Source organism: Leopardus geoffroyi, chromosome D2 (assembly GCF_018350155.1).
Source record: "Leopardus geoffroyi isolate Oge1 chromosome D2, O.geoffroyi_Oge1_pat1.0, whole genome shotgun sequence".
Taxonomy (NCBI): domain Eukaryota; kingdom Metazoa; phylum Chordata; class Mammalia; order Carnivora; family Felidae; genus Leopardus; species Leopardus geoffroyi.
Window position 1 is genome coordinate 48,779,236 of NC_059334.1, and position 121,018 is coordinate 48,900,253.

Consider the following 121,018-nt stretch of genomic DNA (forward strand, 5'->3'; position numbering starts at 1 on the left):
CCAGAAAAACAAAAGCTAAAGGAGTTCATGACCACTAAACCAGCCCTGCAGAAGATCCTAAGGGGGCTCTGTGAGTGGAAAGCAGGAAAGACTATAAAGAACCAGAGACTTCACCATGAACACGAAACCTACAGATAACACAATGACACTTAATCCATATCTTTCAATAATCACTCTGAATGTAAATGGACTAAACGCCCCAATCAAAAGACATAAAGTATCAGAATGGATAAAAACACCCATCTAAATGCTGCCTACAAGAGACTCATTTTAGACCTGAGGAAACCTGCAGATTGAAAGTGAGGGGAAGGAGAACCATCCCTCAGGCTACTGGACATCAACAGAAAGCTGGAGTACTTATATCAGACAAGCTAGATTTTAAAACAAAGACAGTAACAAGAGATGAAGAAGGGCATTACTATCATAATTAAGGGGTCTATTCATCAAGAAGAGCTAAATACTGTAAATGTTTATGCCCCCAATGTAAGCACCTAAAGATATAAATCAATTAATCACAAACATAAACACATATATAGATAATAATACTGTGATTGTAGGGGACTTTAATACTCCACTTACAACAATGGACAGATCATCTAGGCAGAAGATCAATAAGGAAACAATGGCTCTGAATGACACATTGGACCAGATGGACTTAACAGATATATTCAGAACTTTTCATCCTAAAGCAGCAGAATAGACATTCTTCTTGAGTGCACATGGAACATTCTCTAAAACAGATCACATACTGGATCATAAAGTGTTGATTATAATTAAGTTGTGGAAAGTTAAGTATGTAAATTGTAATTTTTATAGACACCATCTAAAACAATTTATATAAATAGATATTATTTTTAAAGACCTGATCAATTAAAATGGAATAATAGCAATATTCAAAGAACTCAAATGAAGGCAGGATATAGGGAAATGAATGAAGGAAAAACAGGAACAAACACATAAAACAACAAAACGGTTATTAGACCGTTTAGACCTAAGTCTAAACATATCAATAATTTCATTAAATGGAAATGACCTAAACTCACCCAACTAGAAGGCAGAGATTGGCATTGGCATTAACAAATACTGAAAATTCTACTTATGGGGTATCCAAAGTAGTCAAACTCTTAGAAATAGAAAGTAGAATGGTGGTTTACAGGATGGGAGGAGAGGGAAAGGGGCATTGTTTGATGGAAATAGAGGTTGAGTTTTGCAAGATGAGAAAGCTTGAGAGATTTGTTACACAACGATGTGGATATATATTTAATGCTATTGTACTGTACACTGAAAAAAGGTTCAGATGGTAAATTTTATGTTATGTGATTTTTACCACAATAAGAAGACAGAGACTGTCAAATTAAAAAACATAAAAATGAAGAAATAAAACAGGACCAAAGTACGTGTGCTTTACAAAAACGAATTTGAGATATAATGACCCAGGTAGTTATAAGCAAAAGGATGGAAAATGACAGAGCATGCAAACACTAATCAAAATAATGTTGGAGTAGCTACATCAATATCAGACAAACTATACTTCAGAGCAAAGAGAATTACCAAGAATTAAAAAGAAAGATTACATAATGATAAAACTGTCAATTCGCCAAGCTGCAAAATTCCTAAATGTATGCATGCCTAACAAAAGAACTTCAAAATACTTGGGACAAAAAAAGGACAGAATTAAAGAGAAACAAATCCAGAAATATAATTGAAGACTTTAACACTCCTCTATTAGTAATGGATATAACTGGGGGAAAGAAAATCAGCAAGTATGTGGAAGAACTGAACAACACTCTTCACTAAACAGATATAATTGACACAGAATACTTTACTGAACAACAGCAAAATATACATTATTTGTAATTGTACTTGAGCATTTGCCAATATAAACTTTTTTCTATTATAATATATATTTTAACAAATTTACAATAATTTAAATCATACAAATCATATATATTCTCTGACCATAATCATATTAAGCTAGAAATTAATAACAGAGATAACTGGAAAATTTTCAGGTACTTGGAAATTTTTAAAAAAAATTTTAAACTTATTTTTGAGAGAGAGAGAGATGGAGCATGAGTGGCAGAGGGTCAGAGAGAGAGGGAGACACAGAATCTGAAGCAGGCTCCAGGCTCTGAGCTGTCAGCACAGAGCCCGATGCAGAGCTCGAACTCATGAACTGCGAGATCGTGACCTGAGCTGAAGTCAGATGCTTAACCAACTGAGTCATCCAGGTGCCCCCAGGTACGTAGAAATTATATACTACACCTCAAAATAATTTCTTGGCCAAATAGAAATTATTAATTTATTTTAATCTATTATTTATTTATTACCAGTAAGAAGTATTAAGGAAAATATTTTCATATTTTTAATATAATAGTGATAATATATATAACATATCAAAATTTGTGGGATGGAGCTAAAGCAGTGTTTCCAGGGACATTTATAGTGTTAAATGGTTATAAGTAAGTCGCCAGCCTTGCCCATACTCAGTGGAAGGAGATTACACAAGGGTGTGAATACCAGGAGGTGAGATAATTGGAGGCCATGTGAGAGTCTATATGCCACACCACCTTTATAAGATTTCCATTGGAACACAGTTGGAAAGGTGGTCAAAGGTAAATCTGTCCTTAGAGGAGAATGGATTTTATTAGCCTTCAACACAGAAAGTGTTTAGAAAAAAAGTGACTAATCTCTCCTTTCCCTTCCCATCTCATGTCTCTATCTCCATCCCAACACAATCCCTTCCTGCAGCTAGCGTTAGTTACAGAGTTTGTAGCCTTCCTTAAATGCTTGTGTGCTTGAATGCTCATGTATTAACTATACTTAAGTAGATTCAATGGGCATTTTTCTCTTTATAAAAGTCAGATCATATTGATTACATTATTTTTAAGCTTGCTTTTTTCCTCTTAAACTTTTCACTTTGAAATAACTTTAGACTTACCAAAAAAAGTTGCAAAATGAAGGCAAAGAAATCTCATATACTTTTCATATAGCTTCCTCAAATATTCACATGTAACCACAGAACAATGATCACGATCAGGAAAGTAATACTTAATTTGCATATTATATTTTTTCAGTTGTCCTAGTAATGTCCTTTTTCTGGTCCAAGATCCAATCCTGGGCACATATTGTATCCAGGCATAGTTTCTTGTCTCCTAGAACCTTCTCCAGTTTGGGACAGTTTCTTCCACATTTCATTGCCTTTCATGACTTTGATACTTTTGACGAGTGCTATTTATTTTATATAATGATTGTCAATGTGGGTTTATCTGATGACAGTTATGAAGTTTTGTCAAAAATCCCGTAGAAATGATGTTGTGGCTCTCTCAGGTATATGATGTCACCATATCTTATTACTGGTGATGTTAGTTTACTAGTAGTTACAGGTAATCGCTTGTTTAAAGTGGTGTTTGTTTAAAATTAATGAAGTTACAGGACTCAGTCAGTTAGGCGTCTGACTCTTGATTTTGGCTCAGGTCATGCTTTCACGGTTATGGGGTCAAGACCTGCATTGGGTTCCATGCTGACAGTGCAGAAAGCCTGCTTGGAATTCTCTCTCTGGCATTCTCTCTCTCTCCATCTCTCTCTGCCCCTCCCCAGCTAGCACATGCACTCTCTCTCTCTCAAAATAAATAAAATAAACTAAAAAAATTAGTAAAGCTACTATTTTTCCCTTTGTAATTGATATCTTATTGGAAGATGCTTTGAGACTATGTAAATATTCCATCCTTACATTTTTGCCCACTCATTTAGTATCAAATGATGATTCTTGCTTGAAACAACTATTACTGTGGTATTTTCAAATGGTGATGTTCTATTTCCATCATTCCATCTACACTTAATAGAGTTCTACTGTTTTCCTTCTCTCCATATTTGTTTATTTATTCAATTATTTACTCATATCAGTATGATAACTCACAGGTATTTGTTTTGTTTAATGACCTTTATCTATTAGTACCACTGTTCATTGTATTGCTCAAATTATTCCATGCGTGGCCACTGGGAGTCCCTTCAAGTTAGCCCCATGTGCCATTTGACATGACTCCATTATTTTGGGGGCACCTCCTAACTTTTTTACACCCCAAGGACCTCACCTTGTTCTTTCCTTTTAAAAAATGTTTTAAATTATTACTATTATTTTTAATGTTTATTTTTGAGAGAGAGAGAAAGAGACAGAGTGTGAGCAGGGGAGGTGCAGAGAGAAAGGGAGACACAGAATCTGGAGCAGGTTCCAGGCTTTGAGCTGTCTAGCACAGAGCCCGACTCAGGGCTTGACCCCATGAACCATGAGATCATGACCTCAACTGAGCCACCCAGTAGCCCTTATTTTTATTTTTAAAAAATGAAAAAAAGTTTTTTTTAATGTTTATCTTAGACAGAGAGACAGAACATGAGCAGGGGAGGGTCAGAGAGAGAGGGAGACACAGAATCTGAAGCAGGCTCCAGGCTCTGAGCTGTCAGCACAGAGCCCGACGTGGGGCTTGAACCTACAGACTGAGAGATCATGACCTGAGCCGAAGTCAGACGCTCAACCGACTGAGGCACCCAGGTGCCCCTTAAAAAAATTTTTTTTTAAAGATTTATTTATTTTTGAGAGAGAGAGAGAGTGCAAGCCAGGAAGGGGCAGTGTTGGGGGGAGAGAGGAAATCTGAAGCAGGCTCCGTGCTGATAGCAGTGAGCCTGATGCAGGGCTGGAACTCACACACTGTGAGATCATGACCTAAGCCAAAGTCAGATGTTCAACCGACTGAGTCACCTAGTGCCCTTATTTAAATTTTTTTTTAATGTTTATTTATTTTTGAGAGACAGAGAGAGGGCACAAACGGGAGAAGGGCAGAGAGAGAAGGAGACACAGAATCCAAGGCAGACTCCAGGCTCTGAGCTGTCAGCCCAGACTTGGGGCTCAAACCCACGAACTGTGAGATCATGACCTCAGCTGAAGTTGGATGCTTAACCAAGTGAGCCATCCAGGGGCCCCTTCTTTCTTTTATCTTTTTTAAAGTTTTTAAATTTAATTTGAGAGAGAGAGAGAATGAGCAGGGGAGGGGCGTGTGTGTGTGTGTGTGTGTGTGTGTGTGTGTGTGTGGACAGAGCCCTGAAGCAGGCTCTGTGCTGGAAGCAGAGAACCTGATGCAGGGCTCATGAGCCATGAGACCATGACCTTAACTGAAGTGGAAGGCTTAACTAACTGAGCTACCCAGGCACCTTGTTCTTTTTTGTAGCAACATTGTAATCAGCCATGGTTCCTTTTATTGTGGTGACTTAGGTCAACTCAGTCTGATCATGATTGGTGCATGTTCCTGTTGGTCATCAGAAGCTTTCAGTTCTTTGATAGAGCTTCTTACCACTGAATCTAACAGTGTTTATTTTGCTTTCCTAGGACTGGTGGTGTTGTAAGTCCTCTTGCACATGCTTATTTGATTACTTAGGTTTTTAAAATTATAAATAGATAGGAACTTGTTATAGAAACCCTTCCTGAGAGAAGTACAGACTTTCCACATTGTCATTTTAGTTCACTGTTATTAATGAAGTTCTGAGGTTCTCTCTCCTTTTTCTTGCCTATATTGTTTGACCCTAGCTTAAATGTGAAAAGGGAAGCTTCATAAGGACAGGGGAGTGATTGAGACTTTTTTATTCATCATTCAGCTGGCTTTGGGGACTAATTTGTATTAGGCCAGCTTTTACTTTTATTTATTGCTGGAACAATAAATGCTTCCTCTAGAAAACACTCCAAGGGAAGGTTCCATCTTGTCTGTTTAAAAAAGATAGCACTTTAACACATGAGGCCTTTTTAAAAATTAAAAAAAAATTTTTAGAGTAACTATTTAATTTTTTTAACATTTATTTATTTTTGAGAGAGACAGACAGACCTCTAGTGGGGAAGGGGCAGAGAGAGAGAGAGAGAGAGAGATACAGAATCTGAAACAGGCTCCAGGCTCAGAGCTGTCAGTGCAGAGCCCCATGTGGGGCTTGAACCCACCAGCCATGAGATCATGACCTGAGCCCAACCGACTGAGCCACCCAGGCACCCCTTATAATTTATTTATTTAAACTCAAGTTAGTTAACATAGTTTTGTAGTATTGGTTTCAGGAGTAGATCCCAGTGATTCATCTCTTACATATGACACCCAGTGCTCATCACAAGTGCCCCCCTTAATGCCTGTCACCCATGTAGCCCATCCCCTCACCCACCTCCCCTCCAGCAACTGTATGGAGGTTCCTCAAAATATTAAAAATAGAACCACCCTACGACCCAGCAATTGCACTACTGGGTATTATCCAAAGGATTAAAAAATGCTGATTTGAAGGGGCATATGCACCCTAATGTTTATAGCAGTGCTATCAAAAATAGCCAAATTATGTAAAGAGCCCAAAGATCCATCAACTAATGAGTGGATAAAGAAGATGTGGTGTATATATGCAATGGAATATTACTTGGCGATGAAAAAGAACGAAATCTTGCCATTGGCGACAATGTGGATGGAACTAGAGTGTGTTATGCTAAGTGAAATAAGTCAGCCAGAGAAAGACAAATGTATGGTTTCACTCATGTGGAATTTAAGAAACACAACAGATGAACAGAGGGGAAGAGAAAGAAAAATAAGATAAAAATATAGGAGGTCTTTATTCATAGTTCCGTACTTCAGAGCTAATGATTTCCTGGCTATTACAGTTTTATAATAAAACACCTGACACACCATTTCATAAGGACCACTAGATGCTGGCTATGGAGACTTTCCTTTTTTTGTGCCCAAATGGGTGTCTCTGTGCCCACACCAAACCTTCTTCAAGCAGAACTCATAAGTATTCTCACTATAACCACAATTCACGTGCTTATATTCTAAAATAGCACAATTTCACTAAACATGATTTAGAATTGCAAAGGTTATCATGGGGAACTTTTGAGTTGGTGAAGTTAAAACATCTTGGAGTGACTTCCAGAAAGAAGGAAACACACCAAACACTCAGAAGGAAGTTGTTTTGATTGGTATGCTGAGGGCTCAAAACAAAATTTTGACTCCATTACAGCCTTCCTCAAAATTCCTCTGGGAAAAGCTAAAGTTAAGAGCACACTTTATTCATATCTTCATACACGGGCCCTTATTGTCCCTTCTTATGTCCTACCTGCTGTGATTTCACAACTTAGACTACTCTCCTCAACATCTTCCCCCAGTAGACTATTGATTTAGTGGGTCATTCCTCACTCCAGATTGCTTTGCCACAACGTAAATCAAAGGAAGATGAATATAAGTTGAATTATATTAGAACCATAATGAAAAACCTTTCCAAATCACAGAAAAACCAAAACATTGCTATGGGATTTTGAATTATATTAGTAATTTACTGGCCAGGGACTCTAGATTTAAACCAATTAAGCTTTCTCAGATGAAGACAAAATTTACTGAAACCTATCATGTGGGAAAGTTAAAATAATTTTTAAAATTCCATCATGGAAAACACTGAACAAGGCTTAGAAACAGTAAGAAAAGTAGGTCATTTTTGAAGCTATCAAGATTAATAGCTACAGTTATAAACAAATAAAAAAGACAACTCTAGACCAGATTCTAGAATTCTGTTTCAAGAAAATTTTAAACAATATTCTCAGGTGGACTCTAAGCTAATGTAAAGGTATCCTTGTCCTTTCTTTGTATAAGTGGGCTAAAATATGAAATAGGGAACCTAGTCAAAAATTATATGAGAAATTGCAGTTCTGATGTTCTCCAATATTTGGCTGAACATTTTCAAATGCACTTGGAAAAATTGACAAGCTTAGGGCCAACAACAAATGTATGGCCCTTGAGATATAAAAAAACCAAAAACCAAAAACCAAAAAAACCCCACAACTGGTCCCTGAAACAGAGATTGAATTAAAAGGCCCTCCATCATCTAAGAATTAAAAAACTATTAATGATAATATGTGCAGCTATATAAGCAAAAAGGTAATGGGAAGAGTCAGTGTCCCACATTATTTAGAAGCAAAACTAATCATCCCTTTCACTGGTCCTTGTAATACTTCTGTTTTATCTATAAGGGCTAAATAGACGAGATTGTGGCTCAGTTCAATATTTGTGTGTAATTAATATAATAGTATACTTTTTTTATATAGCCTCATCCAAACAGCATAGTTTCCTTAGTCCTACCTGAGGATAAATTCTTGTGTAACAGACTTGTGCTCAGCATTCTTTACTATCCCAGTAGAGAAAGACAGTCAATATCTACCTGCTTCAGGGGCGCCTGGGTGGCTCAGTTGGTTAAGCGTCTGACTTCAGCTTAGCGTCATGATCTCGCATTTCCCGAGTTTGAGCCCAACGGCTCGGAGCCTGGAGCCTACTTTAGATTCTGTGTCTCCCTCTCTCTCTGTCCTTCCCCTCTCACACCATGTCTCTCTTTTTCTCTCAAAAATAAATAAAGATTAAAAAAAATTTTTTTTAATCTTATCTGCTTCACTTGGGGGAAAGTTACCATGCACTTAGACAGGGATGACTCCATAATGTATTATTGAGGCTCTATCTTATATCTCCTGACTTTTAGATCAGGATATTTAAAAAGCTGTCCATATTGACCTATCTTGATACAAAATGTCGATGATCTCCTTATATACTTCACTGATTTATTCTTCTAAAACTGATTCTAAATATCTGTTGACTGAATTGGTTTAAAAAGGATGCAAAGTTTTTAAGGGAAAGCTTATGTGTCAGCCAAAGGTAGAGGTTATTTGGGGAAAGACTGTCGACTATACAAAATTATCCAAAAATATTTTCTAAAAGACAAGTGAGAGAATTTCTTGGATTTACTATTTATTGCAAATGATAGGGTTCCAGTTTTTCTGAACTATTAAGGTCTTTATATGAGCTTCACTCCTGTGGAACTCGGAAGTTAAAGATAATTATAGTAATATCAGACTGTCCTTTCAACAACCACCTTTGCTGGGTCTTTCAGATTATGATAAACCTTTCTTCCAGTATGTCCAGGAAAGTTCAGGTCATGGTCTAGAGGCATGAATGTAAATATACCCATTAAGGACACATTGTACATAGCCTGTCCCTGACCTACAGGTTTATTTTTCCTGCCTCTGAGCAAATGGAACTCTAGCTAAATTTTTCTACTAGTGAAGGTGGCCACTGTTTTCCCCTTATCCAATGACTGGGCTATGTTGTGTTTTTTAATGAAATTATCCATGCTCAAAGCTGGTTGTCTGGATATCTCCTCCAAAATCTTGATATGATATTATTTGTTGATGGGTTTTATCTAAAAAGTGACAAAGGTCAATACCACATGTGGTTTTTCCTTTGTCCAGGCAAGAATTTTGAAGTGAGTTTTTTTTAGGTTTGAGAGCAGTGTGATTTCCTTTAATAAACAGCTGCACAATATCCCATCATATGACTGTGCCATATAGTTCATTGTTAACCGAAGCCATAAAGTTAATTATTAGAAAATAACTAAAAGCTTCATATTCAATGACATAAAAGATTATTAATATTCTATATAGAAAAATATATTTATATATAAACAAATCAAGTACAAAATGATAGATTGGAAGAAAATATTTACATCATACCTGACAGATAAAGGTTAGTATCCTTAATATACTAATCATTCCTAAGAGAAAGGAAAACAATTCAATAGAAAAATTAACACACAATATAAAGGACAATTCTCAGAAGAGGAAATGTGCATGTCAAATATACTAACAATCAATTAAATGCGAAGTAAAATAATAGTTAATAGTGATTCAACATTTTATCCATCATATTGGCCAACGCTAAAAAGAATTACAACAGTTAACGCAAGCTAAGGGCACTGGGAAAAGGCTCCATTCCTCTGCTGTGGTTGTGTGAATCACTACAACTTTCATGGAACAGAACTTGGCAGTATCTAGTGACATTTAGAGCATGCATACCCTTTGATCCAGCAATCACACTTGGGAGATCCATTCCACAGAACTTAAAGTCCTAGTATATAAGAATCTATGTGTAAAGATTTGTATCCCCGACTCGACCTCCATACTAGTAACCTGATGATGATGTATTCTTTTTGAGGCCATTGTGGGGATTAAAGATAATATGTAAGAAATGTATTTTGCAAATTAGTTATCAATATTTAAAATACGTGGGAATAGTATGGGATTTCCCAAAGAGGACCCCACCTTCCCTAGTCTGACTCGTCATACATCATCCTCTGTACGTGGTGTTTCCCATAGCACAGCACTCAGCAGAAGCCAGCAAGAAAAGAAGGAAATAACAGCAAGGAATAGCAGAAATAAATTCAGCAGTCAGGGAAAGAAGCCTGTGCTTTCTCAGCCCATTATGAAGAGACCCTGGAGGGCCACCTCCTGGAACTCTGGCTCACCAGTCTATTGATGTTTCTCTCAAGTATTAATTACTCCCAGAAAGTTTAGAGTAAGGGTGAAAACTCTTACTCGAGTTTGGAGTAAGGCAGAGGCTGAGCCCTGGTCATATCTGCAGGGATCCTGGGGTCTGGCCATTACCTGCTTGTCTCTAATGGCTTTATTATCTCACAGAGGTGGGTCTCCCAGTGGATACCTCCAGGGAGCTTAAAGGCTCTGGGGCAAGTTTTCAGGGACCACTTCTAGCCATAGGTGATTCTGGGATCCTTTGTTAAATCTCTCCTAGTAGGTTAGATACATCATGTGGGGAATTAGGCTTCAGCATATGAATTTGGGGGGACACAAACATTCATTCTATAGCAACTCTCCCAAGCGTCTGCCTTCCACTCTCTGAGATTTCCCCCATTAATTACCTGTATACATGTCCGTGCTCACGCTCTGCTTTTGGTGGTGTCTGAAGCCAGAGTAAGTTCATTTTTCCTCTTTAATTCCAGGACAGTATTTCCTTTCCATTATTCTGCACTATTTGCCAACAACCTGAATGACTCAGGGCAGATGCTAGTCCGTAGTCTCCAGATAATAACATAGACTGGATGACACTTTGATTTTGGTTTTGTGAGACCTTATGCAAAGAACATAGTCAAGCCCACCCAGACTTCTGATCAACAGAACTGTGTTGTTTTAAGCCACTAAATTTATGGCACCTTGTTTTCTCACTGATCTTGAGTCAAGGAGCAGGTTGAGAGATAGAACCTGTACATGTTTAGTGTCCTTCCAAAATTCATGTCCTTCTTAGAACACCAGAATGTGACCTTATTTGGAAACAGAGTCACTGTGGGTATATAATTAGTTACAATGAGGTCATGCTGAAGCAAAGTGGCTCCTTAATCCATTATGACTGGTATCTTTACAAGCAGAAGAGAAGAGACACAGACACAAACAAAAAAGGGAGAAAGCCACACAAAGGTAGAGGCAGAGTTTGGGGTGATACCAAGGAGCACTAAGGATTGCTAGCAACACTGGAAACTAAAAGAAAGGAATGGAGCCCTCAGAGCAAGACCATGGCCCTGTCTACATCTTAATTTCAGACATCTAGCCTCCAGAAATGTGAAAGAATCCTTGTTCTGTTGTTGAAAGTCACCTACTTTGTTACACCAGCTCTAAGAAACACATCTAGGACTGCGTCTTCCTGCCCTTTTAGGTGGTCTTTGTTTCACCAATCAAAGCCTGAGCTCTTCACGAAAGGAAGCCTATGCTATCATTTCCTTAATCCAGCCTTATCTGCTAATAGGTTGTCTATCATTCTCAAGTTTTAGTGAGACTGTGGGTTTTTATCATCACAGATTTCAGCGGGAGGGAATAGGAAACCACTAGAGGCTGCTAGACAGCACAACCATCCTGACCGTTGTTGACGATCATGCATATTTTGGAAAACTACCACAAATCTTCCCTGGAACCAGGTGAGGGGCTAATTAACTAATTAGCAAGATCATAAATATTGCTAGAAGGTAAGAGAGTACTTCAATCTGTTACATAAGCTTTGCCTTGACTATGGGGCTTTGAAAGTTTAAAAGGCCAGCTCTAGAAAGGACAGGCATCTGGTCAATTTCTCTTCAATCTCAAAAAGGGAATAAAAGAATTTATGATTGTCAAGTGGTATCATTTGGAATAACATACCCTCAGCATCAGAAAGTGGATAAGGAGAGAGAAAAGAATCTGAAACATACAACAGGATACATCCTCAAGCCATTCTTCTACAAGAATGTAGAAAACATCCATCAAAATGCAAATCTGGTTCTGCTTTGTCCCTATTTGTATACCCCTCTAATGGTACAGGGGTATGCCTTCAGGATATCAGGCCACACTTCTTAGCTGGGCATTCAAGTCTCTCCATGATCTGTGCCCTTCCTAACCTCATCTCCTCTACCCCCGCAGCATAGGCTGTAAGCAGAAGCCGCGCTGGGCTATGCACACCCCCCTGAATATTCCATGCTCCTTTACCTCTCTGACTTTGCCCATGTTTCCACATGGACAAGCCTTCTCCTCCCCCATCCTTCTCTCACTACACTAGCAAATCCTTCCCTGCCCCTCCCAACCCAAGGTGGTTCCTTCCCCCTCCTAGTGCCTGCTGTAGCCAGTGCAGGTCTTTGTTTTGCACACATCCCCATTCCTATGCAGTACCTTGTCCCACAGTTGACTTTTCTTCTACGCAGAGAGCTCCTAAGTTGGTTCTATGGCCCAGTGAACTCTGATTAAGATACGAAGTGGAGCGCTGACTACACGTTTAGAGTTGCATCAAAGGCAAGCAGCAGCCTGGTGTCTATGTAGTGGAAAGCCATAGTGGCCCATAAAACTTAATATATATTGAGCAGGCTGTGGCTACATAACTTTTTAAGTCGAAAGAGCACACATCCTTTAAAGGCGTACCTTTCCCATTTTCGTGACTCATGTACCACAGTAACCAGATTTTATCTCTGTTATTATTTCCCAGTAAAAGGAACCAAGATCCCTTGGAGGAAAACGGATTCTATGGCTCAGAAAAAAATCACAGTGGGTCTGGACTTACCGATAACATGAGGTGAGGATGCTTTCAAGAAGTCAGGGGGAGGTGTTCTCAGTAGGGAGGATGAAAAATCAGAATAAAACTTAGGATGAATTAGAACAAGTTAAGCCAGGGGGCACCTGGGTGGCTCAGTCAGTTAAGCATCCGACTCTTGATCTTGGCTCTGGTCATGATCTCATGATTCGTGAGGGTGAGCCCTGAATTGGGCTCCCTGTTGACAGTGTGGAGCCTGCTTGGGATTCTCTCTCTCTGCCCCTCCTGCTCTCTCTCTCTCTCTCTCTCAAAATAAATAAATAATTTTAGAAAAAAGAACTAGTTAATCCAGTGTAAGGCCATGAGTTAATAAAATATTGAAGAGTTCATATTATGTGATAAAAGAGTAGCCGTGATCTCAAAACAGAGGAGTGTAATAGGATGAAAACAAATTTTTTTATTTTAATAAGCCTCAGAATATTAATATAAGGAATTTTTCTCCTAATTATATGTTAGTAAAATGGTTTTATGTGTATACATGTATTTATATGTAAGAATATACAAATATGTATTTTTTATCTAAATAAACAGGAAAGAACAAAGTAATGTGTTCAGAATAGTAATATGCAGTCTGAAGGGCAAGTTACAAAGTATATCTTTAATAATTCTGCCACAAAGAGTAAAGTTAAAACTAGTGTTTGAGTTAGCTTAAGAAGTTTAAGGGAAAACTGACTATGAACTTTTCTCAATTTAAGTGTGAGGTTAAAAACAAATTTAAATAAATTTGCTCTTATTACTTCTGCATAGATATTACTTATTGGAAGTCCTCAGAAGACTTGATGTGATAAATGTGAACATTTAGTAGCATTTTTCTGTGAGAATGGATACAAACATAATACGAAAACATATACACAGAGATGAATTATTTTTTCTTTTAAAGTAGTCACCTCAGAAAGTATGTGCTCACTGCAATGTTTCCATTAAACTATTGTTAGATTATTCGTTTGGAAATTTAGAAATTGTTTTCAGAGCTAATTTATAAGTTTTAAGAATATAAGTCCTATTCTTTTATTTTTTTTCTTTTCTTGTGTCTTTTCTGTCTCTTCTCTCTTCTCAACTACCCTCCCCGCCCCCATCCCTTCATTATAAATGGCGTGCCTCCTTCCCCTTGCAAAACGCATCCATTAAAGATGGGAACGAGCACTGTCATCACAGTTAGCAGGCAGATGGTGGCTCGAGCTGAGAACTTCTGATGGCAGCCTCATAAAGATCCACCTGTGACCCTGAGATCCCTGGGGTTGCCCTGGCTGACCATCCTTCCTACGACCTAGTGGTTCAATTCTTTAGCCATCTTTCCTTACATCTCTTTGTTTTGTTTTGGTTAGCCAAAGTTGGCTTTGGCAGCCTGCAGCTATAGAGTCATAACTGAGACAACCGATTTACTTGTCAGACTTGACTTCATTTGATGGATGGGAAAACTTAGGGTCCGAGAGGAAAAATGAATTGCCTAAGGCATGTGAATATTCCACAACAGAACAGGATCTGGAACTCAGGACTCATCACTCCAATTCAGACATAATTTCTCTTATACCATACTGCCCCTTATATTCAACACCCCCTTTCCCTCCATACCCACCCCAGGTGTACCCAACCGCTGAACACAAATAAGTTCCCATACATGGACTCTGTGATAGAATTCAGCCCTTTAGAAGTTGGGGAAAGAAAAGCACAGGGAGAAGGATTGGAGGAACAAGTACTAGATGAGATGGTATGTTTATGAAATGCAATGCTCCTTAGGACTTCTTGCCCACCAGACAAAGGTGACAAAGGCATTGCTCTGGGACACCCCCCCCCCCCCCGACTTCCTGTTTCCCCGGACTGTCCTAGTCTTGCTACAGAAATGTAATTGGCTTTACATTTATATTTTAATTGTAAATATAATGCATGTACATGCTCAAAAGTCCAAACTCTGGAAAGCAAACTGATCTTCCAGCTCTAAAGCTCCGGCATCAGTCTCTACAACTGCATTCAATTCTCCATGGGGTCTAGCCTTGCCTTTGAACCTTCCTGTCAGTGGCCTGTGCTGCACAAATTCCTTGAGAAGAGTTTTTCTGAGCAGAGGGGTGGATGGAAGCATGGTGACTGAAGGGAGAATGCCAGGTAAGGAAAAGGGAAAACAAGCACGGGCAGATCTTTCAAGGAAAGCAAAGAAGAGGGGAGCAGAGAAAACAGCTATGGTTTGGTTAGCAATCACTTCACGTGATTTCTTTTCCTCTTCTGCCAGGACAAGAAAGGTACTTACTTATCCCTCTGTGCCTTAGAAGTAATTTAATTATCCAAGTTACTGAAGAAATGGAATGACAGGTAATTTGACTGAAATGTGCTTAATCTTAAAAATTATGTTTGTATTCCCAAGGACACTTTACTGAATCCCAGATGACTGCAAAGAGTGGCCTCAAGTTTTCAACATTTTGAGTATGGTGTTTTCAAAGGAAAATACAAATTGAATGTGGATCAGCTACAGTCTGGTTTCCATTATGTCTCCTTTGCTCCCATGCAGTGACAGTTCAAGGAAGTACAAGAATCCCAGTGTCCTAGGGGCTCCTGGGTGACTCAGTCGGTTAAGCACCTGACTTTGGCTCAGTCATGATCTCACAGTTCATGAGTTCAAGCCCTGCATCAGGCTGTGTGCTGACAGCTGGGAGCCTGGATCCTGCTATGGATTCTGCCTCTCTCTCTCTCTCAAAAATTAATAAACATTAGAAAAAAAAAAGAATCCCAGTGTCTTAGAACAGTGAAGACTTTTGTGACAGAGTACCTTCTGTTTCCTTTGCCCACATGGTGCCTTCATTGGGTGGACATATTTCTGAGTCTAGGGATTTAATTTGTTGGTTTTCTTCAGTGGTAAAAATCTCCTCAAGAGCACTTACTAAACATGTTTCTGTACGAAGTGAGGCAAGCAGACCCCTGAAAATGACATGGGGTCCATCTCCAGCTCAAACAAAATCCATGAGGACATCACGAAAAATAAGCCCATGAATGAATACTTTGGTTGCTTCCATATCATAGCTATTATAAATAATACTCAGACTTGCCCCCTTTTTTTCTGGAACACTTTCCATGGAATACAGTCTTTAACCTGCATTAATATGCTATATAGCTTTCAACATCAAAGAAAACAAGGGAGTGTTTAATGAATGAAATGAGGAAAGAGGATTGATATGTGTAATCCTGTCCTTTTGCTGGCTGGTCTCCTGTTGGCTTGTGAGGAGGCCCAGCCAATAGGGGGCAGCAGCAGCATTTTGTTTCATGCTCACTTCAGGGTGAATGCTGTGTCTACTGCCAAGAATGAGACCATAGTTGACACCAAAGCTGATTAGACCTTTGGTCCCACTGAAAGACTTTCCTACAGGAGACTTTACCATGCTCTCCATACTTGTGAGCCATCAGAGTGCAGCCCTTTGCCTGTCCCCAAACCACCATTCACTTTTTATCAAAGTCTGCAAGAAAAACCGTAGACAAGACTTGTAAAATTGTCCTTGGAGTAGCAGAGTTGAACAGCCAAAAGGTCCACAGAACTAAGGTAAAACAGAACCTAGGTTTGGGTCCATTTGGTTTTCAAAGGGCATATAAATCCAAACTGCATCCAAATTGCATATGGGTGTCTATGCAACTAAGGTAGATCCAGCCAGAGATCCAGAAGAGCTGGAGGCTGTGTATAGAGTCAACACTCATTCCTGTTATACTCTATTCTGGCAAGTCTCCTCTTTCTTTGAGGTCAAGGAGATTGGGACTGTTACTTTTATTTTTGATAACCATAAAGGTGCATCCATTTCACATGATCTAGGATGGGATAATGAGATGTTTAAAAGACATCCAAAAGGCCATGGACCTTTTGGTCCTGTTTGATGTTGAATAAGTTACTTGAACTCTCAGAGTCTGTTCCTTTATGTAGACAATGGGAATAGTATCCCTTGCGAGCTGAATTGTGTCCTCCCAAAATTCATATGTTGAAGCCTTAACCCCCAATGTGAATGTATTAGTAGATAGGGCTTTTAAGGAGGGAATTAAAGTTAAATGAGGTCATGAGTGTGAGGCCCTAATCCAACAGGACTAGTGTCCTTATAAGAAAAGACCCAGGGAGCTCTCTTCTCTCTCTCACCCCCTCCCCTGCATGCACAGAGGGAGGCCACGAGAGAACACAGTGAGAAGATGGCTGCCTGGAAGCAAGGAAGAGAAAACAGAAAACAACCCTGCCAGGACCTTGATCATGGGCTTCTGGCCTCTAAAATAAGAAGACAATGCCTGTTATTTAAGACACCCAGCCTGTGGTATTGTTATGGCAACCCAAGCAGATTAATACAAAATCTAATGTATGTAAAGCATCTAGCACAGGGTGGTGCAAAGATGAATTTCATTCCTCAATATCTTCCATGCTTAGACACAGATATTCAATTTTCTATTACAGTTGTTTACCCAGATACTACCATAAACATCTCAAAATCAGTATTTCTTAAAACAAATTCATTGTCTTCTCCCCAAACCTTCTAGTCACTTGGACTGGAAACCACCGTGATGTTTCCTCTCTTGCTTGCACCTCAAATCTGTTGTGTCTCAGGCCTGTCCATTCTATCACCACAGCATCTCCTTCCAAGACTTCCCCACTCCAGATCCCCTCTTTAATTTCTTCCTGCGTGGACTACTCTAAGAGTCCTCTTGACTCTCAGTGCCAGCAAATGGTCTACTTGATCCACGTCTCTACCTTCCAAATCATCTAGGTAACATTCTGTCCAAATTACAGACTTAAAACTCTTCCAAAAACGTCAGACTTTCCAATTTTGGAGATCTGGTATTTCTTGGTCACAAAACCAATATTGTGTGTGTGTGTGTGTGTGTGTGTGTGTGTGTGTGCGCGCGTGTGTGTGTTAAAGTCTGCAAAGTCCTTAAAATGTTCCAGATCTGGCTTTAAGGTGAAAAACGCAGAGTGTTGGGTCATTTAAAAGTTGGAAATGGTGGTTTCCTAAAATGATACAGACTCTATGTATATGTATTTTATAACTCCAAAGAGCATAAAAGAAGAATTTGGGTCATTAAAAAATAATCATCCAATTAGGGGAAGGTGAAGTAAGTGGCCTTTCAGGTCCCTTAAGACCATGAGAATCTTTTTCCTTAAAGGTTGATGCCATTTTATACACATCCATTCATTCATTCATTCATTCAACAAATATAAGTGTGTGCTTTGTGCCAGGCTAAAGAATGAACTACACAATGAGCAAGGACCTCCAAGAGGGTAGAAAGTTTGAAGAAGAGGGATAAGGATGGCAGATCGGGGAAGAAAAGTTCTATGGGGGACTCTTCAGCTAGGTAGGTATGATAGCTGACAAGTAGGCTAGCAACTTTCCAGAACTAACTTCTTACCTCTTTCTCTAACCTTCTTTCTGTACTTCCCTCTTACCATTCTTCACTAAAACTTTGACTTGATTGACTACTGTAAGCCAGGAGCTCACAGTCTAGTAGGAGAGAGGAAGAATGAGAGAGATTGAAACATGGATCACTACAATTCAGTTTAAAGGAAGAGCATCTAAAGAAGGTCCAAGGCTGACATCCTGGGTGGTCTACCTCTCAGAGTAGGTACTGCAGGATATTTGCAGGATAAGCAAAGCTACAGAGCAGTTTGGAGTTGCTGTCAGTGTGGGGCAGGGAATGGAAGGAGAGAAGATTTGAGGCCTGAGGCAGGAAGGGAAGCCCTGTAGATCCAATTAGTCAATTGGGTCTCTTCCGGGGGAGTTTTTCTTCTCACCAACGGGGTTGTTCTCCTTTGTGGGTTCATCACCTTCCAACCTACACTCTAAAAACCTTTGCGCATTTCGTCTCAAACTGTTTCACTCTTAAAGTAATATTTAAGGTTCTTCTGGAGGCCCCAGCCTTATCTCCCACATCTCTTGGATAAAACTGGACTGTTAATAAAGCAGCCGCTCGCTGTTCGCTGGGCATTCTTCTGTGTTTTGCAGCTTCGATACCATCATGCAGCGGGGACTTTCCCCTCCATGCTCTCCATACACACAGAGGCTTCATATTCTTAAAATTCTAGTCCAAGTGTGGCAAACTGACAAGAAGCGTTGTGACTTTTAAAATCTGGATTTCTCTTGGAAAGTCAAGAGCTGGTAAGTCTGGGCCTGAATCTCTATGTGGCAACAAGATTTGAACCTGAGTCGGGTTATCTTTTGGGGGGGGGACAGGCACCCATTTACAGGACACATGTCTTTGGCTTCACTTATTACATTAGCTGCCTGGCCTCCACAGCCTTTTCGGTTCCATTCCCTAACCTAATATAAATGTCATTCCTTTCATGATTATTTCCTTCCTTCTTGTACTAGATGTAAATTCTCCCAACTTGAATAGCAATCACACTGTATATTCATCACCTGTTTTCATATAACTTTAAAAAAAAAAATGTAACCTCCCTTTACTCCCAGTCTTTTATACATGGCCAGTACCTACTTTTATACATGGCCAGTACTCAACAAATTTTTGTTTCCTCAACAAAATGAAAGCTTCTCCTTCCCCGATATGGAGTATAATCATTGTGTTTGTGGGCATGTACTTCTATTTTGAACAGGTACTCCCATTACTTGTCAAAAAATTAATGGATTCTAAAATTTCTCTTAGAAACTTAGATGGTCCTTGCCCTTTTTAGGCATCTCTTTCTCTCCCAGGGTCTTGCCTCAATCAAAGTAAAAGAGAACTCACCTTTAAATTTATGGGAGTGGGGCGCCTAGGTGGCGCAGTCGGTTAAGCGTCCGACTTCAGCCAGGTCACCATCTCACGGTCCGTGAGTTCGAGCCCCGCGTCGGGCTCTGGGCTGATGGCTCAGAGCCTGGAGCCTGTTTCCGATTCTGTGTCTCCCTCTCTCTCTGCCCCTCCCCCATTCATGCTCTGTCTCTCTCTGTCCCCAAAAAAATAATAAATAAAAGTTGAAAAAAAAATAAAATAAATTTATGGGAGTAATACTTTTGCCACTGACAATTTCAGATGGATAGAATAGCTTCTCTGTCTCTGGCAGTCTAATAAGCTAATCAGTAAATTCTAAACAATGTCCCAGGCACCATGCTAAGCTCTCTGCCTGCATTTGTTCATTTAATTCCATCCACAACTCAACCATAGGCATCTTCTCCAATTTAGGCAAGGGCAATTATTCAAACTGCCCAGTTGCTAGGTAACTAAGATATAAACCTAAGTAGGTAGACCCCAGGGCCATCTTCATCATTAAATCCTGCCCATCCTTATCAATGAATAGTATTATGTATCTTAGGATTTTATGTGAGCACATCACTACCCTCCAGTAATGGGTTATAGTAGTTCTCAAAGTGTGTCTTAGACTAGGGTGCCTGGGTGGCTCAGTCTGTTGAGTGTCTGTAGGACTTCAGCTCAGGTCATGATCTCATGGTTCATGGGTTCGAGCCTCACATCTGTGCTGACAGCATGGAGCCTGCTTCAGATTCTGTGTCCCCCTCTCTGCATCTCCCCGGCTCATTCTCTCTCAAAAATAAAATAATTTTAAACATTAAAAAAAAAAAAGTGTCCTAGACCACTATATCAGCATCACCTGGTAGTGTTAGAAATGTAAATTACCTGGCTACAACCCAGACCTACTGGATAAGCAATTCTGGGAACAGACTGAGGAATGTTTTAACAAGCCCTCCAAGTGACTCTGATGCACCTTGAAACTGAGAACCACTGGGCCAGAGGAACTGCCCTTATGCTGAAACAGCACCCTGTGCTTGCGTTCCTAGTTTAGTTTCCCAGTTCCTCTACCCAACTACTCATTTAACCAAAGTTCCTTTAAACTAAGGGTGTCTTGATTGGCTTTATTTCTACCACAGTTATGAAATGACTGAATAAACGAATGTGGAAGGCAAAGACATTGAACAACACCGCTTACTCACTAGTGTAGGGTGAATGAAATTTCAACAATACTTTAAAAAAACACCTTGGAGCTTTTTTTCCCCGCTTCTCCAATACAACATCCAGAGACTGTATAAGAAAAGAACCTGCCAGAAGGATAAAAGGATTCGGTTTAGTAAACGTGAGTGAAGGTAGAGATTCAGCAGAATATTGAGGGGCAGCATATTTTCACATGAGATGGTGTTTAAAGAGGCAGTGCCTGTCAGATTCTCCCATAACTCAATTTCTAGCAGGGGAACATATCCTTTAATCAATTTAAAGCAGCTGTGATACTTCTCTGGTAAGACGTCACAAAAGCAGATGAAGGCTTCTGCCTGTACGTTAGGTCCTACGAAAGGCCACCCTGTTATTGACCTATTTGCTTCCAGTTTTAGGGCTCTGAGAAGACATGCATACCACAAACTGGGAATACACAAAAGTCTGAAGGGGATTTGCTTTACTTTTCTACAGAATATGGAAGTCTATTCAGGGTAAAAATATAAACTATGGAATCTAACAATATACAGGTCTTTCTATTGCAGGTTTCTGTCAAAATTGGCAAATTCGTTCAAGAAAGTGGTGTTGGTCCCAGACACAAGTTACTCCAGACACAAAACTGCTATAAATAACACTCATGGCAGAGCTTCAGAATGGCCCCAGAGCCATGCCCCTACTACAAAGTGACTTGGCTGTGATTCAGGGGACACTTGCTAAGTAAATGATCAGGGATCGAGTCTTTTGTAAAAGATAACTACAATCACCTGGTACTCACCAAACACTCTGTGGATATTCTGTTGAATGAAACTGTTGTCAATAAGGCATCTTCTATGACTTGCACTCAAATGCAAGGCCAGGAGGGAGGCCAAGTTCAAGCTTGAGGAAATAAAAAACAGGCAGAACAGGGATTCTTCCAAAAGCTCTGATTTCTACATGTTGCCTAAATCATTGAAACAATTTCCCAGGAGCAAAATAAACAGAAGGTGGTCGTATGCAAAATATTTCATTTTCTTTATTTTTATGGATGTCATTAATACAGCAGGAACTGGTATGATTACAAAAGATACAAAAAAATCAGAAGAATGTTAGCTTTCAATAGAAATTAAAACCTGAGCTGAAGGCTGATCAGAATGTCTGACACTTGGCACTGTCCTGACGAAAGTTAAGAAACAGGTTTGCTCAACTTCATAAATAATTCGTATCGACTCAGAGGAAGTTAACTTACATTTCAAAATCTACACATTGAGCTACAGATGCACGGACACTGGAGTCATATGACTTTCACTGTCGACAAGCATTTGTTTAAGATAACCAGTGTTACCTAAAACTCTCAAAGGGGGAAAGCAGGGAAGCGTGTAAATTGTAGATTCCTAATTAACAAGTTGAGTGTGCTGGTAGGATACGGTTTAATTATTTATTCATGTAGATCTAACAGGCTGGCTCAGTTTGTCAGAGGGTAAGCGAATGCCGAAAGACAAAGGCATGGGGACGGGTGAACATGAAGCCACTCCAACTTCTCAGAAACAAGTGGCACAGTGTAACACCATCTCAAAGAACTGTGCTAGTGGGAATAGGAGACTTGTGGTCTACTTCAGTTCTCACTTTGGCTTCTAGAGGATCTCTTATCAAGCATTGGGCGAAAGAGAGGGAAATTCAATTCCTTTTATTAATAAGTGTCTGTAAGCAGGAGGGAAAAACAAAAGCTAAGTGAACAGGAATACATTTTAATATGTTGAGTCTTGAGTCATACTTACATACCAAATGGTTAATATACTACAAAACTTTACAAACATAAAATCTCCTCATCGGCTGCAGAACTTCCACACTAACGGAATTAATTTCTTCTCCCTTTTAATTACTTCCACAGAAAGTCCTAAAACTGAGGAGTCACTAGAATACCTGCACTTTCACACGTGCCATTAAAACATAGTTATTTTTGTCAAAATGATGCAGGAAGCAATTATCATATGAGGTCAAGGATCTTATGTTCTCTCAAAACATAGTTTCGGGTTTTTGTCTTCCAAGTTACATAAAAAGAAATGAGACCAGCTGGACTTGTAGTTTTTCTCAGCCCAAGGTCATTAAACTCCCAATGTCTCCGTGCTAGGAAAGGATACAGTATTTAAGTGCTCTATTACAAAATATCTCCAGTTCTAAAAGGGACAGCTTTTATTTTTGTATTTAAAAGAAGGCTGAAGCAGTGCCCTTTACTTAGCGGAGACCAGCCACTGACTTCCTACCTGTGCCAGCTTTCCAAGATGACACTAAGTGAGTTTTTGCCCTAATATTTTTGCCCCGGGTTTTACGAGGTTTCTCTTCTTTGTGCACCTTCATGTGCTGCCTAAGATGAGAGCTCTGGCTGAAGCATTTGCCACATTCACTGCACTGGTAGGGCTTCTCCCCTGTGTGGGTTCTCTGATGTTGAATAAGGTGGGAACTCTGGCTGAAACATCGGCCACACTCATCACACTGATAGGGTTTTTCTCCAGTATGAATTCTCTGGTGTTGAATGAGATTTGAACTCTGTTTAAACCTTTCTCCACACTCATCACATTTATAGGGCTTTTCCCCAGTATGGATCCGCCGATGCTGAATGAGGTTAGAGCTCTGAAAGAAACTTTTCCCGCAATCGGCACATTTATGGGATTTCTTTCCGGTGTGAATCTTCTGGTGTTGAAAAAGAGTTGAGCTCTGACTGAAACTCTTTTCACATTCAGTACATTTATAGGGCTTCTCATCCAACCTTCTTCTCAGTCTACTCAAGCTTGAGTCAAATCGAACAGTCATTCCCCATTTTTGCCGCTGCCGGCCTGTTTTGCGTGGATTCTCATAAGCTTTTCCTTGGCTTGAGCTCCGAGAAATACCTCCCTTAGGTTTTCCTAACCTCATGGTGATGAGCCAGATGTACTCTTAAGAGTCTGCTCTCTTCTTCTGAAGTTTCACCTCCTAGAGCTCCTCAGCTCAGAATTTGCTGCGCAGAAGAAAAAAATAAAAGCCAACTTAGATCATTTGTTAATTATTCAACGTTAATACCTCTTCAACCCACTAAAATTGTATCCATGCTTAAATTAACAATGTATCCAGTACAGGGGTGCCTGGGTGGCTCAGTTGGTTAAGCGTTGGACTTCGGCTCAGGTCATGATCTCGCTGTTCGTGAGTTCGAGCCCCATGTCGGGACAGCTCAGAGCCTGGAACCGGTTTTGGACTCTGTGTCTCCCTGTCTCTGCCCCTCACCCCCTCATACTCTGTCTCTCTCTCTCTCTCATAAACAAACATTAAAAAAAGTTTTTTTTTTTTTTTTAAATGTATCCAATACATATGAAAGACAATTCTGGGGGAAAAATACTTGAAAAATAATTCTAATAATTCCCAGGGTTTCAACTTAATAAATATCCCCAAATTTTGACCAAATTTACCCATGGAGTTTTTGTCTGTTGAGACATGATAAAATGAAAGTGATAATGTGAAATATATGTTTTTATTAGGCATTATCAAATGGATATATAATTCTGAAGGATTAAATGGCTGAGACAAAATAATATCTTCATGGGAACAGAAGAAATAACTCCAAAAGACAATCAAAATTTGGGTAATAGACTATCATTACATTTTAGTATTTACTCCCATGTTACAATTCTACTCTTACTGGTGACTACATAAGGCATCCAAATTAAAATGAGATGACAAATCATACTACTTTATTAAATATTTTTGTTTATCCTTACTTGGTTAGCCATTCTACTTTCACAGCGTGAATACTACTTGGCTTTAACTTTGTAGCATAAATTGCTTTGACAGTAGGAACTCCTCTCTAGGGAGTGGCAAGTTTGTGAATAAATTCAATAATACTGGATGAGAAAAATATAAATGAAGAGACGCTTTAGTATTTTTTCCAGATTCGAATGATCCAAGAAAGAGGACAATTCTTTGAAAATTTGAAACAAGGGAATTGTTTTTGGAGAGAGGAAAAAAAATTTCAGAAGAACTTTTAGTGGACAGTGGAATAAAACGGAGTAGGAAAAAAGCGGGGTGAGCAGGGCACACGAAAAGGAAGGGCGGCAAGTTTACATGCAAAAATAGGACAGGATTTTGTAAATACCCAAATGCTAGGAAAATTCAAATAAATGAATTTCATCTACTTAGCTTTTTACTGAAATAATGGCCATAAACAAGTAAGTCACTAACTCCAAATAGGTGACAATGTGGGATAAGATGGGCTACAAAAGTAATAAAATTATTGGAACTATTTTCCACATCTTGTGTCAGAAAGTAGACTTTAAAATCAGAATAATTACTCTGGGTCTCTGCATACAAGCTTATAGAGCAAATAACTGAAAATACAAATTACATCACTGTTCTTGCTTTTCCTTCATCTCATATTGTATAATTGAGACTCTAGGCCTGGAAGTGCCGAGGACTTTATTTGGGATATTTAATAATTAGCTCTGTTGTAATTACGGTAAGTATCAGAAAGAGCAAACTGCACACACTATCAATTACTGAGAGGGCACCACTCATTCCTTTAGTGAATATTTACGGAGTATCTATTACAGAATATGTATCTACTTACAAAATATCTATTACAAGGAAACATTTGTTAGGCACATGGTCTTGTGTTCAAACAACAGCTATAATGGGACTTACACATTGAAAAAGAAATCATTTTTCATACTCTAGAAGTCAGATCTGGTAGGAAACTTTTAGACTGTGCAATCCACCCAGAACACTACAGATGAGAAAATCATGCTGAGAGGCAGAGACTGTGCTATGATATTTCATTCTCGTAGCAGCTTCACGCGACGATCTCTATTTTACAGCTAAGGAAAGCCAGGCATACGTCGGCCAGGCTCCCAACCCCTAGCAGCCAGGCCCCAGAGCTCATGCTCTTCAGTGGAAGACCCGAGGGCAGCCACAACTTCTAACACCAAGTCCAGCGCTCCGCCCGGTGCTCAGCATAATTCCTCGGCGGGTGCCGGTATTAAGGTAAACCTGAGCGATGGGAACTGTAGTCGTGCGAACACGCGTACCGGAGCGGGCCTTGCTTTCTCTCGCACAGAACTGGGAAGACAATAAGGCTGCTACATCATCAGGGTGTTAGAGGTGTAAATGAGTCAGTCTCTGCGGGTCGCCCCTAACAGCCCTGTGCTACCCAAGCGTTTGTTCAAACTATTTAGTCCTGAAACGGCGATGGCCGGCGTAGGGGATGCGGCCCGACTCGCAGGGACTCCCGTGCAGGCCTCCGCCCTCCCGAGGCCTCCGCCGGCCGCTCCTCGCAGGCCCGGCCCGCCCAGCTCCCTCCGCCCCCGCCCCCGCCCCGTGGCTCCGGGAGCGGGGGCCCGGGTCCGCGCCGCCCCGCGGCGGCCAGCTGGCGCCAGAGCGGCCTCCGAGCACCGAGCACCGGGCCTCGCGCCCCCGGCCCACTCACCGCGCCGCGGGCCGCCGGCCGCCACCCTGGCTCGCTCACTCGCTGGGCGCCCCTCGCGCCGCCGGAAGTGAGGGCCGCGCCGTCAGTCGGCGCCGAGCTGCCGCTCTAGGAACGCGGTGGGGGCGACCCTCTATGGTGCTGGGCCCACCGGAAAGAAGGAACCCTATGCTTCTCCTTGTTTGTTTCCCGCTCTCGCCCCTCTGATGGCATCCGGAGGCCGCCGGGACAGCAAGACCTGTGGCGGGGCCCCTTTGTGGGCGCCCAGCGGCCTACGGGGCCAGCAAACCGAAGCCCGATCAGTCAGGGCTTTCTTAAGGCAGCGCCGGCCTGCCCGACCCCCTAGACCTCATTCTTCCTACAAGTATTGAGCACTTATAAATTACAAGAGGTACTTCTGGAGAGCCGAAACCGTTACCGATAGTTTTCACGAATCACCTGTGTTAATTTTTTTTTTTTTTTTAACCAGGTAAATGTCAAGATTTTTTTTTTTTTTAATTCCAGTGTAATTTACTGTCTTATATTAGTTTCAGGTAAATTTTAAGATCTTGATTTGGCTTTGTTAAGCAATTCATGAATGGGCAGCATCCCATCTGGGAAGTAGAGATGCTCCAAGGAGTTGTAACAAAATGGAAGATTTTTATAGGAAGGAGGGACAATAAATTAATCAGCAAAAGAAAAAAAAGGGTTGTTACATTTTGGGGGGATGGAAGGAAAAGCAGGGTTTTTGTCATGCAGATGACCTCACTAGTGCCCATCAGGAAATTTCAGGTGTTAAAAGGCCACAGTCCTGGGACAGATTGAAACTAATTAAGTCTTGAGTTCCTGTTGTGGGGGAGCAGCACAAATGACCCCATTTTGGGCTTCTTTAACTCCTTAATTATCACCAAAAAGCCTTTGCAAAGTGGAAATGGTCATACTCTCTAGATAAGGAAACCAAGACCTAGAGAAGTTTGCTCAGGTTTACCCAGTGTGTGAAGTGGAAGACCAAGGATTGGGAGTGGCCTTTTCAGCAACAGTCTCCTGATTTTCAGCATAGTCCCCTGTTTCGCTTTAATAATGATCTCTCCTGATTCTTCTCTCTTACAAGCTCCTCCTCCTTCTCCAGCCTGGCAGGTGCTGGGTCATCTGACCTTTCTTCCTCTCTGTGCCCTCATTCCCCTGTTGAGCTACTCCAGTCTGATGGCTTCAAATACCATCTGTTAAAGCTGGAGACTGCCGACTTGGTAACTCCAGCCTGATCCTGGGACGCAAATATTATTGAACTCCAGGCCTGTATCTGCAATTGATTACTTAGCTGCCATTTGCATGCGTGATGGACACCCCAAACCTAACATACACCACAAAGGAACCTATGACATTCACCCAACCTGTTCCTTCAGTGCTCTTTGTCCCAGCAATTGATGGCAACTCCATCTTCCTAGTTGCTCAGGCCAAAAATCTTGACGTCATTGTTGTCTCTTTATCCACCCCAAACCCAAACCCAATCCAATCCTCAATTCTGGTGTCTCTGTCTTCAAAATCTACCCAGAATCGAGCCACTTTCAACACCTTCACGACTATAACCTGCCCCAAGCTGCTGTCATCTCCTTGAAGGCTGGGGCTTTTCTGGGAAACCACCCAGCAGGGACCAGTGTGCCCTTGAGCCTGGTGGTTTTTGACAAGCTCATTCTAGGAAGAAGCGCCTACACACGTGACACAGAAGCCCCGTCTCAGCAGGGAGTGCCGCTGCATTTGGCAACAATGCAAGGGACCCTGGTCACACGTGTGACCCAAGCGCAGTAACAGGAGTGGTCCACACACAGGGACCCCTGGACAATAGTTCTGTCTACCAAGCCTGAAACTTTGCTTTCTGTTTCCTTTGGGTTCTCTGGGAAAGGAAACTGCGGGAATTCCCATTCCTGGGTTTGCAGAAAACATTCTATTAAAATCCTGGCGGGGAGGAGGCAGGGGGGGGGGCGGGATAAGCAGAGCCCCACCCTGCATGTTCTGAGTCCAGGGGCAGGTCAACAGCTGACTTTTTTTCAGACAATCTCAGCTTGTGGGGCCTAAATACAGCACGTGTACATATGCTGTTTTTACGCTTAGAATGGCTTGGCTATGACTGCACTTCCTGCCTGATCATGGCTGAGGGACTGAGGCAAAGGGGCTGCTGCCCACCTGGGCACCTAAGAAGGATGTCCCGCTCCTTCTCCACAGCTGCAGGGTGCCTGCGTCCTGCCCACCTTGGGGCACATTGTGCACTCCTGGCTCCTCCACAGATCACCTGGTCAGACTGAATAAGCCTTGTGCTTTGTTTCCCTGCGACTAAAGGCCCAGATGTATCCTGGGTGAACACAGAGCTTTATTGTGAAAGTAGGAAGGTCTTTAATCCGTTTTCTGGTAAACATTCCAAGCAGGTGGCATATGGTTATCACATGAGAAAAACAAGCTGTTTTTTGGTTCCTTCTGATAATTTGTTCTGGGCAAATCACCCTGTTTTTCCTGAGTCCAGGCCTTCTTTTGCAATCATGTTGATTTCATCCTGTGTTTATTATTTTCTCTGGTCGAGACCTGGCCTGGGAAGGCAGGCTTGTTCTAGGAGAGGACACTCACTCACAGCAGTCTGTACTTTGTTTTTGGATACTTTTATTACCTGAGATACTAGTTAGTGAGGGAGCACGTGAGAAACACCATAAGCTCTATGGAAAGAGGAAAATAGAGCTCCCACACAAACCAGCAGGAAACCACAGAGCCCAGCAGAGAAAGTCTGCAAGTGTGGTGTCACTGTGAGCTGAATTAGCAGCTTTTCAAATTGCCTCTGAAAAGCAAATATGCTGTTGATGAAAAGATTTGCTAACCCCTTAGATGACTGTAGAAGTGTACATTTCCCCCTTTCCTATACAACTTGCTAGTGATTTTTCTTTGCTATGATCCTCACAAGTTAATTTTGATAATGTCTATTTCAAAAGTGATCCTTATCTAGAGATGTCTTGAACAATACTATTGTAGCAACTGCAAAAAAAAAAAAAAAAAAAAAATACCGAACACCAAAAAAACTGTAAAATGAAACCAGTGACTGCTTTCAGAAGGTCTCCTGATCCAATGGCTTTCCCCTGGGCTTTGTCTTTCTCCTAAGCTGGCACGTGTTTCTCAGGCTGGAGTGCCACATACTCCAACCCGGGCTCAGCCTCAGGCCTCCTTCCAGGGACTTAGATCAGCTCTATCTTCTCTGGTCCAGCTCTGCTGGTCCCCTGACCCTCCTGGGTATCCAGCTTGCTTCTCCAATTGAGGGTACCCCTGAACACCTCCCGGTGAGGTGAACCGTGGCTCTGTCTTTGTCCCTCCAGGGCTGAGCACAAGCCTGGCATAGTTACCACTGAACGATTGATTGGCGGTTGTCCTAGACCTGAGCTTGTCAATAACGGGTTGGGGAGTAGAACGACCTGGGGGAGCCTGTTTGATTTGTTTTCTACCCTCTCTTAGGTAGAGATGCTGCCATCCCATCTGAGCCCCTGCCTGGAAGATTCCTATGGTCCTGATGCCAAGATTCTGTAAATCACGGTGGCCCTATTGCTTATCATTCAGGCTGCCCACAGACCCCCATCAGTGATTCTTTCTCTGTGCCCTTTGGCTGCCTCTGTCCTCAGGCCCCAAACTAGTCCCAAGGATATGCACTGAAATGAAGGAGTCACGTTGGGGTCTAGAGCAGCGGGCTGCCCCCAGCGTTGGCTCTTTTGCCAACTTTGGCCACACATATCGTAGGATAAAATTTGAGAGGTTCGAGCAGGGAGTTAGGGTGGACACACACAACAAAAAGAAGGCTTGGTCCTAACTCCTTCACTTCAGCACACCTTTATTGAGCACCTGTGAAATTATGTTGCCAAAGGAGAACAGAGATGACAGAAACTGCAGGGAATCTCCTGGGGCATCTCTGCATGTCTCTGTGACGGCAGAGCTAGGTCAGGGCACCCCCGGCATGAAGTTCACCCTGAACGGTGGATCCACAGGACACGGCTGCTCCCAAGCTCTGCTCTTTATGGGGGCCAGTAAGGAGCCACTGCACGGAGCAGAGTTGGGATCTCTCTTATATCTGGAAGACTCTCTAGTTCTCCTCTTTAAATCCACTATCCACAGGCCCCAGTGGGAAAAGAATTTGGTCTTTAATTTGCTCTGGTTTGGACAAACACTTCACATGACCAACGTAAACTGTTGCACAGTTGTGCAAAGGCCTTCTTGTTCATTCCAGAAATTCTCCAACAGCTGACAAACCCAAATTGTTCTGGCCCCAGGGGGTTCAAAGCGCTTTCTCCTCAAATACACATTTCTTCTCATTGTGCCCCTTTGACGGGAAATGTAGAGAGTGGAAGAAAGAGACCAGAAAGGGCAAGAGGCACACAGGTATCCATGGGACAGCGCGACGGGGACGGACCATTGCCTTCCCAAGCCCACCACATGGCTGCCCCCCGCACAGCCCCCTGGACTCTGCTCCACACAGGCTGGCACCCTTCCAACGCCACGTGGGCCACCTCCTCCGTGTGATCAAAGTGACAGGTTTCCTGCAGCAAGCTCCTTATAAGAATTCCTTCAGGTCTCACTGAGGATGTTAAGAGTGAGTGCTGCAGAGGGAAGATGGTGCGCTCATGGTCTTACTCCTGGTCTGACCTCTGCTGCCAGGGTGCTAGGCTGCATGGGGCTCATGGGATGGGCGGCCAGGGATGCCGTGGAGAAGTGATGGCCGGACACAGGGCACATCCCGTGTCTGCTAGCAGCCCCTGATTTTCCCAACAGAGTCCGGAGCTGCTGCATGAGGTGAGGGCAGACGGGGATCTTGTGGGTCATGTGGATGAGGAGGTGGGGGGCTTGTGGCTGTGCAGAAACTCTGGGCCAGGCCCTGGGAGAGCAGACAGAGCGGACACCTCACGGGCTCGATCGGGTACTGCTCTCCTGAGCCAGAGAGGTACGGCGTGAACAGGACCGGCCACGACATCCAGCCCCATACTCTGGCCAGTGCCACGGCTTCGGGGCTACTTGCCGCACAGGCAGGCCTCACACAGACACCCCACCTGGCAAATTTCTGGCTCCTCAGGCCTGGCTCTGGGCCCTGTGAGTGAGCCAGGAGCCAGGGGCACGGGACTTATGGTGCTCGGGCAGGTAGACATGTAGAAGCACGTGTGCTAGACTCCTCAGCCGGTGGCTCTCGGTCAATGTGACCGATCAGGGCCTGGCCACCGGCGCTCGGTGCGCACCGGCCGTGGGGGGCTTCGGAAGAGGCTGGTGTCGGCTGGCTACTCGGCCTCCACCAGCTGCTCCAGGCGCTGCAGCATTGTCAGACGCAGGGCTTGGAACCTGGAGGGAGACACAGTCAAGGGGACTCGCTGACACGGGAGGACACAGGGAGAGGGGAGAAGAGCGAAGGAGCACACAGGTGCCTGGGCCAGTAGACCCGCGGCTGGCAGCTGTCATCTCTCCTCCACCAAGGAGAGGGAGGAGCCAGACCCACACCCTGCAAGACGGCTGGCTTAGAGGAGCGGACAGACGGGGCCTCACACCCTGCTGGGCTTCAAAAGCAGAGCGCGCTGTTCCTTTCCGAAGATTCTCCAGTACGGAAAGGGGCGTGCTGGAGTGGACAGGTGGCAGGGCAGGGATCTGGAAGCCTGCGCTCAAGCCCAGGCTCGTCAGTGACCTGTGCTGCGACCTTCCTCACCTCAGGCCTCGGCTTCCTCTCCGTGCGCTGAATAGACTGACCCCCCAGGTCCCCTTCCAGCTCCAAAACCCTACAGTGACACTGCAGACTGCACGGTGGACCGTCCTCTCTGACTGGGGGGTCTCTGCTGACTGCCGGAAGAGGCCTCGCCGCATGGACGGAAGCCCGTGGGGCGTGGGGAGGGCCGTGGCTTTCCAAAAATCGCTCAGCCAGAAACCGGAATCGAAAGCAGTCTCCCCACCGCAGGCCCTGGCCAGGAGCAGACTCCCTCCTTCCCTTCCTAAGGAGGGGGACTCCAGCCCTGGCCCTGGCTGATGCCCCAGGTGCTCTCCCTGCCCCACCCTCCACCCTGCAGGGGGACAGACCAGTCACTGGGCTGTGCATCTTGGCTAACCTCGCCCAGCCGGGCCTGGATGTATCTTCCCCAGGAGCCGGTGGGTGACACCTGCTCACCTTTCCATTGGCCGGGTCCCCTGCGCCCGAAAACATCGGCTGTTACAGAAAGCTCCAACAGCCACCGCTTTGGGGCAGGCTCAGAGACCCCACTAGCACAAAAGGTGCAGACCAGGCTGAAACCGCCCTGAGCAGGCCCTCTCCTCGCTTGCCCCTACAGAGCTGTGTCACCAGAAGAACTCGTTACCCTGGCCCAGCACCCAGCCACACTCCTGCCTGACTCTCCCACTCAGTTTCAACAGCTATGCCCTTCCCGTGCTGGTGAGGTGCTGGGGCCAGATGGGCGGCTTGCACCGCAGCCTGCCATTCTGGCAGACTGTCACCCCATCTTGGTGTCAATACTGAGCAGGGGGCCAGAGGGAGGTGCTGGGGAGCCAGGGCTGGGAGGCGAGGGGAGAGCTGTCCCGGCCCCAGCCTGGGTGCTCTGCCCTGCACGCTTGCCCTGGTGTTCAGGACCCACGACTGGCTCCTTCTGTGCTGCTTACTTCATGGTCAGTTTGATTATTTCTCTTTCCTCCTCTTCTTTTAATTTTTCAACAAAACTGTCCAGCACCGGCATTTCAAATTTAATGTACTGAGCGACCTAGAAAATCCAAGAACATTTGAGTGTGCTTTCAATTAGAAGCCAGACATGTGTTTTCTTTTCCTCGTGGCTTCCACGGCAGCCAAATCCAGCAATGTCTTATAGCCAAGGAAGTGGCTGCCCTCCTCCCCAGCCAACCCCAGCACTCTCTGTCTGCTCTGGGATGGAGGACGGATCGGCTCCTTTTTACCTCACAGGCCACTATCATCCCTGGGACGAAAGGTTAAGCTGGATGTGAGGAAAATTATTCAAGAGAGAGCAGGACCACACTGGGTATTCTCTGGGGTGGGGGTGAGGGGGGCTGGGAACACCACTGTTTCTATCAGTAGAACGAATCTGCACTAGTCTGTGAATGGTCTGAGGGATACAGGGTCACCGGCCTTTGCCTTGGGTTCAAACCCTATGGGCCTTTGCTGTGCAGGGGAGTTTGGCAATGTGCTCACTCCTAGCCCAGGACTCAGGCTGTGGTAAGACTTAGCCAGCTGGCTCCCTTCCACAGGCCCTGGGTAGGTCCTAGTTAAGGAGCCCTTGTGTAGGTCTTTAAGGTAATAACTAAACACACTCTAACAAAGGAAAAGTTTCTACCTGCCGAGGGGAAAAGCACAGGCTATGGTTTTCTAGGACCCAACTTCTTTTTTCCCCTAGGCCTGCTGTTAGAGCTGGTGGTCACTGACAGGAGGAGGGAGGGCTGGAGCCCTCACTCTGCCAGGCTTGGGGCCCTTGAGGACAGCTGTGTGGCCCCTGGAGACAGGGCCTGGCCAAGGTGCCCTTCAGAGCCCTTGGGGCCCCCATGCTGTCATCCGGCTCTTCCTCCAAGAGCAGGCTTCCCAGAGCCTCAGCCCCAACTCACGTCGTGGGGGACTTCCTCGCCCAGGTCGGCTTCCATCAGGAACATCCTGGCGATCTTCTCACACGGCCCGTGCAGGATCCTGGAAATCAGCGGGTACTCACAGTCTTTTAATTTTGTTCGCTCTGAAAAAGAAGGCAGTTTACAAAATTCATGGGGCATTAGTACTGCCCCTCATTGTTCCAGGCTGGGAATGTGGTAGAAAACGGATGTCCGGGGGGCCCAGGAATCTTCTCCAGGCTTGGAAGAGAAGGGTGCCCGGAATGACGTGTGATTGTGGCACAAAGCAAAGGCCCAGGTCAGAGAGGAACAGGAGCCGAGGGAGAAGCAGAGAGGGCAGAGTGGCCATGGGGAGGCCAGTGCTGTACAGAGGGCCATGCGGGCTCGGCAAACGTACTTGGGGGGGAACCTTCAGCTCCAACTCCCGGACCCCGACACACATCCCCCAACCCCTCCCAACTGAGCGAGGCTGGAGATGGTGACTTCCCTTGGGATTCTGAGAGGCATAGCGAGGGTGGCTGGGTTTCGGCCTGGCAGAGGCATTCGTCGTGGCCCCCTGCCCAAGCAGCACGGCCAGTGAGCCTGCCAAATGGACAGCGGCTTTTGTTTTCATGATCTGGAAGCACAGGCAGACACTTACCCCCAGACTCGTGAACAATGTAGAGTGCAAATTCACTGGGGCCATTTTCCACCTGTACAGGCAGTGATAGGCAGTCAGACCACGGCGTTCTGGGACAAGACGGACAGAAAGGGATCCCTGGCAGTAACCACACCCCCAGTGCTACACACACAAGTCCCCAAGGATCCTCCCCTCTCCCTGCTCTAAATCCCAGAGATGCTGCTTCAGTCCAGGAAACCTTGCTAGACCTTCTACCCAAGAACCACGGGCACCTTCCCCAGCCTTTGCCAGCCCCCTCCTCCAACAAAACAGCAAACCACCAGCCTCCTGGGGCAAGGCCGCTCATGGCCAGACTTACTCGGAACTTGTTCAGCAGCAGGGTGAGCACGTGCAGGGTTGTCATGGTGCTGTTGACCCTCACGTTGGTCACAGACCCATAGGCAGGAGTAAACACTGAGGTCTGTGGAGGGAGGCGGAGAGTTCAGGGCAGGGCCAGAGGGACATGGAAGTGACATCAGGCAGGGTCTGGGCACACTGTCAGCCAAATGGTCCAGAGGGACAGGTGAACCTGGGCTGTGGGAACACCTGTGCTTGTCCGGTCACAGGTCTACACACAGCTGTGCCCACATCTGGGTGCACTTGGGGAAACTGTAGCAACAGAGGACTGAAAGAAAGATGCCTCCAAAGCTGTCAGGGCCAGCTCTCTGATCCTAGGAGCCAGTCCCATGGAAGTACTTCACAGGGGGTGGGGAGGGGGCGGGGACCAGAGTCTCCTTCTCACTCTGTCTCTGAGTCAAATTGCCAAGTGTCTGTTGATTCTAAGACGGAAAGTTTTCGAATCGGTCCACTCCTCCCCATTCTCCCAGCGGTGCCCGAGAAGAGGCTGTCCGTCTACACTGCCTAAGTGTCCCACCTTTCTCCTGTCCAATCTCAGCACTTTCCATCCATTCTCCACCCTGCTGCCCAAAGGAACAACCTTTCAAGCACCTTGCAGCTCTGTGTGTTCTGGACCAGCTGCGTTAGCACAGAGTCTTGGCTCCCAGCCCCAGCCTCCTGAATCAGAACTCGCATTTTGAGGAAACCGCCAGGTGATGCTTTCCATACAGGACAACTTGAGAAGCACTGTCTTTTAGCACAGTTCTTGTTAAAAGTCTCTGAAGGCTTCCCATGGCCCAAACGGCACCATCCACAGCTCCTCTCACTGTTTACACATGTGGTACGATGATTCTCTCCCCGTGTCCCTGTGGTCCAGCCACACAGACTCTTCACATTATGTTCCTTGCCTTTGCCTATGAGACACCATATATCCAGTCAACCAGGGCATCGCCTGAGGCTTCATAGTCCTCAATGAACACTAGCCAGGTTATAGACCTGCTTAGCATTTCATCCCAAATCTTTGGCTCTTACAACAGCTTTTCGAAGTACCTGTCACTAGTCCTCCTTTTAAGAAAGGATGCTGAAGCTCGGAGAGGTTAAGTAGCCCGTCAGGGTCACCCATCTAGAAAGGACAGAGCCATTGGAAAGCCCTTGCTTTGGGTCCTCCCTGTGAGACTCACTCCCCCCCGCCAGGTGAGCTCTTCCTCACTTGCCAACACCAAATTCAAATTTGCACATTCCTCCTCTGTGGTCCTAGCCCTGCTGTCCCCAGGAAGTAACTGGAGCTCGGGTGTATGAAGGACCTGCTCAGTGTCCCCAAGCACCAGGGTCAGACTCAAATCCAGACCTGCCTCCTCCAAAGTTGAGACGTAGAATGACTCTGGGAGATACAGAACGCCAGAGTAGGCTTTCAGTCCCCAAGAAATACGGACTGGAGGAGGTAGGCCATTTCAAGGAGAAGAAAGGTCTTGTCAACAAGACATTGTCAGTGCTTCTGCCTGGTGCCTTCTCTCACGATGATACTGACCAGCTCCACGTAGGAACGAAGCTCCCATCTTTGCCATCTCTAACCACAAGGGTTTCTCTCTGGTAAAACACATTTGAATCCAACAGCCCAGGGCAAAGCACTGGGACAGGTACCAAGTTTAACCTGGTCTAGAAATCATGTCAACATCACTGCAAATCACAATAGTTTTGAAAAATGATGGAGTCTTGAAGTAATAGCGTGCAGTCCTCAGAAAGAAAATCCAGACTAACAACCTCAGGAAGTCAATTCTAGGAATTTCTTTTCTCCCATTGCTGCCTGTGACTCAAATACTTTGTCACCTGATTTCTAAGGACACGGATTCTGAATGGATCGTAAGTAAGGTGAGAGAGGGGGAGCCCTTTACTCAGCCAGGAGATGGGAATCCACTGTCCAACATGCCTAAAGACACTAGCTCACGTCCTGGGGTTTAGTCAGTTTGCCTGGAAGAAGGAACCCACCTTCTGTAGGTAAATCTGTCACTGGGAGAAAGAACCACCCTGACTGGATTACAGGCTAGTGGGCTCAGTGTTGGGCTGGCTGAAGAGCCCTTCTCGCCAGGGCAGCTCCAATGGGCCGAGACAAAAGCTCTCACTGGTCATTGCTGTGCATTTTGAAGGATACAGAGTGCTCAGATCTCTGTGTCTCTGGGATATTTGTAATGACTAAAATAAGGCTTAATGTGCCAGACACACATCTTAGAGATGGGTCACTCTCTCAGAAGAGGGGGGTAAACGTACTGGAGATAAACCCCACTCTTTGGTACCTGGAGTCACGGATCAAAAGGTTCCTTTTTTAGGAACATAGAAATACAAAGAGCCTAATCCCATGCAAATATTCTTTTAAAATTTTTGACTAATTCCTTAAACTAGCATATAAATATCTAATATACTTACATAACGCCTTACAGACCAACCCCCTTTGGAACCAGATTTAAAGAATACCCAAGCCAGATTGAGAGTCGTCTGGCTAATCCAAACCATTCTTAATCTCTGCTTAACCTCAACCCTACCTCCCCTGTGCCCTTTCAGGAAACTTGACTCTCAAATAGTCCTGGGTTTTTCTGCACTTAGCAAAGATAACCTATTGTCACCCCTGAACACTCACTGCCAACCCAGCACAGAGTGGAAGGCGGGTCCTGACAACAAGCTTGCCTTGCTGAATTCTTCACCCCGAAGTCCAGGGTGCCCCCAGAGCACTTGAGTGGCTCCTGGCAGGCCTCAACTGTGTAACCGTTCTTGAGATCTGACCCTGAGACCTGCCTTTGCCAGGCCCCCTCCCCCTCCCATGAGTCATTGCCTATCAAGACGGGCAGCTGCCTCAGCTGGAAACCCCTGCTTCCATTTCCCAGCGCTGCAGGATGTGGCCCCGTTATGGGACACTCCATCCGGGGCCTCACCCACACTGCCACTCATGCCATTTATAGAAACAATCAACTTCTCCTTTTACACTTCGGTTTGTTTAGGGACTGATGTCATCTGGGGAAGGAGATCTCTTCCTAGGGTCAGTACAATGTGCACTCGGACAAAAGGCTAAGTGCTGGGAACCAGGAGCAGGGCAGGTTCTCTGGGACACAGGAGCACATGCCTCTGGGCGCACCTCAACCGAGGGGGCTAATCTGCCCTGTAAGAATGCCAGTAGCACGTCATGTTCCCACAAAACCGTCAACTGAGCTCTGGTGGAAACCTCATAGAAAACTGCCTCATTAGACATAAACATGGCATTACTTTCCAAAAATCCATGCAACTTATGAAAATGGATTGACAGTGAGTAAGCATGTGGTAAACAAAACAAAACAACGCAGGCTTTGGGGTCACCAGGTGGAATGCTTTGTTTTGTTTTGTTTTGTTTTGTTTTTTTGAATGCTACTTTGATGTGACTTTGGGCAAGTTCTTTCTCCTCCTGAGACCATCTCCCCATGAGGACACAGATACGACCACCCCAGTCCACAGGGCCAGGGTGACAGTGAACTCTGACAAGACTTCTGTGCGGCCTGGCCTAGCGAAAGCCCAACAGTTGCACCCGTGCAGGCTGGGGGCTGGTTCCCCGTGGCCTCAGCTTCAGGGCCCAGGGGAGAGGCCGGGCTGGGACATCACCTTGTGGTTGTAAAAGTGCCCGTTGATGGAGAACCGATGTCGCCGGATCCTCTGGGCCTCACCGGGTGTGCGGGACCGGGGCCTCCTCTGGATCACACAGGCTGCGTCGCTCTTGGTCCGCATCAGCTGTGGGGTCTCCTCATCCTCCTCCACGGGCTCTGCAGGGAGGAATGAATGAGAAAGTTGGTCCCGGGTGGTGCACAGGTCCAGAGACCTGCTGTGCTGCAGTGCATGGGACCTGGCTTCCTGGGGCTTTGTGGTGGCACCACGCTACAGCAGACAGTAATGTGAATGCTGCTGCTGTGACAGAGGCTGGGGTCCAGCTCGGGTGATGCCCACTTTGCAGACCGGAAAGGTGACCCCCAGGCAGGATGACCTATGTCACCACACCACATGGCCGTGGTGTGGGCCTCTGTCTCTGGGCACTCAGGGCAGGTCTTTGGCGGCCCTGTCCCAACCCTCTGAGCCCCGACTGAGTGCGAGAGGGACAGAAGAGCAGTCTGGACCCCAGAGTGTGAAGATGTCCCAGAGGTTCGCAGGGCCAGGAGGGCACCATGTCCGCTCCCGATATTGTCTCCTTTCTGCAATGCAGCACGGTCCAGGGGACTCAGGCAAATTATGTCAAATAATGTCACCTCTGCAAGCCTCTGCTTCCTTTGCTATGAGGAGCTGATGAGACTACCTCATACTGAGGAGGGATTCAGCCAAGTGTTGTTCCTGAAGACAAGTGAAGCCACTCTGTGCCCCTCCACAAAGCTGTCCTTCAGAGACAGTCCTGACCCAAGCCCCTCCGCTCCTACCCGGGCTGAGTGAGACACGGTGCCGGGTAGCTTGAGGCCCCACTTACCTGAGCCGTCTCTGGAACTCTCGGTGCTGTGCGCCGTCTGAGCGTTTGGCTCCTGGGCAGCGACCTTGCCTTCCTGAAGAAGCGGCTCCTTTCTGAAAAGACAATCATGGTGCTCACAGAGCTGCTGACAGAGAGAAGTAGCTCAAGTTAGAGAGACAAGGATGGATGCCTCTGTGGACGGGACAAAGGTGAGAAGCAGGGCAGGCTGAGGTAAGGCTGGATTTCACACCGAGTTAATGCCAAATATTAAAAGAAGAGCAAAGAATTGCCATGGTGTCTGCTGGAGGGAGAGGGAGTCGGGCCCGTTGACCCGAGTGAGCTTGTCCCTGTTGCACAGACACAGGGACACAGGCGGTGCCCATGCACTCCTAGGCATAGACTGGGGAGGCGCTGTCTGTGGCCAAGCGCTGAGCGGGCCTTCTGGGCTTCCCTCAGGCCTGATGGAGTGTTGGGCAGGGGCAACCTTGAGGGGCTAACCTCTGGGCCTCTGGGCAGGGTGGACCCCAAGCGAGGGTAGCTGGTGCCAGGCTGGAGAAGGGCCTCTGAGGGTCCTGCTGTCTGTCTGCTCACGTGGCTGCTTTACCCCAGGGAGTGGGACGCATGAATCGCACTAACAGCCTTTCTAAGAAGTCCATCCAAATGCTATACTCTAAGTCTGCATGGGGTGCAAAGGGGCGGCGGGGGGGTGGGGGGGGGTGGGGTGTTCAGTGCCCTCAGAACAGCACCTGTACTTGAATTTTTGAAGGGGAGAAAGTTTTGAATTTCTGCCTCTCAGAAGGATTCATTATAGGCAGGAGCAAGCAAAACACAGCAGCCAACTTCCCTTTATTGGGGGTGACAGGGCAAGAGGAGGCAAATGTCCACTAAGCAATAAAACAGGGACCTGTTTTGTCACGATTAAAACGTATTTCTGATATTAAGATAAATCTGGTATCGAGTCCAAGTACATTTATAAAAACAAATTCTGATATTGAAATAAAAGCAGAGCAGTGAGAGGTGAAATCTGTGTGACTTTTTGAGCTAGAACAGATGCCAAAAAACATTCACTTTGTCCAGGATGGGGGGAGCACCCTGGCTGTAGCTTGCCTCCTTGCAGATAAGGTGGTTCCCGTGAATGTATGAAAAACACAACTGGAGGTGATGGGAGTCTGGAAAATTCTCCAAGAGTGAGGTGACTTGGTCATCATCTAGAAAGATCACTTGTTGGCAGGTGAGGTCATGGGCTCAGGCAGTCGCGGGGTGACAAGGATTAAGGCTGGCTTGTGCTCTCATGTGCCCCATGATGGAGCAGGGCTTCTGCCCTGAGACTGAGGACCCCAGCCCCTGAACCTCTCAAAAAGTAAGCGGGGTTGAACAGTTGTCAGGGAGGCCCCCTGGCCCTCCCTCAGCCATCCCGGCACTCACAGGTGGCAGCTGGGCTGTCCAGGCGTCCAGGAGGCTGCCGAGAGATGCACTCGCTCCCTGTCATCCTGGATCTGGAGCCGGATTGGCCGCCTCAGTCCCCAGGCAATGTTGAGAAGTCCCTCAATGATCAAAGCGCCTTCCTCCTGTGGGGACCCACACAGCTTAGCCTCATTCCCCAGAGCAGCCCTCCTCGGGGGTCACTGCCCACCCTCCCTCCAGCCCCCGTAAGGGCCAGCCTGTCATCCACGGGACGCCCTGCACACTCTTGGCCCCAAACACGTCCTCTCCTCCTTGGGGTTCTCCCCAGGGGGAAGGTACACAAGCCTCTACATGCTCCAAAGCGTAAGGCCATGTGACTGACCAGAGGAAACCTGGGGCGTGCCCTTTCACTGCTCAGCTCTCGTCTGGCCAGGGGCACAGCCTGGGACAGAGCGGCTGAGTCAGGCGTCCCACAGGAACCCAGCTGCTATCCAGCAAGCACGTCCACACAGGAGTAAGGAAACATGTTCCAGAGAAGCATGGCCACAGTGACACCAGTGCCAAGCAGAGAGCCTTCCCACACCCCTCCCCCCACACTGCACCTGGGAAAGAGGCCCCACGGTCACCATGTCCTGCTGCGAACATGTGCAGGGCGCTGGATTCCATTCCCTGCTGGTCCTCGGAGCTGGGTCTCAGCCTCACCCTTCTCCCCACACTGCCGCCATTTGCCACAGTAACCACTCGAGTGGGCCGGACCCACCCCCATATTTCCAAGCTGCCTTCTTTCCTGAGGGCCAGTCTTGCTTTCCTCACCACCTGGACACAGCCAGTCCCATGGATCGCCATTGGCATGAACACTCAGAAGATCTACAAGAGCTCTCATTCTGTGTCCCCAACCAGACTTGATTTCCTAAGGTCTGCAGATGGCACAGCTACCTACTGCCCTTCTGCCAGACTCTGAGGTCCTCATTGTCAGAACCCTCCAGAGGCACCCTCAGCGAGTGCCCTCAGGTCTCAGGGGTGCCACTCACACCCCTCAGGTCTTTTTGATTCTGTTTCCGACCTAGTTCAGGCTCCTATGTATGTGCGACCACCTCCAGGCTCCTTGTGCCCAGCCTAACGGCCCCCACGCGTGTGCCTGGCCAGGCTGCTTTCAGAGCATCTGTCTGAACTCTTCTCGGCCTCATTTTCCCCAGAGCTGTGGTCCTCCCAGCTCCAGGCTCCTAATCTGCTTTGATACTAGCCTTTGGGCAGTGAACTTTGAACATCGTTCTCCCATTGCTATCTTGAACATCACTCTAGATTCACAAATTCCATTTCTTTCTCCTTATAGGCATGGGAAGCCTTGCAAGAAGAAGGGACCTTGTAGAAACTTCTTCATATCCCCGGAAGGCCTTACGGGGGATGTGCCCTGCAGTGTTGATTTCATACTAAGTTAGTCATCGCTTAAAACACTCCGCCATCCACAGAGAAAACAGTTCCACTTTGTTCAAGGTTATCAAAAGTACACACAGCTTTCTGGAATGGCCTTGCACTACTTGTTAAAAAAGAAAACAACAACAACAACAAACCAGAGTGTTTTTTGATAACCACTGATGTTACACAGTCACAGATAGGTAACTAACCCTCCCAACAAAGGAGAGACTGGATTGATTCACTGGAGTTAAAGGGGGCAGTAAGGAAACCCAAAGTGGGGTTCCTCTGAGCTGCTGCCCCACCTAAAACACCTCAGCATGTCTGTTCACAGAGACCCATGCCTGCCGGCCCGGCTGACCCGGGTGGAGGGAGATCAAACCAGTCAGGTGCTGGGTATGAGAGTCAGGAGGAAAAGAGAGCACGGCTGGGGCAGGGCAGTGGGGCCGGACACACTGGGGCTGAAGCTTCAAATATGCCATTGGAAGGCTCTGGAGAGCTGGCAGGGAAGGAGGCAGGGGGAATTGCCCTGGGGCTGGAAGCAAGGAGCTAAAGCAGAGCAGAGCCTCCCAGGTCAGGGGTCAGCTGTGCTGGGGACTGCTGGCCCTATGTCCCTGCATGGGCCGCGTATGAGCCCCCACGCTGTCCCCCCAGCCACGACTCCACTGTCCCTCAGCCTGCCCCCTATGGAATGGAGGGGAGGCCCTGTCAGTCTGCAGCTGTCTCTGGTCAAATCAGAGGAAACCGAGGTCAGAAGAGGACCTCCGGGCTTCTGGGCAGCCCTCGCCACACAGGTGGGGAAGTGCATGCAGACAGAGGCAGGACTAGAATGTGCTGTCCCAAGGCCTCACGTTTCCGTAAGTCAGGAAGTCATTGTGTACCCTCAGTTCTGGGTCTTAGCGAACACCTTCCTCCTTACTGGAGCCCCCTACTCCTCCCTCTGCCCACCACTCCCTCACCCCTCTTCCACTCGCCCCTACTCCACTCTTCCACAGGAATGGTGCCCCTCCCTCCCCTGCCCTGTAGAGTAAACATCCCCCAGGGCCTCCTGTAGCTCCAGGCCAGCTGCTGGGCCAAACCCCGCCCCACCCGGCTGTTTTCCTCCCAAAGCCTTCCTGTGCACTGCTATTTTTGGCCCTCGTGACAGTAATTGATGGCTGGTGGAAAAGTATAAAAGCAACGGCCACACCTCCAGGTTCACCAGACGGCTCCCGGAGGCCAGCGCTCCGGACAGGGGCCAGTTGTCCCCACGTTCCACGCGGGACGCGGGACTCAGCTGGCTGGGCCCCCAGCCCTCCACCCTGAGCTCTGCGGGTCTTCCCAAGGACTGTCCTTGCTCATCCGGCATCCCTGCTCTCCCCACGTTCCCTCAGCTACCGGTAAGAGGGAGCAGCTTCCTTCTGGTTTGAGATAAAATGGAAGGGTTTTGTTTCTCTTCAAGGGCAGGGACCTACACAGCCTCACTGGCTACGAGAGACCAGGGGATGCAGTTAGCGGCTAATAGCTGCAGAGGGCGTCACATTCGAAGAGATTTCACGTGTAGGGTCATTCCATGTGTTTCTTACATCCTTTCCAGCGGGTATTTATAACCCTGTTTTATGGACGGGTAAGGGGGGACTTGGAGAGGTGACCCTGCCACAGGTCCCCAGGTCAGGAACTGGCAGAGACTGGCTTTACTCCCAGGTTCCCTCTGACTCCAGTCCATTAGGCCAGGTTCTCTTATTTGTGTAGGTTCTTAAACTACAGGAATGACAGATTCTTAAGCACATGGTGTCCAGGGTTAGCAGGAAAGGGAGAGTCCAGGAGGTCCGAGCCTGGGCTTGGGGCTGCAGACTTCACTCTGCTCTCAGGCCCATGATTCACCTAGGCAGCCTCTCAGATGAGGGAGGGGACACAGGAGGGGTGACAGGATGGCAGACGCTCACCGCTGGTCCTCTGTCCACCAACAGGTTACTGCTCCCCATCGCCGGCAGCCATGAGGTCCCGGCTACTGGTTCCTGTGACCCACCTGCCCACGATTCGGGAGACCTCGGAGGAGATGCCGCCCGGGGGGCCTGGGCAGGAACCCCTGGCCTCCCCCAGCCTGGATGACTATGTGAAGTCCATTTGTCAGCTGGCACAGCCCACTTCAGTGCTGGACGCGGCCACAGCCAGGGCCCAACTCGGCAGACAGCCCCAGCCAGCCCAGGCCTTCGAGATGAGCTGCCCTACTGAGTCCCTACGGGACATTACTACCCGCTTCAGTGGCCAGCAGCCTGCACCGCCCAGGGATGGTGCTGCTGACCCCCTGGACTGGCTGTATGGGGAGTCCCAGGAAAAGCAGCCAAGTAGGAGGGACCCACCGAGGCGGACTGGCTCCTCTGCTGACCCCTGGGGTCCACAGAGACAGATGGATGGTGGCAAGGCCCGAGGGACCCCCGGAGGGAGACTATGTGGCACCAGGGTGCAGGGGCACTCTCTGGCAAGGCCCTCAAGGGACCGGCACCAGGGCTCCTGGCCTTCCAAGCCACTCTGTGGGACCGCAGCCTCCCCCCCACCCCCCCGCCACGGCAGCACCCTCAGAACTCTCTATTTGCACCTCCCGGTGATCCATGAACTCTGACCCCTCCCAATAAAGGCTTCTGTATAGAGCACGCTGGTCTGTGTCACCTTCTGGCCCTCTTCCCCTGTGGTGGGCACTGTCCCCGGCAGGTCTCTGAGAGGGAGACACCTTTCTGCAGGGGCTGCCCGCCTTGGCATTTCATAGCGAGACCCCTTTCCTCTGAAGAGTGAGAACAGCCTATCTGGCATGATGTGGTATTACTGACCCCACTCGCACTGTTCCTTGCTGGATGATCACCTTGGGCAAGTGACTTAATGTTTCTGTTCATTGGTTTTCTCATGGGTAAAATGGGGTAATTAAAGGGACCTGTTTCTGATGAGTAAGTGGGATAAAACCCACATGCATCATGGGGTGTGTGTTGTAAGCCTGTACTCGGAGTAGCTATTGTCTATGTGGTGGCTTCAGGGTGGGGAAATGAGGTCGGTGGCAGGTAAGCAAAGGTCTCAGCCCCACGGTGATTTCAGAGTGAAGCCCTGGGCACTCCAGAGTCAGCCTCCTGGCTCCCACCCTCAGAGCCTGCGCTCCATGTGGCCCAAGAGAAAACAGCATTTCCCCAAATGTGCCCGCTCGGGTTTGGGGGGAACTTATCACCAGGGTACCTGGGGGTATCTCAGTGGCTCCAGCTCACAAGTCCTGTTGTGTCATTGGGGGTGTGTTGTCCATGCCGAGGGCTGAGACAGAACCTGCACCAGCTCAGCTTGCAGACCAGGTGGCTCCGTCCTCACTGTCCCCATCCCTCCCTCCACCCAGGGGGCTTCTCGGCTGTGGAGCCAAAGTGCAGGCTGTTGTCCAGAGCCCTGCTCTCCGGCAGGTCCAGCGGCCAGGGCCTCGTTTCACATGACCTAAGGTCTGGGCCAGCCCTGGGTCCTCCAGCCTGGAGGCGTCTGGCAAGGAAGGAGGTGAGGGTGAGGAATAGGGGAGAGGAAGCGTCTCCTTCCTCAGAGAGGCAGGTGAGGCATCAGAGAACTCAAAAGAATCAGGCCTGAGGACCCATTACCCTGCTCCCTTGGGCCAGGTCAGAGCTGGCTGACCCTGGTCAGTGCTCAAGGGACAGAGGGGAGAGGAGGAGGGCAGAGCTGGGGCCACATTCAAGTTCACAGCCTGCTTCAGTGTCCTCTGTCTCTTCTGTGGGCTATCAAACTATTTTCTTCCTTTCTTCTTCCCTTCCTACTTTTTTTTCTGTTTTAAAATTGCTTTTCACTTTAAAAATGTTTATCTGCCCTCTTTTGGAAACATTTAAAAAAGTTTATTTATTTTGAGAGCGAGAGAGACAGGGAGAGCGACTGAACAATCAGGAGCAGGGGAGGAGCAGAGAGAGAGGGAGAGAGAGAGAGAGAGAGAGAGAGAGAGAGAGAATCCCAAGCAGGCTCCCTGCCATCAGCACAGAGCTCGACGTGGGGCTCAATCTCACAAACCGTGGGATCATGACCTGAGCCGAAACCAAGAGTCAGATGCCCAACCGACTGAGCCACCCGGCGTCCCTATCTGCCCTCTTTTGTGTTGAGTGGGGAGGCAGAATGTAAACCATACATTGAAAAGTTTCAGACAAGTAATTTACTCAGTTTCCTTATCTGTAAGATGCGGACACCAACCCTGCCCTCCACACCTCACAAGGTTGGGAAATGGGGCACGTACTCTTAGAGATGGAGTTAGAAACAACATATACGAATGCCTGCATCTGCCACAATCTGCTGGGCCCTGACCTTCGCTGGCAAATAAGCGTGGGGCAGCCTTCAGCCAGAACATCCTTAGGAGGCGGCGGGGAGGGCTGACCTGGGAGTGGGTGCTGGCTGGTGCCCACAGGGGTTGGGCTTGCCTCGCTGTAGCCCCTTCTACGAAGCTGTGTGAACCAGGGTCAGAGGGAGGCAACTAAGGAGGAGTGAGGTTGGCCAATTCTCCCCAAGCTCAAAACCACGTGGCTGCATTTGGGACATCAGACAGGGCTCTGGCTCCTCTGCTAATATGTACTGAGATGAAAGAAGCTAATGGTATCTTCAGAAGGTGTCCCCCCCCCGCCCCCCCCCCCCCCACCGCCAAAAAAAGAATAAAGGGCAGGGGGAAGGGGTTTCTGGCATTATTCCAAGCTTCCCATGAGACACAACAGCCTCGGAGAGAGTCCCTGTGATGGGGGTCCTATGGAGAAGTCTCTTCCCCACAGCCACCACTGGAGTGGAAAAGGACACAATGGCCTGACCAGGGGGCAGCCTGGCAAGCGCTTTGGAGCTCTCAAGGGAACGCGTCCATGGCCGAGTACTCACCCAGGTGCCAGTGGTCTGTCAACTGCCTGTCATTTCTGCCTCCAGGCCTCAGAGGAAGGGGGGGTCATTTTAAGAGGGAAGGGGATCCTGACTTTCCCCACCCTGGGAGAGACAGAGACCCTGAGCCCCGGCATGCTCCTCCCCTTTCTTCCCCTGCCCAGGAGCCTGGGGCCAAGGATGGGGACTGGGTGTTGTGCGTGCTCACGGCCACCAGGGGGAGCCTCAGAGGCGGGCTCCCTGAGGGGGCCACACGCCCCTGCAGGACATAAGGGTCCTGCTTTTCATCACAGTGATATATTTACCCACTGGTATTTCCAGGTGGTCCATTTTTCTCTCAAGAAGCCACCCAGCCTGGTTAAAATGCTTTGCTATCTTTCAAAAGGCACAGATGGCTCCAGGTTGCTCAAGCTCTTCATTGTAATACAAGCACAAGTATCCAAAAGCAAAGTTTATAGTACAATAGAGGAAGCAGGTGCCTGGGCCTCCTGAGTGGGGATTCCTTTGCCCTTTGGAAGCTGGGGGAGAGTTCACAGGGAAACACTTGCCCTAGGGCGTGGCCCCTGCTCCCTGACACACTTCATCTCTCCAAGGGCTCTGGACCCCCGAGGAGACGGTGGCAGAGGGGGTGTCCCCAAACTGTGGCAGTCAGGCCACAGTTGCTCTGGGGGAAACCTAGTGACAATGGGTGGGGGGGGGAGGTCTCTTCTGGGCCCCACATGGCTCTGTGAGGGCGCAACCTGTGCTGAGCCCCTTGGTAGCTGGAAGGCCCCTTAGCTTGCTGATTGAAGGTGACAAGCAGCTGCCTGCATCCCTGAGGCCCCTCAAAGCTTAATGCTGGTAATGCTGTTGCTGTGTTACAAATTCAGCGCCCACGCCTTGCAGCCACACTGGCACCTTCCACTTACTGCAGTGTTTACCTTGCTGGAGACTTCAACTCTGAAGGCCTCAATCTCTTTGTCAGGAAAATGGCCATTCTGATGTCACAAAGCTCTTGTATGGTGAGAAACGAGTCGGAGGCAAAGTGCCTGGTGCCTGTCTGCCCCACCCCTGAGGAGAAGCCGGCCTGGGGTGGCCCCACAGTGCAAATGCCTGCAACTGGGAATTCTCCGAGGTCCAGGAGGTCCCGGGGCTGCATTCCGAGAAACGGTGGAGGCCTGAACGCTGGGTGGTGGGTGGGTCGCTAGGCCCTTGGTGTCCAGGAACCAGTCATGCATTTCAGCATCAGAACTCGGTGCTGCCCAGGCCTACAGCCCGTCTCTATAGTGGCGATCACCTCCCGAAGACACATACTCCCTCAGGCTGGCATCCCCTTGATGGCTAAGGCTGTGGAAGTTTCCTGCAAGGTACTTTCTGGCTCCGGGGAGATCAAGTCAGGTCCTCATACCTTTTTTAGGTTAGGAACATGAAAATCCCCAACTGTGGGGCATTAACTTCTTACCACGGGGGCCCGTCGAGAATACCTCTTCCCCTTTTTGGGTCTCTCACTTTTCCACGTGGCCTGTCCCATCACACACAAACACAGGGCACAGGTTTGGGGCTTCCCAGCCCTGCTCCCCACACAACTGCTCCTACAGAGGGGACTGTCTTGGGGAATCCCAAGAGTCAAGACCAAACTCTAAGAGTAGCAGTTCTCAAACTCGGCCTTCATCGCAATCCCCTGGAGGGCTTGTTAAAACACAGCTGGGAAGATAAAGAGTTTCTGAGTCAGGAGGCCTGGGGGAAGGAGGGTGATAAGAATTTGCATTTCTAGCCAGTTCCCAGGTGACTTTGAGGCTGCTGAGCAGAAACCACCTGTTGAGAGCTGCTGGGTCTTACATCAATCACTGAATGGCCCAGGGCTAAGAAGCAGGGTGCAGCCAGAAGACCCCATCGCATGCCTCCAGCACAAGGACTGAAGTGGGTCCAACTCCTCGCTTAGCATAGATTAAACTGTCCAGCACACTGGAGCTCGGGACTCATCTCAGCTTGCCCTGGGCCTGCACTTGCCGGTTAGTCATCCAGTATCTGTGCTCAGGTGCTACACCCTGCCTGGCCGGGGGACACGAAGCCGGGCGGCAAGAAAAGAAACAGCAAAAGCAGAGATAGCAGGGCGGTGGCATCAGAGCCCTTCCAGCAGCAGTACAGAGCTGGGTAAGTGGCTGATAAGACGCGTATCAGAGAGGCTGCTCTGCAGAAAGAAGAGCGGGAGCAAAGGAACAGTGCAGAGGGGCTGGGAGACAAGCTGTCAGGGCTGGCCCCAGGCCCTGTGCAGGGCGGCGGGTCCAGGGGAGGTGGCGTGCGAGGTTGGCGCAATTCCAGGTCACACTACTGGCAGGCCAGTGCTGCCTGGACCAGGAGCCAGCTGCTTCCCTCCCCTCCAGGCTCCGGAGCTGTGTGACAGTAGCCTGGCCTGGGCTGCGTTTCACCTATGGACGTGTTTTGTTTAGCCTGCTTGGTGTTTCGAGGTTTGGGAAATTGCACATGAAATTCCAGATGTCTAACTTCTCTAGCTCCCTGGAGCCCATCTTCCTGCACAGCAGCACGGGTTCGGTCCGCAGGGCGACAGCGTCTGCAGACAGCACGTGCTCTCTCGAGTCCTCCACTCCCCACGCCTGCCCTGTCTCTCCCGTTCTGACCTGCCCAGCCACGTGAGCTTCTTTTGGGGAGCTCTCCTCCGTTTCAAGCCTTCTCTGATGTCTATTCTGCTTGGCAACCACAGAGACTGCTCCCACTTCTTGATTGCCCTGTGAACTTGGGCAAACCCGAGCCCTGTGCTGAGTTCCTTATTTGTGCTGTGGGCTGGGCACAGAAGGGACTGGCTGTGCGGTCTTAAAGATTTTAGTCTCCAGGGTCCTGGCAATTCACGTAGGCAAAAATCTCAGGTGGAAGGAGAAGAACTGCAGGTGATTATTTCCATCTGCTCTGAACTCTTGCTGGGGGAGGGAGAGGGAGGGGACGCTCTGACCCTCAGCACCCCTTACAGGACGTCCGGGAGAGAGAGCTGGTAACCTGGTCTCTAACTCAGAAGATGGGCGGCCTCATACTTCATTATCCTAACTGGGACACTTCTCAGAGTGAAGGGAAAGGTCTTCATAATGACCCTGGAATAGCAGGTATAAACCAGGACTGTCTTCAACAATCCAAGATAAACGGTGACCTATGAATAAAGAAGAGAAACTGGCCTTACCTCTCGGTGTCTCAGCTGAAAGCTTCTGCCCTCGTGGTAGCAGTTGTAAGTTTTTAGCAAGCTTAAGAGCTCCGACCTAAAAAGGTAAACACACATATAATCTTGGGGCGTGGCAGGGCTTTGGGACGTGATGATACAGGTCTCGCCAGCCACACATAATCAGTTTAGAGACTAGACTCTGCCATCAGACACATGCCTTTTAGTCTTCTAGAGGTTTCCACATGACAGACCTTGTGTAAGGTGTAGGGCTGGGAAGAGAAGGAAGTGAGCTCACAGACGGCCCATAGAATTGTGCAAATGGTGTTTGCATGCTTTCACTATCACAGATAAGAGTTCCCGAAAATCTCCCTGTACTTTACTTCTGAGTCATTTCCTCAATAAATCCCCCGGGATTGGATTATTGGCATTTTAAAGACTCTTGCTTCCCCCCTCGCCTCCCCCCCCCCCCAATATTACTTCCTGTGAGTGCCTGGTGTGGCTGCTCTGGGGGCATCATGAGGGGTGTCCACCTCTTCCTCATCCTGGCTTTCTGGAGGTCTGACCAAGAGGTGAAGGTGACAGCTGTGAGATAAGATCCCGAAGGTCTGAGGGAGGCCACTCTGCCCAAACGCCTTCTCCCCAGAATAAAGGGAAGCCTTAGCGGATAGAAGCCGGTCCCTGCGCCCAAGCTGGGCTCTGCCGGGGAGTGCAGTCCAACAGATAAGAAATGCAAGGCACACGTGTGCTTTTAACCCTTCCAGCGGTCACATCACGAAGGAAAACAAAACAGGTGAAATTAATTTTCATAATGCATTTTATTTTATGACACAATATATCTAAAATATTTTCATGTCCACATGTAATCAATATGAACATGATGAATGAGGCCTTATTCGTTATTTTATTTTGTAATAAGTGTTTGCCACCTGTATTTCGTATTAATATATGAACGTTTTACATAAATGTTATTAACGAGATCTTGTTCGTTATTGTATTTCATAATATGTCCTTGCCACCTTTTATATTAACTGTACTTCTCTGCCCATAAGTCACGTGCTTGGCGGCCACACGTGGAAGTCACTCCCCTGCTGGCCGGGGCCGATTTAGAACCTCTCTGGGCAGTGCCTTCACTGACACTGGAGCACTCCAGAGAGTGGATAAGCAAAACCCGCCATTGGTGCTCTGGTGTGCTGCCTGATGTGGGGATGACGGTAACTGATGACAGAAGTGATTCACTTGTGGTTCAGTTAATGTTATGGCGTTAACATTGCAAGAGTCAATGCTGCATGTTCGCTGTGCTTGTAGGTGTATCAATGCTGAACATAAACTTACTAGGATATATACACATGAAATTAATCATGTTATGGCTATTATTATGACTTTCCCCCAAACTATATTGTTTTGAGAGAGAGTGAAAGAGAGACAGAGAGAACGAGCAAGCAGGGGAGAGAGGCAGAGAGAGAGAGAGAGAATGAGAGAATCCTAGGCAGGCTCCACCATCCCGAGACCCTGGGATCATGACCTGAGTTGAAATCAAGAGTTAGCTGCTCAATCGACCGACCCACCCAGGCGTACCTAATGTTATTCTCATTATAAAATTTAAACCGGGAATGTGAGAGTATGGGCAGCACTGTGAGTGGGATGCTGTCTGTTTTCTCAGGTGTCTAACTGGAGGACCCAGGAAGCAGCTCAGCAAAAGCTAGGAGGCTGGCTTTTCTTCAAGGAGGAAAATAGGAGCTGCCCAAATCTAGAAAATATTTGGACCCAGCACGCAAAAAGCAAGAGAAAATGAAAATTTAACGTTAGTTCAGAAATACATTTGAATAAATACTCCAAGCATTTTTTTTATGGTAAGACAGAGTAAATAAAATTGAAAATAAGCCAAGCTAAAAAATCATCATGTCAATAAAATACGCTTTTTTCAAGAACAACTCTAAACCTATTTTGGGTTTTGTTTTTTTTCCCCAAACTGTTTGACACAATAAGAGTATTAGTATTGCTCTAGCTTTTGACTAAATTAAATGCCATCTGTGCAGAGTCACAGCGGACATGGCCATGCTTTCCTGCTTTTGCGTGCCTGAGGGGGTAGGGGTCAAACCCTCAACCCAAAGAGATCCTTGATCTCCAGGGCGCCAGGCTTCAAAAAGAAGTGCCCCCATCACTGTCCCTGGGGCAGGCACATCGTCCTATCTATGAAAAGTGCCCAGAATCCCTCTACCCAAAGGCTGCCCATGGCAGGGAGTGACCACCAGACCCCCTCCCTGTACACAAAGGCTTACTTCAGGATGGACTTGCTGTCACTGATGGGAACATGAGAACTGGGTGGACAATCTTCCTTCATCTTCTCCTCTTGTCTGTAGCATCAGGGAGGCTACCTGCAGGGAAGAGGAGGAAGAGCATACAGACAGGTGAGCCGGAGAAGGAAGTGCTGGCCAGTGCAGTGCCCAGAGCCCTGCTGTGCAGGCCTTGTGGCTCCAGCCTCACCTCCCCCCTCCCACCCCGGGGCACAGGGTGGCCATAGCTCTGAAGGATCAGGCTCAGAGGACTTAATGGGGTCCCACACCCCACACGGGGCAGCCACGTTTCCCTCGGCGGGAGACAAGGTCAGAAGTGCTGAGCTAGCTGGCACCCAGTACCAGCCCAACAGCTGCCCTCCCCGAACCTCTCCATAATCCCTAGGGATCTGGATCCGTCTCCTAAACGTTTCAGACCACAGGCTCTCTTGCCTCAGCTGGGACACCCTAAATGATGGCTACTGCCTCCATCACTCCTCCAGCCCCCCAAAGCACCCTGGGCCTTTCTCCTCCGTTCCCACTGAGCTCAGGCTGGTGGCCCTTTGGAACCAGCACACCTGGGCCAGCTCTCCTGGTGATGGGTTAGTCGGTACTGGGGTCACTGCATGCTGGAGACCGTGTTGAGCATTTTCTATGAATTATCGTTTTTACTCCTTACAACAACGGTATAAGGTAAGTACTATCCTCGTACCATCTTATGGGTGAGAAAACAGGGACAGAAGTTAAGAACTTTGCCGAAGATTCCCAGTGAATCGGTGGCCAAGTCATTGTTTGAACATAAGCATTCAGATCCTAGATCCTGGTCACTAAAACCCATCTCGCACAGTGACTTAGACCCTCCAGACTTCCTTTTCTTATCGATGCAATGGGGTAATCTCCGTAAAGATTATGAGATCGCTAGTTGATTCACACATGAAACCGTGTATTCACAACCCAGAAGGCTTCACGGAGTTTCTTAAACCCTCCTGGGGAAATCCACTCGTGTTTTTTTCTATCTTGTTGGCATCTTCTGCACAGATTTCTCCTTCTTTCCCTCTCCAACTTACCCTGGCTGAGAGCTTTCTTATTGAGGCCCCCCGTGTGTCAGGCAGTGAGCCACAGTACCTCTCTGTCTCCCTATCCCAGTCACGGCCCTGTCTCTACCTCTCCTCTCAAGATGCAGCTAGGACTCTGAGGGGTTAAGTCACAGACAGGGCGCACAGCCTGTCCTTCATATCACAGAGTGGCTCCTTCCTCAAACCCCAACATCTGTTCACACAAACCTGGCTCAGTCGGGTCTTCCCCACCCCTGTGTGTATGTGCAAATGTTCCTGGGGGTTCGAGGTCAGGTTCAACTGCTGCTGTGTCAATGCCCTCAAAGTGGACAGGGTGCTCCGTCCCCTTGGGCCCTGACTCCCTAGCTGAACACACTCTCCTCCCACTTGTTTGATATCACCCACAAACAACACAGGCTTGCTTTCTGTGTTGGTGTGTCAGGCCTGAATGAGCATTCGATTCTGGAAGCAGGGGAAACAGGGAGAAGGGGAATGAATTGAGGGAGGTGGGCTTCTCAGTGACCTCAGAATCATCCTAAAAATACCTCCCTTCTCCCTGGGTCTAGAGAGAAGCAAAACAGGATCTAGACAGAGGTCAGACCCTACCTCTATAGGGCACAGGGCAGGGCACTATGGGGTTCTGGAGCGGGGGGCCTCACTGCTGGGCAATAGGATTTCAAAATTGGGTTTCAGTTCCTCAGCACCTCAGTCTCCAGTGGAAAAAAACTGCTCTGCAAGTCTCCCTTTCTGAGGGGTTCCTCAAACGTTTCCATGCAGAGCTGGCTTCAGCCCAAGAAAAAAGCATCTGAGTTTCTCACTCAACACCGTTTCTGTGGGTCCCTGGCACAACTGTGTCTTGCTTTACACAGGCTCATTACCGGAAGGGAAGAGCTGGATTTACCCAGAAGTAACAGCAGGCGGTTTTCCCTCTGGCCTCCTCTGTAGCCAGCTTCTCTCCCACCCCTTCTCACTTCCTGCTCTCAGCTCTAGCTTCCCCGAGCTGCTCTCATCTCGCCTGCTGTGCTCTCCGCTTTGTTCTCCTTTTGGGTCTTGATGGAGCTATTCTCTGTCCAGAAAACTGCCCACTGCTTGCCATGTATTCTGCAAGCTAGCTCTGCCAGGAAACCCTTGCCAGAGTGGTCCCCTCCTCTAGTATCAGGAAAGGCTCCTCTCTAGTCCAGCACCTGCTCTGGGCTCCTGGATGTTCTGGGCCCGCGGGGCCTGACCCATTGAGTGGGGAGCTGACAGGACGATGGGGGAGTACAAGTAGGGGAGGTGGGAGGGGAGGCTGAAGCCGCAGACCTCCGCACCACGGATGATACTTTTCTGGCTCACCTCTTGTTTCCAGCCCCGAGCCCGAGCCTGACACACAGCAAGAGGCCCATAAGATGTCTACTAAATTATTGGATGGATTTGAGAAGCCTCATGGGGTCCTCCAAAGTCAACTTTCCCAGAGTTGTGCATCCCCAACTGGAATAAAACACGTAAAAGTCTCCAGGGGCTAGGAAAGTGACTCAGCTGAGACACTGGTCAGTGGAGTCCATGGGGAACAGGGAGACACATTCCTTCTCTGGAGGGGCAGCTCATCTGGCGTGTCATGAGAAGTCAGAAATCTGCATCTGTAAGGGCTATATTTCACTGTTTGGAGTTGGACACTGTGGCAGAGACATTGCCCCTGGGATGACCTGTGATCACTCACATTCCTCCACACCGCCCCCCCCCCGGGTGGCCATGTGACTAACATGTCACGCGCTACACATAAGAGGTGTTGTGTGTGTTACTCTCAGACTAGTGCATCCAAGCCAGCCTGTGACCCCATTCTTTGCCGTGGTGATCCAGAAAGCCACATGTCCCGATTGGTGCAGCTTCCAGATGGTCAGCCTGGGTCCCAGAGCGCCTCTGCGGACTAGAGCTCTCTGCCAACCCACGGCGGATATGGACTGGGAAAGGGATTTAAATAAATCTAAGCTGCTGGTGTCTCAGGGATCTGTTACTGCAGCACAATCTACACTATCCTAAGGCCGTAAATTATTCAATTAAAACTATATAGTTAAAAATAAAATGTAGCTAGACAAAAACATACTTGCAATACAGATGCCTTTAGCGGGGCTCTGGCGTGTGACTTCTGATTCATGACAGGACCCAGTTTACAATACTTTGATTCTCCTACAGCATGTGGGGACTATGCTGATTTTGCTCTATTTAGGAGGAATACTTATAAGTGAAATCTCTGTAAGTCAAGCAGCGATCAGTTACAGCTCTGGGCCAGGGGCTGCTATAGACCCTCATGGCTCTAGTTTCCTGCCTTTTCCTCTCTGAGCCTTCATTTTCCCATCTGTACAATGGGGATATTGATCTCCAGCAGGTTAGACGTTTTCTTAACTATAGAAGACTTTTTTTTTTTATTTTAATTTTTTTTATGATAATGTCAAGTTTAACCTGCCAAATATACAGGTGGGGCTTGTGGAGCATGTTCTCCCTGGGTGCCGCACAGGAAACAGAGGTGTCTTGAAATAAACAACGGGCAAGGTTAAGAATGGGCCCTGGCTCTGGCCAGAAGGGTGGGAATGGGGCGGGGAAGGGCAGAGAGGACTGGCTGGGGAGGAGCCGTGACCCTCAGGGACCCAGGGCCACAGGCTCCTGGACAACAGCCCCTCTGAGTGAGCACCCAGGCAACACAGACCAGGGCTGGTTGTTGCAAACTCATCAGCAGCCGCCCCTCCTCACAACCAGCCCCTACTGTGTAATCTATGGGACAAACGGAAGCTCTTCGTACCCTACCTCCCAGGCTTCCCCAACAAGAGTTCTGAATTCTTAAAACGGCAAAAACATTCAAATGGTTACGTATGAAATGCTGTCCTGCACCCCACCATGCCCCCCCCGTGATTTTTTTTTTTTTTTACATTTTATTTATTTTTGATAGAGAGATAGCACAAGTGGGGGAGGGGCAAAGAGAGACGGAAATACAGAATCCGAAGCAGGCTCCAGGCTCTGAGCTGTCAGCACAGAGCCCCACGCGGGGCTCGAATCCACAAACCGCGAGATCATGACCTGAGATGAAGTCGGACGCTTAACTAACTGAGCCACCCAGGCGCCCCTCCCCCAAACGCTTTCTAGGCCAAGATGAAATGGAAGCCTGGTTCCACTGAACTTTGTTCACATGGAATATTTATGCAAATCAAATTAAAAGGGGCTGCTCGGGTTGACAGTGAGGTGGGTGGCTGGGACCCCCCATCCAGGGCTTTGCCTAGGGCTCTGTATAATATTATTTGCAAAGCACGGTACAAAGTAACACATGAAACCTTCCAAGCACTGGCTTTCGGGAGAACTTTGCCCTCCAGAATCTGCTTTTTAAAAGGACAGACCAACAGGCTGAGCGGCTCTACCCGGAGTCAGGTGGCATCAGCGGGGGGATGGGGTCAGGAGGAAAGTGGAGAAGGGTCCTGGATTATAGGTGGTCAAATGAAGAAGGAAGGGGGAAGGCAGACCATAAAGTAAATACCTTAGCTCGGCAGGAATGGAGAATGGGGTTGTACACTGTCCCAGGGGAGGGCAGGAAATGAGTGAGCAAGGCTGGAGGTAGGCAATAAAGGGCCCACTTCAACAAAGGGGGTCTCTTCCAACTTGCTGGGCTGGGTCTGAGCCTTATGTGGCGGGAACCTTGCCCCCTAGAAAAACAGTATCTTCTTTGAGAGAATGACGGACTTCTGATATGCATCATCTGTCTGTCTGATTCTCACATGTCCACCCTTTCACCCAGAGGAGACAATGTCTCCACCTCCCTGAGTTCCAGACCTGAGCTTGTGGTCACTCATAAGATCTCCATTCCAAATCTGAACACTGTGCCTTTGTGCCTCCTTTACCAGACTGAATGTTGAGATGATTTTCATTCACTTTGATAATCCCAGTGTCTTGTAGAGCTCTAAAGTGAGGTGTACATGAACCTTAGAGGTGCCCTAGAGATAAGTGCCAAATGAGAGAGTTGCAAGGGAGGGGGAGAGAGAAGAGAGAAACAGGAAGAAAGCAAACAGAGATCCCTCTCTGTTTGTAACATGTTCCTGAAACTGCCCCTTTTTAAATATTCACTCTCTTTGTGCACTGGACATGGCTAGCGAATCTCTTAGTGGAGTGCTTTTCAACCTTTAATAAAAAGCACAATCTCATATTTACAGGCAGAAGTCCAACACACAAATGGATTATAGCAAAGCTACTTTGTGGGATGCCTAGGTGGCTCAGTCGGTTAAGCATCCAACTTGGGCTCAGGTCATGATCTTGTGGTTCATGAGTACAAGCCCCGCATCAGGCTCTCTGCTGTGAGCACAGAGCCTGCTTTGGATCCTCTGTCCCCCTTTCTCTCTCTGCCCCTCTCCTGTTCGCACTCTCAAAAATAAATACACATTTAAAAATTTTAAAAATAAAAATCTTAAAAAAAAAAAAAAAAAGCAAGGTTACTTTGGTTCAAGCTGGAGCGGGGGAGAGGACGGGCTGGGGCTGGCCTGCCACCCTGGCGCAGTCCAAAAACCAGAGTGACAGATGCAGCTGGGCAAGCCAACCCTCTGGCCCTGGGATCCAGCCCTCTTTGTCCTGGCCTCCACCCCTCCCCCAGGGCCCCAGGGCACACAGCTCAGGTCTCCATGTTTTCTTCCCCAGGCCAGACTAGGCTCTGTTCCCAACCAGAGACTCACACAGCAGCCAGGGCTCCTTGTCCCCCCAGAGAAGGGCCCCCAGGGCGACCTGCCAGCCATGGTTACCTACCTGTCCCTAGTGAACAAGCAGTGAAATGTTTTTGCTTTCCACTTCAGTGGCTGCTCCGTCAGCCATGCAGAGGGGCTGCTGAGGACAGCAGGCACCACAGCCTGCCCTTGCTATTGTCTCTGGCCTTTGGTTTGGGACAAAGGACACTGAAGCCTTTACAACTGCCAGGCTTGGCCCATCTCTCCCTTGTTTGTGGTCATGGAGCCGGTTATCACAGAAGAAGGCAGCTTTGTGGCCCTTCGGGTCACCATGACAGCCCGATTCCTACTGGCCAGGGCCGAAGGGGAAAGAAAGGCTAAGCGAGTGGGGTTTCCAAGAAGCCAACTGAGTACATTTGAAAGCCTTTTCTTTCACGACTCCGCGCTGCCTACTTTTCCTTCTTACAATGCCCTCTCTTTTCCTGAAATGATGGCAAAAATAGATGGTCATTGTCCTCACTTGGCAAAATGGTCAATGCGTCACTATCCAAATTAAAATGCTCCGGGGATGTCTGTGAGATCTGGGGGCTTGGTAACCTCTGTTCTAACGCTTCATCAAATTATGATTATTCTCTTATTTAGGCATGATTACAATCCAATGTGTAAATAAAGCGATGCGGGAAGCAAAAGAAAGGAGGACAGAGGTGTGGGGCCCAGGATGCTCCTGCCAGAAGGAGGCAGGCTCCGAGAGAGAGGGCAGGTGCAGGGACACTGCCTCGCATTCCTGGGAAGCCGATGTACTCCGCTCAGTAGCCCATGACCAGCCAGGGGCAGCAGGGGGCACTGGAAAGAAGGGGCCTTAAAAGGCCCCCCTCCCAACCCCTAGCACCTGTCAGCCAGCAAATGGCGTAGCTTGGCCACGGAGGAAGCTGCAGTGCCTGCTGGTACCAGCTGCCTCCGAGAGGACGTCTGGTCGCACACGGGCTGCCTCTCAGCGACACATTTTTGCTGAGAAAGCCAGTTGTTGGGATGCAGACAGCAGACAGCGACTCAGCAGCTGCTGCCCCCCGCCCCTCCACACTGCTGTCCTTACCCTCCCCTCCATATCCATGGCTGTCCACCCCCCTCCCTCTGCCGCCATCTGCCCACTGGCTCAGCCACAGCCCTCCTTGCCTCAGCACGGTAGCTGGGAAGGAGGTCCCAGGAGGACACGGTGCGCACTCCAGATGGTGGTGATGGTGGCTGAGGGAGGGCAGGAGAGGTGGCCACAGAGACAGCAGCCACTCCACTCACTGCCTTCTCCTGGGCTGACTCACGGACCCCAACTCGCCTTTACTGCATCCTCCTGCCTCCTAGGCTCCCACCAACAGGTCTCCCTGAGCCCATTCTGGCACCCGGGTCTCCCTGACACCATTGCCCTTCCTCTGAAGAGCCTGGCCCTCTGTCCACACGTAGGCTGGCCTTCCTTACAGCTTCTCACCCAAGCGCACAGGCAGTGCTCACCCAGCCCCCTGTGGCAGGATTTTGGGCTTCTGCTCTTGCTCTCGAGGCACGGCAGCTCGAGGCAAGAAAGCCATTTCCGACCCTCCTGCTCGCTCTCTCACACACGCTTGGCCATGTGGGACCCTTCCTTGTCTATGGAAGCAGGAATCCCCTCAGCCATGCTTTTTGGGCCAGACAGGTGCTCAGAATGACCAACAGCCTGAGTGTCTGGGGCCAGAGGTGCGGGGGGCAAGCCCTCCAAGGGTTCAGTGCCAGCTGATGTTGGGCCACACCGGGTGCCCTCTGTGGCTTCCCCCACCCCTGCTATCTACTGCACCAGGCCTGTGTGCCAAGGGCAGTTGCTGGAGGTGGTTTCTTGTGACACATAGTGGGGCTCAGAATCTTCTGGGCCATAGAACCCTTTGGAATCTCTTTAAATAACACACACTCCCCAGAAAAATGCACATGTGTGCATGAGTGTGCAAGTGTGTGCACCAAATTTGCATACTACCGCAGGGGCCTTGGGAAGTCCCTATTCATGTGCCCCTGGATTCCCAGAGCCCAGGTTAAGAACTCTGCTGAAACGTGTCACAGCGAGAGGGAGGAGGCAAAGGGGCATCCCAGAGAGAAGTCTGGGTGTGGGTTTCGCTGCAGCGTCAATGTGGCATGTGACGTCACCACGTTGTGCCAGCCCTTGGGCCTCAGTTTAACCAGGATTCTACCGGCAGCTGATCTACAGCATCTTCAGGGCTCTTCCCAGCTCTGCAGCTATGGGGCTGCATGGCCTCCCTGCTCCCATCCCCCAAAGTCAGGCAGGGCAAGGGGAAGGGGTTCCAAGTCTCTCCCTCAGCAGTGCCTCCTGGGGAAGGAGGTCAGACAGCCAGAAAAGAAAACTGAGCAAACTGTAAGTTCCCCTTTCACTAGAGCAGAAGCTCTGGGAAGTGTAGCCGCTTTCTATTTGGTTTTAATTTACTTGAAAACAATTCCAAAACACTTCCTTCACTGTACTCTGTGACCAGATAACAATCCAACCTTTATAAGGATCCGGGTTTCAAGCTCTGCTCTGTGATTCTTCAGCTGTGTGACCTGAGGCCAAGTCCCGTTCCCTCTCTCAGCCTCAGGTCCCTCATTAGTTGAATCACTGACTGCTATAAGATGGGCCTCACAGCGGGCTCACCCATAATAAACTGAAGCTCTCATGATAGGGCACAACGGGGTGTGCTCTGGAGATGGGGACAAGGGACTCAAAGAGGGTGGCAGTCCTCCCCTGGAGTGGCTGTGAGCAAGGACATATGGCTGAGTTTGCTCTCAAAACCAGGGCCCAGGTCCCCAGAGGCCCTGTCCAGAGTGCCTTCCGGTAGACCTCCTGGTCAGGGTCTCCCCGTGAGGCTTGGCACTTACAGGATCTGAACTGAGACATGCTGAGTTCTGTTCATGTCCTTTGTTCTCTGTCACTGTCCAGGTGACCTTGACCCAGGGGGACCCTGGACCTTCACTCTGTTCTCGACCTCCAGGCCGCCCACCGGAGTCTCAGGGTGGAAATATGGCCTCCCTTCCCACTTTCACAGGGGCTGTTTAATCAGTAGCGTCAACCTCATTTTCGCTGTCAAGTCGAACCACCAGCACTACCCACACAGAGAATGATGACAAGAACTGCTGAAAATACACTTCACCACCGACAGAGAGCTGAACCACACCCCATTACAACTTCCAGCCAGAAATGTTTCGACTTAAGTTTAATGCGGTCCATCTTCTCTGCTCACCTTTCCCCTTCTCTCCCCCCCTTTCTCTCCTCTCCCTCAGTCTCTCCTTCCTCCCTTCTTCCCTTTCACACCTCTCACCCTGGCGGTAGCAGCTCAGGGATTATACTGGGGAGCAGGAGGCAAGCAGACCTGCATTAACCTGTCCGTTCTACCAATTCACTGTGGGTATCTTTTTTTTTAAATCATGGCTACTGGCAACAAATCTTGACTGTACCCTGAGCAGTTAAACTATAGAGAAGCTAGGAAGGGTTTCTTCTGCCTTCCTAAGTGCAAGTGTGAGGCTTTGGAGTCTAACCTGCCTGGGTTCAAATTCCAAAATCCTAGCCCCACTTGCTGGGACTTTATTTAATTTGCTTATGAAGTGAGTTTACTAAAGCTTTCCTTACAGTGTTTTAAGAAAGCAATGACCAGCACTAACCCTGCACTGATCCTGGTGTGGCAGGAGGCTCTCCCTCCCACAGGGCTGTGTCCCATTGTAAAAACACTGAAGCATCTCTTGGGGATTAGAAGTGCCTGATTGAGTGTCAGGAGCTGGGGCGGGGAGGGGTGGGGGGTGGGGGTTGGAATAGGATGGTGGGCAGGGTGAGCTCTGAAGTCAGCTGCTGAAATGAATGAGACCTGGCCCAACAAAGTCTGAGTTCAAATCCTGTCTCAACCACTGACTCATCTGGGTGAAACTGGACAGTTCCATAACTCTCCATGCCTCAGTTTTCTCATCTGAAAATGGGGAAAATGAAAGTATCAGGGCTGTGAGAAGTAGGTGCCGTATAGTGCTAATGACCTTTGCACAGGTCTGGGAACAAGGCAAATCCTCTGTAAATGGCGTGGTGAGGCAAGCCCCTCCTTCTGCTATTATCTCGGCGCCGGTTCTCCATCTGTGAAATCCGAGAGTTGTGCCAGAGCCTCTTGGAGCCTCTCCCCACAACAAAGATCAATGCTTCTAGGATATTGCCTAAGATAGGAGGCAAACTGGGCAAAGGTGTAGCCTGCGGCCGCTCTCACCCATCGTGCTCAGGTTTGAGCCCCTGAGGTGCCTTCCCTCTGGAGAAGGTGCCTGGCGCAGTGCCCACTCTCAGCAATGGCCGGGGCTGCGCCAGGCTGGCAGGGGGAGGGAACTCTGCACGCGGCAGCCAAGGGGCACCGGTGCCCAGGCTCCAGAGCCCATGGTTGGGGGCGGTCTTGGGCTCGGGGACGGGGGTGACGGTGCTCCGTGGATGCCCCCAAACTCTCCTGCCTCTGCATCACTCACCGTCCGCTCATCGCGCCGTCCAGAAGCCGCTGCCCGTGCTGTGCCCTCGCCGGCACTCGAGCTGTGTAGGCAGCGCTTACTGCCCCAGTTCCCTGGGGCTTAGCGCGTAGGGCCCGCCCCTCGCCCGGCGCCGGCCAATGGCCCGCCCCATGTGTCCCTCTGCGCCCCGCCCCTCCCCGCCTCTCCCCGCCTCTCCCCGCCTCTCGCCTCGCGCAGGCCAATGGCGCCGCCGCGTCGGTCCCGCTCCGCCCCAGGCACACAGGGGAGGGTGGGCTTCGGGCGGTGCCCGAGAGGCAGCGAAGAAGGTTCGAGGACTCAGGCCCGAGAGGTGGCCCCGCGTCACGACGAAGGCCCCTTGAGACGCTTGGAGGAAGCAGTCCCGACTCTGCTGGGAGGGTCCGGTGCGTGGGCGGAGTCTGGGACCCTTGGGTGATCAGGACCCTTGGGTTTCCAACAAAGGCCACTTCGTGGGTACCAAAATTTCTAGTGTGCACTGGGGAGGATGTTATCAGTTAAAGCCAGGCCGTTGTCATCTTTTTTGCTCAAGGGGCACCTGTGTGTGGTCCTACTGTTTGGTGTGGCCTCTTAGAACTCATTCTGAGTTTAAGAAATGCGATCCGATGGTAAAGAGGAGGTAAACTTCTCGGGGCCCCTGGGTGGCTCAGCCAATTAATCGTCCACTCTTGATTTCCGCTCAGGTCCTGTTCTCACGGCTCCTGTGATGGAGGCCTGCGTTGGGCTCTGTGCTGACGGTGGGGAGCCTGCTTGGGATTCTCTGTCTTTTTTTTTGCCACTCCCCTGCTGGTGTGTGCCTGTGTGCTCTGTCTCTCTCTCTGTCTCTCTCTCTCTCTCAAAATAAAAATAAACTTAAAAAAAAAAAAAAAAAAGGAGATAAACTTCTCTCCCAATCACCGCCTACCGGATGGGGATTTGCTTGCACAGAGGCAGAGGGGACAAAAGCACACAGGCCTTTTAGAGAACTCAGAAGCTCATTGTTTCTGGGGTATGGAGGGGGTGGGGGTGGGGTGGGGAAGAGGCTGATGGAAACATTTGCAGTTTCTGTTTTACATCACCATCCCTAGTCCTGACCTCCAGACCTCTTCTCTTGAACTCTCAACACGAATCATTTTAGTGTCATTCAATCTGTGGTTCCTAACTTTGTAGAAACAGATGTCCATTTTAGAACCTGATACATACCTTCTAGAAAAATGCGGGTATATTCAGCCTGGGATTTGAATTTATGGGCCCTTTGGACCCCTCTTGAGAGGGGCTGTGTTAATTATTGCTGCTGGATTTGGGGTCAAGAGATCGGCTCTGCTGTCTATTTCCTGCATGAGCTTGCCATGTTGCAACTGCTCAGGGCCTCAATTTCCCCACTTGCAAAAATGAGGGGGCTAAAGATGACCAGAAATACTTCACCTTTGCCCTTGCATGAGTTCATGGAGAATGGCCCATCCTCTGCCAGCTTAGGGCCTGTGGTCAGGGACTTCCACTCCTGCATAGCCAAAAGTTCTGGTCATCAAAGCTAAGGCCAGTAACTGGTGCTTCTGAAAAATTTTCAAAAACAGTGAGCAACAAGTGTCCATCAACTGAGGAATGGATTAAGAAGACGTGGTACACACACACACACACACACCACACCACACCACACCACACAATGGAATACTACTTGACGATGAAAAAGAATAAAATCTTGCTATTTCAATATCGTGGATGGAACTGGAGGGTATTACGCTAAGTGAAATAGGTCAGTCAGAGAAAGACAGATACCATAGGATTTCACTGATATGGATGATTTGAGAAATTTAACAGATGAACATAGGGTAAGGGAAGGAAAAATATAATAAAAATAGAGAGGGAAGCAAACCATAAGAGACTCTTACATACAGAGAACAAACTGAGGGTTGATGGGGGTGGGGTGGGGACGTAGGGGGATGAGCTGAATGGGTGATGAGCATTAAGGAGGGCACTTGGGATGAGCACTGGGTGTCATATGTAACAGATGAATCATTGGGTTCTACTAGTGAAACCAAGACTACACAGTATGATAGCTAACTTGGAAAACAATTATGTAACAAAACAAACAGACAAAAACAGTGGGCAAAATTCAACATAGCCCTTAACCTCTGAGTATTCATCCTGTGCCCAATAGGATAAGTAAGCACAGCACCAGGGTAACATGCAATTTCCCTGGGACTTTGCAGCCCTTGAGAATGAATCATTCTCTCTTTATCTGGTTGATTCTGTGTCCAGGGCCAGGACCAGTCTGGAGAGATGATTGCATTTGAGGAAGCAACCTGATGTGTCTTGCATTCCCACTGTGTGTCAGGCACTGTGCTAGTGCTATACATCGGGGATCCCACACAATCCCCTCGAAACCCCCTGGGGAATAGGTGTTTCCACCTGGATTTTACATGGAAGACAAGTGTCCATCATCAGGGTCCTCAGTTCCTTCAGAAGGATGATCACCTTCTCCTTTCACTCAGTATTCAATGAAACTGTATTTGGTCTCCAGCTCACTTATGGTGGGTGTTGTGGCTATTGTTAGTTGCCAATCCATTATCCATTCTCTTCTTTGGAGAAAAGAGAGTAAGGAAGTAAAGGAATGGAAAAGGAAGAAAGTTGAGAGAGAGAGGGAGAGCCAGGAACTTGTTTGGAGCAGAGCTGTGCCAGTCCCTAGCGACGGATTGTGACCACTGCATTTTTCATAAGGTACTTGCACCATCCCCACAGTGGGTGATGAAATTAAGTGAGTAGATGATGTGACTCATATTTAAAACACTGGAAGAGAAAATATCAGTTTGCAGCACACAATGTAAATGTAAGTTGCCTCTTATGAAACTTTTGTTTGCAGTATTTCAGTTACGTGCATTAGGCTATGATATGACATGTTTCTCACTGTGGGTTATGGTCAAAAAAGTTTGAAAGTGACTAAGTCAATCTTGATGGTCCTTTCTGTGGCTTTCCCAACTACCTTTGAAGCTAGAAGGGCCATATGACCTACTTCTGGGCAAAGAGACAGGGAAAAGCATTCCGGGGGTGGGGGTGAAGTCAACTTTTGCTTTCCTAGTAGAAGGAACCGATACCTCTTTCAACTGCCTTTCTATCTCAGATGTGGATAGAATGTGCTATTTCTGGAGCACTGACAGCTATTTTGAGAACATGATGAAACACATCCATAGGCTAAGACTAGTGGACCATAAAGATAAAAAGAGTCTGGGCCTTATTAACATCATGGGGCTTCTGCACCTTGCCTGCACTGCCCACTCTAGACCTGTCATGGAGAAAAATAAACCTATTTGTTTAAACTGGAGACTCCTAAGTGTTTTCTGTAAAAGGACAGATATTAAATATTTTGGGCTTTGTGGGCTAAATAGCCTGTGTTGCAACTACTTAACTCTGCTGTTGTAGTTTGAACACATCCATAGACAACGTGGAAACCAAAGGGCATGGTTGTGGTTCAAATAAGACTATTTACAAAAACAGGTGGCAGGTCATGTGACTCTAGGCTGTTGTTTTCTACCTCTTTTCTTAGATGATCTTGCCCCCTTTATTGCCTCTCTGGCCTCATCTCCTACTTCCCCTCCTTCTCTCTGCTCTGGTCATACTCTTTTTCCTGCATAGGTCCACTCCCACCACAGGGCCTTTGCACTTGCTGTTTCCTCAGCCTGGAAGGCTCTGCCTCCACAGGTCCACAGGGTTTGTTCCTTCGCCTCCTTCAGGTCTTTATGCACAAATCACCTTCCCTTTGAGGTCTTTCCTGGTCCCCTAACCAAAATGCTCCTCACTGGCTCACATGTACTACTCTCTGGCAAGCTGTATGTTTCATTTCTTTACCATGAGCTCCTTGAGAGAGGAAGACTGATTCTGTTTTCTAAGACACTGACTCTGGAATGTGGTAGTGTTTAATCAATATCTGGCATATGATTTTTTCCCCTTTTCTGCCAGATTCAGATTAGAAAACAGATTCAAGGAAGCTCAATTGCCCATCCAAGGGGACATGGTGAGTAAAGTGAATAAAGAATCTGGGTCTGGGACACTGTGTTTGTGCCACCAAGGGGTGGGGGTAAAGCCACATCTACCCTGTTGGAAGATTGGGCCTCAGGGGAGCTGAGGCCACACAGAAGTTTCTGCAAGGCTTCTTTCCCTAGCACATGGCCCCAGGAAAGGGGGCCTTTGAAAGTCCATTAAGGACCAGGGCATTACCCTGTTCACCTGGGGCAGTTTCACGTTTATTTATTTATTTAATTTTATTTTTTTATTTTTTTTTTTAGTTTCACGTTTTATAGTGTTCCTGCATCAGAAAGTCTTTGGAGAAGTCATTATTTTGTGAACAGTACAAACTAACTTGTAAGATCCGTAAAAAGCCACATGGAAACAAACACAAATGGATCCAACATTTTTAGTCAAGAAAGAGCCACAAAGAACAAATTTGTGTTTGATTTTCCAGGGGGTAAGTGGACAGGAGCCTGAGTCTGATAAAACACATGTGACTTATTGCATCAGCTAAGGCAAGGAAGAGTGAGGAATTGCCTTCTTCCCTCTGGTGCTTTGAGAGGCAAGTTGTGAAAATGCCTGGGCATAATCACATGTTGTCGAGATGCAATTTAGATTTCTCTGAGTCTTGAAATATAGGTTTATGTAATTGGACATAAATGCTATTAATAATGAGGATCACTTTCAAGGCCATTCCCTTAAAACAGTAAAGGTGAGTTTGCATTAAAATTGCTAGTTAACTGTCTAAGGCCTTTTAGGGATGACTTCGTAGGACATCCCCCCCCCCCCACCCTTTACTCTCCCTGACATAAGATTCAGAACAAGTGATTTTTAAAGGCACGTTTTCAAAGTCTTCACGATTTCGAATGTATATTCTTTAGGAAACAATTGGGTGATTGCACTTGTTTGAGATCTGTAAGATCCAGTTTAAACCAAGCAACTTTTCTTTGCCTTTAATGGGTTCCATTTTGTTAAAGCCACCAGCAGGAAGAGGCCACTTACAGAATGCTCCTTGCATCACTTGGTCTGATGGAATCCTTGAGCAGGGAGGTCATCCATTGCATGATCTTAACACATAGAAGGACTTGCCATCAGTTTTCAGATGATTTCTCAATCTGCATACCATCTACCCTTCCTTCCTATGTGAAATGGTTTTCATTAACTCCATTTGTTAGCACACCAATAACAACTTCAGGTTAATATATGGAACTCTTTAACCCATGCTGGAGGCAGGCTGAAAATGAGAATTTATTCTCCAAATGGACATAACTTTGCATAATGGGGGCCACATAATTGCCTTCTTACACAGACACATACATACATATACATGTACACACACATGCATTCACTTTATATACTACTTATTGTTTGTCTGTTATGGTTATGCTTTGGAGAAACTTTGTATCCGATGTTGCAGAGCTAATAAGTGCTTAGGCACAGGGTTTCCTGGGATGGAGAGAGCTTACTTTAAATTTTTAAAAAGTGTTTTTATTTTTTATTTATTTTTACTTTATTTTCTTTTTCAACGTTTATTTATTTTTGGGACAGAGAGAGACAGAGCATGAACGGGGGAGGGGCAGAGAGAGAGGGAGACACAGAATCGGAAACAGGCTCCAGGCTCTGAGCCATCAGCCCAGAGCCTGACGCGGGGCTCGAACTCACGGACCGCGAGATGGTGACCTGGCTGAGGTCGGACGCTTAACCGACTGCGCCACCCAGGCGCCCTGAAAAAAAAAAAAATGTTTTTATTTTTGAGAGAGAGACACAGCACAAGCCATGGAGGGGCAGAGAGAGACAGACATAGAGTCCGAAGCAGGCCTCAGGCTCTGAGCTGTCAACAAAGAGCCTGACTTGAGGCTCCAACTTGTGAATTGCGAGATCACGACTTGGGCCAAAGTCAGCCGCTCAACTGACTGTGCCACCAAGGAACCCCGGAGAGAGCTTGCTTTAAAAGGTGATAGCTAGGGGTGCCTGGGTTGCTCAGTTGGTTGGGCGGCCGACTTCTGCTCAGGTCATCATCTCACGGTTTGTTAGTTCGAGCCTCGCGTTGGGCTCTGTGCTGACGGCTCGGAGCCTGGAGCATGTTTCGGATTCTGTGTCTCCCTCTCTCTCTGTTCCTCCCCCGCTCGCACTCTATCTCTCTCTCAAAAATAAATAAAGATTAAAAAAAAATTTAAAAAGGGGATAGCTAAAAATTGCTGCTGAAACTTCCTTTTGGGGAAAAATATCTGCTTAGCTCAAGCCCTTTCTCTACTGGGTCTTGAGAAAAAGATGTCACCGTCCCTAGGTCTGCTCCAAAGAGGGGGCACCTGGGTGGCTCTGTCCGTTAGATGTCCAACTCTTGATCTTGGCTCAGAGCATGATCTCACAATTGTGAGATCCAACCCTGCATCGGGCTCTGTGCTGACAGTGTGGAGAATGCTTGGGATTCTCTCTCTCTGCCCCTTTCCTGCTTGCACACACACAAGCTCTCTCTCTCAAAATGAATAAATAAATTTTTAAAAAATCTTAAAAAAAAAGACATATGTGAAGACGAGGGTGGCATGAACATCCATAGTCAGAGAGCATAAATAAGTCTGGTTTGTAATGAGTCAAAGGTCTTTCCCTTCACCTTCTCCTCCCTAGGTTCCTGACATTGGATATATATACATATGTATGATTTTGGCTCATCCAACAGTACAGATCAGAAGATGTACTTCTTTAGAAGGCACGTCTTTCGGGGCGCCTGGGTGGCTCAGTCAGTTAAGCGTCTGACTTCAGCTCAGATCATGATCTCACGGTTTGTGAGTTCGAGCCCTGCATCAGGCTCTGTGCTGACAGCTCAGAGCCTGGAGCCTGGTTCAGATTCTGTCTCCCTCTGTCTCTATCCCTCCCTGACCAGTGCTCTGTCTCTAAACAATAAATAAATGTAAAAAAAAAAAAAAAAAAAATTAGAAGGCACAGCTTTCCATTTCGTTAGGCTTTCCCTGTCTTCTTGAGCCTCCTGTAGATCTATGTGACCCCCCATGCCCCCACACTTCATACACTTTGCCACCTTCTACTTAGGCTATGCTCCTGGGGGATCTGGGGGATGCTGACAATGTGGGGCTGCCAGAAGCTCAATTATTATGAGTGGACTCCGTAATGGCCATGAGTTGCTAATATCTCAGAAATAAGATGAAAATAACTATGGCAATGCAAGATGCCTGAATAAGTTGCATTTTCAATGGAACTAGAATTTTAATAAATTCTAGCATAAAGTCATAATGCTGTTCAATATTTTGACTCATTTAACAAATGGCAGGACTGTTTGCTGGACATGGCATGAAACACTACAAGGGCAGGAGGATTTACAGAAGGACGGTTTCTCAAAGTATAATTTCTTAAGGATTTCCCTCTACAAAGAGTCTGGTGTTGCCTGAGAGCCAGAATTCCTATGAATAGACAGATACTGAGATTCAAGGGGGCAAGCTAATCAACGATTAGAACCTTCCCTCAAGCCAGGATGTTAAACAGCCAACGGAAGTGGAGACTTTCGACATGGAAAAGAAAGGAACCTTGAGAGAGCACAGAGCATTTGCCCAGACAAGGGCCATTTGTCCAGTTCCTGGGCTTTGTATTTCAAAGCAGATCATCCTCAGGGCACTCTGGGGAGACTCCCCGGCTGGAGACTGTGGCTCTTGCTGTGTCCTGGAGGGAAGTACAGACCCTCTACCTCTTCTTACAAGCGTGCAGTTTCCCAAGGAATGTAAGACATCCTCAACGGAGAAGTGGCAAGCTGGCCGGACTTGACCTGTGAACCTTGTGTTTAAAAAGATGTTTCAGCTGGGTTGACCTCACCTCTGAACCTGCCCTCAGAGACACCTCTATTTAGTTCTTGGTATGACAGGGGTCGGCTTACCCAAGGTTTCTTCCCAGTCTTTGTAACTGTGAACTCAGGATCTGTGTGTTGGAGGCAGGATTGTGCCATATAATAATAAACATCTTGACTCTTGTGTCCATTTGGGAATCATCTCTAACTTTTCGCTTTGGAAACTTCCTCTCAACAAAATAAATAAGATGTCGACCTTACAGCTGGGACAGAATTAGAATGATCAGTGCAAAATCTTTGGGGAAGGCCAGCAAGCTGGAGACTCAGATGAGAGTTGATATTGCAGTCTTGAGTCTAATATCTTCAGACCAGCATGCCGAAACCTCACGCAGGGGTTCTCTGTTACAGTCTTGAGGCAAAATTTCTTCTTCCTTGGGAAACCTCAGTCTTTTCTGAAAGGCCAACTGACTGCGTGAGGCCCATCATGTTTTCCAGGAAGGTAATCTGCTTTACTCAAAACAAAACAAACAAACAAAAAACTTCACGGCAACTTTTAGACTGGTATTTGACCATGTAACAGGGTGCCGTGGCTTAGCTAAGTGGACGCATAAAATTAACCAACACACGCTGTGAGATTGATCAACACCGTGTACCCCATCTTGTCCTTCTCAGGACAGACTCTGTGGCCTTGTATCTGTGGCAGAAGCTAGGCATTCCAAGACTCTTCAGGATTAACAGTGCCTTCTTTCCCAAGGATTTCATGTTTTAATGTACCTATATAATCCGTGGCAAGTTTTGAGGAACTTTGCTTCTCTACCTAATGGATCTAAATTAGAAGTTGGCATTTTCGGTAAAGGGCCAGATAGTAACTATTTTCATATTTGTTGACCATACCATTCCTCCTGCCACAAATCAAGCCGTAGGCAATCTGAAATGAATGGTATGGCTGAGTCCCAATAAAACTTTATTTACAACAGCAGGCAGGGGGTGTGGTTTTGGTCCATGGGTAAAGATAGAGTTTGGGGTGATATCAGACTTTTTCTCCCCAGCAAACCTGGCAAAGGGGAGAGAAAAACCACACTCTGGGTTGAGATGCTTTCAGCTGTGAGGCATAAAAAATCCAAACAAAGTGGATTTTCTTATCTCATATAGTAAAATAGCTCAAGAATGGGTGGTTCCAAGGTTAAGTCAAGGTCTGAAAGACATCTTCAAGGACCAAAGTTCTTTCTACCTCCATACTCTGTCACCTTCAGCATATTGGTTGGTTTAATTTCACCTGGTATTTGAAAATAGTTCTTACATTTCCTGGCAGACATGACTACATTCGATGGAAGAAGAAAACAGATATGGTCCAGTGCAGCTCATTTTCGTAGCAAGGAAACCTTTCCCAGAAGGTACTGGACCATCTCTCTCAGTTCTCACTGGCCAGAATTAGGGTGTGAGCGTGCTATACAGGATGGACCCTCTGTGCCTGGCTGGGTAAAAAAACATGGCTGGCCAAGAGGAAGAAGATAGACTGACCATGAACATTCAGGCTTTACCAGCAAGCAAGCGATCAACAGTGCCCCTGGGAAGAAGCCCAGCGATGCCTGCTCTAATCCCGGGTCTATCACAAGAGGGGGGCTGAAGAGGGGGTGGGGGAAGTTGCTGCCTTGTGACAAGTGAGCAGGGTTTGAAGGGAAAGAAGAAGGGAAACAGTCTGGAGAGAAGCTCAGGAGAGCAGTTTCCTCTGTGAAGCGTCATGTAAGGGGTGGGTGGGTGGGAGGCTCTGGTTAACTGTGAAGGAACCCTAGCTAGAGAAACGGAGCCACCCAAGCCAGAAAAATGGGAACTGAAAATGCCTGTGGAGACATGAAGAGTTCCAAGGGGACCTGAGGCCAGAAAGCTCCCCACTCCCTCACCCAGTTGCCAGCCAACTCCAGGCTCAGAGGAGCGAGAAGCCTTGGGAAGCCAACTGTACTGGCTGGTCTCTGTCTGCTAACCTCCTTTAGAGCCTCCAGGGACTGGAGTGCAGCAAGGAGGAGCAGCGAGAGATCTGGGCCCCAAGAAAGAAACTGGGGGGTAGACCAGGTGTTTAAACCGCGTCCCTGGGTGTCCAGGTGACATTGACTTAATTATTCCTTCTTGCATGGGGTGGGGGACACTCTGCTGAGGCTGGGATTTTTGTCATGGGCTTGGAGGCAGGCTATGCAGGAGAGCTGGACACAGCACCCAGGCTCTGCTCTGGCCCATCAGCCAATGAGGGAAGTCCAAAAGGTGGCCCCACCCCTCCAGTGTGAGTAGGCCAATGCTGATCAGGTGTGGGGACAGGGTAGAGAGCCCATCTGACCCTTTCCTTTCCTTTTCCCTTTCCCTCTCTCTTTCCTTTTCTTTTTTTCAAGAATATTATTTTTAATGACATATGATCATGGATAATACACATGCTTCGTTCCTGTCTATAGTTGTACCTGACACCATAATTCAATTTAGACATATTGCATAGGATGTGACAACAATCACATTAATAACCAAATAAACTCCATGACTTTGCTTGGGTCACACTGTAACCGTCACCAAGGTTTTCACCCAAGCAGGTGGCAAATCGATTCTGAATGGAAGCTGGTACCACCTGCAGGGAATCTAACTGTGGGGATAGTTCATCAAGGCAGCTGCAGAATAGACTCACTCTGTTGAGGTGAGGGCACTTTGTGCTCGGGATAGAAACCATTCCCCGGGGAATGTGAGCACAAGGGTGAAAAATGAGGTAAACCCAGTAACCACCAAAGTGGGGAGCTGGCCTTCTGCCGTGTTGCACCTCAGCCAGTTCTCTCCAGTCTCTGACTCTCTTGATCCCTCCCTGTCCCTTGCCTCCTCACCTTCTGCAAAGCACTGAAGCCTCAGGTCTCAATTCTGTCAGTTGTTACTGTCGTTGTTGGTGATACTGCTCTTTGCCTTACGCTCTTTCTGCTGCACAGAAGTCTCCTTTGTCACGGATGGAAAATGCATCTGCAGTCTTCGGACTCTGATGGCCTTGGCCATGCTTCCCTTGTCCCAGGATGGACAATTATGTGCCTGATAATATTCTAGTCCTGCTTCTGAAGCTCAACACAAATCTACCTTCATAGATTTCCTTTTGAATTCATGTCTCACGGCATATTGTTTGCAATTTCATTGTAGCGTTTATACCTGCCTCTTGTCAGCCATGCTCACGGTCCATCCTATGAGATCAGACAGCATGCCTGACTCACCCCTTCAGCCCGGCACTTTGCATGGTTCACCAGTAGGTGCTTAATGAATATTTGTTGGGTTAAATTGACTTTGATCACTAGTAACCTATGTCCTAAGTTTATATTGGTGCTGTTGGTTTCCAAGAAAGGAACCTGTTACACTCTGGAAAGAGGAACCCAAGACCTGAGGCCTAGGAATATCTCAGCAAGTTTCCTGAGAACTGGAAAATGAAATGACAGTGAGCTATCACGCCCTCATCCTGATCAGAGCCCTGCACGGCCTCAGACAGAAGCGGCTGTTTAGGGACAAATGAATCACCACAATCATTGCCCATCCACTTTACTTGTGACCTTCTCTTTAAAGGGAAATTTGATTTGAGACTCACAAAGGCTTTCAGTATCAATTAGGTGGTAACCAGTCCATTGGAGGGGTTCTTGCAGCTGCCCCAGTATATTCCCAGTATACTTTCTCTGGTTCTAATGCTCCCCTCTGTCCCAGATCATTGTCCTAAGAGATTATGCAAATTTCCCAGAAACTCACACTGCACAAAACATCGCACAGCCTATCTTTAGACTCGGAATTGGATTTCCCTTGGGCCTGCTCTGAAGTCTGGGCAAATGCTCCCGGTTAATGCATACCGCTGTGCACCTCTCCCTTATGCAGATGGCAGGACGTTTTGGAGATGACCTAATTCCCTCAGGCCCCAAATCTCAGCAGAGCCCCATGGGAATATACTCTTGGTCTCCTGGAAGCTTCTTTTTATGAAGCTGTTTTCACCCTGGTCATAATGTGAAACTGGAAGTATCATGTTTCACTTAAATGACACTTGGCTTCTTTAAATTCCCCTTCTCTTCTGCACAAAGGTCTTGACTTATCTGTCCTTCCTTCTTCTCAGAACAATGATAAGATAGTCAGCCCGGCAGATCCCGTGGAAGCAGCCCCTTTCCAGCCAGTGGGGACAGTCCCTCTGTGTCTTCCAAGAGCCTTACATTTCCTTCAGTCTCCAGGTGGTCAAACAACTGACTCTTCACCAGCAGGCCAGCAGCTGTCTAGACTCTGGCTGAGCCCAGAACTTCGAGGGGGAAGATGCAGGCTCGATGACTGAGCAGTTTACAGAGAAGCCTTGACATTTCGTGCAGGCAGGGGATGAGGCAGGGAGTTTTCCCATTTGGACTTACTAATGAGTATGTTTCCTCTGAGAGATCAGTGAAGAGTGGGACTGCGTAGAATCCAAGGAAAAGAGGCTCAAGTTTGTTCCTAGGATAAACATACCACTGCAAGGGATGGCTCCAGACTGAGCTGAAAGGAGTAGGTGGGGGAAAAAAAAAAAAAAAAAAAAAAAAAGAGGGCGCCTGGGTGGCTCAGTTGGTAAAAGCTTCCGACTTCAGCTCAGGTCATGATTTTGTGGCTCCCCGGTTGGAGCCCTGCGTCAGACTCTGTGCTGATAGCTCAGAGCCTGGAGCCTGCTTTGGATTCTGTGTCTCCTTCTCCCTCTGCCCCTTTCCCACTCATGCTCTGTCTCTGTCTCTCTCTCTTAAAAATAAACTTAAAAAAAAAAAAAAGATTGGGTGGGACTGACAGCCCCACAGAGGGAGCAGAGGATACCAGAGCAGCTTTAGGCTCCCATGTTCCAGGAAAAGACTATTCAAAGGGGGCCAGGGGGCTGATGTTTACTGAATCTCTGCCAACTACCAATCAAGTCTTGGAAGTAGGTTCTATTATTATCCCCTCTTCACAAATGGGGAAGTGGGGGCTCAAGGGGGTTTTATGAACTCTGGCCACGTAGCTGGTGAAAAGCAGATCTAAGGCTCAAGCTCAGGTCCGACGCACTTGATGGTCAATGTTTTCATCCATGCAATCAATTTCAACAAGGTCATGGCAAAAAAAAAAAAAAAAATTAAGATATAGACTTCTGGACTGGCAGTTTAAGGAGCTCAGGGGAACTCTCTCCAACAAGACAGCTATTTAACTGGAGAAAATTGTAAATATCAATTATTTAAAATCTCTGGAGATTGTCTTAAAGGCATATGGCAACTGGAGAAACATTCATTTAAGAGTATCCACTAAATCTTGGTGAGAATGGGGAGGGTCTATGGCATTGGAACCATGACTCACTCCCTCATCCCCTCTTAGCTCTATCTCGTGGAGCTGGTGCTCCACTCTGGGCAGGTGTGGCCAATGGTGTAGGGGCTCCCTCTCCCTCCAGCTCCCCGTCTAGGTTACAGTTTTGTCTCCAAAGGTGCAAAATGCTGATATTTCTCATCCTCACAGCCCTGTGTTGCAGAAGTTCTGTTCTATTCTGAAGAGGCCCGTGCCAAGATGACCGAAGCTCCCCTTCTTCCAGGAAGCCCTCACTCCTGCAGGAAACGCTCTGCTCCAGGAGCAGCGGGGAGAGAATCAGGGGCCTCAACTGCCGCACCCCACTCGCTCCCAGGATGGAGGCTCCACACTGGGAGAGGCAAGCTGAGAACACAGAGGGCGTCTCCGTCTCAGTACCTGCTTGTAGAACAGGGGTGTCACTCAGGGGAAGCAGATTTCTGTCCCCATCTCTGGCTCCTGCACAATGCTACAGATGTTCTACCCTGGGGAGAAAGCAGACAGGGTGGATGAAGGGCTCAGAAGGGCGGTGTGCTGCTGTTAGGCTATAGCTACTCAGGCGCCATCAACTGGAGGCAGGGCAGACTTGAAAACATTCCCCAATTCACACACAGCTCCATCAGCAAATGGTAGATGCCTCACTGGCACAAGAGGCTTCATTAAGCACAATTTCTGACCAAACACTAGGCTAGGGGCAATTCCTAGAAAGCCAGGCTCAAAACTAAAGTCACCCATATGCCTATCAGGCACACAGCCCAGCACACAGCTTTCTGTGTCCAAACTTGGACTCTCTCAGGAGTGACACGGGAGGCAACATCCAAGCTACTGGTCCCTGGCTAAATGTGGGGAAAAATGTAAATTTCTAGAACTGTGATAGAAGTCTCCAAGTTTCACACACACACACACACACACACACACACACACGCACACACACCAGTGAAGGGTAAGTATCTAACTGGTCAAAGGCACTTAATCATAACTTTCAACTGATAAAGGGCTTATGCTCACCCAGGGGAGGCTTCTAGAGAAACAGGCTAAAATACAAAACACAAGGAGGGGCGCCTGGGTGGCTCAGTCAGTTAAATGTCTGACTTCGGCTCAGGTCATGATCTTGCAGTTTGTGAGTTCGAGCCCCGCGTTGGACTCTGTGCTGCTGGCTCAGAGCCTGGAACCTGCTTCAGATTCTGTGTCTGCCTCTCTCTCTACCCCTCCCCTGCTCATGCTCTGTCTCTCTCTGTCTCTCAATAATAAATAAATGTTAAAAAAATTAAAAAAAAAAAGATTAAACACAAGGAAAAACATCTGAGCAGGACATAAGAGGCCAAATGGGAGAAACGGATCAACTTCACAGAATTGGTCCAGCCAAGTCAGTAGACAAATGATGACAGGCTGGGGAGGGGGAGAACGAGTATCCAAGGTAATCGTATATTATTGAAAATGTCCAATTGTGAACAAAATCTTGAGATATACAATGAAAGAACGTGTGATACCCAGGCAATAGACACAGTGTTTGAGGGGGTCTGGAAGTGGGACTTGGTGACAAAGACTTCAAGGCAGATATAAATACGTTCAAAGGAAAACTAAAAAAATTGAAATCATGCCAAGTGTGTTTTCCAAACACGGTGGAGTTGAATTAGAATATGTGTAAATCTGGGGCGCCTGGGTGGCTCAGTCGGTTGAGCGACCGACTTCGGCTCAGGTCACGATCCCGTGGTCCGTGAGTTCGAGCCCCGCGTCGGGCTCTGGGCTGATGGCTCAGAGCCTGCAGCCTGTTTCCGATTCTATGTCTCCCTCTCTCTCTGCCCCTCCCCTGTTCATGCTCTGTCTCAGAAATAAATGAACATAAAAAAAGTTAAAAAAAAAAAAGAATATGTGTAAATTAAATAACATATTGTTAAATGGCAAGCAGGCCGAAGAAGAAGTCAAAGGAAGCTAGAAAATACCTTCAGATGAATCAAAACAAAACTCCACATATTAAATCATATGGGATGGATGCAGCTAGAGCAGTGCCCAGAGACAGATGTATAGCTGCGAATGCATACATTGAAAAATAAGAAATATCTCCTATCCACAACCTAACTTCTACCTGAAGAAACCAGAAGAGCAAACCAAATGCAAAGTAGGCATGAGGAAAGAAAATGAAAGATTAGAGCACAAATACATGAAATAGAGAATATAAAAGCCATAATGAAAAATCAACAAAATTGACAGTCTTGTAGTTAGAATGACCAAGAAAAACAAGGAGAAGACTCAAATTACAGAAATGAAAGGGACTATGATGTAATATGAACAATATTATACCAACAAAGTAGATAACTTGGGGGAAATGGACACATTCCTAAAAAGATGATAGATGTGTTAATTGACTGTGGAAGTCATTTTACAATGTATATGTATATTAAATCATTACTTTATACACTTAAATATACATAATTTTGTCAATTGTACCTCAATAAAGCTGGAGAAAAAAGGAAAACCAGTCCGTTTACAAAAGCATGAAAAAAAGAATACAATATTTAGGAATAATTTTAACAAAGAGAGGCAAAACTTGCATGTAACATTGAAAGAAACTGAAGATGATCTAAATATATGGAGGGCACCATGTATTCTTGGGCGGAAGACAACATTGCAAGATAGAAATGCTCTCAAAATCGGTCTACAGAGTCAGCGAAATCCCTATCAAAACCCCAGCTGGCTTTTTTGCAAAAGTTGACAAGTTGATCCTAAAATCCATATGGAAATATGAGGGACTTTGAATTGGCAAACCATCTTAAAAAAGAACAAAGTTGGGGGGTTCAATCTTCTGAGTTTCAAAGTATACTTACTACAAAGTTACAGTGGTCAGAATTGTGGTCTCACACTTCCTAGTTTCAAAACACACTTACTACAAAGTTACGGTGGTCAAAATTGTGGCAATGTAAAGGCAGATGCACAGATCAATGGCATAGAGTTACAAGTGCAGAAAATATATGGTCTATGAATTTTCAACAAAGGTGCCGTTAACAATTTAGTTTGACAAACGGTACTGGGACAACTGGATATCCATAAGTAAAAGAATTAAGTTAGATTCCACATCACAACATGCTCAAAATTACTCCCAAGCTGATATTTCTAAATTTAAGAACCCAAACTACAAAACTCTTAGAAGAAAATATAGGAATAGATCTTCATGACCTTTGGTTAGGCAATGGCCCCTTCGATTTGACCACAAAGGAATAAGCAACAAAAGAAAAGAAATAGGTAAATCGGACTTCCCCCCAAATTAAATCTTTTGTGCTTCATGGACACCCCTAAGAGAGTGAAAAGGCAACCCACAGAAAGGGAGAAAATATTTGCAAATCATACATCTGATAAGGGTCAAGTATCTGGAATAGGTAAGAAACCTTTACAACTCACAATTAAAAGACAACTCAGTTTAAAAAAGGCAAAGCATTTGAATAGACATTTCTCAGAGAAGATACAAAAATGGTCAATAATCACATGAAAAGATGCTCAATATCAAGAGTCATTAGGGAAATGCATATCAAAACCATAACGAATGGATGATTGTAATAAAAAAGACAAACAGTAACAAATGTTGGTGAGGATGTGGAGATACCAGAACCCTCATACACGGTTGGAATGTAAAATGGTGCAGCACCTTTGGAAAACAGATTGGCAGTTTCACAAGAAGTTAAACGTTGGGTGACTGTTTGACCCAGCAATTCTGCCCCTAGGCATACATCTAAGAGAAATGAAAATATATATCCACCTCAAAACTTGTAGATGAATGCTCACAGCAGCATTGTTCATGATAGGCACAGAGTGTAAACAACCCAGATGTCCATCAACAGATGAACAGTGACACACAGTGTGTGTGTGACATATCCATATAATGGAATAGTATTCAGCTACAAAAAAAGGGGTAACATGAGGATACATGTTACAACATGGAGGAACGTTGAAAACATTAGGTTAAGTCAACAAAGCAAGTAAAAGAGTTCACATATTATATGAGTCCATTTATATGAAATGTTTAGAATAGGAGTATCTATAAAGACAGAAAGTAGATTAGTGGTTGTTTTCAGTGAGGCTGGGGTGGTAATTGCTAATGGGTACCAGGTTTTTTTGGGGGGGATGATGAAAATTTTGGGAACTTAGATTGTGATGAATCTGATGATGACTATACAAAAACCAAAAACCATTTAATTGTGTACTTTAAGTTGGTGAATTTTATGGTGTGTGAATTATATCTCAATAAATACATCTTAAAAACTAAAACATGGAAAAAAGAAAAAAAAAGGAAAACAACGCTTAGTACTGATGGGAGTCAGAGAGGACATCCTGGGTGGTCCCCAGGGCATGGGTCCTCATGATTGAGGGTCCGCTGTGGCTTTCTGTCGAAGCCGGAGGATGGTGGCTACACCCTTCCGAGGCTCAAGCATTGGACTCTGAAGTGGCCTTGCCGCTGAGACATATGCTGGTGGTGTTTCCTCCGTGCTTCCTTACTTTGGGGCCTCCTTGAAGAGCACTCACACACAGTGTGAGGCCCCCACAGCGATGGGGACGTTGGACATGGGCGGTGTGTAATCTGAACATCATTTTCCCCACTTTTCTCAGTTGAGTCATTGCACCAACCCTGAAAGCTGTTATTCCCACACACTACGGGGAGAACCCGAGACCAGAGACCTGAGAAAGGCTGGCCAAGGTCAATCAGCATGTTAGCGGCAGAGCCAATGATCCCAGCCCAACGCTGTTCTACCTCCAATTGCCCTGTTCCAAAGCTACCGAATGTCTGCTCCACTTTCTGCTGAGAAAGGGAACGGGACAGGCTAGGGTCAGTCCCTCTGGTCTTTGTTCCTGTCAGGGATAAGGGTCATTATCTTCACAGGGATAGCAGGGGATGAGGACGTGGGTGGAGAGTGTCTCGGCCGAGAGTCAAATGGCGACATGTGGTATTCATCCGCTTCTCACGAGGTGCCACTTTCTCGTCTGGTCTACTGACAGAGGCACGGGCTGCAGCCTATTTAACGACCTCATCCCAGCTTTGTTGTGGTTTTGGGCGGCAGTAAGAGTGAGAGCTTTACTTTGCTGAGCGAGGCGAGACCGTAACTGTCCAAACCTCTTGCTCCAGAGCCCTGCAGACTCTCCCTTAACTGAGGACGGGCACCAGGAAGCCCAGATGTCACAGGATGGTACGCACACCGTGTCACCTGGAACCCCCAACGTGCAGCTCCCTCTAGGGACCATACCAAGCAATGCTCTAGCCCTTGGGTTTACAGAAGTTTATTAGAAATCTGACACTCTGACATCACCCTTCGGGGTTGGCTTCTTGCGACCTGGGCATCCATTCCACTCTACTGGCTTGGGTTCTGAGAACAGAGCAGAAGTTTTGGGGTTCCCCAGAAGCCCGCCACGCCTATGCTGTGAGGGTGTCTGTGCCCATCATGTCCCCCTCCACGTGTGACGGATGCAGGAGCCCTGCCCCCTCTCCACATGGGCTCCTTCTGTGCACCGGGGGCCTGCCTGGGACACCTGGCCCGGTAGGAGCTGGGGGCCATCCCTGTCTACCAATGTTCTTCACTGTCCCCCGTGGACCCTGGAACCCTGAAGCTCTTCTTTGGTGGCAGCTAAACAGCTCTGCCGCTTCCGGCATCGAGGGTTCATGGGAATATATTTCTTTGTTTTTTTCTCACTTGGTTTTACAGGAGACCTGGGTTCGTGCAGGAAGAGGGCTGCTCGTTTGCGACACCTATGGGATTCTGGCACCAAAGTGATGACTGGACCGGCTGTATTCCCACACATTTGCCGTGTAACTCCCAGGGGATGTGGAAGGAACACGTGTTTCTCACCCAGAACCTAGAGCGAGTGCTGGAGGAGTTGCTGTGGCACAAACTGGTCAACGGTGTAACTATTTTTTTGAGCTTGCCCATTCATCGAGCTTGCTTCCCAAGGGTAACAGGTCTGCTCCTCCTTGCCACAATCCCACAGACCAGAGGACGCTCTTTAGAAACAAATACCACAGTGAAAATCCTTTAGGGAAGGTCTGATTCGAATTTCTTCCTTCATTCTAAGCGGACTGTCACTTCCACAGCCCAGGGGCAGAGGGCTAGCCTGCCCGCCCCCTCTCCTATCTCCCCCCTCTTTCCTTCCTCTTTCCCCCCCTTACATTTTAAACAAATGTGCATTTGTCACCTATTCTGCCACCACGCACCCGCACCCACGCGTGGCGGGGCCACCTCTCTGTGCTGAGTGTCTCCAGGGCACCACCCCCGTGGTCCTTGCATGCCCGAGGTACTGTGTCCTGTGCTGCGGTCTTCACCGCCGGATTGTCGTCGGCTTTCAGGACCTTTCAGTTTACATCATCTCCTTGGAATCTCGGGAAAGTTTATGTGATGGGGAGGCAGGGAGTCCTCAGTGATGCTTCTGGAATGAGCCTCACTCATCCGGCCTGGTAGCACAGTGTGGCATTGTGTCCCCGAGGGGCTGTGCAACTCCGGTGGCACAGGGCCAGCCCCAGAGCACGCAGAGAATGCGGCCCACTGCTCGAGCTGCCCCCCTCCTGAGGGCCTGCAGCCGTGCCTTCCCTGCACATCCTGAGCCAGCTCGGCTGGGGCTTGGGGTCTATGGCTGCCTTCACACCTGCCTTTGAGATGCTTAAGTAGCCCACGCATCCTTGGGCCTTCAGAGCTGGATTGCGGCATCTGACGCGAGATGGACAACGAGGCCTTGCTGGGCCCCGTGTCAGGAGCAAGAGAAGCTCATCGGCTCTTGGGGCTGGAGCAGCCTTGTGTGAAATGGGGCCGATGGTCTCTCCTGGGGAAAGCACGGGGACTTCCCCACCCCCTGGCCAGGAAGGAGGAGCTTCTATTGGCTTGAGACAGCACGAGCTTCATCTGTGCCTTGCCAGAGGCATCTCCAGGGTCTGCCATGCCACTTGATGGTCCCAGAAGCCCAGCTACCACGGGGATGTCTGGTCACCCCTTGAAGCACTAACCTGTGAAGACCCCAAGCTCCCTGGGAGGGGGGCCCTCAGATGTCAGGAAACTCCAGGCAGGGCCATCGATCTATGCAGACCCCTTGCTGAGTGTCCCCTCGGCTGGAGCCTGCGGCTCAGAAGAGGCTGGCGTCTGTGAGAGAGGACAGGAAGGTAGGGGCCTGCGGGGGAGGGATGATGGGGGTGGTGTCAGAGGTGGTCTCCTCTGGCTCGCTGTCCCCCCCATCCAGGTCTTCGGTGAGAGACGGGATGATTCTGACCATGCTGTCTTCGAAGTGCACCTGCTTCTTCTTGACCAGCGAGTCGGCTGGCTCCAGGGTCAGCTCTGTCAGGGTGTCCGGGCACTGGAGGGCACCGGGCTTCTTGGTCCCCTTCAGGATGCTCTTCATGTGGATGAAGAGGGAGCCGGTCCCCTCCTTGAAGGCCCCGTGGAAGGTGTACGTTTGCTCGGTGTCCCCAGAGCCAGTGGTGCTCACGGCACTGCCGGAGGGGTCCGTGTACTGCTCCGGGGGAGCAGGCGCCTCGGGCTTGGCCTTGTTCTTCTTCCGCTTGCTCAGCAGGAAGTAGGCCAGGCCAGTGATGATGAGCATGGAGCCTGGAAGGGATGTGGGAGGTCAGCATGCTGGGTGAGTGCTGGAGAAGGGCCAGAGGCTGTCCAAGCCCACTGTCCCAAAAGGCCATCGCGGCACCCTCAGGCCCTTCTGTGCTCCAGCCTGCACATGTGACTTGTCCTCACGCACCCACTTCACATTCAGGGGGCAGGCCTGATGCCCGGCTGAGGGACGTCAGCAGGGCCAGCGCTATGCTGGGGTCCTCACCCTCATCGTTACCCAGGGGGCCCCGTGCCTGAGGTCCCCCGCCTAGTGACAGCCGACCCTGGTGCAGCCCGCCTGGCCTCTCATCACCGTTCTTGGCCTCCCTGCTAAGACAGCGTGTCGGGCTGGACCTTCAATGGGTCTTCACTCTCTTCTGAATGCTGGGCTCCAGCGACTGACCTGGGCTTCCTTCCGCTCCCAGCAGCGGGGACATGCTCCTTCCTCAGCCTCCCCAGTGAACACAGAAGAAAGAGCAAATCCTATGGGGTGGGGCTGGCCTAGCATGGGCCCCCCTCCTGCGGGCCCCCCACCTCCAGCTTCCAGGCCAGAGGTCCCTCTGTCTCAGGCAGAGATTGCTGCTCTGGCCAGAGGAAGCCTCTGGGCATCTCCAAGGAGCGGGAGGCTGTGGCTTGCTCTGGCCTCGGCAATGCTGAATCCTTCTCTGGAGTCCACTGAGGGCTGTGCAGAGTGGCCTTGAGATGCTATGACAGGTACATGAAAAGAAACCACAGGGAGGAAGAGGAAGCTCTGCCTTTCGACTTTGTTTCCCCGGGGCAGCTGGCTTCCTGGCATTTTAGGTGGGTCACGAGAAGGGACAGAGTTTTCACAGCTAGGGAGGAGGGGAGAGGAGGGTATTAGCCGAAGAGGTCATGGACAACACCGAGGGGCGGGAGCATGGAGTCCTGGCTTCTACGATCAGACACCAGGCTGACTAGCAGGCTCTGTGAAGTTGGAGTGGGAGAAGATGAGGAGGCTTTGAGGGTCTGCCCTGGGTCCCATCATGGCATACCTTCCAAACCAGGCTGAGGAGTTTGCCCCTGAGTGGGTAGGCACTGGGGAGACAGGGATGGGTTTGTACAGAGAAATGACCATCTCACGCCCTCCGAAAGCTCTGACCACACAGAGGCATTGGAGGACAAGTCTCTGTGGGTGCAGCCTCTGGATACCTACATGAAGGGACATTCTTGCCCCTTGACAGCATGAAGGATGTCTGACACTTCCTCATCCCCAAGATCTAGGCCGGAGAAGTCAATGGGGTCAGTGGGGGCCCCGGGAGCCAGTGTCTGTGAGGCCTGTGAGAAGGGGATTCAGCCCTTCCTGCTCAGAGCCCGTCTGTGGTGGGGGTTGCTGGCCTCCACTAACTCCTGGAGGTCCTACCTGGGATGGTCACGTGCCAGACCAGGACAGGGTGGAGAAAGCAGGCCACAGACAACAGCATGTATGCCAGGAACTTCTGGAAGCAGCCCAACCAGAGGGCTTTCTCCCTTGCTTTGTAGGCCAGGGACGCTGGCCGACACCTGGCGGGAGGGAGTCCAGGATTAGTAGGAGACAGGAAACAACCCAGACAAGCCCCAGCAACAAGTGAAGCTATTGGAGGCTGGGACTGGGTCTTTCTGTGCCCATGTTCTCTTTAGTGACCTCCGGCTGAACACTCCCCAGGGGCTGGTGTTCTCACCATGGGTTCCACAGTTAGGGGTCTTGTCTGGGTCTCTCCAGAGGGTCCACAATTTTTCTGAAATGCTGTCTAACCCTGCCTTTAGGTCAAGGGGGAAAGGAGCCAAATGATATCAGGACTCAGCCAAGACTGGGAAGGAAACCAGGGCCCCATTGGGAGGTCCCCCGTGGAGTGGAGAAGGCACACAGTAGGGGAGATAGCCTGCTGGGACAGTTGTGTTGACTGTGCACTGCACAAGCTGCCTGGCCACCTGTATGAACAGGTTGGAATCCAGTTATACCTTGCTCACGGAGTGTCACCTAGGCATAAGATGGCATCAGCCTGGAGGGGCTTTTTAAAAAACTGTCACACAAGGACCACACATGGGCCTGGCAGAGGCCTGATGCTGAGCAGTTTTCCTCAGGGGTGTTGCTTCCAGGTTTCAAAGGAGGAAAGGGCTTGCCTTTAGGTCTATCTCCTTCATCCTCTGAATTGGTCTGGAGCAGGGCTCTGCACAGCTGAATTCTGGCCAGGCAAGTTTGGGGGCAGTGGAGGGGCCTGGAGGATGCTGTGCTGGTCCAGAGCACGGCCCTCCACCACGGCCATGGCCATGGCTCATTGGTGCCCTCTGGTGGACATTCTTTTGTGACCAAACCTGGGCTGGGAGAAGGGAGTCCATAGCAGGGAGAAATGCCCCTTCAGCTTCAGGGCTCTTCCCTGCCCCCTCTTCCCTGCCCCTCCTCCTTCCAGAGAAGTTGCAAAAGATCCCTTGGCAGTAACATGCATCAGAAAGGAGGAAGCCCGTGGCCTCAGGGCTGGTGACCTTGGGAGGCAGCTGATAGCCTTGCAAGGTACCGGGATGGCTGGATTTGAGGCCTGGCTCTTCCCTGACTACCTAGAAACCCAACTGTTTAGAGCTGTGGTCCAGGGACAGCCCTTGGCCACATTGATGACAGCTTCTACAAACTGAGGCTTCCCAAGATCCTTGCAGCCCCTGACTTGTCCCTGGGTCCCAGCAGGAAAAAGAACCAGTTCTCAAATCTAGTTCTGCTTACTCCAAACCTGTCCGGCCTTCTGCAGTGTCCTCACCCCTCTGTGGGTGCCTTGGATGGCAGGTGCAGGTATGACCTGTTCTTGGTGGTGGGGACAGACTCTGCGGGGAGTTCTGGGTGGGAACAGGCCCTCAGTGAATGCTTCACTCTGTTCCCCTGGTTGGGAGCGGGGAAAGGAGACCACTGAGCCCTGCGGGCCTGATCCCATGTCTAGGCGGGGGCTGGCTGCACTGTGGGGAGGGGAGCCATCCGCAGCGACTGCAGAAGCAGAACATCACCTGGGCTGTGGCCTCACAGGTGGGGGTATCTGGGAGCGTCTGGGGCTGGGAGGTGGTGGAGGGGCTGCTCTGGAGGGTACTTACTGGAAGCAGATGGTCAGCAGCTGAGCCACAAAGTAGGCCCCTTCACACACAGAGATGACAGCTCCTATAAACCTGTGGAGGAGACAGGTAAGGGAGGTCTGGTGCCATCTGGTCCGCCCTTCGCTCTCCCATAGCCTTTTTTCTCACAGCATCCGGGGCCCCTGGCCAGGCACAGCCAGCAGACTGACCAGGGGTCTCCCGATCTGATGCTGCCACTAAGCCAACATCTGCCAGGAGCTGCCTTCATGCCAGGACCTGGGCCTCAGTGGAGGGGTGGGGGCCAGGGCCCAGACATGGGTGAGGGAGTATGGGCCAGCAGGGGAGGCCGCCTTGATCCAGGCCCCTGTGTGGACACTGGCAGGCACATACTTCTACTTACTGTCACTAGGAGGACATTCACTGCTTGGCTGTAGAAACCTGAAGGCTGGATCTGTTCCAGACTCCTTCTCTTCTTCCTCTTTTCCCACTGTCCAAACCGTCTCCAGGAGGGGCTGGTTGTACTCCTTCCACGGTTTAGAGTCACTCCCATTCTCTCTGGCCTCACCTCTCTGACCTGAGTTTGGGCACTGCCCCCTCAACCCCTGAACTAGTCTCCCCTTCTCTGCCTCCCTGATTCCCTGCTTCCCCTCTCCCCTTCCTGCCTCTCCACTCTGCCACTACTGGGCTGCCCCCAGGGCTCCTTCTGACACCTGAATGTGACGGTATTCCTCCCAATCCAGAATGCTTCAAAAGTTCCCTGTGCTCCAAGTATGGTCCAGGGGCCTTCCAGTCAGAATCTTCTGGGAAATATGTAAAATCATAGATTCCTGGGTGAGCCTCAGACTTCATGTATTAGAATATTTGGGAATGGAACTTGAATGTTTTGTTGGAGGGTCCTACTGGCCCATAACATGGAAATTTCTTAGCATGCCTTTAAAGTCTTACATGAACTTCTATAGTCCTCTGACTACACGGGAAGCTACTAGTGCCACAGGGCCTTTGCACAGGCTGGTCCCTCATGGAAAGACTCCCCTTTCCTCCTTTTGTCTGTCTGGTGACCTCTTGCTTCTCCTGGTTTTCCTGTGTGACCTGAGCCTCTGTGAACGCCCTTTCGCAATTCCTTCTCTAATTCTTCCATGTAGCCCAGGCCCACTGCAGCTGGGGGCCGCGGTTTCCTCAGGTTCCTGGGCGTTGCCCCTGCTACTGACCAGCTGTATGCCTATAGGCAAGCGGCTTGACCCTTCTGTGTGTCAGTATCCTCATCTGTAAACTGAGGGTAATTACACTGCTTCAATAACATTGCTATAACAACTGAATGAATTGATATTTGCAAAGCCTTTCACATGTGGCACATAATGCTCATTATATACATGTTAGTTATTATCTTTTTTCTTTCTCTGTGACCATTTAATAATTAATCCCCATTCTCTCCTATTCTCTTTTTTTTTTTTTAATTTTTTTTTCAACGTTTATTTATTTTTGGGACAGAGAGAGACAGAGCATGAATGGGGGAGGGGCAGAGCGAGAGGGAGACACAGAATCGGAAACAGGCTCCAGGCTCTGAGCCATCAGCCCAGAGCCTGACGCGGGGCTCGAACTCATGGACTGCGAGATCGTGACCTGGCTGAAGTCGGACGCTTAACCGACTGTGCCACCCAGGCGCCCCTCTCCTATTCTCTTTATGTCTCCCAGTATCTCCCTCTTACTCCTTAGCTTTTAAATTGGGTAACTAACATTTATATAATGACAACGATGCGCCAGCTATGTCCTAAGGGCTTTCAAATATCAATTCATTCAGTCCTTGTAACCATATTACTGTTGAGGCACTGTAATTACCCTCAGCTTACAGCTAGGGGCCTCGAGGCACAGAGAGGTCAAGATCCTTGCTGTGGTCACACAGCAGATCAGTAGCAGGGGCAAAATTTGAACCCAGCACTCAGACTCCAGAGCCTGCATTCCTAACAAGCACACCAAGGTGCATGCTTTGTAAAACAAGCTTCATTGCCTGGGATGGGGTTGGGGGGGGGGGGACAAGGAGGAAACTGAGGCTTGGGCAATAAAGTGACTCACCAGACGTCCTGTCTGGTGCTATAGAGGCTGTGCCTCTTGAGGCCAGGGAGGTCTGCTTACTCAAATGGGGCAATGAATCCAAGGCTAGAGCCCTGCAGTGGCAGCAACATCCTACAAACCAAGGCCTCTGCCCAGGGCGCCACACAAGCCACGCAGACCCTTCAGCTAATGGTGTGGCTGCTGTTTGCGGGTGCGTGTGAGGAAAACAGTGAGGGGCCTCGCAGGGAGGAGGAAGATGGGAGAGGAAGCCAGGGCAGAGAGAAGTGAAGGACAAGCAAAAGCCAACAACAGCTCAGTTCCTCCTGGAGAGTGCGAGGGTCCCGGGGACACGGAGGAGGGAGTGGCCGTCCTACAGGGCTGCGCTGCCATCGAGGACCGAGGACCGCTCTGAGGGAACGCAGAGGCAGGAGTCTGAGATCTGCAGGGGAGCCTGAGTGAGTGCAAAGGAGGACGGCAGAGGAAGAAGGAAGAGGGAGGCTGGTGTTTAGATGGCCCTTGAGGTGTGGGTGGCTGTGAGCTCAGGAGGGTGGTGGCTGCCCGTCCCGCAGGGTTATAGAGCAGTGCAGGGTGCAGAACCTAAGCCAGTTCACCGCGAGGGGCAGGGGGACCGGAGGCTGGAAATAATGTCTTCGAGGACTGGCCGCAGAGTGACCAGATGGGCACAGCGTCCTCTCAGGAAAGGGACAGAGCGGTCAGGAAGGGGCAGGGTTCTGGGCAGAAAGCAGTTTGCATTAACCGGCTACGGACCTGACCTGTTACAGCAGGATGATAACCCTACCCCTTACTTGAAGTGACCGTGCGGGTGAGCTGCACAACCGTGCGGAGAAGGGGAAGGCTGGGCCCGCTTCTGGATTCCGGAGAGACAGCGCAGAGTGGTGGGGACAGGCTCAGTGGGACATGGAGGGTGTTCAGAGTGAAGAGAAGTCACTTTCAGGCAGTGGGGGCTTCAGGCTCCGGGCAAGCTTCCCAGGGCAGAACGCCAGGAAGGAATATCAGGCTTTGGGAATGTCGAGGTGGGTGGAAAATCACCTTGGGTGCTCACCGGGATGAACAACGGGCTAGGAGGTGAGGTGGTGCAGGTGAGTTTGAGAAAGAGTCAGAAGCTCCGGAGGTGGAAGCTCAGTGACAAGAACTAAAATGGAAGCCAGGAAATGGCAGAGAGTATGGCCGGGAGACCCTGGCAGCTGCTGAAGGTTCTGGAAGAGCCCTGTGTTTATAGGTGGCTAATTGCGTGGTGGTGTGGACGTGGGCTGGAAGGGTGGAAGATGGGAGATGGTGGGTGTGACCGTCTAGCAGGTTGAAGACCTGCCCTGGGCAGTGATGAGGGTGGATGTAGAGGGGGAGGAGAGGGAGGAGCTGCAGAGGCAGGCTGGCCACCCTGCAGGCCAAGCCCAGGCTCCCTGTGTCTCTCAGGATGGGGATGCCGAGAAGCTGATTGGTCAGAGCCGGCAGGGACCCAAGGCTTTCCTCCCTCCCTGGGTCACCACTGCACAGAGATCTCCTTCCTGCCGGGAGGCATTTGCAGAGGCAGCTGGCTGGGAAGGATGCTGGGGAGGAGCTTCGTGGGCCCAGGCCTGAGTCTGCGCCCTGTTGCTCTTAAGTTTGGTGACGTGGCTGAGCTGCTTACTCCCTCCGAACCTTTTAACCTGAAAAACTAGGACAGTGTGCACTTCCGTGATGCGGTCAGAGTTAAAGAACATGATGCAAATAAAACCTTTTGTGTGTGTGTGCATGGCATGTAGAAGGGCTCACATATATAGTCTCTTGAGTTGATTCCTCTCTCTTTAAAACAAGAGCTCAGTTAGTGGCTGCTGAATAAAGAAATGATTGGAAACATAGATGGGTGGGTAGAGGGCGGCTGGCTGGCTCGCTGGCTGAATGGATGGATAGATGGATGGGCTGTTGGACGGATGGGCGGATGGATGGGAGGATGGGAGGATGGGTGTGTAGGTAGATGAATGGAAGGAGAATTGTTTGATTTATGGGATAGTCCGACCAAAGCCCTGCCCAAAGCAGAGAATATCCTAGAAGCCCTCTCTACTTCTTCTACCTGTGGGATGTGACGGAGTTAGCATGGGAAAGGGGGGGGGGGGAGGCTGCTCTGTGTTAGTCTGAAGAGACAGACTTGGGATGTGCCGAGCAGAACATGTGGGCGGGGAAAGCACATGCACGCATACTCACAGCAAATAGAAAGCCAGGCTTTTGAACCGTCCCTGGAGGAAGGTCTCAGTGCCCACGCCGATCAACACTAAGAGGGGAAGAAGAGAGGGGAGAGTGGGCCCACGTGCTCCAGCCAGAGCGTGGCCCTGTGGAAGGTTCCTTGGCTGTGGAGTGAGGCTTCTCCCTGGGGAACGGGAGCCAGGGTGGGCTCTTCTCCACGTGGCACAGGGATTGGTGGCTGGGAAGATGCAGGAGAGCAGGGAGCCTTCTGGAATGGTCTCTGGAAGCCAGAGGGGTTTCAGGCAGAACCCCAGCAGTGCCCCCGGGGCACAGATGCCTGTCTTCTGCCCACATGGGTCATCCCTTAGTGTCCCCAGAGACAGTTCACACTGACGGGCCACCAGCCCCTCTGCTCCACAGCTGTCTTCCATGTGGCATGGCCTTAAGGGCCCTCACTGTCCTGCAAGCCATACCCGTGTATGCCATGTGTCTGGGTCCGTGCTTGGCCGTGGGACCTCCCCAACCCCTGTCCCCTTGCCTAGCTCACTGTTGTAGCTATTTCTGTGACCTCCTTTCCACTCGCTGGTTTCATGCCTCCTGTATCACACAGTCCTGGCTCCTTGCTTTGGCCCCAGTGCTGGTTAAGCCCCTGAGGGTTTGCTCGGACACAGGAAGCTGATTAGCCTTGTCCCTCCTCCTGCTCTTACTTGGCGGTTGGTGTTTGTGCTCAAGCACCTGACCTTCCATTTGTCCAGCGTGAATTTCTTCTCGGACTCTCCTTTCTAGACTTGCTGGCTCCGGGCTGTCTCCTCATGGGGATTCCCTTGCTCTTACCGCTTCACTCAATGAGCCGTGGCTCAGACCCCATCCGCTCGCTTATGGAAACATTCCACAGACAGCACGGAGGTGTCCTGAAAACTTCCTCCGGGGCTGCATGGCCCAGTAACCAGAGTTCTTTCTGGTCCTAATTGATTACACTGCACCCTCTATTTCTTCTCTGGGCTCGGATGACCCCCTCTGCAATTGGCCGAATTGTGGCTTCACCTTGTCTCCCTCCCAGAAAATCACAGATGGCAGGGCTAGGCTGTTGTGTTTGGTAGTCTGTCCATGTGTGGCCCTTCACCTCTGCTGGTCGGGAGGCTGCTTCCCTTGATGAGTCCTCTCCTGTCTGGCAGAGACATTGTAAACTTTCATCCCCATGTCCTGAGACTTTTGTCTGCTGAAGAGCAGTGCAGAGCCCCTCACTTAGGCCACAGGCACCTCTCGCTCCCCCTTGGGGGGACTGGATGTGGAAGTGCTTTGGGGAGCAAGGCACAGAGTGCTTCTGTCCAGGAAGGGAGGGGCAGTGCCTGAGGATTCGTAGTGATGGAGGGCTCCAGTGTTCCCCTGGGCTTGGTCTGGAGCCGTGGAGGGCCCCGTGCCCTCTCCAGGTTCTAGATGTTCACTGGCTTGTACCCTGTGAGGGGCCAGGGATGCTGGTCGGCCACACACATCCAGCGGGCCGGCGTAACCTACAGAGAGCTTAATGCTTTCTGCACGGTGGTGAAGCTCGTCCTGGCTCCTCAACAGCAGCCCGAGACACAGGGAGGTATATATTTCCTACTCAGTCTGTCATCTTGGGTAGTTCTCCCAAGGACACATGTCAGAAGGTAAACGACCTGCAGACCAAACTTGAGACTCTGGCTCCGGGTGATGGGCGGTTTCCTGGTTTCCACTGTCGATGTGTGTGTGTGTGTGTGTGTGATGTGGTATATACTGCAGGCCAATGCCCATCTGTCTATTCAGTTTTCACTCAATGTATGTATCTTGCCCTGTCCTCAGCACTTAGCGTTTGTTAACTTTCCAAGTCATCACAACAGTGCTCTGTGAAGGTACTAGTGTTACCGTCCTTTTACAGAAAGGAAACTGAGGCACAGAGAGTGTAAGCAAAACCAACCTACCAACCAAGGTCATTCCTGCATTTCAACCTCACATCCGCCAGTTAATAGCTGAGGCACGCAGTCTCTTTGAGCCTCAGTTTCCTTGTCATCCCTCTTGCACAGAATGGTTATAAGGATTCAGTAAGCTAACTGATGCCAGGCACACCACAGCTGCTCAGTCGCTTGTTAACTTTCGGCGGGTGGCTTCGTTCACATTTGTAGATTCGCATGCTTTGTGGCCAGTGGCCAGCAGGTGGCAGGAAGGGTCTTGGAAACAGCCCTTTGCCCTGGTTTGTTAGGCCTGTGGAGAGGTATTTTGATGCCTTTTGATGGCAACAGAAGGTCAATAGTCAGAGGGGCATTCTAGGAATGCTGTAGAGGCAGCCCTGGCCTGCGATTAAGAAAACAAATCAATGGAACAGCAGAGAAAAGAGAGAGCTCTCTCTTTTCTCAGAGGGGGCCATGGGCAGTCCATGTGGACTGAGGCTGGCGGGTGGGTCTTTAAATATCAGCCCCCACAGGATGGGCAGGGAGGGCCTTGAGTGTTTTGGAGAAGTTGAGCAACATGTTCAGATTGGCATTTCAGAAAACATCCTAACGTCGGGCAGACAGGGTAAGAGGCTTTGGTGATTGGCCGAGATCAAGCAGCAGACGTGAGGTGGTGACCGAGAGACAGGACCGTGGTCCGGCTGCGCCTGGCCTCCCCATCTCCTAGCACACTGGTAGCCACGAGCTCTGGTTTTGGCTCCTGCTGGCGTGCCCAGGTGCTCTTGCTCCCCTGTTTAATACTAGGGTGCCAGTAGGCACAGGACCCCAGGAGGGGAGGGCTGATTCTGTCTGGGGGCTCAGACCAGGCACAGAGAAGGGCGTGTCTTGCCATTTCATCCTGGTTTTCATCTGGGTAGTGGAAGGCAGAAGGGTGGGACCAGAAGGCATCTGGGTTTGGAGCCTCCCTGGACGTGACCACCCAATTGCCTCTCAGGGAGGTCCCAGCACGTGCCGGCACATTCCAGTAGGCCCCTACGTGCATCTTGTTTAGTCTGCACAACGTCCCGCATGTAACTTATGGAAAAATCCCAGCAAGCATCCTGGAGGTGTGGCACCTTGCCCGGGGCATGCTGTTGTAAAGGGCAGAGGGCAGCCAGAATCAGGACTGATTCCCAGGGGCCCCAAGAACCCCCAGCAGAGGAAGGACTCTGGTGACAATGGTGCTGGTGGGGAGGACATTTCCTGGGGGCCCTCACATGGGGTGATGGGGGTGTTACATGGATGACACCCTCATTGCCATGGGCAGTGGACCACTGTGTCCCCCAAACCCAGCTGTGAATGGATTTCTCTAATGTCTGCCACAGAACGAGTCAGGAAACTCCTGCCTCACTGCCTCGATGATCTGCCGAATGTCTAAACTCTGGCTCAGTGTGGTAGTAACCCATCTGGCCCTCACCCCAGGCCTCTGGAAAGGGGCCATTAGTCTGAGCAGAGTCGTCTTCTGAATGTCAGAAGTAGCCATGGCTGAATCTCTTTGCCCAGGGCAGTGCCCCCCAGAGACCCAAGAGTTGTCCTAATAGGCCAGGGTCCAAAGTCCCCAGCGGTCAGCCTGCACCCTCATTTATGGCACATCCTCTGTGCCAGGCCTGGGTAAAGCACAGCGGTGCAAAGGAAATATACCCTGGGGCTTGGGCAGACTGTCGCGGACCCAGGAAATGAAGAGCGGGGGAGGGTGGGAAGAGGCCACGGCACCCCAGGAACAGGACGAGTGCTGGCTCCATTCTGTCTGGAAGCCGAGGACGGTTCTGCAGGGAAGGAAGGCAAGGTGATGCCAGAAGCGTGGAGCAGCATGAATAAGAACCTGGAACCGCCGTGGCTGAAAAGGGACAGGGCCTCGTCTCTGGGCTTCTCTGTGCAGTTCCTGGGACCAGGTAAGGTCACAGGTTCCACACTAAGGCAGTGACAGTGTGGCTTCCTGGGCCCACACCCTCAAGTCCTCTTGTACTTTGCAACTTCCTCCTGTTCCTCCAAGGGAGCCAAGTCCATTGAGAAAGCTGTGCCTTGTGGTGCTGGGAAAACCCTTGTCCCTGCAGCCTGGGTGCAGACACGTACCCCGGGGATTGGACTTGTTTCTACGAGAACTTCCTCTTCTCCCTAGCACTTCTCTCCCCAAAGGTCTCCCGGGCCTCTGAAGGTCACACTAGTTGCCATGACTAAGGTAAGTGAGCCAGGGATGGTCTTGTGAAGATGTTCCCACGGATCCCTGGGGCAGCCACACTCCCAGACACCTGATAAACTAATTGCTGGGCTCTATGGCAGAAAAGGAGAGTGGACGCCCATGTACTCTACACAGTTAGGTGAGAGAGATACCCCTAACTTTAGCAACGTGATTTGGGGTTTCTGTGTTACAGTAGGATGTGTTAATGGAAGCTGCCCACAAATTCTTTGCAATGCCTCCCATCGAGAGGTGGAGTCTAACTCCCCTCCCTTTGAATATGGTCTGGCCTTAGTGACTCAGTTCAGTAGAATGATGTAGACAGTTCAAGGACTTACACTGCTAATTCACAAAGAGCTTCCACCCAGGCCTCTTAAAATGCCTGTTCTGGGGCCACCCACCCACCATGTAAGAAGTCTGATGCTCCCGGGACCATTGTGTGCGAGGAAGCCATGTAGAGGGAACGCCAGAGAAAGAGAGAGACAGACAGATACACAGCCAGCCCCAGCTGGTTCAGCCCTCTCCACCAGGCAAGTTTCCGTGAGGAAGTTCCGTGGACGTCCCAGCCCCAGCAGGTACCAAGTGGAGAAAAATGGACGAGCCAACCCAACAGTCAGAACCAAAGCTCCAGACATTCAGCCCTTGAGGAGTCATTCCAGCCACCCCATCGTCATGCAGCAAAGATGAGCCGTCTCCACTGTCTCTGCCTGAATTCCCGAGCCACAACATTTTGAGCGTAATAAAATTGTTGTAGCCTCAAGCGACTAAGTTTTGGAGTGGTTTTATTAGGTAGCCACAGAACTGGAAAAGCAGCTTATCCTATCTTCTTCACTACCTGAGGTTTTTGGCCCAGAAGTCCCTGTGTCTGGTCTGGTCTATATTCTGACTCTCAATGTTGAGCGTGCACCCAAAGCCCCTTGGGCCTCTGGCCCTTCTCAGCGGTCCTCAGCTTGGTTGTCAGAAAGCCAGCTTGTGGGCTCCCAGGTCCTGTAGCAACTCTCCCCCTGCTCAACTTTGGGCACGGGCCGGGAGAGGCAGTTCATTAGGAGTGGGGGTGGTGTCTCTAGGATCCTATTTGCTGGTATAATAGCTTAGGATTTCATGCAGGATCGGTGAGGCTCTGCCTCATCCAAAGCAGTTCCCTCCTGCAGATTCATTTTACAAAGGTTCTCAGTGGACAAAGTGAGGAAAGCAAACACTGAGGCCCGTCTACTGCGGGAGAACGCTGTGACTCGTATCTAGCACTCATCCCAGACAGCCACATCAGCCATTGCCATGGCAGCTCCCCGCCTGCTGTTCTCACTGAACTGTGCTGGGAACGCACTGTCTTTGGGAGGCCCCACAGTGCCATGTGATGCAGATATAGGACTCCAAGGCCGTTTTGACTGAGGGTCTGGAGCTTCCTAAATGTTTTTCCAGGGGACTAGTTTCCAGAACTGGGGTATTTCAGAAGCCAAGAAATGAGCATGATGTGTGGCCTTCGATTGGAAGGAGGGGTGTTAGGTGAAAAATGGGACGGGTGTGTGAGAAGTGGTTTGGCCATCTTGTCTCCTGTGCGTTTGTCTTCCCAGGACCGCACAGGTGGGCCACCTGCTCTCTCCGAGGCCTCTTGTCAGCCCCGTGGATGAGAATGGGTATAGTCCTTGCTTGGTGGAATTGGACCTAGGAACTCTGCCAGGTTTCCAAATTTAGGCAGGGCTGTCTATAAGACACAGAGAAGTTTCGGCATCCAGCGAAGCCAGGACTGATGTGAGGTGAGCACAAAATTTAAAGAGGCGCTCACTCTAAATTTAAGACCTAAACATAAGGAGGTACTCACTCCCACGGTGATGCGGAGGCGGCATTGGCCCTTTTGTGACCATGGCAATGGGTGTCTCCAGCCCTGGCATCCAGAGACGCACATGGCCCAGGGTTTGGGAGCCTCTAGCTACTCCTGGAATCTGGCCTGTACTCCTGGTCCCCTTTCCTCCTGACAAGGCAGCCTGGCTGGTGTCTCTGCAACGCTGGCTTCACGGGGCTCTAGTTCAGTGTGAAATGGACAATCTGTGTCAGCAATTCACTCCGACAAATGGCCCTGAGGCCTTTTCCCAGAGCTGGGCGTGGAGACAGAGGAGCGGACAGTTCGACCATGGAAACAAACACCATACATGTCCCCAGAATCAGGGCTTCATTACGATAAATTCTCTGTAAGAAAAAGTTGCCCCTAAGAACAGCCTTGATCCCTAGATGTGTTGTTGTCGTTGTCGTTGTTGTTGTCGTGCTGCAGGTGGGAGGGTGGTGCTGGGCAGAACTGCCATGTAACTACTTTTATACCACCATCAAGTGACCCATTGACTCCTTCCAACACTCCCTGTTATCTGTCCCTCAGGGCCCTGTTACCTCTCTTCCCAGACCCACAGCGCCACATTAGGAGCCCCCCACCCCCCGTACAGTCTGCCCCACCTTTCTGTCTCCCCCCTCCCGCACCGTCCCCTGGGGGAGGCATCCTACTTGGTGCCCATCAGGGCCAGTTCTTCCTCCACAAGCATTTGTGGACAGGCCTGGCCTCCTCACCTTGTCCCCTGCCCTCTAGCCTCTGTCCCTCCCGTCTGGGCCGAGGCGCGGTATTTTCTTCTCCCAGAGGCCAGGGCTTTCTTCTGAGTTGCCTTCCTGAGTGGTTTGTTCTAGTTCAGGTTAGCAGGGATCAGAGGTTCTGGCCCGAGACTCTGTGGTGCACCGCTTTCTGGGCATCTTTCTAGGCGTCTTGATGTGCTGGTCTCAGAGCAGGCGCGGGTGGGAGCTGTGCGGGTACTTGGCTGTGGCAGAGAGAACGTGAGGCCTGATCAGGAAAGCGGAGCCCCGGCTTCTCAAGCAAACCATAACCCTCTCGTCTGCTTCCTCTTCCGGAAAATGAGGGTAATAAAAGCATACACAAATGGCTCTGAATGCTCAATCTTAGTACATTACAGAGTGCTGTGCAAATGTAGACGATGGCTCATAGAATTATCAGGAGAGGCAGGTTGTTCCTGCCCGAGAGAGGCAAGTACTCTCAAGGGGGAGGAGAGGGTTTATTCTCATCCTTTCCTTCCATTAATACACAGTGTTATTGTGGCTAAAGAGCTCTTCTCTGCACACTGATGTTGTTCATTGATTTTTCTGCCTGAGGTCCCTTCTGCAGGCCTGATTGGGATATCAGTAGTCCAAATCCCCATCCATTTCAACATCTCTTGTGTCACGTCCTCTGTGACTTGCTAGGGATGCCAAGGGCTTAGGACCAGTGTGCTCTTGAGGACGTGGCCTGTCCGTGGTGCTGACTGCTGAGGGGCTATCCTGGGGGCCTCTGGCCTCGTGCTGCTTTTGTCTCAGGACTGACCTCATGGTTGGCTGGGGGTTGTCTGTTCCGACTCCATCACTGGGTGGAGTTTTGGTATCTGTCTTACATTCAGTGCGGTGCCCTGATGGCAACAGAGGTCACTAGAGGTCACATTACCTGGCTTTTCACGCCAGGCAGTGATATTGGCTCTGGCTGCGTGGGGAGCAAGATGAGAATGTCATATTCACTGCTGCTGAGGACAGCCTCATAACTCACCACGTCATGATTGTCTCTCCTCTTCTTCCTCAAGTATGGTGTATCTCCTACTGGTCGTAGGATACACAAGGACATCTCGGGTAAGGATGTACCAGCTGATGACAACGGCTGGGGATGGTTTAGGTTCTGAAAAGGTCACAGCTCGTTGTAGAGGTAACTGCTACACTTGCACCATTTCTAAGAACATGAAGATGTTGGAGCCAGTTGCTAAGGATCCACTGAGATAATGAGGTAGTAGCTGTAGACTTCTTAACCCAGGAGAAGCTTTGGCAGAGTCTAAGCCTGGCAGGGAGGTTTACCTGTATGTTGAGAGACGTTCAGCTGACACATATGGGCCACGGTTCAGAGACACTGGGAGAAAAGGCCAAGATTTTATAGTAGAAAATTCTAGATATTCAATTAGAAGAGATTTTAGAGTATAGTGTGGCAGTCAGTACCCTTAATACCTCTCACAAGCCTGTTAGGGGAGAATTTCCCACAGGCAAGATTTTGCACCCGTTCAATTTTCTAGACTAGATTCTTTTAACATGAGCTATAGACCAAAGTTGACCATCCAGGAGGTCTACTTCATTTGGCCTTGTAGAAGTCCTGGGGTAGATTGCAGTAAGTAATGCCCCTCTCTGTGTCCACACCCCTTGTTTTGTGACTTTGCAGTCCCCCGCATTAAAGCGAAGGCTGATTCCCCAAGCCCTCAAATCTGAGCTCAGAAATGTGACTTGCTTCGTGCAAGAGGATGTTATCAGGCATCATGCAAGCAGTGATGTGAAATGGGTTTGTGAACTTGGTCTGCTCTCTCCTGCCTCTACTATCATCATGCACAGCTGCCTGAGCCAACCTGCTGGAGCATGAGGCACGCAGAAACCAGAGTGGCCCTTGTATCCTTGTAATACTACACTCCCACCCTTCCACCCATCCCCAGACAACCACTGACCTGCTTTCTGTCATCAGAGATTAGTGTGCATTTTTTAGAAGTTTATAAAAATGGAATCATACAATATATACTCTATTTTGGCTGTCTACTTTCATTCAGCATAATTACTTTGAGATTTATCCATGTGGTAGCACATATCAGTACTTATGCCTTTCTATTGTTTATTTTTTTTTAGTTTACTTATTTTGAGAGAGAGAGAGAGAGAGAGAGAGAGTGCATGTGAGTGGGGGGAGGGGTAGAGAGAGAGAGAGGGAGAGAGAGGATCCCAAGCAGGCTCTGTGTTGTCAGCTCAGAGCCTGATATAGGACTCAATCCAACAAACCATGAGATCATGACCTGAGCCAAAATCAAGAGTCGGACACTATAACTGACTGAGCCCAGGTGCCCCTATGCCTTTCTATTGCTAAGCAGTATGGATATACTTGGGCTGGTTTATAACTCATCTGTTGACGGGCATTTGGGTTGTCTCTAGCTTCTGGCTGTTACAAATAAAGATGCTATGAACATCCATGTACAATCTTTTTGTGGACATTGCTTTTTTTTTTTTTCTCTTGGGTATAAACAGCTAGGAATGGAATGGTGGATCATATGGTAGTTATATGTTTACTTTTTAAAGAAATTGCCAAATCGTTCCCAAAGTGAGTGTACCATTTTACATCCCATGAGTACTGTATTAGAGTTCCACATCCTTGCCAACACTCAGTACTTGGTAGAAAGCCATTCTAATACTACGTAGTAGTATCTCATTGTAGTTTTGATTTGCATTTTCTTAATGACTAATGATGTGGAACATCTTTTCATGGGCTTATTGGCCATCATGTATTTTTGTCAACTTGATTTTTCAGTCTCTTAACATTATATTTTGAAAAGTGAAGTTTTTAATTTTGATAGCATGCAATTTATCAGTTTGTTCTTTTACGGATTGAACTTTTGATATTATAAATAAGAAACGTTGGCTTAACTCATTACCTAGAGTTTATCCCATAGTATAAAAGTTTTTTAGTTTTAGGCATTCCCTGGTGGCTCAGTTAGTTAAGCTCTGACTCTGGCTCAGGTCATGGTCTCGCCGTTCCCGGGTTCCAGCCTTGCATCTGGTTCTGTGCTGACAATGCGGAGCCTGCTTGGGATTCTCTCTCTCTCCCTCTCTCTGCCTCTCCCCCACTCACACACACACTCTCTCTCAAAAATAAATAAACATTAAAAAAATAAAAGTTTTGTAGTCTTAGGTTTCACATTTAAGTCTATAATCCACTTTAGTCTTTTTTTGTGTATGGTACAAGCTATAGATAGACATTCATTTTTTGGTAAATGGATTTTCAATTGTTCACACTAAATTGCCTCTGTACTTTTGTCAAAGCTCTGTTGTTTATAAATGTATGGGCCCATTTCTGGACACTATTCTGTTCCATTAACCTATTTGTCTTTCTTTATGTCAATAGTGCATTGTCTTGACTTCTGCAGACTTACAATACGTCTTAAAATCAGGTAGTGTTAATGTTCTAACGTTTATTTATTTTTCAGACAGAGAGAGACAGAGCATGAATGGGGGAGGGTCAGAGAGAGGGAGACATAGAATCTAAAACAGGTTCCAGGCTCTGAGCTGTCAGCACAGAGCCCGACGTGGGGCTTGAACTCACGGACCAAGAGATCATGACCTGAGCCAAAGTCAGATGCTTAACCAACTGAGCCACCCAGGCGCCCCAGGTAGTGTTAATGTTCTAACTTTGTTCTTTGATTACAACATTGTTGGGCTATATTAGGACCTTTGTATTTGCATGTGAATTTTAGAAGCAGCTTTCAGGTTTTGGAAAAAACTGTTGGGATTTTGACTGAGTTTGCTTTTAAACTGTATGACAATTTGGGGAAGAATTGACATCTGAGTAATGTTGTTTTCTGACCCATGAGCAGGATAGATTTCTTTATTTATTTAGGTCTTCTTTGCTACCTCTAGCATTTTTTTTTTTTTAGTTTATTTTTGGGTCAGATTTATTCCGAAGTACTTCATATTTTTGACGTTATGTAAATTGTATTTAAAATTTTTCATTAAAAAAAACAACAAAAAAATAAAAAAATAAAAATTTTCATTTTCTATTTTTTTGTTGCTGGTATAGAGAAATATGGTTGGTTATTGTATATTGATTTTGTCTTATGCAACCTTACTAAACCTTTTATTAGTTCTAGTAGCTTTTCTGATAGATTCCATCAGATTTTGCATAGATGATCATGTCATCTGTGAATAACAAGTTTTCTTCTTCCTTGCTAACCTGTATGTACTTTATTTCTTTTTCTTGCCTTATTATACTGGTTATAATCTTTAGTACAATATTTGGCTCAGGTGGTGAGAGTGGACCTTCTTGTCTTGTTACTAATCTTAGGAGAAGGTCATTTGATCTTTTACTTGTAAGTAGCTGTAAGGTTTTTGGTAGATGCTCTTTTTAGGCTGAGAAGGTTTTCTTCTATACCCAGTTTGATGATAGGCTTCCTCATGAAAGAATGTTAAATTCTGTCAAATGCTTTGTATAATATAAGCTTTTCTTTTTCAGTTTGTTAATATGGTCAATTATATTAATTGATTTTCAAATGTTAAAGCAATCTTACTATTCCTGGGATAAACTCCACTTGTGTATGATATACTATCCTCTTGACATATATATTTTTTTTATTTGCTAAACCACTGTTTGGACTTTTACATCTATGTTTTGAGGGCTATTTGTAGTTTCCTCATGATGTTTTTGTCTGGTTTTGGTATTAGAGCAATGCTAGTTTATAGAAGAGTTGAAAAGTATTCCTTCCTTTTCAGACTTCTGGAAAGGTTGTGTAGAATAGATGATATTATTTTTTCAATGTTGTAGAATTCACTTGGGAAGCCATCTAGGCTGATATGCCACTTTTGGGGGATGACATTGTTGATGGCTCTGCAGGGATCACTGATACTATTGAGGATATCCCCTCTAGCACAGAATAGCATTCTTGTAAGGACCTACAGGGGGAATTTCTCCTAGGTCTTGATTTCAGGTCAAGGTATTTGCCCAAGGTGTTTGCTTCTTATTCTCGCATTCAAAAAGAAGACATTTGCTCGCCCTTCCATATGGCAGTTTCCTGGTGCCGGAAAACAATGGCCATCCCCCCAGATGCTCTATCCATGCCACACAAGCCATGTTTCTTCATCTGACTTCACCTGGCCTCTGGTGATCTAGGAAGTCTTGGGAGGAAATCCGCAGAAGGCTCTCCCTCCTCAGCATCTGCCACTTATATCTAACGACAATCTCTTTTGATAATAGCCCTCTTCAGATGGTTGTTCAGAACTAAGGACACTTTTAAGAGAATTGCCAGCTGGTAAAAAACAAAACGAGGCTACCATCTTTCTTCTGATTTGATCACTACATGTGGTTTAAAAATGATCAGTTCTTCTGTGGGCTGATCCTAATGACCCAACCTCAAACTGTGAAGGAAAATGTTATTCAGCAAAAGACTCTTCATATTCTAAGGACTCTTCCTCCTCCCTTTGCAGCTTCAAGGGTCATAGATTGCCTTATTCCTTTCCTCTGGTCTTTCTTCTTTTTCCATCCTTCAGGAAGAGCCCAACACTTATGCTCTACCCTGTGTTCAACACATCCCTTTAAAAGTTAACCAGCCCTGATTGAGAATATATGTGCCAGGCATTTTCATGCTTCAGTCATTGTTTTGTTGAATGTTCACAGCCCTAGAGGGTAGATACAGTCATTATTCCCATTTCAAAGGTGAAAAAACTGATGTGTAAAGTGGTTAGGTAACACGCCTAAAGTCACACACCTAGTAAGTAGTAGAGAAGAACACAAATTCACCCCTCCAACTCTACACTGCAGCACTTGGTGCTGGGATGTGTATTTATTGGCTTGTCTCCCTGGTCAGACCATGTGCTTCTCAAGGGTAAGGGTCAGACCATCCTAATCTATGTGTCTACATGACACAAAATGGGAACTCAGCACGTGTTTGCTGAATAAATGAATCCTAAATGGAGTTACAGATTCCTTGATTCTAAATCTAAGGAGGACACAGGCACAAAGAGGTAAAAAAAAAATGTTTGACCCAAGTCATATGATCTTTCAGTGCTAAGGGAGCGGAACAGAAGTAGGGATATCTCATTTACTCATTGGAACAATCAGATCAGAAAAGAAAAACAGTCAACATCCATTTGGAGGATCTGAAAACAATGTGGTCTTGCTTGGGTAATAAATTCACTTGTGGACATGTTGAAGTGCACAAAGCTTCCTTAGATGGCAGGAAATGGTCACGGGGATACACATTTAAGAAGGATGGAAATTAGCATGGAGGGCCCAAGATGGTTGCCTCAGAAGCATTAGTTGTTGTTGTTGTTGTTGTTGTTTTTTTTGAAGGCTTTGTCAGGGCTAAGGTCAAACTATGCATTTGCTGTACTCTTTAAAAAATAATGAGAACATCTGGGTTTAAATGCTTCTTTTGTCTTAGGCTATATTAATAAGCCAAATCTCCAGTTTGAACCGAATATTGGCAAGGAATGGGGCTTTGGGGAATGTGGCTCTGTCCTTTAGAGGACAGAAGAGGTTAATAGGTCAAAAACCTGGAACAAAACAAACCCTTAAGTGATTCCAGGTTGATCTAAAATAGTTGATTTGCCAGAAAGAGCACATTAGCCTGACAAGCAGGGCTCATTCAAAATGGCCCTGTCTCAGTGCCGGCCCAGTTCCCAGTTGGCTGTGTGGCACCCCTCTCTTTGGAGCAGTGTACTGATGGTCCCTGGATGTTCCACTGCATCCCTGCGAGTGGGCAGACTGGACCCCCAATACCATACCCGCTGTCTACTGGCTGTGCGACTTCTGCCAAGCTACCCGAACATTCTGAGCTTCAGTTTTCCCATTTGTAAACTAGGACTAAGGTCAGCACTTGGCCCTCATAGACACTGGTGGGGCTTTAGCAAGATCATGACTCTGCTGTTGTTATCAGTTGTGCATCTCTGGACCCATAAATGGGAGGTCCTGCTGTGACAGTTCCCTCCGGAAAGGTGAGCAGATTTGTCTGTCCTCAGAGGAGGTCCAGGAGTGGATTTGGTAGTGCCAGTCAAAGTATGCATGTTCAGAGACAGGAAGTGATGAAATGTCAGTGTCTTTAGATTCAGGAAGTGTTTGGTCGTGCTTACTAGGCTTCAGTGTAGCTGTGCCCAACTAGCTGTGACCCCACATGCCTGAGCCTGTGTATGGTGTGGCTTCGGTCCGGCCTCTTTGGGACCCTCTGTGTGTTTTACCTCCCGCATCTTGGGGTAGCCAAGACATATAAAGACGTGTTCTTTAGCCGGAGTTAGGTGGAAGAGTCGAGTCTCAGGAATAGACCATCATCAATCAGAATCTTGCCTCTTTGCTTCCTGTTTGTGAGACTCTGAATGAAGTGTTTCACTCCACCAAACCTCAGTTCCCCCCCCCCCCCCCCACATACAGTGGGGATGGGGAGGAGTATGATGATGGTTCAAAGAGTCATTATGAGGACGAAATGCAACACTACCTTTGAAACAGGCAGCGCAGAGCTTGGCTCGCAGTAAATACTCAAATAATAATGTTCATTATCGGCTCTCACACCCGAGCGGGGCTGGAAGAACGATGAAAGCCCTCAAGCGCTGGCAGTGAGAAGCCTCAACCCCGAGCCGCCATTGCTCTGAGGAAAGTTGCAGGGGTCTCACCAAAGGGCCAACACAGTGGGCTCTTTCCATTCTCTTCCCCAAAGACTCGGGGCCGGGGCTGAGGAGTGGTGAGGAAGTGCATGGAGATTCTCTCTCAGGGACTAAGAGGACTGCCGAAGTTCAAAGGGAAGCCAATCCTGCTTTCCAAGAACAGGGATGGGGACCAGTCCTGCGGGACAGAGAAGGGGCACCCTGTACCTCTGGGCTCCCATCTCAGTTACAACCCACTTCCCAGGTTCCCTTTTCTGATGGTGGGTTTGTAGTGAGAATAAAGCCTAGGGTTGAACATCCCTTGGGGCCCGAGTCTCTAATTCAGGATGGCACGTCCCTGCCTTTAGGTGGACACGAGAACCCGCTTTGAGGGTTGGACAAGTGGGCATCTGCGAGGGGAGGTGTGGAGCGCTCACAGTCTGTGTGCAGTTCCCCAGTTGTGTCTGCTTCTTTGAGCGACTGCAAGAGCCACATCTCAGCAGCAGAGGCACCAGACATCACATGTGCGTGCGCGTGTGCACACACACACACACACATATTTCCTTCCATGCCAAGGAGGTAATGCAAATGAGTGAAGCCGGCCAAATGTTTTTGGGGGGGGGGCAGCTCTGTGATGACTTGGAAACTTTATGACTGGTTCAAAGTCATAAAAAAGTCTCATGGGAGAGAATTTTCTAATTTTAGAAACACTTCCAGCTGGGTGCTGTCTGCTCGTGGCCTGTCTGCCCCTGTTCAGCAGTGGCAATGCTCTGTCTGTGCCCACTGGTGTTGTGGGGCTGGGCATGGGGATGGGGCAGCAATGGCCCGTGGGACTACTGGACATCCTGAAGAAGTTTCATCCAAAGGGTCTGGGAGGAGAAGAAGAGATGAGCTCAGCTAACCAGGCCTTAGCCACTGGGCTTGCCGTCGTGGTGGAGTCTCCTGGGGTCTGGTACCCTTAGAACCTCTAATAGTCCCAGATCCCATCTGCAGAGGGGATTGGCAGGTGGATTGGCAGGTGTCACCTGCAGGTGACACTGGGCAACCTTGGGCCACATGCTTCTCCTCATTTCTGGAGATGCTACGTTCCTTCTGACCAAAGGACCAGGGGCTGCATTAGGTCTCCTGGGGTTTTTGAAAGTGACAGCCTCTGTCTCAAGTCTTATTTCCTCTCTGGTAGCAATGCCCCTGTAAATGAGGCCCAGATTCTCAACGGAGATTTCAACAACAAGAGGCTTAAGGGAATAAAGAATTTGCAAATCTTACACACTGGAAACGGGCCAGGAGTTTAGTGACGTTGGAAGAAACTTGAGATTTGCCCAAAAGCACCAAAGCCCCTCTCTCTAGCTTCCCACATGCTCCCAGCACTCTAAAAAGCTCAAACAAGATTATTGGAAAGCCTGGCCATTAAAAGGCAACTTGTGGCCTATTTTTAGCCTGGATCTTATCAAAACCAAGAGGAAGACCCATCTTCAGCATTTAACAGCAGCCCTCTGCACAGAGATAAGAGTGTGCTTAAGAGGAGGTGTGTGTGTGTGTGTGTGTGTGTGTGTGTATGTGTGTGTGGCTGCAGACCCTTCCACTGACTGAGATAAATCAGACTTTTAAACTGTCTTTTGCTAGGCTATTAGAAAAATAGATATGTCTTAAAACGGCTTCCTGACAGGAGGCAGCTCTGGGCAGAATATCACCAAGATATCTGATAGCTAAAAAGGATACATTATAGTTATCTGAAAACCAAGGCCTGGAGGAGGGCAGGATGGGCTCAAGATCAACAGGGGTAGACCAGGACTCGAACCCCAGACGCAGAAACACTCTGTAGGTTGACCTTTCTCTCCCCAGGATGTGAAGTTGTGGGCGTCGGCATTCATTCTCTTATATGTAGGTAACAAGGTGGTTCTGTGGGAGGTGGGAGCTGGCTACCCTGCCAGCCCATTTACTCAGGACCCTCAGCAGAGCAATTCCAGACCCTTCCTGGTGTCTGCTGGGCGGGGTTTCCTACTCTGAGAAGCAGGGTTTTTTTTGGCCAGAGTCCTGGCCTTTACAAAAGTTGAGGCACCTGAGCTCCAGACTTGCTGTCCCTGTGATCTGCAGTGTGACCTTGGGCAAGGTCACTGCCCCTATTTGGGCTCAGGTGCTCCATCTTGCAATAAGAAGGGTGGCATTAGAGCTTCCCCGACAGCTGACTTCCTGTGCTGAGGATCTGGATGCTAGAAGAGCCCACTGGCCAGCCTCCCCAACAAGCTCTGCATCATGTCATAGAGGCTTCTCCCAAGAAGTTTATGCCCTCAGTTCCACTTAACTCGGCTCAGCTTATGCATCCTTGATCCTTCAAAATACCTGGCCAGGAGGTCCAGATCAGAAAGTGCCATCCGAGGGGGTCTGGGTGGCTCTCCCAAGGTCACACATCAGCAGATGACAGGGTGGGGGGCTGGAACCGGCACTGTTGGAGTCTGAGCTGGGGGACATTTCCTATTTGCCAAGACCCATCCTGGATTTTGTTCAGTGGCAAGGAAGGACCTGGTGATCAATGTGTGTCTCTTCTTTTTCCTAAGGGTCAGTGGGACCAGAGCTAAGAGCTCAGAACGCTGCCTTCTCACTTCCCCCACACAGATTCTGGCCATGTGGGGCCTATGGGACTAAAGGTTGGGGTCTGCACTGGGGAAGTGAGCAGGCAGAACTCAGGATCGTGGATGCTCTGGTTCTGCTCTGTCTGTGCTTCCAGAAAGTCAAGCAGCCTGTGATCAGGCCGGGTAAGGGAGAGGAGTCCAGGGTAGGGAACCATTTCTTCTCCAGACCCACACTGTGTTCTTGTAATCAGGCCACAGGGAGGGGGCTTGGGTTTCTACAGGACTTTCTGTTAATGAGGTGGGAGTGGGCCAAGGGAAGCCGGGGATCTCCATGTTTAGTCCTAGAGCTCAGCCTGCCCCAAGTGCTGGGAATTCTCTTTCTATGAAATAGGGCTGTGGTTTGAGCTCTGTTGATCATCTTTATAACTATACGGGGAGGCATCTGATTCTCACATTGGCCTGGTTTTTTATACCTTCACCTTCAGACCCCACCTCCACCTCACAATAGCCCTCCAGGAGGTAAAGCAGACCCTCTCTACTCAGTTCCCAGATGAGGACACTGAAGGCTCCCAGGGTCACATGGGTGGTGGGTTACCAAGTGGAGATTTGGCATCAGGCTCCCTCACTCAGGCTCACCCCACTGCACCTGCCGCTGCCCTGCGAAACAGTGTTTCTGGAGGCATTGGGAAGAAAAGTGAGAGCAGATGTGGCCCGATGTGTCCATCTGTCCCCAGCCTGCTGGCGCCCACCCCTTGAGCAGCCATGTCTGCTGTGTCCAGGGTGCAGGGGACTGTAGCGGGGAGGCGGGGTCTTACCTGCAGCAGTGGTGATGCCCAGGAGCCGGCAGGTGTATTCCAGCCCAGTCCAGAACATCTGTAGCTTCATGGTGCCAGGGTCGAGGGCAGGGTCCTAGTAGGGCAGGCAGCAGAAGCTCCGGCCTGAGATGCTCCTGGATGCCCGTGTGCAGGGGGAGGCTGTGGCTGTCAGCTCTGGGCCCCCGTGCCCCGGGGCCCTGCCTTCCAAACCAGTCCTGGCCACCACAGCCTGGCCGAGGTGTGAACAGGGCTCACCTTCCCGGCTCTGCTGCCTGTGCCCTTGCCAGACGCTCAGCTTAATCATTACCTTGGAAGAGTGCCCCTGCCGCTCCGCGCAGCTCCGGCCTGGCCCAGAGTTGCTGCGGCTCCAGCCCGGCCGCTTGAGATCGGGCCAATTAGGGCTGGGCTGGAGGCAGCCTGGAGCTGGCAATTAACCATTTCTGGGTGGGAGGGGAGAGCCGAGGAGCCAGCCCAGGCCCTTCCTTACTGGTCAGCTCTGAGAAAGTCACACCTGGACCTCAGGCCCACGGGGTCCGGGGAAGTCATTGTCTAGAGGTGACCGTTTCGTGTGGAAGAGAAGGCTGTGTCTTTAAATCACTAGCAGAAACAACTCATGAAATGAGCTCCAAGCTTCTATTCTTCTGCATATAGGTGGATTAGAAAGCTTTGCAGCCATGCTAGATTTGGACTCCGACCAGCTATACTTAGCTCAGGCCCATAGCACACATGGACCCTCCTTTATCCCCGATGGGCATCCCTGACGTGTGATGTGGGAAACACTGTGATTCTTTGGGAGGGGACTTTCTGTGTCAATAATTAACTGGATGACCTTGGGGAAACCCAAAGATGTTTGTGAGCCTTAGTGACTTTTGCAGACGATAAATGAGAGGGTTTGGCTAGATCGGTGATTCTCAGGGTATGTTCTGAGAGCTGCTCCAGGAAGCCCAGCCTCTAAAAGCTGACAATCGTGGGCTTTTACTAATTCACAATTTACTCATTGATGAAAACTTTTAGCATTCCTCCCAGGCATTTTTCTGAAATCTTTTATCCCTTTGCTCAAGTGGAATAAACAGCCGAACAACCAAATTAGGAAAAAAAAAATCCCCAAACTAAATTCTAATAATAACGAAAAGCTCAGGCATAGTCTGTTTTGCTTATTGCTTTGGTGAGGATCATACGCCTTCATATAACGAATACATATTTTTCTCTAGTAAATTAAAAAAAATTTTTTTAATGTTTATTTATTTTTGAGAGAGAGAGAGAAGGAGTGTGAAAGGGAGAGGGTCAGAGAGAGAGGGAGACACAGAATCCAAAGCAGGCTCCAGGCTCCGAGCTATCAGCACAGTACCTAATGCGGGGCTCGAACTCATGAATGGTGAGATCAGACCTGAGCCGAAGTCAGAGGCCCAACCGACTGAGCCACCCAGGCGCCCCTCTAGTAAATTTATTGTAAGTTTCCAGTGAAGAAAACAATCAACAGAACTAAAAGGCAACCTACAGGATGGGAGAAGACATTTGCAAATGATATGTCTGATACAGGGTTAGTATCCAAAATAGGTAAAGAACTGATACAACTCAACACCCCAAAACAAATAATCCATTTAAAAAATGGGCAGAAGACACATGAAAAGATGTTCATCATCATCGCTTACCATCAGGGAAATTAAAATCAAAGCTACAAGGAGATATCACATCACACCTGTCAGAATGGTTAAAATAAAAAACACAAGAAACAAGTGTTGATGAGGGTGTGGAGAAAAAGGAACTCTCTTGCACTGTTGGTGGGAAAGCAAACTGGGGCAGCCACTCTGGAAAACAGAATGAAGGTTGCTCAAAAAAAAGTAAAAGTAGAATTACCCTATCATTCAAGAGTCACACTACTGGTTATTTTCCTCCAAAATACAAAAACACAGAATCAGAGGGATACATGCATCCCTATGTTTATTGCAGCATTACTTACAATAGCCAAATTGCTGAAGCAGCCCAAGTGTCCATCAATTGATGGGCGGATAATAAGATGTGGTGTATGTACACATTGGAACATTATTCAGCCATAAAAAGAATGAAATCTTGCCATTTGCAATGACATGGTCGAAGCCAGAGAGTATTATGTTAAGTGAAATAGTCAGAGAAAGACAAGTACCATATGATCTCACTCAAACGTGGAATTTAAAAAACAAAACAAACATGCAAAGAAAAAAGAGAGAGACACAAACCAAAAAACAGACTCCTAACCATACAGAACAAATTGATGGTTACCAGAGCGGAGGTGGGTGGGGGCATGGGGGATATAGGGGATGAGGATTAAAGACTTATTATGATGAAAAAAATAAAAATAACAAAGTTATTCTAATATGATTGATTAATTTGGTCAAGATTTCATAACATTCCATAAAGATTACCAAGTTTTTTTTAATCTCCCCCATTTGAATCAGTTTAAGAATCTCTGTTGTTTATGTGACCTTTAAGATCAAGTTTAAAAAGGTATGGTTTGGGGACGCCTGGGTGGCTCAGTGAGCTGAGCGTCGGACTTCAGCTCAGGTCACGATCTCATGGTTTGTGAGTTCAAGCTCCTATGGAGCTCTCCGCTGTCTGCTATGAAGCAGGGCTTGCTTCAGATCCTCTGTACCCCGCCCCCCCCCAGCTCTCCCCCCCCAGCACCTCCCCTCCCCTGCCCCCTGCCAGCTCATGCATGCGCATGTGCTCTCTTTCTTTCTCTCAAAAAGAAAGAAAACAATTTTAAAAAGATTGAAAATGTATGGTTTGACATATTTACTTCTTGGGTCAGCTGTGTTTATCAACTCCAAAGTTCCCAGTTTTTCTTTTTTTTAAATTTTCTTTTAATGTTTATTTATTTTTGAAGGAGAGAGAGAGAGAGACAGAGTGTGAGTAGGGGAGGGGCCGAGAGAGAGGGAGACACAGAATCGGAAGCAGGCTCCGGGCTCTGAGCTGTCAGCACAGAGCCCGACAAGGAGCTCGAACCCGTGAACCGTGAGATCATTACCTGAGCCGAAGTCGGACGCTCAACCGACTGAGCCACCCAGGCGCCCCACAAAGTTCCCAGTTTTTCACAGGTGTTGGCGCTCCACATCCCCTCTCCCACATGCTGGTACCTGGGTGTCTGTAGCACACATTGAACTGCACAGATGTTGTTGCGGGCGGCCAGGGGGTCTGCAGTCCTGTGGCTCCGTGCCCCGTGGGGGCCTGTGCTCTCAGCTCCTTGGGAAGCTCTGGCCAGCCCTGCAACGCGCTTTGCTTCCTCCTTGCTAACAGCAGCTGGTTTTGCTGGGTGTCTGACATCTGCCTGCTCAGAAGACATAGACTCCTTCCAGGCCTTGCTTGCCATGGTCTGTTGAACTCCGCAGGCCCGATTATAGCCTTCCCTTCCTGGTGCCTTTGTTTTAGGAGTGAGCGTGTGACCCGATTCTGGCCAAACAGCCTGGAAGGGGTATGTGCTGATGTACTTCTGGGAAAGTGTCCCTCGCTTTTAACAAGGGGCCTGAGGATGGGCTGGGGTCCCCCTCTGTGAGTGCACCTGTATCAGGACGGGCAGCTCCTTGGTGATGAGGGGGGTCAGGGCAAAGGGCGAAACAAGCACATGAGTCTGTCCAGAGCTATGGCAACAACACTGGGCACTGGATGTCCTTAGGGAGCTGCTAAACTTACCTGTTCCTTATTTATTTATTTATTTACATTTTAAAAAACGTTTATTTATTTATTTTGAGAGGGTGTGTGCGCACAAGTTGGGGGGTGCAGAGAGATGGGGAGAAAGAGAGAATCCCAAGCAGGCTTCACACTGTCAGCTCAAGAGCCCAATGCAGGTCGGGTTGGTGGAGGAAGGAGGGTATGGCCCGTTGTGAAAGCACGCAGTGGATGAGACCCCGTGTGTGCTGGCTTGAGGAAACTGCAAAGAGGACTCTGGCAGAGTTTCTGGCCTTGCTGTCACTAAGCCGATTGGTGGAGCTCCGTGGGGAAAGGAGAAATCTGGCTGGCAGACAAGGTCCTCAGACATCTCAGAATTCAGAGAAAAGATTTCCAGGAACCAAGGGCCAGAGGCCCTGAAATAGAAGCTAACTGTGAAGGTGGAGGAAGCTCCCAGACCTTCAGGTCTGACTTTGTAGTCCTTCATGGGCTCAGAGGAAGAAGAAGGGGGCACTTCCCTGAGAGATCAGGGGGCTTCCAAGAGGCTTGTGAAAGGGTGGAGGGAAGGACCCAGGACTGAGCACGGCTGTGAGGGACCTGTATAAAGAGTGCAGAAAAGTACCCTGCCCAGCAGGAAGGGAGCCTCAGACTACAGCAGTATAGAGACCAGAGAGCTAGGGGCCCCACTGGTCCTGACAACAGTGTGGCGTGGGTACGGCACAGAGAAAGCACACTTTCCACTCCGGTTGCGTTGGGAAGAATTTAAACTTGCCCTAATGGGTGGGCGTTATGGGGAGAAATTTTCAGTTCACAGTAGGGGAAGGTGTTCTCTCAGTTGTTCCCCACTCATAGGATGGGCTGGTGTGGGAGGTCATGAGCTCCCTGGAGCCCCCAAGAATACCATGTGTGTATGTGTGTGTGTGTGTGTGTGTGTGGGGGTGTGCGCACGTTTACATTGCTGACACTGAGGGCAATTCTCAAGCTCTGATCAGACGATTTGGACCCCCGAGTCTGTGATTCCAGATGACTGTCATTCTTAAAGGAATCCAGACAATTGCCCTAGAAGTGCCAGGGATGCACCTAGAATGCAAAGGAAGAGAGCCAGAATTTCCTACCTTGCCTGGTTCCTCTTCTGGGCATCTGTCCACAGCCGGGCCAGGGCAGAGAAGCAGTGCAGAGAGGGAGAGGAGGGGTGCCCAGTTCAGTTCCGCAGTTAACAGCTGTGTGGCTTGAGACGTTCTTTATCCTCTCTCCGTCCTAACTTTCTCATCTATCAAATGGGTCTACAAGGTGTCTCACTGGGATAGAAGTATTGTGTCAAAAGTACCTGTCTACAGCAGATGCCGGGAAACGGGATCTACTATTAGGAGTGAACCAAGAAAGCTTTCTGCACTGTGGTCAACCTTTTGTAGGTTTTGTAACAATAGGATTCCACCCAGTGAACCAACGACACTCCCAATTAGGGGCACGGCCCGGCCCTGACCTCAGGGAAATAGAGGGAAAAGCTGTTCTTTGGGATGACAGGACTCACCCAGAGCTTTGTTTACTATATTGTTTCATTTCACGGCACACTAACCAGAGTCCCTGTGTGTTGTAACCATAGGAAGGCAGTCAGACTCAATCAGCTTACAATAATTCAAGCTGCTTGGTAATAAATGTCCTGCCTCCAGGGCTGTGAAAACTAGTGATAACGTCAGTGACAATTATAATAACTAGTGTTTGTTCAACATTAACTGCATTCCAGGTGCTGTGCTAAGTGCTGTATATACAACCCTATTCTTTTATTCACATTTTATAGATGAGGAAGCAGTCATGTTAGATTAAGTGCATTTACTCAAGATCGCACAAAACAGAAATGAGGAGACAATGAGCCCAGTGGTCTCTGCTTGGCTCCCTCTGCTGTGCCCTCTGGTTTTACAGGTGCCTTTATCATAAAGCTGCCCAGTGAGAGGAGACCATTCCGGTAACCCTGGGGCAGTTCATCCAGGAGGGCTTCTAAAGGAAACTGCTCTCAGATTGGAGGAGGCGATGGTGGATTTGCTGAAGCTCTCCACTGTCTTCCCACGATGGTTCATGGGAATGAGTGCCCCCCGAGGCTGGGTTGCAGCTGCCTCTGGCCTTGTCTAGAGCTTCTGTGCGTTGCTACATATGGATGCTTTACAGATATACTCTGCCATATGGGATGGCCATAAATGGTGTGCCATTAAAAGCAGCAGGAAACTTCTAGATGCCCAGGATGACTCTGGGGAGCATGAGAAGTCAGGAAAGGATGAAATGTGGGGGTGTGCTAATCTTCATCTGTTGGGGGATGAGGAAGCTTGCACAAAATAGTAGGAAGCTCATGGGCATAACTCAAAGGAAGTGCCTGGGCCTGGAGACAAATCCCTGGAGTGGATCTAAACCTTTGACCTCTTCAGGCCCTCATCTCAGTGTCTGCAGAAGACAACAGAGATCCTCAGACCTGCAGCCCCCCAGCAGCCGGTCACACTGTATTAGCAATTGCCGAGTTAACGTTGGCCTCTCCCACTGACTGGTGAGATTTATGGACTCGGGGATAGTAGATACTTGAATGAATGAGGACGTCTTGTCCAAGGGGACCCTTCGTTTATATTTTAGTTCTTTAGGATCAATTTAGCCAAAGCACAGGAAGTAGGCAAAGCCTACAGTCTAGCCTACAGCCTAGACAGTGTAAAGGGTGCAGTGGATGCATTTTCAGGCAAACTCACGTTTGCCCTTCACCTCTCCCTCTTTCTCTAAGTTTGGTGCCATCTGTGTCTGCTTCCTCACAGTGCAGGGGCTACCAACGATCTGCACGAGGCCTGTGCTACTGTATGGGGTTGTGTTAACAATTTCTCTGTGAGTCTGAGTTCACAGGGCAGGAAGAGAGACCTGCTCTGGAATGGGGTTGGGGGGGGGGGCTACTGAGCGGCATGGGTCTGCCATGCTTGGCAGCTGCCATTTTAACACACTGGTTCTGGGAGAGGGGATGGTGCGGTGGTCTTCAGGCCAGGTTACCCGGGGATGAATTCCAACTTGCCTCTAACGGTCAGTGTGAACTAGGACAGGTCATGCTTCTTGGGGATTGGTTTTTCCACGCTTATAGTGAAACAGGTGGTCCCTTCAGATCTTTCCAAGTCACTGAGGTTGTGGGCTTTATAACCCTGGACTCCATTTCAATTAAGCTGTCCTGAAAGGGTAGACTGACAGAGTGAGGGATGGCCATGCCTGATGGGGGCCTGACACACGGGGACCACCTGCTCTGCTGAGCAAGCTTCGTCGGACGTGGTCAGACGGCCCTGCCGTCGCAGCCAGGTCTCCCGGGACTGTCTGTCGAGACACAGATTTACAGTGCGAGGCCACAAGAGGTTTTAAACATTTCACGGGCTTGGCCTTCTTGATGACCACAGAGTTTGGGAAATTGGTCTCTGACATCAGTCCTCCCAGGGGGCACAGTGAGACTAAATACCTGTCCAGGTTTGTAGCATTTAGGAGGTTAAATCCCCAACGCTCCCAGGAGTGAACTCCAACATGTGGAGGAAATAATATTTTAGTCAAAGGCGCCAAGTTGCCTCAGACAAGGTTCCCCTCTGTTGTTGCTGGGAGGAAGGGGTTTCCACATCAATCAGAACCCCAAGGGGAGCTCAGGAGAAAGAACACAGGCTCCTTCGTGAAGGCCCTGGCTCTGCTCTCCCCAAAAAACCACACCCGCCATGAAATGTGAGGGCAGGGGTGAAGTTAGGAGGGGAAGTTACAATTTCCCCTTCCATGTCCGTGCTTTTCATGATAGTGTCTCTGAAAATTTTGATTTTTTGGTTTAACTTAATTCTCAAAAGATGTCTAAGGCTCTGTCAGGAAAAACGAGAGTCCTGTTGGTGAACTTTGTTCAGAAGTCAAGCAAGGTCATTTGTAACTTCTCTAAGTGCTGAAACCATGTTTTATTCATTTGAGTCTCTTCATTCACTCACATCACCCAATTGCTAATTTTTTTTTTTTTCTGATACAACTAAAAAAAAAGTCAAAAACCAAAAACCAACAACACCAAGGTTTAGTTTTGAAAACACAGGGGCTTCCAGATGAATGTGGCTTTTTTTTTTTTTTTTAATCATAAGCATTTGGCTCCTCCCCACTCAAATGGAGTGTGACAATTTAAAAACGATTACTCTATGGACACAAGATAAGAGCAAACAGCAGAATTCAAGTGGAGGTGGATGGAGAAGTGGCAACTGATTTTGCAGAACATGGGACGGTTCGAGCTACTGGCCGGCAGTGGGTATTTCCTGTGAGCAGTGAGGGTTTCGCCCTGCAAATCCCTGAGGGGCTCAGCACTCAGGGACACCATGGACCAGGGAGCCGGGGTCAGGCTTGGAGCTAAAAATGGGCGAATAGTTGAAAGTCTGGAAACTGAGCAGTTGGACTCTCAGGTCCTTTCCCTCTCCCATGCCATCTGGGGCCCCCCCCCCATCCCTTCTCTCTGCCCTGCTCGTCTCCTGTTCCTCCATCCAATGGAGACCAGAAGTTTATTGTCCAGATGAACTGAATGGCAATGTGTCAGGCTCTGGGAGGCTAGGCGAGGCACAGGACAGAAGACAGGGGTTAAAGTCAGACTTGTGCTGAACTGTCGGCTCTCCAGCTCTTTCCCTGACTTGACTCTAGAACAGCAGAGGCAGACCTGGGACCCTAGAGAACAGCTTTCCTGGAAAGTGTGAACAGCCCCACAGAATACCTGAAAATTAACTTTAGGAGACCAAAAAGTCTCATGGCCTTCTGGTGAAAACCCCAAGTCCTCAAAGTCTCCACATCAGTCTCCACATTTCCAATCAGTTTTTTAGTACCTTGTCATAGGGATTAGGTCATATTTGAGGAAAGGCTCCAACATCACAGAAAGAGTCCCAGACAAACAGAAAAGAAAGACCCAGAGAGAAGGTACAGACAATGGAGGACACATAGAAAGCTTAAAAACAATAAACCCTATAATTACTATCTTGAGAGACATATGAGAAGGTATCACATCTATGAAACAAGGACAGAATACACTGTATTTTGAATACACGATAGCAACCCCAGAGCAAAAGAATCTCAAAATGAAAAATAAACAAAACCCAAACAAAATAAAATAATAGAACAGTTAGAAGCTAAAATCCAGTACAACAAAAAGACAAAGAAAAGGAAATAGAGGAGAAAGTCTAAGGTTATGTCTATTGATCTCCAGGACTTCCAGAAAGGCTGACGGGGGTGGGGGGCACAAAGTATGGAAGATGCAACACAAGAAAACTTCTGAGGACTGAAAAAAAGAAGTCTCCAGAATGATTAAATTTTAGGAAGATGAAAGGAGAGACAGTGATGGGGAGGTCAAAGGTTAATGCCTACAGCTGATCAATGGAAAATTGCAACACGAATATATTACCAAAAAATAGCACAGTGAATATCAGAAGAATTTGTTAGAAGAAATGGCAATGCTTATCTTTGGAGAGTGGATCTGGGGAGAGAGATTAGAGAAATAGGGGACAACTTTTTGTAACTGTTGTTTTGTTGATTTGCTGCTTTAAGCCTCTTATTGTCTCTTGAAATATTAAGCTTGGCAACCTTTTTATTAGTTGGAAAAAAAAATAAAATGCATTTTGAAAAAGGAAGCAGGGTTAAAAATTAAGAAAGTACCCCTTCTCTGGATGTTAATATATGAGAATGTATTCTTTTAGCTATACTATTATGCGTAGACAAAAAAAACCCCATATTTTCTTGCCACAACATGATAACATGCATGCTGCTAAATAACTGATTTTTTTAACTTGACAAAGCTGTATACAGTTAAAAACCTTAAAAGCTGCATGAATTTAGTGGCACGGGCGAGAAACAACACAGGGGTTTCTTAGCGGAAATGGTTTAGAAACACTCCAAGCCACAGATGTGGAGGCCTCAGTGATATGGGGAAGACACAGTGTCCCAGGACCATCATGCCAGCCCATGCCATCCACAGACACCGAAGCCGATCCCTAAGACCTGCTGGAAGCCTGGGCCCGCATCAGTCACGACTGTGGCCCACGTAAAGGCCAAGGGACATGGAGATCCCAGCTCGGTTATAGGGGACTCTCTCCCCAGCTGGGAAGGAGGGTGAGTGGGGCAGGGGCCTTCCCCATCTCAGAGATGATATTCACCACGTGTAGTAATTCTCCCACTGTGTGAGCTGCCTAATGATGAGCTGAGCTGAGGTGAGGTTGGTGAGGTCCCATCACAGGATGTTTCCGGGGAGAGGCTGTGTTAGGGCAGTGGGGACGCCTGCAGAATCTCCCTCTTGGGACGGAGTCTCCCACTCTGACTGCCACCTTGGTCAGCTCCTCATGTGTATGTTCTCAGGTTTTAAACCGGTCTCAGGGCGCCTGGGTGGCTCAGTTGTTTCAGCAACCGACTTCAGCTCAGGTCATGATCTTGCTGTCCGTGAGTTCGGGCCCCGCATCTGGCTCTGTGCTGACAGCTCAAAGCCTGGAGCCTGGTTCAGATTCTATGTCTCCCCATCTCTCTTCCCCTCCCCCACTCACGCTCTGTCTCCGAAAAATGAATAAACCTTAAAAAAAAATAAATAGGTCTCACTTTTCCTGTTTTCCTGTGATGCCTCACCTCTCTGTTCCTTCCACCTACAGTTTCTGCCTGTATAATTCCCACCTGTTTTACCTGATCCAAACACTGTCTTGGAAGGGGATTCTGGAAACTCTGGGATGGTGGGGATTACACCAGGGCACAGATATAGGACAGAGGCAAGGGCAGCACACAGGGATGTAGAACCACAGAGCTCTGGTCTGCAATGGGGCTAAATCTGGTATCTGGGCTAAAATCAAGGTGTTGCCTCTTTCTGGAGCCTCCGTGGGAGGACCCATTCCCTTGCTCATTCAGGTTTTTGGCAGAGTTCAGTTCCTTGTGGCTGTAGGACTGAGGGTCCCGTCTTCTTGCTGGCTGTCAGCTGCTAGAGGGCACTTACATTCCATAGTTTGTGGCCACCTTTCTCCACCTTCAAAGCCATCAAATGTGGCTGCATCCCATGTCTCACCTTCAAACGTTTTCCTTCATCTTATCTCTTTCCCAGATGGGGAAGGGGCTCTGCTGTGCACGGTGCACTGGGCCCACCTGGGTAACTGATAGTATCTTAGGGTCAGCTCCTTAGCAGCCTAATTCCACCTATAGCCTTACTTCCCTTTTCCATGTAACTCATCACTCACAGGTCCCAGGGATTAGGATATGGACATTATCGGGGGCCGTTATTCTGCCTGCTGCACTGGCCATCTTCCCTCTGCAAATCCTGTTTTCTACAGAAGATTGGGGCAGGGAGCCTAAGCACAAGAAGTTGGGGTATCAGATTTAGCCTTGCAGAGAATCCTGTGGGAGGAAAAGCTGCAACTGTGGGAAAGGTAGAAACCAGCAGCCTTTGGATCAGTGGTTTGCAAAGGATGCTCTCTGGACGGGCAGCATTAGTGTCAGCTGGGAATTCGTTAGAGACGCACATGCAGCGGTCCCACCCAGTCCTACCAAAGCAGGCACTCTTGGCGGGGTGGTCCAGCAATCTGGGGTTTAGAACGCTGTTCCGGAGCAGTCATCTTTCCCTGCCCTCATTGTGGTCGCTGAGCTGGTCCTCCGGGGTGATCTGAGGTTGAATCTTCCTCTCTGCCCTCTCTGCTCGGCTTCTTCTTAGGCTGCCAGGGCTCCCCAGCCACTCAGGGGCCTCCTTGGAGAAATGGGAACTCGATTTCCTCAGATGTCAGGCTGCCAATGCCCTTGCAAAGGTAACATGACCCAGAAAATCGACCAGGAAGAACTGAAAAGCCTCCGGCTGGGTCTTCGGGGAAAACAGCTGGGCTCATGGCTCCAACAGTGAAGCAGGAAGTCAGGACTGCGGGGGAAGAGCCTCAGAGATGCTCCGGTCTCCGGTCTCCGGTGCAGGCCACAGGCGGGCCTGAGCCCTGTGGTGTCGCTGCAGGCTGCTCTGTGTGTGGGGTATTTCTGGAGGGGGAGGAAACCAGAGACTCTGACCCCAGACAATGGGGTGGATGGCTCCCTGGGGGGTTAAGCACCCAGGTAATGGGGTCTTTTGACCTTTCGGAGAAATCCAGACTCGCTCTTTCCCTAAGTTCACCTAAGACAGTGGGTCTTAACTTGACTGCTCATAGGAATCAGGTTTAAAAAAATCCTGACGCCCAGGTCACACCTCAGACCAATTTAATCAGAATGTCTGCAGGTGGGACCCAGGCTCCATACCTTTTTCACAGATGTGACTTTCCATGTGCAGGTGATGTTGAGAGCATGTCGAACACAGGGGCTCTAAATCCTGACTGCACATTAAAATCAACTGGGAAACAAACAAACAAAAAGCAGGAGACTCAGTGCCATAAACCAGTATCTGGGGAGGCCGGCTTGGGCATTGTTTGTGTTAGAACTCTCCAGGTGGTTCCAGGAGGGTGCAGCCAGAATGAAACCCCTGGTCTAATGGGAGCAGTGCTATCTCTTGCTGGTCGCGTGGGGTCCAGCTTAGCTCCCTACCCCATCTGCGGGACGGGGGTGTGGTGGGGTCCTCACCGTTTAATTTCAAGCATGAAGCACTGGGTCCAGCCTTGGCACATGGCAGTGTTCAGTGAAGGTCTCTTTGTCCCGTGTTAGACTGGCTCTTACTTGTGTTCAGCAAGGAAACGTGTAGCAGAAGAAAGGCCTGGGTCCCACATGTGAGACCTGGGAGGTACCCCAAGGTGACCCATATAATCTGAGATTGGTTTTAGTCCAAGCTCTTTTTAAAAAATATTTTTTAATGTTTATTTATTTTTGAGAGAGAAACAGAGCACAAGCAGGGGAGGGGCAGAGAGAGAGGGGGACCCTGAACCCGAAGCAGGCTCCAGGCTCTGAGCTGTCAGCACAGAGCCTGATGCGGGGCTCGAACCCACAGACCCTGGGATCATGACCCGAGCTGAAGCCGGATGCTCAACTGACTGAGCCACCCAGGTGCCCCTCTTTTTTTTTTTTCTTAAATGAAGATCCGGTACTTATATTTTGATGGACTGCAAAATGATTTCCCTCATTTGCCCTTCACTGCCTTTCTGCTCTGTGCATTATATAGAACTGGCAATTCTATATAATGCACAGACCAATAAGACAAAAGAACAGAAAAGTTGGCTAATCCTCCGGGACCGCAGGTACGACAACACAGAGGCCACACATACCTTC

The 121,018-nt window shown here is 48.5% G+C and overlaps 3 protein-coding genes and 2 long non-coding RNA genes across 9 annotated transcripts; 2 read left to right on the forward strand and 3 right to left on the reverse strand.

The window, feature by feature from the left end:
• Positions 1–21,812: 21,812 nt before the first annotated feature.
• LOC123576768 lies at positions 21,813–27,331 on the reverse strand. The gene is made up of 2 exons (XR_006701572.1): positions 26,251–27,331; positions 21,813–23,796 (listed from the first exon to the last, which is right to left on the reverse strand). It is a non-coding gene; the product is annotated as an uncharacterized LOC123576768 (long non-coding RNA).
• A 2,731-nt stretch (positions 27,332–30,062) lies between these two features.
• Positions 30,063–62,695, reverse strand: RASSF4 (Ras association domain family member 4). Of its 2 annotated transcripts, XM_045438077.1 has the most exons (11): positions 62,575–62,695; positions 52,359–52,454; positions 50,101–50,176; positions 40,683–40,825; positions 39,279–39,370; positions 38,432–38,589; positions 34,794–34,895; positions 34,457–34,508; positions 33,820–33,941; positions 32,872–32,969; positions 30,063–31,575 (listed from the first exon to the last, which is right to left on the reverse strand). In XM_045438077.1, exons 2-11 carry the CDS (start codon positions 52,418–52,420, stop codon positions 31,515–31,517), a joined length of 966 nt encoding a protein of 321 aa, XP_045294033.1. In that variant the 5' UTR covers positions 52,421–52,454; positions 62,575–62,695; the 3' UTR covers positions 30,063–31,514. The 2 variants fall into 2 exon arrangements, with proteins under 2 accessions (XP_045294033.1, XP_045294035.1); XM_045438079.1 differs by lacking the exon at positions 32,872–32,969.
• On the forward strand, positions 44,050–44,705 carry DEPP1 (DEPP1 autophagy regulator). The gene has a single exon (XM_045438080.1). It carries the CDS (start codon positions 44,050–44,052, stop codon positions 44,674–44,676), a length of 627 nt encoding a protein of 208 aa, XP_045294036.1. The 3' UTR covers positions 44,677–44,705.
• LOC123576771 lies at positions 48,173–52,131 on the forward strand. The gene is made up of 3 exons (XR_006701573.1): positions 48,173–48,277; positions 48,949–49,064; positions 51,740–52,131. It is a non-coding gene; the product is annotated as an uncharacterized LOC123576771 (long non-coding RNA).
• An 18,218-nt stretch (positions 62,696–80,913) lies between the features above and the next one.
• TMEM72 (transmembrane protein 72) lies at positions 80,914–108,883 on the reverse strand. Of its 4 annotated transcripts, XM_045438081.1 has the most exons (5): positions 108,179–108,882; positions 90,535–90,601; positions 86,305–86,376; positions 84,614–84,753; positions 80,914–83,235 (listed from the first exon to the last, which is right to left on the reverse strand). In XM_045438081.1, exons 1-5 carry the CDS (start codon positions 108,246–108,248, stop codon positions 82,757–82,759), a joined length of 828 nt encoding a protein of 275 aa, XP_045294037.1. In that variant the 5' UTR covers positions 108,249–108,882; the 3' UTR covers positions 80,914–82,756. The 4 variants fall into 4 exon arrangements, with proteins under 4 accessions (XP_045294037.1, XP_045294038.1, XP_045294039.1 ...); XM_045438082.1 differs by lacking the exon at positions 90,535–90,601 and having other exon boundaries at positions 108,179–108,881; XM_045438083.1 differs by lacking the exons at positions 84,614–84,753; positions 90,535–90,601 and having other exon boundaries at positions 108,179–108,883.
• Positions 108,884–121,018: the final 12,135 nt, after the last annotated feature.

Coding starts and splice junctions, on each gene's coding strand:
- DEPP1 (XM_045438080.1), top strand. CDS start 44,050: ATGAGGTCCCGGCTACTGGTTCCTGTGACCCACCTGCCCACGATTCGG.
- RASSF4 (XM_045438077.1), bottom strand. CDS start 52,420: ATGAAGGAAGATTGTCCACCCAGTTCTCATGTTCCCATCAGTGACAGC. Junction 40,826..50,100: donor TTCAGCTGAGACACCGAGAG/GTAAGGCCAGTT, acceptor GGGTCCCCACAG/GAGGAAGGCGCTTTGATCAT. Junction 34,509..34,793: donor TGCTGCTGAACAAGTTCCGA/GTAAGTCTGGCC, acceptor CTGCCTGTACAG/GTGGAAAATGGCCCCAGTGA.
- TMEM72 (XM_045438081.1), bottom strand. CDS start 108,248: ATGAAGCTACAGATGTTCTGGACTGGGCTGGAATACACCTGCCGGCTC. Junction 90,602..108,178: donor GGGCATCACCACTGCTGCAG/GTAAGACCCCGC, acceptor TTCCCCTCTTAG/TGTTGATCGGCGTGGGCACT. Junction 86,377..90,534: donor AGCCTGGCTTTCTATTTGCT/GTGAGTATGCGT, acceptor TCTCCTCCACAG/GTTTATAGGAGCTGTCATCT.